We start from the raw sequence: 141,245 nt of genomic DNA on the forward strand, positions 1-141,245 counted from the left end.
GTCCACAATCCTCTCCTTTGTCTTGATCACGTTGAGGGAGAGGTTGTTGTCCTGGCACCACACGGCCAGGTCTTTGACCTCCTCCCTATGGGCTCTCTCGTTGTTGATCAGGCCTACATCACTGTTGTGTCATCGACAAACTTAATGATGGTGTTGGAGTCGTGTCTGGGCGTGCAGTCATGAGGGAACAGGGGGTACAGGAGGGGACTGAGCACGCATCCCTGAGGGGACCCAGTATTGAGGATCAGCATGGCGGATGTGTTGTTACCTATCCTTACCACCTGGGGGCGGCCCGTCAGGAAGTCCAAGATCCAGTTGCAGAGGGAGGTGTTTAGTCCCAGGGTCCTTAGCTTAGTGATGAGCTTTGAGGGCACTATGGTGCTGAACTCTGAACTGTAGTCAATGAATAGCATTCTCACATAGGTGTTCCTTTTGTCCAGGTGGGAAAGGGCAGTGTGGAGTGTAATAGAGATTGCATCATCTGTGGTTCTGTTGGGGCGGTATGCAAATTGGAGTGGGTCTAGGGTTTCTGGGATAATGGTGTTGATGTGAGCCATGACCAGTCTTTCAAAGCATTTCATGGCTACTGACGTGAGTGTTACATGTCGGTAGTCATTTAGGCAGGTTACCTTGGTGTTCTTGGGCACAGACTAGGACAGGGAGAGGTTGAAAATGTCAGTGAAGAAACTTGCATGGGGGAACAGGTGTGCGTGCTCAGCGCCCTCCTGTACTCCCTGTTCACCCATAACAGCATGGCTACACACGTCTCCAACTCAATCAACATTGGTAGGCCTGATTACCAACAGCGATGAGAGCCTACAGGGAGGTGGTGACGGGGCCGTAGTGGAGAGGGTCAAACTCTTCAAGTTCCTCAGTGTGTAACATCACGGGACCTGAAAAGGTCCCTTCACACTGACAGCACCTCTTCAACCTCAGGAGGCTGAAGAAATTTGGCTTGGCCCCTAAGACCCTCCCGTACTTCTACAGATACACCCTCGAGAGCATTCTGTCGGGCTGTATCACCGCATGGTACGGCAACCTCAGGGGTCTCCAGAAGGTGGTGCGGTCAGCCCAACGCATCACCGGGGGCACACTGCCTGCCCTTCAGAACATCTAAAGCACCCGGTGTCACAGGAAGGCCAAAAATATCAAAGACCTCAGCCACCCAAGCCACTGCCTGTTCACCCCGCTAGAAGGTGGAGACAGTACAGGTGCATCAAAGCTGGGACCAAGACTGATAAACAGCTTCCATCTCCAGGCCATCGGACTGTTAAACAATTACCACTAGCCTGGTAATTCAGTACCCTGCTCTGAACCTTAGACTGCTGCCCTATGTACTGTACATAGTAATTTAACGCGGGTCACTTTGTTTACATACTGTATTCTAGTCAAAGCTCATCCTATATAACTACTGCTGTACACACCTTTTCTATTCATATACACCATTAGATATATCTATATACACACACATTTTGGTTTTTGCCCTAACACTACACAGCATATACAAATTATCAAAGCTTGACGATGAGTTGGTCATTTGAATCAGCTGTGTAGTGCTATGGCAAAAAAAACAAAGTGCACCCAGTGGGATCCCGAGGACCGAGTTAGGGAAATCCTAGTCATTACTGTAAGCATGACAAAGCTATGGGGTAAGAGCAGAACCCCTGTCTGTTTCCTGATGTCCATTTAGAGGGGCTTAGCTTTTTAAACACATACATTCCTAACTACAGTGAGTTTGGATGAGAACACAGACAGAGGTGTTTTGAGCAACGTTAAGTTATCACAGTGTAATCCACTCATATTTATCCAGTCATCAAACTCAAGTCTCTCGAGGTGACTGGAAGGTAGACTGTGGTGTAGCAGAAACAAGATATCCTTAAGATGGGTATCCATCTGGGTACCAGTCTGTATATGCCATCATGCCACTCACTGTCAAGCCAAATATGTCTTGCTTGACAATGAGCAAGAGTTGGCAAGAGCACAAACAGATCTGGCAGCAGGCTACTTTCAAGTCAATCGTGAATGGAAAAAATGATTTCAGGTGTACACCGGACTGATGTCTTGCCAGTTGCCTTACTGGGTACCTCATTAGTGACCTCTAAACTAGAGGGCGTTATTTGGAATGTGGCTCTAACCTAGAGAGAATAAAGAGAGATGGAAAGAAATACAGCTACCAAATAGAGCTAGCATAGACAAGACAGAAACAAACAACTGACACACAGACCTTAGGAGGTGGAAAGAGAAATTGACAAGATACATTTAGATCAACCTTTTTAATCTATCTTCTTCAACAGCGACACAAAGCATCAACAGCGATACATTCACATAAAAGTGTCACATACAGGGGAAAGAATCCAGTGTGTTCTGCTGGACTCCTTGGACTTGTCCCACCACCCAGAGATCCCACAGATAACTCAGCTAGGGGTGTGTTCAGAAGGCTAGTGAATGGTACTGTAACAGCCCATACGTGTTCTAGAACACACGCCAGGCTTCTAGAATCTAGAGAAGACATGGTTGTTGCTAGTGGCTACATGCATCATGTCGGTAGTGACAGAAAGCAAGTGTAGCTAACTACGTATATCAAGTTAAAATCACTCCACAATGTATTAACCTGTCATTTCTATCAGATCCAATGGCTGTTAACTTATTTAGTTGTGTGTTAAAAACAAATAGGTGTTTTGAGAGATTTTTTAGACCACAACAAAACCAATAACAACTCACATTCACCTTAGTACCATGCAGTAAGGCTGTAATAAACCTCAGCTCTGAAAGAAGGTCGGAGCGGATTTGGAATGGAGGAAGGTTTCGTTAACCAAACACAGTGTACAAAACATTAAGAACCCTTCCTAATATTTAGTTGCACTCCCCTTTGACCTCAGAACAGCCGCACTTCATTGGGGCAGGTGCTTCCCACAGTTGTGTCAAGTTGGCTGGATGTCCTTTGGGTGGTGGACCATTCTTGATATACACGGAAAAACTGTTGAGTGTGAAATACCCAGCAGTGTTGCAGTTCTTGACACAAACCGGTGAGTTTGGCACCTATTACCATACCCTGTTCAAAGGCACTTAAATATGTTATCTTGCCCATTCACCCTCTGAATGGCACACATGTTTACATTTGAGTCATTTAGCAGATGCTTTTATCCAGAGCGACATGTAGTGGTGAGTGCGTACATTTTCATATTTCGTTTGTACTGGTCCCACGTGGGAATCGAACCCACAAACCTGGCGTTGCAAGTGCCATGCTCTACCAGAAATCCTTCTTCAACCTGTCTGCTCCCCTTCATCTACGCTGATTGAAGTGGATATAACAAGAGACATCAATAATGGATCATAGCTTTCACCTGTAGTCACCTGGTCAGTCTGTCATGGAAAGAGTTCTTCATGTTTTGTATACAAGCGCACACACTTCCTCAAAGCACAACAATGAGGGTGGCAGTACCAAGATTACATTTAAGATGCTATAAATTCATTTGATATACAATCTTTTAAGTGAATATTGTTTCAAACCAGGGCAGTTTATTGATGCAACTGAAAATCTAGAAAACTAAGGCACAATCACTAACGTGCACGAAAAATCTATCCCCCCAAAAATGTAATATATTAAATCTAGGAAAAACTAAAAAAGTCCAAAAAAGCAGACTAAAACCTGCACAATTTAAATAGTGTATCTAAAAATAAAATAAAAAACTACCTCACTCGTGTTTAGCACTTGTGTAAATTCAAGAGCACAGAGGGTGCCATTTTTAAAAAGGTTTGAGTGTAAAGAAAGAGAGAAATGAATAGGGAAAGAACAGAAAGAGGGGACGAGGGAGGGGAAGGTTTGGATCCCAGTGGATCACCATACAAGGAGAGGAAACACGCTCAGGTTAGGTTGAGTCATACACAGGCACAGGCTAATATTGAGAAAACATAACGACCAGACATCATCCTACACATGCAGTAAGTACTCATCCGTGTACAGTTTTGTACAAACCGACATGCTCCCTCAAATGTACACCCACTGCTTATAAAAACCAATATGAACACACACACTAAAACATTCAACAGTCTATAAATAAGACTATTCAAATGAAAATTCAAGTTTTCACAACAGGCAATGGACCATGGCCTAAAATAGCTTATAAAAATAAAATAAAAAAACAAGGCACCATTTCTCATTTGAACCACAACAAGGAAATCTGAACCAGTAGATTTGTAAAGAACAGTACTGTAGTAGGTGCATAGAAACCAATGAGCCTCTGTATAACTCAATGAAAGGTCTTGTCTTAAACGTCAGCAGGGGACAGTTGTCCCTCTTCAGGTGTTTCAGTACACAAGAGATGAAACAGGTTTTATTCAGGTCAGTACATCAGGGCAGGAGGTGGGGGTCAGTACACAGCAGGTCCAGTGAAATTAACTCCTCCTCTGACGGTCTTCCAGTGGATCTGTACAAACACTCTGACAAGGCATCAACAAATACACTCAACCATATGTGGAACTTGTGAACCCACACAGGAGAGAGAGAGGTGGATTGCCACGGGGGACGCCCTACTCTCCCAAGGAGGACCAGACGATTAAGTCAGTCATATGTGGAACTAGTTAATGTCATCTCCACATGAAACGTCCTTTCTAAAGACAACATTATGCAACTACAGACTTTGTATAATCTATCAAGATCACATAGTGGTTTACATTACGACTACACAAACCTTGTGATAATTGTGAAATACGTGCTGAACGTAAACTGTGTGATGATGCAGCTGTTATTTGTGTGACCGGTGCAGATATTAGGTTCTAAGGGGCTAAACGCTTCACCTGTTGGGGGTTAATCAGGGTCCTCCTGCCCCCCCTCCCTCTGGCCGGGATCTCTCTGGGGGCGGGGCATAGCAGCAGTACCCAGGAGCCCCCTCCTCACAATGTACGGACAGCCTAGACCACTGGGAATGTCAGCAAAACCTGGAGAAGATGGGAGAAGGAGCAATGTGAACATTTAGTACTGTTTATATTATGCTAGTGGGAGGTGGTATGTTTACTAGGGGTGCTAGGAGGAAGACATACAGAACCAGTCAAAAGTTAACACCTACTCAATCAAAGGTTTTTCTTTATTTTTACTATTTTCTACATTGTAGAATAATAGTGAAGACATCTAAACAATTAAATAACACAAATGGAATCATGTAGTAACCAAAAATGGGAGATTTGAGATTCTTCAAACTAGCCATCCTTTGCCTTGATGACAGCTTTGCACACCCTTTGCATTCTCTCAACCAGCTTCATGAGGTAGTCACCTGGAATGCATTTCAATTAGACATAGTTTGATACCATCCCACAGGTTAAGCTCATATCTGTTGTCTGTTTCGGTGTCTCTAAGGTCTGATGGAGAGTTGGTTTGGTTAGAGTGGTTGATGATTTGACAGGCTGAAAATATAAACACAGATCTTTTGATAACCCACAGTGGTAAAGAATGGTGAGCTGATTTTAATAGTATATAGGCTTCCCCTCTGGCCAATAGTAACAACCCCCTTCGCTGTGATATTCAAATACACAGCATTAACAAAACAGCACCCGTGTCCCCTCTCCTCACCTTTCATGACCACCTCAGGCAGGCCGTAGGGTTCGTATTCCGTATCATCGTACGCTGCAGACATCTGAGTCCGGTTACGACGGATCCGCTCCGCAAGACGGGCTGGGTCGGCAGGGATCGGGAAGGACCCAGAAAACAACAGCCTGTCCCCCTCGGCCTCAGACATCTGGACTGGTGACACAGGGGGTGATTCTGTGGGTTCTTCATCATTCTCCTCCTCTTCCTCCTTCTCCGTCTGTGTGTATACGTGGTGTGTTTCTGGTAGGGCGCCTGTTTCTCTTCCCTCTGTCTGAGAGCTGGTACTACTCACCTCTACAGAGCTCAATCTCTCTTGACCTGTCCATCCTGCTGGTATGACCTTTGAACTCAGAACCTTGGTCTCCACCATCGTTCTCTCAGTTCGCCACTCTGATGTAGTGGTGACTTTTCTACGGACCGAGGAGTGACTTTTATTCTCAACACCAGTGGAGATTGGTACCTCTTGATGGTGACTGGAATGGTTGATTTCAGAGGACTGTGCTTCAGTGGATTGAGCCTCAGCGAGAGATAGAGTGGGGAACTCTTTGTTATCTAGTTCTATAACGTCTAGATTGTGCCTTGAGACTATTTCTTTGGCCTGGGTCTCATCTGTTGCTCTGGGAGTGTTAGGATTGGTCTTGTTTTCTGAATCATCTTGGTTAGTGTGCTCTGTTGCCTTGGTCTGGAGCTCTGAGATTTGGTAAACATCTTTGGTGATGTCTGCTTCTTCACCATCTTCCCCATGTTCATTGGTCTGTTTTTCCATCTCTTGGGGATGTGTAGATTTGTTCTTTCTGGATGGGTTTTGGAGACTCTTTGCTTCAGGAGAATTGCAGTGATGCAGTCTAGACCAATAAAAAAAGATCAATCAAATGTAAATTAAAACTTTGAAATCGCCATAGACAGAACATGAAAACTGCTCATCACAGAAACTGTTACAACCAATTCATAATAACAAAAACCGGTCACTGCAATTGTCAATCAAGAATTTGTGCGTAGCCCCTGTGTGTTACCTTGAGGCCAGGGTCCTCCCATACAGTCTACTGGAGGTACAGGAGAGAAGCAGCTCATCCTCTCTGATCACCATCACACTGCTGCGTTGGCCAGGGCTGAGGGTAGCAGTGTTGTGGCCAGGGCTGAGGGTAGCAGTGTTGTGGCCAGGGCTGAGGGTAGCAGTGTTGTGGCCAGGGCTGAGGGTAGCAGTGTTGTGGCCAGGGCTGAGGGTAGCAGTGTTGTGGCCAGGGCTGAGGGTAGCAGTGTTGTGACCAGGGCTGAGGGTAGCAGTGTTGTGGCCATGGCTGAGGGTAGCAGTGTTGTGGCCAGGGCTGAGGGTAGCAGTGTTGTGGCCAGGGCTGAGGGTAGCAGTGTTGTGGCCAGGGCTGAGGGTAGCAGTGTTGTGGCCAGGGCTGAGGGTAGCAGTGTTGTGGCCAGGGCTGAGGGTAGCAGTGTTGTGGCCAGGGCTGAGGGTAGCAGTGTTGTGGCCAGGGCTGAGGGTAGCAGTGTTGTGGCCAGGGCTGAGGGTAGCAGTGTTGTGGCCAGGGCTGAGGGTAGCAGAGGTGAGGTCCTCTGGGTCTAGACAGAGGGGCTGGGCCGTCAGCCTCCATACTGTCAGCTCCTCAGCCTGCCTCTGGTTCTCCTCAGAGAGAGACTGCAGTTCAGCCTGCAGCATCACCACCTGGACAGGAGGAGAGAGAGAATAACATTCAGGAGATGTTCAAAATAATAAAATACAGATTTATTTAAAATAGCTGGCTTGTATATAGCATTCTGTAGTAGTAGCATTCTGTTGTGCTTAAGCTATGGGGGGAAATTATTCAAGTATTTACGGTAACTTACATTGATAACTATGTTCACAGTAAGAGTTAGAGTACAGAAACCTACCTGCTTCTCTAGGCAGGTGATCTGGAGTGGAGCCAGTGGAGTAGTGTCTAGTAGAGTCTCATCCCCTGCCTCCATCTCCTTCACTCCTTCAGACTCTACTGCCCCTCTCCCCTCATCCCCTGCCTCCATCTCCTTCACTCCTTCAGACTCTACTGCCCCTCTCCCCTCATCCCCTGCCTCCATCTCATTCACTCCTTCAGACTCTACTGCCCCTCTCCCCTCATCTCCTGCCTCCATCTCCTTCACTCCTTCAGACTCTACTGCCCCTCTCCCCTCATCCCCTGCCTCCATCTCCTTCACTCCTTCAGACTCTACTGCCCCTCTCCCCTCATCTCCTGCCTCCATCTCCTTCACTCCTTCAGACTCTACTGCCCCTCTCCCCTCATCCCCTGCCTCCATCTCCTTCACTCCTTCAGACTCTACTGCCCCTCTCCCCTCATCTCCTGCCTCCATCTCCTTCACTCCTTCAGACTCTACTGCCCCTCTCCCCTCATCCCCTGCCTCCATCTTCCTCCCTCCGTCCAACTCTACTTCCCCTCTCCCCTCATCCCCAGCTTCCGTCTCCCTCCCTCCGTCCAACTCTACTCCCCCTCTCCCCATCTCCTTCACTCTTTCAGACTCTACTCCCCCTCTCTCCTCGTCTACAGGTTTCCCTCCATGCAGTGTGGCCTCACGTCCCGAGGTGATAATGTCACTGATTTGCTTTAGCTCTCCAGAGGTGGAATTAACTTCCTGTCCTCCTCTCTGCTTCTTTCTTTTCCTTCTCTTTGCTCTTCTTTCAGCCGGTTCTTCACAAGTCGCTGGTAGTGTTGTGTTACCGACAGAACTAGTTTCTTGGTCTGTGTTTGCCACATCTGGAAGTGTCAGTTTCAGCAGTTCGTTCTTCTGTTTTAGAGACTGCAGCTCTACAGCCAAACTCTCTCCTCCGCTATCTTGTCTCTCCTGTCCCCTGGTGTCTTCTGGTCTGTTGATAGGTCCAGAAGCTTTCTCCAGCTCTGCAGTAAGACATGTGTTCTCAGTCCTGGTTAGACTCGGGTCTCTCTGGGATAGCTGTAACTCCTTCGTTGAATGTTGTTCTTCACTACGGATGTGTTTCATCTCAGAACTCTCAGACGGTTCCATCTGCCCTTTGGAACATACTACAGTTAAACTGTCAGATTTGAATTTCTCTTTGTTTCTCGTCTCTTCACTCCTGCCTGGCTGGGCAGAAGTAGAATCCACCATCTTCTCTGTATTATGTTCAGCAGGATGGCCGCCCAGAGTGGTACTGCTATCTGTTACATCATGCCATTCAGTGACACAGTTTTTCTGTGGAGTGGTCAGCTGACCTCCCTCATCACAAAGTGTAGAGGAAGCCTGGGTAGTGTTCAGTGGGTTGATTGTTATGTCTGTAGTCTCTTCTATCCCGGAGGCAGACTCATTCTGAGTGCTATGTGTGATCTGATGTATATCTGTGTAATGGTCAGCCTGCTGACAGGTTATAGTTACCCTAGTGCTCTTTATCTCCTCCTCCTGTCTCTCTTCCTCTCGTCTCTCTCTATCTTTCTCCATCCCCTGTCTGAGCGTGGCCAGTTCATCTCTGCAGCGCTGCAGTTCCTTTCCCTGCCTGAGAAGGCCGCCCTCCTTCTCCTGCAGCTCTGCCAACAGGTCCTGGATGTGTCTGCTCTGGTGGTCGAAGGCCAGGGTCAGCTGCTGGGTCTGCCTGGTCACCTGGCTCTGTAAAGCCTCCAGCTTTGCCTGAGAGTGTATGGCTCGCCCAGCCTCCCTGGCACTCTCCCCCCGCAGACGCTCCACCTCTTGGGCTAGCTCTGAGGCAGAGAAGCCTGCACTCTGGAGTGCCAGTGGGGTTTTCTCCATGTCCGAGGGAGATACACCTCTCAGAGTGTCTTTATTGGTCTCTCCCTGGTCTGAGGAAGATATCCCTTTCTCAGCTTCCACAGTGGTTTCACCCAGCTCAGAGGCAGACATACCCCTCTGAGCCTCCACAATGGCCTCTCCCTCACCAATAGGTCTGGAGAGTTCTGGTGCTTTGTTCAGAGTTCCTTCTTCCCGGATCAGATCAGCTGTTGTTGCCTGCGGGACAACAGTGGTGGACTCACACAGGAGATGGTGCTGGTCTGGAGATGGTAGTAGCTTGTTGGAGTTAGAGGGGATGTCACGGTGCATGGTGAGATATGTCAGAGGGGTGTTTTTATCTACCATGTTCTTCCTTTCAAGACCTCCACGGTTCTTCAGCTCCTCCAACTCTGCCTGGAGCTCTTCCAGCTTCACAGTAAGTTCAATCGTTCCTTCAATCCCTTTGTTTTTCAATTTCTTCCTCTCCTCCTCCTTTTCCCTTTCTCTCTCCTCCTGTTCTATCAAGAGCTCAGTCTTCAACTCAGCCAGCTGCTTCTTTAGCTGGAGATTCAGCAGCATGCTTTCAGACTCCCGGTCGTCTCTCTCCCTCCCTTTCCTTTCCTCCACTCTCTCTCTGTCCTCTGCATCTGTCCTGACCTGTATCTCAAGTACAGCCAGTGCCTCCTTCAGCCTCCCCATCTCTGCCCTCTCCTCCTCCTCCTCTGTCTCTCTGGAGGTCTTGGTTTGGGAGGCGTGTTTGCGGCTGAGCTGCTTGAGCCTGGTCCTGGCCTCGGCCTCCGCTCTGCGCTGGGTCTCCAGATCCTCCAGTCTCCTTTGTAACTCATCCTTAACGTCCTGCAGCTCTGAACGCAGCTCTCTGTTCTCCCTCTGTAGGTCTCCCTCAGCCCTGGTGGTCTGGGCTCGGGCTTTGGAGTGGCTGGACAGGGTCTCGCTCTCGTAGTCTGTGTCGGAGCCAGCAGAGCTGGTGAGGTGGGGACTTTGGTCTGTTGGAGAAAGAGAGCTCGGTGTGTCGAGTGTGTTTTTGTCCTTGGTAGATGCTTCCTTTCCAGGGATGCAGCCATCTACTACGGACTCTGCCTCGTCTTTTCTCTCATTCTCACGTTTCCTCTCCTCCCCCCTCCCTCCTGCCCTCTGTCGTTTTTCAGAGTCTATGGATGCAAACGCAGTGATGTGTTCTGAGTCAATGCCCTCTCCAGGTTCTCTCTCTGTGGGGTACTTTGCTCTCCGTTCCTCATTCCCTCTCTCCTCTCCCTCCCTCGCTCGCTCCTCTTTGGCAGGTCTGTTGGTCTGAGCCGAGGGTGTGTGTGGGGCGTGGCGGCCATGTCGTGGTGGTGAGACTGGGGAAAAGCTCTGTCCAGCAGGGCTAAACGGAACTGGAGTCATTGGAGCAACAGAGGGCTGGACTGTCTTCTGGTCTGGAAAGGGGAATAGGGAAAGAAATAAGGGAGAAAAATATAAACTAAATGACTTATTATCATTCAAACTGGCATGTTAATTCAGCAAAATGTTACCAGAGAGACAAAAATTTGGATAATCAACCAAATATCATGAGTCAGGGTGTAATACCGCTGAAGGTCAGCAGGTGGCAGCAGTAACAAACGGCTAGCTTGTACAGCTCAAAGGAAGTTAGTGAGGGGAAAAAAGTATTTTGAAAGTCATGAACAGGGTGAACAGTCTGGAGTAGGATTTCACTCTTTTGTTAACTCAAACACGTCCAGTTCAAATTTCTTAACCTTAAGACAACAGCATTGTCTAGCGTCTCTTTTCATAAAGGGTAAACACCCCATTATCAACAACAGCCCTCTCTCCTCCTCCCACCCTCTTCACCTTCTAGTTCTTTGACACGTCGGAGGGCCTCAGCCAGATCCTCAGTCAGATTCTTCACCTCCTCCTCCAGTCCCCTCTCTCTCCTCCTGTTCTGCTCCAGAGTAACATTCAACCCCTCCCTCTCAAGCACCGTCTCCTATCGGAGAGCAACACATTCACATGCATACAGTCAATAACTATGTAATAACTATGCAATATCAACAAATAAACAACTTCTAATAACCAACATATTCTTTCTGTAACATAACCCAATTCTATAGCAATAACATATTGACTTAAACAGATAGTGCTAAATGATTCAGTTACTTCATAACGCGGCCACTGCTTAGTTCATGCATAATAGATTGACATGTCTAGACTAAGGACACAAGAGTCTGTTCATAATTTTGTGTGTGTATACCGTTAGTTTGGTTTGTGTTTGGGCCTCTTTCTTCTGGCTCTCCTTCAGTTCCGCCTCAGTCCATTTGACTTTCTCTTTCAGAATGTCTACATCCCTCTCCAACGCCTGCTTCTGAAGGGTCACCTGGGAGAGACATGAGGGACAGGAATATTACTCCATCATGGAGGAAGGAAGTACTTAGGAAAAGGTGGGGACTGGGGAGGGCTATGAGAAGGTCACATAAAAAGGTAGTAGAAATAGGAACTCTTGAGGAAAGGGCAGGAGGCCAGCTGAGAGGAAACAATGGAAGGACGGGTTGGAGAGGAGCTGGGAAAAGAGGGTCGCGTGGTGGTGTCCGCCTAAACGACGGGTCGCGTGGTGGTGTCCGCCTAAACGACGGGTCGCGTGGTGGTGTCCGCCTAAACGACGGGTCGCGTGGTGGTGTCCGCCTAAACGACGGGTCGCGTGGTGGTGTCCGCCTAAACGACGGGTCGCGTGGTGGTGTCCGCCTAAACGACGGGTCGCGTGGTGGTGTCCGCCTAAACGACGGGTCGCGTTGTATCGGTCTAAAGGACGGGTCGCGTTGTATCGGTCTAAAGGACGGGTCGCGTTGTATCGGTCTAAAGGACGGGTCGCGTTGTATCGGTCTAAAGGACGGGTCGCGTTGTATCGGTCTAAAGGACGGGTCGCGTTGTATCGGTCTAAAGGACGGGTCGCGTTGTATCGGTCTAAAGGACGGGTCGCGTTGTATCGGTCTAAAGGACGGGTCGCGTTGTATCGGTCTAAAGGACGGGTCGCGTTGTATCGGTCTAAAGGACGGGTCGCGTTGTATCGGTCTAAAGGACGGGTCGCGTTGTATCGGTCTAAAGGACGGGTCGCGTTGTATCGGTCTAAAGGACGGGTCGCGTTGTATCGGTCTAAAGGACGGGTCGCGTTGTATCGGTCTAAAGGACGGGTCGCGTTGTATCGGTCTAAAGGACGGGTCGCGTTGTATCGGTCTAAAGGACGGGTCGCGTTGTATCGGTCTAAAGGACGGGTCGCGTTGTATCGGTCTAAAGGACGGGTCGCGTTGTATCGGTCTAAAGGTCGGGTCGCGTTGTATCGGTCTAAAGGACGGGTCGCGTTGTATCGGTCTAAAGGACGGGTCGCGTTGTATCGGTCTAAAGGACGGGTCGCGTTGTATCGGTCTAAAGGACGGGTCGCGTTGTATCGGTCTAAAGGACGGGTCGCGTTGTATCGGTCTAGAGGACGGGTCGCGTTGTATCGGTCTAAAGGACGGGTCGCGTTGTATCGGTCTAAAGGACGGGTCGCGTTGTATCGGTCTAAAGGACGGGTCGCGTTGTATCGGTCTAAAGGACGGGTCGCGTTGTGTCGGTCTAAAGGACGGGTCGCGTTGTATCGGTCTAAAGGACGGGTCGCGTTGTGTCGGTCTAAAGGACGGGTCGCGTTGTGTCGGTCTAAAGGACGGGTCGCGTTGTGTCGGTCTAAAGGACGGGTCGCGTTGTATCGGTCTAAAGGACGGGTCGCGTTGTATCGGTCTAAAGGACGGGTCGCGTTGTATCGGTCTAAAGGACGGGTCGCGTTGTATCGGTCTAAAGGACGGGTCGCGTTGTATCGGTCTAAAGGACGGGTCGCGTTGTATCGGTCTAAAGGACGGGTCGCGTTGTATCGGTCTAAAGGACGGGTCGCGTTGTATCGGTCTAAAGGACGGGTCGCGTTGTATCGGTCTAAAGGACGGGTCGCGTTGTATCGGTCTAAAGGACGGGTCGCGTTGTATCGGTCTAAAGGACGGGTCGCGTTGTATCGGTCTAAAGGACGGGTCGCGTTGTATCGGTCTAAAGGACGGGTCGCGTTGTATCGGTCTAAAGGACGGGTCGCGTTGTATCGGTCTAAAGGACGGGTCGCGTTGTATCGGTCTAAAGGACGGGTCGCGTTGTATCGGTCTAAAGGACGGGTCGCGTTGTATCGGTCTAAAGGACGGGTCGCGTTGTACCGGTCTAAAGGACGGGTCGCGTTGTACCGGTCTAAAGGACGGGTCGCGTTGTATCGGTCTAAAGGACGGGTCGCGTTGTATCGGTCTAAAGGACGGGTCGCGTTGTATCGGTCTAAAGGACGGGTCGCGTTGTATCGGTCTAAAGGACGGGTCGCGCTGTATCGGTCTAAAGGACGGGTCGCGCTGTATCGGTCTAAAGGACGGGTCGCGCTGTATCGGTCTAAAGGACGGGTCGCGTTGTATCGGTCTAAAGGACGGGTCGCGTTGTATCGGTCTAAAGGACGGGTCGCGTTGTATCGGTCTAAAGGACGGGTCGCGTTGTATCGGTCTAAAGGACGGGTCGCGTTGTATCGGTCTAAAGGACGGGTCGCGTTGTATCGGTCTAAAGGACGGGTCGCGTTGTATCGGTCTAAAGGACGGGTCGCGTTGTATCGGTCTAAAGGACGGGTCGCGTTGTATCGGTCTAAAGGACGGGTCGCGTTGTATCGGTCTAAAGGACGGGTCGCGTTGTATCGGTCTAAAGGACGGGTCGCACAAAGTGCAGTAAGCTACACACCAGGCAGAGAGATGGGGAAACTATCAAATCCATCAGATACATAGCAAACTACATGTAAACATGATCACATGTTTCTTGCTTACATGATGTAACACTCAAAACATTGGATACACTTCCATGCCATGGATAAAAACAACTAATGAATACCCCTACAAATTGATCAACCAATTTGAGGTTCATCAATTTCTGCAATGTCTTTGTTGTTGTTGTGGAATTCACTGGTCTGGAATACACATGCTTATATTCCCCATGCTCAGACAAAGCCCTACAACCATTGGTCCGTTTAACTCGCATAATCACTTTAAAAGCAACACGTGAGCAGATTAAAAAGCTTATCACTAATTCAATATTATGTCAATCTGATTTGAGGCAGCTAGCTAAACCATATGAACTGTAGCTCTATTGTGTTCAGTGTGGATTGGAGAGTGAGGAAGAGAATGGTTGTGTCCCCAAATGGCAGCCTATTCCCCATCTATGTGCCCTGGTTAAAAGAAGTGCACTATTAAGAGGAATAGGGTGCCATTTGGGACGTAACCAATGAATGCCGTATCAGATTGAACTAGATTAGATATATTACTGCGGTCAGGCCTGCCTACTAGACTGTGGTGACCGACAGAAGGAACTGAAAGTGATTTATTATTCATCATTCATGAACTAGAGCTTGAAAAGCTAAACATGTGTAGAGGTGGGGATGGGAAATATTAAGTAGCACCTGTGAGCCTGAAATAACCAGCATCTCTTTTACTGTAAAGTGCCACCATTTTGAAATGCACACCAATAACATCACACCATTCATGCACCTCCACATGCTCTTCCAGCCTCTAGAGGAAGTATCCCTCATGCCTCCACCCACTCCCACCAACCCTCCTTGGATGAGAATGATGACTACGTCAAGGCGAGTTATGTTTCCCAGAAGACAACAGCACATCAAGTCAAAGGTTCTGAACAGTCAGTCAGTCACACCAGTATTACCTTCCCCGCTCAACACTCCACTGGGACAAACCAAGAGGGGAGGAAAATACAGAGAGAGAGAGAGACAGAGAGAGAAGAGAGACAGAGAGAGAGAGACAGAGAGAAGAGAGGAAGCAAAAAAGAAAACAAGCAAGGTCAAGAAAGAAAAGAGAAACATTAGTTCATTGACCTTGAGAGCAGCGCATAGCTGAACTCCATTGTGAGAGAGAGAAAGAGAGAGAGAGCGAGAACAAGAGGCAAGAAAGTAGACATTTTGAAACCCAGAGATATGGAAAAAAGTGAAGTAAAGAAAGTGTGTCTCTACCTTCTCAGACTGGGCCTGTAGTGTGTTGTGTAGTGTTCTGGCCTGCTGGACCTCCTGGTTCAGTTTGTTAACATCCAGCTGGTGCTGTTTCTCCACAGACTGACACTCTTTCTGCAGCTCCAACAAGTCCTGCAATACACCCAACATCATGGGCATCATCAGTAGAGTAGACAGGATACCGAACTCGGTCCCAAATGGCACACTATTCTCTACTATGTAGTGCACTACCCTATGGGCTCGGGTCAAAAGTAGTGCACTACATAGAGAATAGAGAGCCATTTGGGACACATACCTGGATACTACTTTAATAACCGGATGCTTTGACACTTTGAACTCACAATACACCACGAAATAGACACTAGACTTTTTTCCACATCACCTTCCACACCGTCACACCTGGGTGTGTAGCTGCAGGGGCGTATGAGACCCTCAGACGCACACACAGCCTCTCTCCCCTCTCCTCACCCTCTGGTGTTGCTTGTCCAGGTCTCTGGTGCGTTGCTGGTGCTGCAGGCGGCTGCTCTCAGTGTTCTGTCTCTGACACTTCAGTTCCTCCTGCAGCTGCTTTCCACGCTGCTCCAACGACTGGGCCTGGAGAGGAGACACAGTATAACAATGTGACAGGTATGACTGTGTCCCCACTCTTAAGTGCAGTCTGTGTTTGGCAGTCACTCACGTCTTTGTGTTTCATACAGTGTTAGTGTGTGTGCATCCGTACCCGATCGCTCTCCTGTGAGATGCGCGTGTGAGCGAGGCTCAGTTCATCCTTAGCCCTCTGTAGACTTTGTTCTCTGGTGGTCAGGTCTTTCCTGGCGTTGGCTAGAGCATCCTGGGTTTGTCTGAACCGCTCACACTCAGCCTTCAGCTCCCCTTGTAGGCCACGCATTCGCCCCTGCAGCTCTGCTACACACCCCGACACTGGGAGAGGTGGAGTGAGAGAGTGTTCCCCGTTTGCTTTGGCATTTAGGCAATGTGACTGTGCCTTTCTTACACATTTCATGTCAACAAAGGGTTGTGAATTAATATAAGTTGAGAGGGTGTTCGGGATTCAGTCAATACGTAGTGTTTTGCTGTAACATGTTTAGAATGTAAACAGGGAAGTGACTGATTTATCAGATAGCTGTCAGATTGATTGTCAGAACGATTAACACACGGATTAACACTGTAGCTGTGGCGACTATTGAATAGTGTGAAAGTAGGACAATCCATCCAGAATGACTCATGGGAGTCAGTCAACTGTCAAGGCACTATCAGCTGTTTCCCCAATGCCCTTTACTCTAGTTTTGAGTTCCACAATTTCAACAGATTCTAAGTCATGTGAAATCCATTTTGAGCTCATTTCAAAGTACATTTGAGCAGTCTTGTCTCCTCTGTTGAGGAACGCAGTGTCTGTACTGAAAGGCTAGTAATTCAATGTGTCTGGAGCCATACAGGATGACACAAAGCCCATTACTGCAGCCAGCGTCTACCGACCAGCAGGGAAGACAATGGGGAGGGGGGGGGGGGGATTCAGGCTGAACGCACTCCCTGATGTCTCTGATTACACACTGTCTGACTCACACCTAAAGTAAACATTGCCTCTCTCTCTGCCCCTCCTGCTGTCAAAGGAAGCTAGCAGTTTTTACTGATTTAATTTTAACTGCATCCTTCCTGCTCCAACCAGCACTCGAAAAAACAAATACACAATCCATATATTATTGGCCGACTAATGGAAAACAAAAACAGCCCATATATTATTGGCCGACTAATGGAAAACAAAAACAGCCCATATATTATTGGCCGACTAATGGAAAACAAAAACAGCCCATATATTACTGGCCGACTAATGGAAAACAAAAACAGCCCATATATTACTGGCCGACTAATGGAAAACAAAAACAGCCCATATATTACTGGCCGACTAATGGAAAACAAAAACAGCCCATATATTACTGGCCGACTAATGGAAAACAAAAACAGCCCATATATTATTGGCCGACTAATGGAAAACAAAAACAGCCCATATATTATTGGCCGACTAATGGAAAACAAAAACAGCCCATATATTATTGGCCGACTAATGGAAAACAAAAACAGCCCATATATTACTGGCCGACTAATGGAAAACAAAAACAGCCCATATATTATTGGCCGACTAATGGAAAACAAAAACAGCCCATATATTATTGCCCTACTAATGGAAACAAAAACAGCCCATATATTACTGGCCGACTAATGGAAAACAAAAACAGCCCATATATTATTGCCCTACTAATGGAAACAAATACAACCCATATATTATTGCCCTACTAATGGAAACAAATACAACCCATATATTATTGGCCGTCTAATGGAAAACAAATTCAACCCATGTACAGTTGAAGTCGGAAATTTACATACACATAGGTTGGAGTCATTAAAACTAGTTTTTCAACCACACCACAAATTTCTTCTTAACAAACTATAGTTTAGTTTTCTAACAATTGTTTACAGACAGATTTCACTTATAATTCAATGCATCACAATTCCAGTGGATCAGAAGTTTACATACACTAAGTTGACTGTGCCTTTAAACAGCTTGGAGAATTCCAGAAAATGATGTCATGGCTTTAGAAGCTTCTGATAGGCTAATTGACATAATTTGAGTCAATTGGAGGTGTATCTGTGGATGTATTTCAAGGCGTACCTTCAAACTCAGTGCCTCTTTGCTTGACATCTTGGGAAAATCAAAAGAAATCAGCCAAGACCTCAAAAAAATTGGAGACCTCCACAAGCCTGCAGATACTACGATCAACGGTACAAACAATAGAGCGCAAGTATAAACACCATGGGACCACGCAGACGTCATACCACTCAGGAAGGAGACACGTTCTGTCTCCTAGAGATTAACGTACTTTGGTGCGAAAAGTGCAACAGCAAAGGACCTTGTGAAGATGCTGGAGGAAACAGGTATCTATATCCACAGTAGAACAAGTCCTATATGGACATAACCTGAAAGGTCACTCAGCAAGGAAGAAGCCACTGCTCCAAAACCGCCATAAAAAAGCTAGACTACGGTTTGCAACTGCAAGATCGTACTTTTTGGAGAAATATCCTCTGGTCTGATGAAACAAAAATAGAACTGTATGGCCATAATGACCATTGTTATGTTTGGAGGAAAAAGGGGGACGCTTGCAAGCCGAAGAACACCATCCCAACCCGAGAAGCACAGGGGTGGCAGCATCATGTTGTGGGGGTGCTTTGCTGCAGGAGGGACTGGTGCACTTCACAAAATAGATGGCTCAATGAGGATGCAAAAGTATGTGGATTGATTGAAGCAACATCTCAAGAAATCAGTCAGGAAGTTAAAGCTTGGTCGCAAATGGGTCTTCCAAATGGACAATGACCCCAAGCATACTTCCAAAGTTGTGGCAAGATGGCTTAAGGACAACAAAGTCAAGGTATTGGAGTGGCCATCACAAAGCCCTGACCTCAATCCAATAGAAAATGTGTTAGCAGAACTGAAAAAGCGTGTGCGAGCAAGGAGGCCTACAAACCTGACTCAGTTACACCAGCTTTGTCAGGAGGAATGGGCCAAAATTCACCCAACTTATTGTGGGAAGCTTGTGGAAGGCTACCCGAAACGTTTGACCCAAGTTAAACAATTTAAAGGCAATGCTACCAAATACTAATTGAGTGTATGTAAACTTCTGACCTACTGGGAATGTGATTAAAGTAATAAAATCTGAAATAAATCATTCTCTCTACTATTATTCTGACATTTCACATTCTTAAAATCAAGTGGTGATCCTAACTGACCTAAGACAGGGAATTTTTACTAGGATTAAATGGCAGGAATTGTGAAAAACTGAGTTTAAATGTATTTGGCTAAGGTGTATGTAAACTTCTGACTTCAACTGTATTATTGGCCTACTACTGGAAAACAAATCCTCTGATTCTTGGAAATACTAGAGATGAGACCAGACACATCAGAATTGATCAAATATGGTCTCTAGTACTGAGCAATAAGTCCTTTTTGAATTCGGTACCGTTTCGGTTGAGTTTTGTATATATATACACACACTACCGTTCAAAAGTTTGGGGTCACTTAGAAATGCACTTGTTGTAAATTACTATTGTATCTGGAAACGTTAGATTTTTTTATGGAATGTCTACATAGGTGTACAGAGGCCCATTATCAGCAACCATCACTCCTGTGTTCCAATGGAACTAATCCAAGTTTATCATAGTTAAATAGTACCCGCAAAACACCAGTCTCAACGTACGCTGGCCTTCTAGGCAGAGTGCCTCTGTCCAGTGTCTGTTCTTTTGCCCATCTTAATCTTTTATTTGTATTGGCCAGTCTGAGATATGCCTAGAAGGCCAGTATCCCGGAGTCGCCTCTTCACTGTTGACGTTGAGATGTGTTTTGCGGGTACTATTTAATGAAGCTGCCAGTTGAGGACTTGTGAGGAGTCTGTCTAGTTTGAGAAACAATCTAATGTACTTGTCCTCTTGCTCAGTTGTGCACCGGGGCCTCCCTCTCCTCTTTCTATTCTGGTTAGAGACAGTCTGTGCTGTTCTGTGAAGGGAATAGTACACAGCGTTGTACGAGATCTTCAGTTTCTTGGCAATTTCTCACATGGAATTGTCTTCATTTGGTCAGAACAAGAATAGACTGACGAGTTTCAGAAGACAATTCTTGTTTCTGGCAATTTTGAGCCTGTAATCGAACCCACAAATGCTGATAATCAACGTGTCTAAAGACCAGTTTTATTGATTCTTTAATAAGAACAACAGTTTTCAGCTGTGCTAACATAATTGCAAAAGGGTTTTCGATGATCAATTAGCCTTTTAAAATGATAAACTTGGATTAGCTAGCACAACGTGCCATTGGAACACAGGACTGATGGTTGCTGATAATGGGCCTCTGTACGCCTATGTCGTTTCCAGCTACAATAGTCATTTACAACATTAACAATGTCAACACTGATGTTATTTTAAATGGACAATTTGTTTTCTTTTCTTTCAAAAACAAGGGCATTTCTAAGTGACCCCAAACTTTTGAACGGTTATGCATATATATATATTTTTTTATCACCATTTCAGAAGTTCTTCAAGGTAAATAAGGCATACTTTTATGACTGCTGAATAACAACTAGCAATCACTTAGATCATGTATTTTCAGCTAGATACCTCAAAGAAACTGCTATACCTGTCGATCACACATTTTTCCATCTCTTCTCGCAGCAGCTGTAAACGAAATACAGACCGGACAATTTGGCGCGACATGGATTAGGGTCATTGTAGTTAATTACCACGTTTCCTGCACTAAACTATGTAAAACAGTGGTATTTTAACTTTTTCAGCATGGACACCATTTTTTCCCAAGAATTTCTTCTGACCCCACCACACCCTAAATCTAACGGCAACATTAAAATCTGAATTTGGATTTTTACATCAACAAATAAACTTAAATCTATTTCATTTTTATCTCATCAAAATGAAGAGAAACCAATAAATATATTTACACAATAAAACTGCATCTTTAGCCTTCTCAAAAACATGTGCATATTGTCCCATACAATAATCTGTACTCTTACATTTTCTTCCCCCATTATTATTATTATTATTGTAGAGTTTGACGACTCCACGGATGTAGAATAATGGCCTCGCTACTACAGTGCACTCGGAAAGTACTCAGACCCCTTGACTTTTTCCACATTTTGTTACGTTACAGCCTTACTCTAAAATGGATTAAATAAAACATTTCCTCAATCGACACACAATACCCCATAATGACAAAGTACAAAGAGGTTTTTAGATTTTCTTTCAAATTAAAAAACAGAAATACCTTATTTACATAAGTACTCAAACCATTTGCTATAATACTAGAAATTGAGCTCTGGTGCATCCTGTTTCCATTGATCATCCTTGAGATGGTTCTACAACTTGATTGGAGTCCACCTGCGGTAAATTCAATTGATTGGACATGATTTGGAAAAGAACACACCTGTCTACATAAGGCCCCACAGAGCTGACTATAAGGCCCCTATATAAGGCCCCACTGACACACAGCCAGGGCAATGCAGGAAGGAGTGGCTTTGGGACAAGTCTCTGAATGTCCTTGAGTGGCCCAGCCAGAGCCCGGACTTGAACCAGATCAAACATCTCTGGAGAAACCTGAAAAAAGCTGTGCAGCGACACTCCCCATCCAACCTGAGAGCTTGAGAGGATCTGCAGAGAAGAATGTGAGTAATTCCCCAAACACCCAAGAAGTCTCAAGGCTTTAATTGCTACCAAAGTTGCTTCAACAAAGTACTGAGTAAAGGGTCTGAATACTTGCTTTGTCATTATGGGGTATTGTGTGTAGATTGATGAGGAAAAAATACAATTAAATACATTTTAGAATAAGGCTGTAATGTAACAGAACGTTGAAAAAGTCAAGTGATTTGAATACTTTCCGAATGCACTTTAAGTCGTACATTTTGGACTTGATCTTATTTATTTCTAGAGAAACTGCACATTGAGCTAACAGAAAAAAACTAATGAAATGGAATTCAAATAATTGAACCCACATCGGTCATTTAGTTACATAAAAAAAACTAAGTTATCAAAATGTTAGTGAATCGCTCAGCACTACTGGCCTATGATCAGCCTGTACTGTTGTGACACTATGATAAACCAAGGTGTTTGGAGTGGAGTTCGACATCAGAGCACATCAATTATCTGTCAACAAGTGATAACACAGAGTGGTGTGGTGACAAAGTGACACATACTGTCTGTCTCTCTCCTGAAGTCCTCCACCATCCCACAATCCCCAGCTTCCTGGCCTCGTCTGACATCGCTGGAGGAGGGGAGAGGAGGAGCGGGTCGTCCCCTGGTGGAAGGCTTTGGGTCTTCTCGTTCCCATGGAAACACAGCTGAGGGAGTGGAGGAGTCTGATTGGTGTGACAGGCGCCGGTGGGGCGTGCCCTTGGCTTGTTGTTGTGGGAACATGGGCGTGGGTGAGAATCCAGGTTCAGAGAATTTGAGCTGTTGCTGAAAGTGGAAGGGAAAAAAAATAGGGAGGGATGAAAACAAGTGCAGCTAGAGCACTGGGTTATAGCACATATGGCAGGATGACATAGAATACAGCATGTACATAAATGGCTGAGAAGGCCTCAGTTTTAGGTATTGAACTCACTCTGACGTGTGGTGCTTTATTGTCCCCCTCGCCTCTGTGTCCCTGCCTTTCCTCCTGTCTCCCACCTACAGGGATACAACACCCATAGTTCAGTTACTCAGCCACACTCAGACTCAGCTAAGAAAGAGCTCTCCTGTCTTCCATAGCCTGAGACCAGGACCAAAGGGAGAGAAGACTAGGAGTGCCATGGGAGAAAATAGAAGGAAGATACCAAAAGAGAGCGGGAGGACATCAAGGGAGTGAGTAGAGTGCTGTACCATTGTGGTCCCATGGTGATGTCATACTCCAGCATGGGGTGGAAAACAACATGGAATCTCCAGAGCTGTTAGTGTTCTGTAACTTCTCTAGCTCTGCCTCCAACCTGCGAGGGAGAGAGAACATGGGAAACAAAGGACAGAAATATGTTTTAAAGACAACCTTTGAACTGCACACACACCCTCCTTCTGTGCATAAAAATAATAAACATGTATGCCACTCAGCAGTTCTTAATCTCAAACATTCCAAGACATGTTCCACTTTCCTACACACATTAACTCAACACACACACACACACGTAGCTGCTGCTACTAACCTTTTGACCTCCTTTTCGAGGGTGTGTGTGAGGGTTCGTGCTGAGCCCAGCTGTCCCTCCAGTGAACACACCTGTGCCTGTTTCACTTGGAGATCCTGAGAGAGACGCTCCCGCGCACACGCACCTGCCTGCACCTCCTCACGAGCCCCCTGTAACTCCCTCTGTACACACTGCAGCTCCCCGCGCACCTCCTCATACTGGAGGAGAGAGAAGGGCAGACAGAGGATAGATAACTCAATAATACCAGGAAATAACCATTTAAAGAAAACCAGGAAAAACTCTATTTACTTCCTGACATACAAGTAGTACACAGACACTAGTCTGTGTGCCAGTCTGTTTCTACTTTCACCATCTTGGCATGACAACAACATAGCAATTGGATAAAAGCAACAACAGACTGGTGTTTAGGCTACTAACGACAAACATGACTAAAGCAAAAGGGTTTTCACAGCATAAGGAAAGAATGAGAGGAGAAGCATGTTAAATTAGTATTAAAGCAGCAGAGCAAAGTGCTGCATTGCTATAGTTCTTCTTACAGCTCAATTGCTTTATCTATCTCTACTGTAATCATAACCTAACTCAGGTGACAACTTTCTCTGCCTAACTTTGACATGTTCGTACAGTACCTTGACAGTCTGTTTGTTGAGGGAGGTCTGTGTGCTGTCCAGCTGCAGCTGTTTCTGCTGTCTCTCTCTGTTCAGCCTCTCTTGCTGGACCTGCAGCTCCTTGACCTTCTGCAGGGCCCGGCCAGACAGGCCCACCGTCCAGTCCTCCTCTGCCCAGCTCATCTCCTCCCGATCAGGGTAGATGTCTCAGACACCAGAGTTGGTACACTGGAGAACCAGTCTAGTAAGACCAATACGCCCCAGGAAGTTAAGGCTGGAATAGAAACACAGTGACTTCAATAAAGTAGAAGAACAATAAGAAGTAGATAGAGAAGAAAAAACAAATAAGAATAAAAAGAAAGTGTGTGTAGGTGTGTCTGTCTGAACAAGCTTCAATCTATCATGGAGCTTGCCTTAGTTTGAACCGTGTAACCAAGGCTAGATCTCCTTTTTACAGTAGCGCTGTGGGGACTGGGGAGTGTGACTCAGTGTTTTCCTAGGAGACAGAACTTGCCAGTTTCCACCAGTGCAGACCGCCTCCTTCAGGGATAGGCCACTTTTCAGGAAGGATGATTGAAATGCATCTTATTTGAATGTTTAGTCTTATATTTGTTTGTCTAAACAACACATTTCCTGTAACACTGTGCGCATGTTTTCACTTTTGCAATAGCCTACGGGTTTGCCAGCTCCTCTGGTTTATAGCCATGACAATAACACAAACACAGAGGCAATGAGATACACAGAGACGGTTTGAGCCGAGGAATGAAGAAAATCCTGATTGAAGATCATGATCTAACCAAACCCTTCATGGCTCAATCAGGTCCATCCCAATGCATCCTATTCCCCATGTAGTGCAATACTTCTGACCAGGGTGCCCAGAACTACTAGACTATATAGAGAATAGGATGCCATTTTGGACACAGAGAGCGAGAGGAGGCAGGTCCTTGAAGAGAATTTCCTGGTTGTCATTGCTCAATGTTATGTCATTGTTTACGTACCGTTTCTGTCTGTAAAGAACGAGTCAATGAAACGCCAAATAAATAAAAGGACGCTGGTTTGAACTGAACTGACAGCAGGTCAGACATTGTTTATTTAACTAGGCAAGTCAGTTAAGAACAAATTCGTATTTAAAATGACGGTAGAATCCTACACAATGACGACATGACAGTCACCTGCACTGACAGTGATAGCGCTGAGAATGGCAATGTATGGCTGGCACTGCAATACTATTGTTTCAGTCTCTCTATCTAGTGTGACAACAATCACATTGTGGTTAGAACGTAAAGTTGGCCTGGTCGCATGCTGCTTTTAAACCGTACCACATGCTAGGTAGAGGCCATAGTGCAATTCACAGCTCAACGTTCTGAAAATCTTAATAGTATTTAACTACAGCTAATCATAGCAGCAGAGTTGCTGAAACTAAAAGAACCATGATGTGGCCATTCATAGGAAGTACTGTTTAACAATAAATAATTATGTGCTTAGGAGACAGCTGTGGCAACGTTGTTCAAACCAGCAAGACCGACAAAATATTTAGAATCGGTCTCTTGCCAGGATTGTCACTCGTCTTCAACAACTTGGATGAAATCAGGAAAGTGGAGGAAGACAATATTGTTGTCTGTTTGATTCACTGAAAGAACACACCATGCAACACGCAATGGCATTGTTTTGAATATTCAAATAAGCTAGCTAGTTGTGAATCAACTTGTCTTTACTGTAGCTAGAAATGTAATCACAGCAGAGTGGAGTAAAGACTGCTGCTAGCCAGTATTGACAATTCTACACATGCATTATTATGCAAGCAATGTAACTAACTAGTTGAATTAGCCAAACCAGACTAGCCGTTAGCCAGCTAGCTCGCTATGATGACTTACCATTTATGTCGCAATCCTGTTTATATTGATGTGAAATCCAAATGCTCCAACGCGACAACTTCGATTTGTTCCTTCACATGTGGTGGAAGTTACAAGTTTAATGTAAATATTTCAGCAGCCGCGTGTCTAATGATGATTTCAAAATGTGTTAGCATTTCATTTCAACAACGGCATGCTAAAACCCGCGAGTCTCGTGCCGCCTGACGAACCAACAAAAAAACGATTTGTCGTGAGAGGGAGGGGTTCGGTGAGGTATGGCCAGAAGTGAGGGGTCGGTGAGGTATTGCCAGAAGAGAGGGGGTCGGTGGAGTATGGCCAGAGGAGAGGGGGTCGGTGAGGTAAGGTCAGAAGAGAAGGGGTCGGTGAGGTATGTCCAGAAGAGAGGGGTTCGGTGAGGTATGGCCAGAAGTGAGGGGTCGGTGAGGTATTGCCAGAAGAGAGGGGGTCGGTGGAGTATGGCCAGAAGAGAGGGGGTCGGTGAGGTATGGCCAGATGAGAGGGGTCGGTGAGGTATGGTCAGAAGAGAGGGGGTCGGTGAGGTATGGCCAGATGAGAGGGGTCGGTGAGGTATGGTCAGAAGAGAGGGGGTCGGTGAGGTATGGCCAGAAGAGAGGGGGTTGGTGAGGTATGGCCAGAAGAGAGGGGGTCGGTGAGGTATGGCCAGAAGAGAGGGGGTCGGTGAGGTATGGTCAGAAGAGAGGGGGTTGGTGAGGTATGGCCAGAAGAGAGGGGTCGGTGAGGTATGGCCAGAAGAGAGGGGGTTGGTGAGGTATGGCCAGAAGAGAGGGGGTTGGTGAGGTATGGCCAGAAGAGAGGGGTTGGTGAGGTATGGCCAGAAGAGAGGGGGGACATAGGAAGACCTCTGATGACACCTAGCGATGAAAGACGATTCTCTATGATTAAACTATTTTTTAAATGTATTTATTTAACCTTTACTTAACTAGGCTAGTCAGTTAAGAACAAATTATTATTTACAATGACGGGCTACCAAAAGGAAAAAGGCCTCCTGCTGGGACGGGGTTTAAAAATTAAAAATATAGGACAAAACATGCATCAGGACAAGAGAGACACCACAACACTACATAAAGTGAGACCTAAGACAACGTAGCATGGCAACAACACAGCATGGTATCAACCCAACATGGTAGCAGAACAAAACATGGTACAAACATTATTGGGCACAGACAACAGCACAAAGGCAAGGTAGAGACAACAATTCAATTCAAAGGGCTTTATTGGCATGGGAAACACATGTTTACATTGCCAAAGCAAGTGAAATAGATAATAAACAAAGGTGAAATAATCAGAAATGAACATTACTCTCACAAAACTTTCAAAGAAATAGGAACATTTCAAATGTCAAATTACGGCTATGTACAGTGTTGTAATGATATGCAAAGAGTTAAGTACAAAACTGAAAATAAATTAACATAAATATGGGTTGTATTTACAATGCTGTTTATTCTTCACTGGTTGCCCTTTGCAACAGGTCACAAATTGTGCTGCTGTGATGGCACACTGGTATTTCACCCAATAGAAATTTGATTTGTTTTCAAATTCTTTGTGGGTCTGTGTAATCTGAGGGAAATAAGTTTCTCTAATATGGTATTACATTTGTCTTCTTTTGAGAGCCAGTTCTGCCTACGGCAGCCTCTCTCAATAGCAAGGCTATGCTCACTGAGTCTGTACATTTTTATTTTTTTATTTTACCTTTATTTAGCTAGGCAAGTCAGTTAAGAACAAATTCTTATTTTCAATGACGGCCTAGGAACAGTTAGTCAGAGCTTTCCTTAATTTTGGGTCAGTCACAGTGGTCAGGTATTCTGCCACTGTGTACTCTTTGTTTTGGGCCAAATAGCATTCCAGTTTGCTCTGTTGGTTAATTTTTTCCAATGTGTCAAGTAATTATATTTTTGTTTTCTCATGATTTGGTTGGGTCTTTTTGTGTTGCTGTCCTGGAGCTCTCTGGGGCCTTGTGTTTGTGAACAGAGCCCCAGGACCAGCTGGCTTAGGGGACTCTTCTGTAGGTTAATCTCTCTGTAGGTGATGGCTTTGTTGTTGAAGGTTTGGGAATCGATTCCTTTTAGGTGGTTGTAGAATTAAAAAAAATCTGGAAGCTTCGCACAAAGTAGCCATAACTGTCAGTAAGAGTGTCCATGATTGAGTCTTTGAACGAAGAGATGGAGATAAAACTGTTCAGTTTGAGTTTTTTTTTGCAACTCGTTCCATTCGCTAGCTGCAGCGAACTGAAAAGAGGAGCGACCCAGGGATGTGTGTGCTTTGGGGACCTTTAACAGAATGTGACTGGCAGAACGGATGTTGCGTGTGAAGTATTAGGGCTGCAGTAGGTATCTAAGAGAGAAAGATTTTCAAAAGGGGGTCTTTAGCTTTTGTTTAGCCTGAGACAAGTTATTCCATTATCAATCATTGCAGAAATTACAATCATTTAAAAAAATAGGAATAATTTTTTTTCTCTGGATACAAACTTTGTCCATGTTATGTCCATATTATCACATTAGGCCAACTGACTAGTTTGTGAAACAGATACAAATTGATAAATTGCCGACATTGCCAACTTCAAGGACAACCCATTGTTTTTTACATTGTATATGAAAACACAAGCATCTGAAAGATGATTATAATGCCCCGGAGTATTATGTTATAACGCTTATGTTCAGATTACATAACATGTGTGTCATCCATTATAAGCCATCTGAGTGACTACCCCCATCCACCCATCCATCCAACTGTCTCTCTCATTAGTAGGCTACAGCAATCTCACCCACCAGCTGTCTCTTTCTCTCTCCCTCTTTTTCTCTCCTCTCTACAAATTTCTCTCGCTCTCTTTTTTACTCTTTTTTTTCTCTCTCTCTCTTGCTCTCTTTCTCTCTCTTTCTGTCTATATGGGGTAGCCTGAAGACGTGGTTACTCCTCTAACCCCGCTGGGTTTCCACTTCACTCAGCATTGAGGCGGCTTTACCTCATGTATAGACCTAATCTCAGATTACGCTCAAATCCAGACGACGATACCTGGAACAGCGTCGGCGTTATTAGTATGAGTTATTAGGACGATGATTATGATCTAAATATAGTTGTTGATGTTACTATTTATGTCACTAATGAGACAGTTGTCTTATACAGTGCATTCTGGAAGTGTTCAGATCCCTTCCCTTTTTCAACATTTTGTTAAGATACAGCTTTATTCTAAATGTTTACATTTTTTTCTCCCTCAACAATCTACACACAAATACTCCATAATGTCTGTAGAGCTCCAAGACCAGGATGGTGTCGAGGCACAGATCTAAACATTTCTGTAGCAGTGAAGGTCCCCAGGAACACAGTGGCCTCCCATCATTGATAAATGGAAGAAGTTTGGAACCACCAAGACTCTTCCTAGAGCTAGCCACCCTGCCAAACTGAGCAGTCTGGGGAGAAGGACCTTGGTCAGGGAGGTGACCAAGAACCCGATAGTCACTCTGACAGAGTTCTAGAGTTCCTCTGTGGAGATGGGAGTAACTTCAAGAAGGACAATCATCTCTGTAGCACTCTACCAATCAGGCCTTTATGGTAGAGTGGCCAGACGGAAGCCACTCCTCAGTAAAAGGCCCATGACAGTTCTCTTAGAGTTTGCCAAAAGGCCCCTACAGGACTCTCAGACCATGAGGAACAAGATAATCTGGTCTGATGAAAACAAGATTGAACTCTTTGGTCTGAATGCCAAGCATCACGTCTGGAGGAAACCTTGCACCATCCCTACTGTGAAACATGGTGGTGGCAGCATCATGCTGTAGGATGTTTTTCAGCAGCAGGGACTGGGAGACTAGTCAGGATCGAGGGAAAGATGAACGGAGCAAAGTACAGAGAGATCCCTGATGAAAACCTGCTCCAGAGTGCTCAGGACCTCAGACTGGGGCAAAGGGTCACCTTCCAAAAGGACAATGACCATAAGCACACAGCCAAGACAATGCAGGAGTGGCTTCGGGACAAGTCTCTGAATGTCCTTGAGTGGCCCAGCCAGAGGCCAGACTTGAACCTGATAGAAGATCTCTGGAGAGACCTGAAAATAGCTGTGCAGCAATGCTCCCCATCCAACCTGACAGAGCTTAAGAGGATCTGCAGAGAAGAATGGGAGAATCTCCTCAAATACAGGTGCCAAGCTTGTAGCGTCATACCCAAGAAGACTTGAGGCTGTAATCGCCAAAGGTACTTCAAAAAAGCATTGAGTAAAGGGTCTGAATACCGTTTCATCACATTGGCAGAGGGTGCACCCCCCCTATCTACATCGACGGGACCGCAGTGAAGAAAGTGGAAAGCTTCAAGTTCCATGACGTACACATCACTGACAAACTGAATTGGACCACCCACACAGACAGTGTGGTGAAAAGGTGCAACAGAACCTCAGGAGGCTAAAGAAATTTGGCCTGTCACCTAAAACCCTCACAAGTGTTTACAGAAGCACAATTGAAGCATTCTGTCGGGCTGTATCACTGCCTGGTATGGCAACTGCACCGCCCACAACCGCAAGATTCTCCAGAGGATGGTGCGGTCTGCTCAACGCATTACCTGGGGCAAACTACCCGTCCTCCAGGACACCTACAGCACCCGATGTCACAGGGAGGCCAAAAAGATAATCAAGGACATCAACCACCCGAGCCACTGTCTGTTCACCCCGCTATCATTCAGAAGGTGAGGTCAGTACAGGTGCATCAAAGCTGAGAACAAGAGACTGAAAAACAGCTTCTATCTCAAGGCCATCAGACTGCTACACAGCCATCACTAGCACATTAGAGGCTGTATATGTATATACTGTTTTCTATACTATTCTACGGTATTTCACTCACTTAATGTTTACATATCTTGCATTACTCATCTCATATGTATATACTGTATTCTATACTATTCTACTGTATCTTAGTCCGTTCCACTCTGACCTCGCTCGTCCATATGTATATAGTCTTAATTCATTCCAACCTAGATTTATGTGTATTGGGTATATGTTGTGTAATTTGTTAGATATAAATTGTAAGATATTACTGCACTGTCGGAGCTATAAGCACAAGCATTTCGCTACACCCGCAATAACATCTGCTAAGCATGTGTATGTGACCAATAAAAATGTATTTGGATTTGTCTGAATACTGTCCGAATGCACTGTATGTGCCTTGGTCTTCCAGGAAGAGCAGAAATGCCTTGCCAATGTCACACTCAGCCTAATATAAGTCTAGAGGTTCTATACAAATCTATCTGAAGTTTACAATTTCAACTTCATCAAATGCAAGTATCATTGACAAAACCAACACCATTCCTTTACCAACCAGCATCCAAGCAGAGCCATTATTCTAGCCCATTATCTGAGCAAAAACATTCTGGAGTGCTGTCTAAATGCCACAGATCAGTGATGAAACGGTAGGCCTATGTCCTCCTTCCATGAAAATGCTCATTGTCATCACTGAGGATATTGTTCATATTTTACTGTATATTTTAGGTCCAGCGTCTGTTTTGATTCACAGATGACAGATGCTTACTGAACAAAACTGCTGGTACCCCCTGCTGCTACGCTGCTCTAGTTGGCTGACTGGATATGTACAGGCTGACACATCTAGCAACACCTCCAGGTGTGCTTATGAGGTTAGTCCGGTAAAAGACCTGTCAATCACTCTGTATATTAATACAGGATTACATTCATTGTCAATCACGAAGGAACACATACCTATCTGCCACGGACCTTCGAGGTAGCAAGGTGGTCAGTTAGTGGTGTGTAGGAGTGAAAGTCAACATTTTCTTTTTAACCGTTTATATTTTGCAGCTGCACACCAAAGACAACAGAAAGAAAAAAAAAGGAACTGTGAAATGAAGGCATTGTCTGCATCTTGATAAGATAACCAACAAGGAGACTACTCAATAATTGACTTTTGTAAAAGGTAAGCTATCAAGCTTTTGTTTGACTACAGGTAAATTAACTTTTACATTGTCGTGAAAAAGGCAGGTCGCCTAAAGCAGAAAGCGATTCAGTGAATCTAATTACCTGTATTTACAGTTCTATCAATCAAGTAACATCCCCAGGCGTGTTTATCTACCTAATGAAGCAATTATTTGATTAAGATTTTAAAACAAAGTTGAACAATTAAGATACATTACACAACATTTACTTTAAGTGTGTTTAAATTAATAGCATGAGTTTGCAGCATGAAAACAGTTTCAATAACTTGTATTGGTCCCATCCCCATGGCTGATTCCTCTCTCAATAATTGCCCATCTGGAATAAATCAAGTTGATTCAATTCTGTCCCTCCCTAGATGTTCCCCTGGTCAGCAGTGTTTTCTCTGGAGCCGAAAGTGCCTGGACAGCGTACGGCAGAAGAACTAGTCACCAACACTCTGATGCTGGAGCTGGGTGCCATGGTGAAGCGCACCGAACGTATCCGCCTGGAAAGGGTGACAAAAGAGGGCCGGCGCCGGCGCAGTTCTTCCTCCGCTGACTACAGCTGGCTGGCCACTGCCCCCACCCACCAACCCTATGAGCTGACCCCCCGAGACCTGATAGAGCTGCAGGACCTGTGTGCCAGGGTGCCACCGTCTCAGTGTGGCCCTGTCATTGTTAGGTGGGATTTTGTACCTTATCCGTGTCAGAGGTGTATGTACACAACACATATCCTGAATGTCTCAGGTAGATCATGGAAATGGATTCATGATCATTCTCAACAGGTTCTGATGTCTCCAAAGTGAACTTGGTGCCACCTTTTATCCCTTTGTCAGTATCACACAAACTCATTTTGACCTTTGCCCTCTACCCCAGGTTCAGGAATCTGGTGACGGAGATTGAGCCGGAGGTTCACGAGGTGGCTCGTCTGTTCCGCACGGTTCTACGTGACTGTGTGGAGGGAGAAGAGGAGAACGAGGAGATGAGGATGAGGTCAGCCGGCTGGGACAAACAACGCAGCAAGAGCCTCTCCTTTGTAACCTTCCGCTCCAAGTTCCGCCCCGCTCCCTTCAGGGGTGGGGGCCTGGGCGGGTCACGTGGCAACCTGCAGGAGGAGTCGAGCTGGTACGAGGAAGACGAGGTGGAGCAGCAGGAGGGAGCAGCAAACGTGGCGAGAGCGGCCAGGAAGGGGAGGAGCATGAGCATGCCTGATATCACCCCCATCGAACAGAGTGCACATGGCTGAGGGAGGGATGGAGAAAGAGAATAGGAGATGAGAGATTGATAGGGGAGAAGGTCAAGATGAGATGCAACATGAGGACAGCTCACACCTCAGCAGATTTCCACTGACTGTTTAGACATAATGCAGTTACATATGCGTAGAATTGCAAGCTTAGCCAGCAGATATACAATACTATTTCGTTTTTTTATTGTGAATTACATTTTCCCAATGCGTTAACACTTGAAATGCATGTAAAATGAACTAGAAAATACAGGTCTTATTTTCCAACAGATCCTTGATAATAAATTTGTTTGTGTGGATTATTGTGGGGCCATTACTACTGCATAGCTTAGTTCCAGTCCTTTGGTTGGCATGGTTACTCTATAACAATTCATTAAATCAATATTCTATAATCCTCTTACTCAGTAAAGAATTACAGTCCTTTGCACAACTTCCCCATTGTTCTTTTTTAATATGCACTTCTATCCAATACATTAGCACTATTTTCACTTTACACACTGTAGAAGTCAAGGCATTTGGCAAAAAAAAGAGGGAAGAAATAGGAGTGTTTTCTTATTAAAAAAGTTCTGGTCGGTCATTAAATAATAGCCTGTACATAAACATCTGTCCTCAGTGAGAGGAGATGAAGAGGACAGTCCCCAATAAAGCAGTGAGGTCCAAACGGACAAGTTGCAGGGAAGTTTGGTTGAGAAAGACTTCACTAGGGTACTTTCAGCTCTACATAACCCTGTCATAACCAATGACATACAACCTGTTAATTAGGGTCCCAAATAGCAACCCATTTTTAGCAACCCATGTACTACTTTTGTCCAGGGCCCTTGGGCTCTGTTTAAAGTAGTGCACTATATAGGAAATAGAGTGCCATTTGGGATGCAAACCATTGGCAACAGTATTCAGACTGACCCCAGCTGACTTGCTGGCAGGTAAACCAGGCAATCTAAACTGTTAGATCTGCAATAACAGTATTAAGTAACCTGTTACAAACTGTTCGGGTCTGACTCGTCACATTGTGTTTATGACTGGGGCTATGAAGGGAATGTCCTCTTCAGTTTAAACCACCTTTAATCCTGTACTGTCATAAAACAGTTTAGACCACAGGTGTCTTGTCACATTTCTTTGAAACTGAAAGTACCCTTTTGGCAAATAAGAAACAAAAGAAAAAGAAAGTAAAACAACAATAGTTTCCAATCATGTGTGGCGTGAAGGATACTGAGGGAGAATTGTTCAAGTCTCTCTTTAATAAAACTAGAATAATGAGGAACAAAAATCAAAAGAAATGATTACAATTCAAGAAAACTCCAGTCTGTTGTGTTGGCCCTCATGTCAGAGAGAAAGTTGATGACACCCCGTCTTACAACCAATCAACAATAAGCTACATGAGGGGTAAAAGAAAATCTACCAAGAAACAAAAGTAGGTTTGCAGAATCAAACCATTAAATAAGTCATTTTTGATTAAATGTTTAAGATGAATTATTCTCTAAAGTAACAAAGAACAGAATGACAAGTATTCTGTTTATACTATACAAAGCGTGTTCCGATAGCATATCCTTTTCATTAGGGGTATTTCATCAATGTCTGTAGGAACAGAATAGATCTGCTAGGGTGACTCCAGAAACGCTCTCCAAGGCTTTAGGCAGCAGAATACTATCATTTCTTGGGCTGCTGGACCTCAAGTCCCAGACCGTTCAATAACACTCCACCTGTCCCATTGTCCTGTTGCTGTGGCAACCCCTCGTCTCAGCCCAACATTTCCCATTGTCTTATGTCAGATAGCATGACTCAGTCTGAACTATTGGTCAAGCGACTTGCGTTTCATAGGAGTGACGCAACCTGTCAAAAGACAATGAACTTTTCCATCTCCCTCTTCTTCAACCTCCACTTCTTTATCTATCATTTCTCCCTGCTCAGGCGAGGAAGACCACAAAGACGATGAAGAACACGATGAGGACGAGGAAGATCTTGACCATGAGCCAGCGGTTGGAGGACACAGACTGGAAGTACTTGAGGATCTCCGTGTGAGCCATGTCCACGTTGAGCTGAGTGTCCTCCACGTTAGCATCAATCCTACATGGGAGAGGAAACACACATAGGGCTTGTGACACACACCGGGCGGTGCTCGAGCATCTCAATTTCTCCCCTCCTCCTCCCCTCTACACCGCATCTCTTTCTCCCTCAACTCCTCTTTCCCTCACCCACCTTGTTTCCCTGCTTCCCCATCATACTGCTCTCCTCCCCCTCCCTCACCTCTGTACTGTCTCCTCCTGCTCCTTCACCATGTGAGCCAGCTGCTGAAAGATAGAGCCCAGCTCTACGATGGTGCTCTCAATGTTCTGCATGGTGTCTGCACGGCTCTGGATGTATGAGTCCTGCACCACAGAGAAACAGCATTATAGTAACACTGACAGACACAATACAGGTGATAATAAAGTGTTTGTACCTGCTCATCAATGAGCTGGAGCTGTAGAGGGTTAGACTGGTTGTCCATGTTGATGGCGACCTCAGCCCCCATACTCCTTGACTCATCCTGCATCAACACTGAACTCTCTGGCAGAGGAGAGAGAAACGATAGTCAGTTAGAAGGAAGAGAAAATAAAGTTCTGTGATTGGAATTCACAGAGACATTTGTAAAGTGATCTGGTGTCGGAATTAGAGGCTGAAGGTGAAGTAAACGTGGTGTGTTTTCTTACTGAAGTTGTTGGCGTGGAGAGGAGAAGAGACGTGGCGCTGAGAGAACTGTTCTCTCCTGTTCTTCTGCTGCTTCAGGTTCTAGAGAAAGAGAAAATGAGAACGATATAGGCAACCTACAATTATGAGGATTTTATGAGGTTTAATGACAGAAAGTTCCAGAGTGACAGAACATTCCAGTGAATCTTACCTCCGTTCTTACTTCTAGAACCGACTTGAAGTCATTGGACATAGACGCCAGTTTGGACTGCAACAAAACAAGGAGTTGTTGATTTTATAAAGCCTCAGGTTTCATATGGCTACATCCTTTTACTCATCCACATCAGTTACATCATGCAGTAGAGAGGCACTGGCAGTCAGACCTGCAGGGAGATGACGATGGTGTTGGAATGGGTCTGGATGTGTCTGCCGCTGGGTGCTCCACGTGAACCAATCAGATCCTGCAGCTGGGCTATCTGCTTGTTCAGGCTGTTAATGTCCTGCGAGGGGAATAGTGGGAGACAGGCGGAGGGAGTCAAACAGGGCACAGCAGTGTAACACAGACTTCGTCCACTAAAACAGCTAGGTCTGTCACTTGCATAGAGATTCCACCTGACTGACTGGTCATCGTGTTTGCGATTTATAGTTCATAACGAGAAAAAGCCGACTGCTTTTCCTGTATCGGTGTCAATTAAAAAAATTATAATAATCTCACCTGCTTGATGATGTAGGTTAACTCTTCAATCTCCACTGCCTTGTCATCAAATAGAGATCTTCTTTTAGCCACTGAAAAGGTCAAAACAGACATATCCAGAACTATAGAAAAACGCAGAGTTTTTCCAAATAGCGATTTGACTCATAAATATTGAAACATAAATATTGACATATACTTACATATAGTGAGTTTCTCTAGTTTAGCAAATGTATTACTCAAGTCCTTCCCTATTCTCCTGAAGAGATTCAAAACAACACAAGATTGGTATCACAGTGATAGGCCTAAACATGAACACGGTGAAAAGAAACTGCTAGTGCATGTACATACGTGGAATGTAAAGTATGTCCTTCAGTAAAATGATAAGACAACAGAAAAGAACAGCCTACATTCCAAAGAGATCATGCAGAGCTACAATGTGATTAAAACACCATAGAGAAACTAACGGCAACAACTGGCTATTTACTAAACTTCAAATCAGACACAGGTGCCAACTACACCCCTGAGTGGATTAACTGTGTAATGTGAGCAAGTTGGCTGGCAGTGGGACTCACTTGGCCATGAGGGTGAAGTCACTGCGTTGCTTGAGAGCACTGAGGGCTGGCTTGGTGTGCTGAACACCATTCTGTAGACAGAGAGAATGAGAAAGAGGGATTAAAAGAGACATCATCTGTGGCAGATTACAAGAGGGGGAATGAATAGGTTCCTCTATCTCCCATAGGTTATGTTTAGTATCCCCCAGCTTTGATCAGATGGCTATTTCAACATCACTGCCCTTGCCTCTCCCCAGTGGCGACCCATCATTTAGTGCAGAGCCCCACCTGTTTTCAGCCCTGCATTTTTAGGTTAAAAAAAAGTGTGTCACTCATGGAACAGTACGTCATCGCCAATTCTAAGATTAGAGTTATATTAGAAGTGCCCATCCGGCCTCCCCAGTGGCGCAGTGGTCTAAGGCTGTGCCACTAGAAATCCTGGTTCGAGTCCAGTCTCTGTCTCAGCCAGCCATGACCGGGAGACCCATGGGGGGCGCACAATTGTCCCAGCATCGTCCGGGTTATGGGGAGTGTTTGGCCGGCAGGGATGTTCTTGTCCCATCACGCTCTAGCAACTCGTGGAGGGCCGGGCGCAATGCATGCTCACATGGTCGCCAGGAATACTGTGTTTCCTCCGACACATTGGTGTGGCTGGCTTCCGGGCTAAGCAGGCATTGTGTCAAGAAGCAGTGCGGCTTGACTGGGTTTATGATGTATGGCTCTCGACCTTCGCCTGTCTCAAGTCCGTACGGGAGATGCAGCGATGAGACCAGACTAACTACCAATTGGATACCATGAAATTGGTGAGAAAAAGGGGTAAAAGTAACAAATAGAAAAAAGAAGTGCCCATCCATGAAGGCTCAAGGTCATTTGCCACAGATAGAATGACATCGTTAAATCTACAGTAGCTTTGCTTGGACTGTCAACATCATACTTTCAAAATCTTAGCTAGCAGTCATCACCATCAATCAAGCCGACAATCAAATCCTTTTCCATCCTTGTCATATGAAAAGAAATGACAGATAAAACGGTCTCGGTGCTCATCGGCCATTGAACATAAACATTACACAAACAGACAACAAGTTGGAAGTCGCTAATTCAACAATGAGTGGTTTGGGAAGGAATCAGTGGCTAACTGAGTTCAAGACAACTGGGAACTCAGGGAAAAACACGTTTTGAACGGTAATTCAACTTGGAAGTGTAAATAGAGATGGGCTATGAACAGGTGCAGTGATCTGTGAGCTGCTTTGACAGCTGGTTCTTAAAGCTAGTGAGGGAGATGGGAATCTCCAGCTTCAGTGATTTTTGCAGTTCGTTCCAGTCAGTGGCAGCAGAGAACTGGAAGGAAAGGCGACCAAAGGAGGAATTGGCTTTGGGGGTGACCAGTGAGATATACCTGCTGGAGCGTGTGCTGCTATGGTGACCAGCGAGCTGAGATAAGGCAGGGCTTTACCCAGGGCGGGGCTTTACCTAGCAGAGACTTGTAGATAACCTGTAGCCAGTGGGTTTGGCGACGAGTATGAAGCGAGGGCCAGCCAACGAGAGCAGTGGTGGTAGACTACATCCAGTTTGCTGAGTAGAGTGTTGGAGGCTATTTTATAGATGACATCGCCGAAGTCAAGGATCGGTAGGATAGTCTGTTTTACAAGGGTATGTTTGGCAGCATGAGTGAAGGAAGCTTTGTTGCGAAATAGGAAGCCGATTCTAGATTTAATTTTTGATTGGAGATGCTTAATGTGAGTCTGGAAGGAGAGTTCACAGTCTAGCCAGACACCTAGGTATTTGTAGTTATCCACGTATTCTAAGTCTGAGCCGTCCAGAGTAGTGATGCTGGATGGGCGGGCAGGTGCGGGCAATGATCGGTTGAATAGCATGCATTTAGTTTTATTTGCGTTTAAGAGCAGTTGGAGGCCACAGAAGGAGAGTTGTATGGTATGTTGTGTAGTAAGCTGTTATTACCCCATGTGCCTCACCCTAATAATTTGGTCTATTTTCACCAACGCGGTATTGTAAACACATCGTTCGCAGCAGGTGTGTGCCTGTTTGCTAAAAACCTATTTAAGAGAAATGTAATCATTGAATATTGTAAGAACTTTCATTGTCTGTTTATATTCCACGTTCTGAATTCTGTCACTGTACATTTCAAAAGTGCTGAACAAAGAGTTATATTGACTACGTCTGTCGTCTCTCGCTCATTAATGTCTTAATCGAAATGATGGATAGCCTCTTATCCTCTTGTCGTCCCCTATTGCCATAGTTTGCACATCTCAATTGTCATTAGAAACCGCATTTGTTTAAGCAAGTCAGAAATATCAGCTATGTTTTTTTTAAAGGCAGTAAATGAGGCTGAATGAACTGTAGCAGTGGTAAGGTGTTGGGACTGCTGTTGGGGCAGCTTTATGTCCCAATATTAGAACAAGGAACAGATATAGCCCTTGGCTCTCTTCAGACCTGACTGGCCTTGACCAGCACAAAAACATATTGTGGCGTACTGCTTTAGCATCGAATATCTCCCGCAATATGCAACTTTTCAGGGAAGTTAGGAACCAACATACACAGGCAGTTAGGAAAGCAAAGGCTAGCTTTTTAAAACAGAAATGTGCATCCTGTAGCACAAACTCCCAAAAGTTCTGGGACACTAAAGTCCATGGAGAATAAGAGCACCTCCTCCCAGCTGCTCACTGCACTGAGGCTAGGAAACACTGTCACTACCGATAAATCCACAATAATTGAGAATTTCAATAAGCATTTTTCTACGGCTGGCAATGCTTTCCACCTGGGTATCCCTACCCCAGTCAACAGCCCTGCACCCCCCACAGCAACTTGCCCAAGCCTCCCCATTTCTCCTTCACCCAAATCCAGATAGCTGATGTTCTGAAAGAGCTGCAAAATCTGGACCAGTACAATCATCTGGGGAAGACAATCTGGACCAGTACAATCATCTGGGGAAGACAATCTGGACCAGTACAATCATCTGGGGAAGACAATCTGGACCAGTACAATCATCTGGGGAAGACAATCTGGACCAGTACAATCATCTGGGGAAGACAATCTGGACCAGTACAATCATCTGGGGAAGACAATCTGGACCAGTACAATCATCTGGGGAAGACAATCCGGACCCTCTCGCTCTAAAATGATCCGCTGCAATTGTTGCAACCCCTATTACTAGTCTGTTCAACCTCTCTTTCGTATCATCTGATATCCCCAAAGATTGGAAAGCTGCTGCGGTCATCCCCCACTTCAAAGGGGGAGACACTCTAGACCCAAAATGTTACAGACCTATATCTATCCTACCCTGCCCTTCTAAGGTCTTCGAAAGCCAAGTTAACAAACAGATCACCGACCATTTCGAATCCCACGATACCTTCTCCGCTATGCAATCTGGTTTCCGAGCTGGTCATGGGTGCACCTCAGCCACGCTCAAGGTCCTAAATGATATCATAACCGCAATCGATAAAAGACAATACTGTGCAGCCATATTCATTGACCTGGCCAAGGTTCTCGACTCTGTCCATCACCGCATTCTTATCGGCAGACTCAACAGCCTTGGTTTCTCAAATGACTGCCTCACCTGGTTCACCAACTACTTCTCAGACAGAGTTCAATGTGTCAAATCAGAGGGCCTGTTGTCTGGACCTCTGGTAGTCTATGAGGGTGCCACAGGGTGCAATTCTCGGGCCAACTCTTTTCTCTGAATACATCAATGATGTCGCTCTTGCTGCTGGTGATTCTCTGATCCACTTCTACGCAGACGACACCATTCTGTATACTTCTGGCCCTTCTTTGGACACCATGTTAACTAATCTCCAGACAAGCTTCAATGCCATACAACACTCCTTCCGTGGCCTCCAACTGCTCTTAAATGCAAGTAAAACTAAATGCATGCTCTTCAAACGATCACTGCCCGCACCTGCCCGCCCGTCCAGCATCACTACTCTGGACGGTTCTGACTACTAGAATATGTAGACAACTACAAATACCTAGGTGTCTGGTTACACTAAACTTTCCTTCCAGACTCACTTTAAGCATCTCCAATCCAAAATTAAATCTAGAATCGGCTTCCTATTTCGCAATAAAGCCTCCTTCCCTCATGCTGCCTAACATACCCTTGTAAAACTACCCTTGTATTCTATCGATTCTATCGATCCTTGACTTCAGCGATGTCATTTACAAAATAGCCTCCAACACTCCACTCAGAAAATTGGATGCAGTCTATCACAGTGCCATCTGTTTTGTCACCAAAGCCCCATATACTACCCACCACTGTGACCTGTATTCTCTCGTTTCCTGGCCCTCACTACATATTCGTTGCCAAACCCACTGGCTCCGGGTTATCTATAAGTCTTTGCTAGGTAAAGCCCTGCCTTAGCTCACTGGTCACCATAGCAGCACCCACCTGGAGCACGCGCTCCAGCAGGTATATTTCACTGGTCACCCCCAAAGCCAATTCCTCATTTGGCCGCCTTTCCTTCCAGTTCTCTGCTGCCAATGACTGGAACGAATTGCAACAACAACAAAAAATCACTTAAGCTGGAGACTCATATCTCCCTCACTAACTTTAAGCATCAGCTGTTAGAGCAGCTTACAGATCATTGCACCTGTACATAGCCCATCTGTAAATAGCCCATCCAACTACCTCATTGTTTTTGGTTTTTTTCTTTGCACCCCAGTATCTCTACTTGCACATTCATCTTCTGCACATCTATCACTCCAGTATTGAATTGATATATTGTAATTATTTCGCCACTATGGCCTATTTATTGCCTTACCTCCCTAATCGTACCTCATTTGCGCACACTGTATATAGACTTTTCTATTGTGTTATTGACTGTACGTTTGTTTATTCCATGTGTAACTCTGTTGTTATTTGTGTCACACTGCTTTGCTTTTTCTTGGCCAGGTCGCAGTTGTAAATGAGAACTTGTTCTCAACTGGTCTACCTGGGTAAATAAAGGTGAAGAAAAAAACAATAATAATAATAATGATGATGTAGGCCCTAACAGTTTGTGGGCACCGTTTGTCACCGTTATAGTGCAGTTAATGTATTGTTTAGTGTTGTGGCTTTGCTGGCATGCACCCCCCCCCCCAAAAAAAAAATTCTTGCCCCACCAAGATTTACATGCTAAAATCGCCACTGCCTCTCCCATACCTACATACCTGTCTGCTCTGTAGGGATTTGCAGGCCGACTGGAACTCGTTGGTTCGATCCCTGCACGTCATCCTGCTGCCTGTATATCACCAGCCTGCACTGGGCACGCCAAGGAGGAAGGGTCTGACGTCTGAAAGATATCGGTAGTGTACTATAGACCGGTCCGTGCTCCTTGGAAACAGTCACTACACCTCCTGATGTCAACTCCTAACTGCGAGGCGTCAATCCGTGTCCAATGATGCACACGGGCATTCTCAATGTATCTGTAATATGATAGGAGTAACATAACCAAAAAATTTCAAGTGACAGTTTGCTAGGTTGTCGGGCCCCGGGCTACCCATCTAGCTACCAATACGTTGTCTCAGTTTCCCCCAACAAATCGGAGCTTGGCCAATTTCTTTAGCAATCAAGTCTCCCCACCGCCATTTATGTGCCTAGCTAGTAATAAGTAAGCTAATGTTAGCAAATCCATCATTACCACGGCAACACAAACGAAATGCTAACATACAGCTTATCTGACAGTGATGAAATATAAAATTATAGCTAGCTAGATATCTGTTGTCATTTAAATGTTCTTAGGTACTGAGCTATTTAGTTATGCCAAGCTACCGTTGACTAACTAACGTTAGCTAGTTTTAAAGAGCCGACTCCATCACAGCTGATTTTTAGTTTACCCTAGAGATGTGGCTTGAATGTTTTGTTTGAATAAAGAAAACTCTCTCATCACAACATCAATCAAATGTGTATATATATAGGTTCCCTCGATAAACGTGATCAGTTTCAACTTACTATTAGCAAAAATCCACAAGAATTCACAGATCGTTCTATGTTTTTACCAAGCCGGGAATGAAAGTTTGAATCCGGGTCATTTCCGGATACTGACGTCATCGCCACGTCCACCACTGCTTAAATTAGATATATTCGGAAAAGGAGTCACCACATACCACCAGATGTCGCCATATCTTATGTTTTTTTTTTAACATATATGTCAACTTGTGCAGCATTCAAATCAACTGGACTCTATTCAATTATGCGTGGATAGTGAAGCGCATACAGAGTAGAAGGTTGATGTTTATTGTCACGAGTCGTGTCCTGGAGGCAGAAAGAAGCGATTTCCCATTACATAGGTCAGCTGCAAAGTCAAAATTGGTTATATTGTAAAAATTCCTGAAAACAAAAATGTTGTTTAGGCATTAGGATTAGCAGCGTGGTTAGATTTTGTGGCTGTGCCAGCAACTGACAACTCTGCAGAGCTGCCTCCAGAACAAGATTCATAACCAAAAACGCTAACCTGCTTTAGAGTATAGTGGAGATAACTGTGATTACCAAACTCTAGACTGTGAGAGGGAAAGGGAGGTAGAGAGACAGAGCGAAGGTAAGCTACACAAATGAATACAGGTAGAGAGATAACATCCAGGACTTGCTCAGATCTCATTCTATACCTACTGGCTCCCACATCCTTACCCCAACAAGAGCTGGCATGTTCAGACCACAACTATGCCCTCACCTATCTTCAATTCTCACCTTTCTATTTCCACCTGAATACCACTTCTGTGAAAAAACAACATATGTTCTCTGATAATGCATAAATTAACAATATCTGCGCATTTGAGGGCATTCGCATTTTACAATTTGTCTCAAATTGATGCCATTGCCATAAATCTTTCAATGGCTTCTATGTTGTCTGAAATGATAGAGAATTATCAAAGCACCACAGAGATGCATGTTTCCGTAACAGATAACAGCTTGTTTTTTCATGCGTCACAGGGGACTTTAAACAACATTAATTTTCCTGTCAGAGAGAGACATGGCTGGCCATAGTCAACACACGCACATTTCTCTCTCTCTCTCTCTCTCGCTCTCAATTCAATTGTTCAATTCAAGGGCTTTATTGGCATGGGAAACATATGTTAACATTGCCAAAGCAAGTCAAGTAGGTAATAAACAAAAGTGAAGAACAAAAAAAAATGAGCAGTAAACATTCCACCCACAGAAGTTCCAAAAGAATAAAGACATTTCAAATGTCATATTATGTATATATACAGTGTAGAAACAATGTGCAAATAGTTCAAGTACAAAAGGGAAAATAAATAAACATAAATATGGGTTGTATTTACAATGGTGTTTGTTATTCACTCGTTGCCCTTTTCTTGTGTCAACAGGTCACACATCTTGCTGCTGTGATGGCACACTGTGGTATTTCACCCAGTAGATATGGGAGTTCATCAAAAATGTGGGGGGTTTTTCAAATTTTTTGTGGATCTGTGTAATCTGAGGGAAATGTGTGTCTTTAATATGGTCATACATTTGGCAGGAGGTTTGGGAGTGCAGCTTAAGTCAAACCTTTCCTTAAGTTTGGGTCAGTCACAGTGGTCAGGTATTCTGCCACTGTGTATTCTCTGTTTAGGGCCAAAAAGCATTCTAGTTTGCTCTATTTTTTGTTAATTATTTCCGATGTGTCAAGTAAATATCTTTTTGTTTTCTCATGATTTGGTTGGGTCTAATTGTGTTGCTGTCCTGGGGCTCTGTGGGGTCTGTTTGTGTTTGTGAACAGAGCCCCAGGACCAGGTTGCTTAGGGGACTCTTCTCCAGGTTCATCTCTCTGTAGGTGATGGCTTTGTTATGGAAGGGTTGGGAATCGCTTCCTTTTAGGTTGTTGTAGAATTTAACAGCTCTTTTCTGGATTTTGATAATTAGCGGGTATCGGCCTAATTCTGCTCTGCGTGCATGATTTGGTGTTTTACGTTGTACACAGAGGATATTTTTGCAGAATTCTGTATGCAGTCTCAATTTGGTGTTTGTCCCATTTTGTGAATTCTTGGTTGGTGAGTGGACCCCGACCTCACAACCATAAAGGACAATGGGTTCAATAACTGATTCAAGTATTTTTTCCAGATCCTAATTGGTATGTTGAATTTTATGTTCCTTTTAATGGCATAGAAGGCCCTTCTTGCCTAGTCTCTCAGCTCGTTCACAGCTTTGTTGAAGTTACCTGTGGCGCTGATGTTTAGCCTGAAGTATGTCTAGTTTTTTGTGTGCTCTAGGGCAACGGTTTCTAGATGGAATTTGAATTTGTGGTCCTGGCGACTGGACCTTTTTTGGAACACCATTATGTTTGTCTTATTGAGATTTACTGTCAGGACCCAGGTCTGGCTGAATCTGTGCAGAATATCTAGATGCTACTGTAGGCCCTCCTTGGTTGGTGACAGACGCACCAGATCATCAGCAAACAGTAGACATTTGACTTCAGAATCTAGTCGGGTGCTGCGGACAGTTCTAGTGCCCTCATCAATTTGTTTATACAGTATATGTATATATATATTGAAGAGGTTGGGGCTTAAGCTGCATCCCTGTCTCACCCCACGGCCCTGTGGAAAGAAATGTGTGTTTTTGGCAATTTTAACCATACACTTGTTTTTGTACATGGATTTTATAATGTTGTATGTTTTTCCCCCAACCTCACTTTCCATCAATTTGTACAGCAGACCCTCATGCCAAATTGAGTCAAAGGATTGTTTTTAAATCAACAAAGCATGAGAAGACTTTGCCTTTGTTTTGGTTTATTTGTCAATTAGGGTGTGCAGGGTGAATACGTGGTCTGTGGTATGGTAATTTGGTAAAAAGCCAATTTTACGTTTGCTCAGAACATTGTTTTCACTGAGGAAATGTACGAGTCTGCAGTTTCTCTCTCTCTCTCTCTCTCTCTCACAAACAGCTGCTGCTACAAAAGCAGAGGAAAACATGTCTCTAGGGTTATAGCACTAATACATACAGAGAACGGTGGAAAAATACAGGAAATCACTTCCACAGATAGGGAGTGAAGGATAAAGAGAGAGGGTGAGAGATGAGGAGTTTCAGGGACACACAACGAGTCACTGGTTCTCAGGGGCACCACCATCGAATCAGAGACAGTTAGACAGTTCCAATATTATTCTGCACTAACATGACAAGGTTCTGGGACTTTTTCAGAGAGTAGAAAACCTTTTTACAAAAAGGGGAATAGGATTAAAGGTTGAAAATACATCCATGTCTTCTGATGGATGAGTCACTGTCTCTCCCTCCCTCCCTCTGTCTCCCTAATCTTGTGCAGGCTTCTATATTTAGTCACTGGCAGGATGCCCTCCATGACAGGTAGGCCAGGCAGCATCAGCCTTGAGCTCACTCTCACTGGAGCTGACTGGCTCTCTCTCAGGGTGGGGAGGAAGACAAACTGCATCACTGAAAGAGCTAGAAGGGGAGGAAGAGAGAGAGAGAGAGAGAGAGAGAGAGAGAGGGAGAGAGATGTCTATCTCAGGGTGGGGAGGGCCCCAAAAGATGAACTGCATCACTGAGAGAGATATAGAGACTGGATGAGAAAGAATTACTCCTCTCAGAAGCCAGTTTCAAGATATAATCTGCTATCGGAAATTGCACTGTCACTGCCTCTCACAGCCTCTGACATGTGAAGTCAATATGAGGACGATTGAGTGTATTCCCATAAAATCATACTATCATCACTTGTTTGAAGATTAAAATAATTGCCACTCAGCAACACACACACACACACACACACACACACACACACACACACACACACACACACACGGCTGACTCAGCACAGTTCAGGAGGAGAGTCAATATTATTTCTCATATCATCACGTCACTCACACGCTCTCTATCCCTCCATCCCTCACTCCCAGGGTGTCACTATCCCTCCATCCCTCACTCCCAGGTTGTCACTTCAATCATCAGCCTGTTTATCTTTCATTACTGCTGAGAGGGATGAAAAAGAAGAGAGGGAGGAGGGATGGTGGTAAAAGAGGGATGACATCAAAGAGATTACAGGAAGGGCAGTGGAAGCATTGGAGAGACTACCAATAACAAAACATTTTACGAAAAATAAGACATTTCCTTTAATAATATCTGGAACATTGTATCGTGGTTGTTTTGTTTTGAACATTTCCTAGTAGTATTAACATCCTCAGCAGTACAGTATGCTTCTTTGTTTACATAGACATTGAACTGATTAATCGTCATAATATACTGTGACACAAAACGGCATGGTACAGCGGCACACACACATCAAATAGGGCATAAATGGTGTAGCAGCAATATCAGTGTTATACACATTACAACGCATTTGTAATTGTAGATTCTGTAACATGGGAGTATAGCTGGAATGAATTACAAGACATTCTAAAGTATGCTCTAGGTCATACGCATGATGGTGGTTGGATATAAGACATTATATAGTGTTATTATTATGATCTACATTTAGTCAGGGTCTGCCTGCTATAGCGGAGTATAAGACAGTTAGGCCTTGATTAGGTCTACCTAGACAGTAGATAGGGTATGTTCTAGACTCGCTTTGCCAAACTCATGGGTCTACAACACAGTGGCTGAGGGAAGACTAGGTGCGTGCAGAACAGAGGAGCAACCAGCACATTCATGTCGGATATGTAATGGACATTTGTAGTATATTACTGTACGAATGGAGAATATAGTCCCTTCTCCAAGTCTTTCTGTAACTGGCAAGTTTCCTAATGATAATGTGGGGGGGTTATATCTGTCCTGTTTCACACATACACAAGCGTGTATTATATGCATGTGTAAATTGTAAATGTGTCTTTTGCATATCCCAACTCTCACTGAGACACCCTCAGAGAGTGGGCTCACGGACAGTTTCCTGTGGACCCTCACAAAGTTTGACAATGACGCTTTGCAAACTGCACAGCAGGGGGGTTGTTTTGGCATTCACAGGCCACCATTAAGAGGAGAGGAGCTCACAGATGCTTCAATGTATAGAGAGGGGAGGGGAGACATACTCAGTAGAGCTGCATAGTGTCTGGTCTGACTGCCATCACAGGACCAATCTCAGAGCCTGAATTCAAACACACTTTTCACATACAGCTCACAAATCCCTCAGCTATATCTGTTAACAGGCAGACTTCAGGAGAATCATTGATATGTTGTCAGAGTTTTATCTCATTATTTTTGGAGAGGAATCTGCTACTTCAGCTAAAATACTTGTATGCTCATCCCAGTCTCTGAATCAGAGGCCATACTTATTGCTTAGTGAAAATAAACATTTCAGACCGAGTTCAAAATAAAAGGAATGTCAGTGGAATAACACTTGGAATGTGACACTCAGGTTCTGGAATTGCAATATGTTTTACATTAGGAGGGTTCTAGAACTGCTAACAGGTATGGAAACTTGATGAGAAAGAAGAGAGATCATTTGTTTGTTTGTTGAAGGAGATTCTTTCTAACCAATATTATATTGAAGCTGTATCCTTACCCACACAGCTCTAAGCATCCCTCACAGACAGAAAGCCTGCCCCCCTGATTCAGATTGATGGCTACCCAAAGTAAATAGACTGCATCTGTAGCTTGCTTACCATGCTAATGGCCAAGTTGTTCAAACACTGATCAATTCTGACACGGCCATGGACCCTAGTTATGGACCAAATCCTGTTTCACCAGTGACATGCTATATGGGGGTAGGAGAGACTCTATCAGTAAATAAATCTGTTATGTTCCAGACACCCATCCCATCTCAGTTCCACAAAACAATACAAACACCAGATAATACATGTTTTCTTTTTACGAGACAACATATTTTTGTTGCACATTATAATGTATATTGTGTCTGATTTTTTGACCATTGAGAATTATCTCCCTGTTTAAATGCTACACAGTTGTCCATATGTTTAGACGCCTCATGTCTACATAGTGGTATTAGTCGGCCAGCCAGAGGAACTCTTTATGTACACGGATTAAGAACAAACAAAAACAAATAAACATTTCACAATATAGATCATCTTTTAAGTCAACAGGACAAAATTATGCCAAAATATAACAACTTATACAAATACAATAAAATGAAGTATAAAAAACATTTAGATTTAAAAATGTTATACTTATTTCCACTCTTTATATTGCATGTAAAATAAAAGCTTATAAGATACCTGCATTCATTTCTATTTAGAAGTGTGTGTGTGTGTGTGTGTGTGTGTGTGTGTGTGTGTGTGTGAACCCCTGGACCATAGCCAGGCTTCATCATTGTCATTCCCCTCACTGCCCTGTCAGCGTGAACAGCCCTTTCACTCTGGAGCAGAAAGATGGAGACAAAAACCAAATCAAACAAATGACAGAAAACCCTTCAGTGATTCAGCCTGTGACCATACACTGTGAATGAGAGACAGCAGGGTAACCCATCTGTGCCAATCAGTGTGTAGACCACACAAATACAGTCTATGCAGCTATTCAACTCACTTAGCTATAGGTCTATGGGGGTGCAGCCTGACGGCTTTATACACATAGCTGGTGTGTGTGTGTGCATGTGTTTGTCCATGTGTGTGTGTGTCCATTCACTATTCTATATCTTTACTGCACTTTAATGACTTGACCCTGGAATCATTCTCCTATCGGAGTCTCCCTGTAGAAAATATAACACGTGTTTCAAGACCAGGATCATCATCACTGTTGCCATTGTCTTTCTGCAAAAAAAGTCCAACTGCAGTTCATGGGCAACACTGACCCACCGTGTCTATGAAGACAACAACAAAACTCAACATGAACATGTGTGTTATATCTAATCTGTGATCAGTCTCTAAATCCTCTTCATGTCCCAATGTCTCATACAGAAGCGAAGGTGTGAGTTGAATTGTGTCCAGTCCACAACTGACGTCCTGGCCACCCACTGCCTCACATTGTCATCATGATACCGGACATCACCCACTGCCTCACATTGCCATCATGATACCGGACATCACCCACTGCCTCACATTGCCATCATGATACCGGACATCACCCACTGCCTCACATTGCCATCATGATACCGGACATCACCCACTGCCTCACATTGCCATCATGATACCGGACATCAATACTGTGCTTTACATTTGGTCCCATCATTGTCCCTTGTGCAGGAGACGGCGTTTCTAAACATGCTGACTAAGTGCCTGAAGAAGCTGTGTGATGATGAGACTGACTGACTGCACATATACAGATCTAGACACAGTTGGTGCACATGTGTATATACAGTGGTTTCAGAAAGTATTCAGACCCTTTGACTTTTCCCACATTTTGTTAAGTTACAGCCTTATTCTAGAATTGATTAAAAAAAAATAATCCTCAGCAATGTACACACAATACCCCATGACAAAGCAAGAACAGGTTTTTAGAATGTATTAAAAATAAAAAAAAATAGAAATACCTTGTTTACATAAGAATTCAGACCCTTTGCTATGGGACTCAAAATTCAGCTCAAGTGTATCTTGTTTCCATTGATCATCCTTGAGATGTTTCTACAACTTGATTGAGTCCACCTGTGCTAAATTAAATTGATTGGACAGCTGTCTGTATAAGGTCCCACAGTTGACAATGCATGTCAGAGCAAAAACAAAGCTATGAGGTCAAAGGAATTGTCAGTAGAGCTACAAGACAGGATTGTGTCGAGGCACAGATCTGGGGAAGGGTACAAAAAACATTTCTGAAGCATTAAAGGTCTCCAAGAACACAGTGGCCTGCATCATTCTTACATGGAAGAAGTTTGGAACCACCAAGACTCTTCCTAGAGCTGGCCTCCCAGCCAAACTGAGCAGTCGGGGGAGAAGGGGCTTGGTCAGGGAGGTGACCAAGAACCCGATGGTCACTCTGACAGAGCTCCAGAGTTCCTCTGTGGAGATGGGAGAACCTTCCAGAAGGACAACTATCTCTGCAGCACCACCAATCAGGCCTTTATGGTAGAGTGGCCAGACGGAAGCCACTCCTCAGTAAAAGGCACATGACATTCCCCTTGGAGTTTGCCAAAAGGCACCTAAAGACTCTCAGACCATGAGAAACAAGATTCTCTGGTCTGATGAAACCGAGATTGAACTCTTTGGCATGAATGCCAAGCGTCACGTCTGGAGGAAACCTTGCACCATCCCTACAGTGAAGCATGGTGGTGGCAGCATCATGCTTTGGGGATGTTTTTCAGCAGCAGGGACTGGGAGACGAGTCAGGATCGAGGCAAAGATGAACGGAGCAAAGTACAGAACGATCCGCGATGAAAACCTGCTCCAGAGTGCTCAGGACCTCAGACTGGGGCAAAAGTGTACCTTCCAACAGGACAACAACCCTAAGCACACAGCCAAGACAACATAGGAATAGCTTGAACCCGATCGAACATCTCTGAAGATAACTTAAAACAGCTGTGCAGCAATGCTCCTCATCCAACCTGACAGAGCTTGAGAGAATCTGCAGAGAAGAATGGGAGAAATTCCCCAAATACAGGTGTGCCTAGCTTGTAGCGTCATACCCAAGAAGACTCGAGGCTGTTATCGCTGCCAAAGGTGCTTCAACAAAATACTGAGTAAAAGGTCTGAATACTTATGTAAATGTGATATTTCAGTTTTACATTTGTAATAAATTAGCAAAATATTCTACAAACCTGTTTTTGCTTTGGGGTATTGTGCATAGATTGATGATGAAGAATTTTTTTTTTTTTAATCAATTTGAGAGTAAGGCAAAATGTGGAAAAAGTCAAGGGGTCTGAAAACGTCCTGAAGGTGTTTCTGGAGGACAAGGATGGACACAGAAGGGAGTACTTAGGAATATGCTTTCCCACCCCACCCCTGACAGAGGGGTACCCAGGATGCATGGCTGAGAGTGACATTGGACCCAGTGGAGAGACAGAGAGGGGGGAGAGAGAGAGAGAGAGAGGGGGGAGAGAGATCATCACCGCCTCATGGCCTCACATCTAAAACAAAAAGAAATAAGAGAGAGTTCAGATCAGATTGATCAAATGCCTAATGTTTGGTTGTGGTTCAGCCATGTTGAATGTGGTTGTGATGCATGGTCACGGTTGGTACTGTGTATGTGGTAGTGGTCAGACCTCTCCTATGGCTCTGGTTCTGACGGCGGTTTGCTGTCACTGGACACTGACCTGCAGAGGTGCTGGTTGAGTCTCCTCCCTTTCTGACTGCAGCTCTCTGTGGTCACGTTGCAGCGACACAGACAAGACTGTAAATCCAGCGTCCACTTCCTCCCAGGACAGGGGGTACATCGAGAGCCTGGCAAGGAAGACAGGGTGGTAGGGAGAGGAAATGGGGTAGTGGGGGGATTGGGGGGTCTGGGGTGGTAAAGAGAATAGTCTATTTATGAATAGAATAAATACAGAACCTTTAAACAGACACCGTTGGCTTTCTGATCTGAGTGATGGATGAGCCTGAGAGAGAGACACTGAGTGAACTGACCCCTATAACAGCAAATAACTGACAACAGCATGATGAGTGGAGAATTGATGAAAAGGGATGAAAAAGGAGAAGGACTGAATTCTCTCTTTCTGCTCTCTGGGTAGAGTGATTTTCTAGGAATTATGTTTGTGGGCAGAAACACACATACCCGCAGAGAAACAGACACTTGCTTAGACTTGTGATAAAGCTTTTAAATGATAGTGTTATAAATGGAGAAAGAAGCTACAACTTAGTGGTTATTATTTTGAGGCACCTGTATGTGTTGCATGTTTAGTTGAACTTACGTGGTTTTGATAGTTCCAATTTTCTTTCTTTTGGATTTTCCTCTGTCCCTTTCCCTGCCTTTCCTCAGAGGCTTTGCAGGTCTGTTACTCAAAGACATAAATCAGTGTCAAACAACAATTTATCACCATAGCAGATCAAAATCTAAATAGATATGGTATAGATTGTTTGAGTTATTGCCTCAAATTACATTTTTGGGGGATTCCCTTAGAGTCCAACAGCCTTATTAGAAAAGAAAATGTCTGCCTCCGTCTCTGTTTCTAGCTTTCACTCTTTCCCTCTGTCCCTCTGTCCCCACCATTTCCCTAACTTCCCTCTCTGTGGGCGTTGACCTCTGTCCCTCTGTCCCCACCATTTCCCTAACTTCCCTCTCTGTGGGCGTTGACCTCTGTCCCCCTGTTCCCACCCCATCCCTAACTTTCCTCTCTGTGAGCGTTGACCTCTGTCCCCCTGTTCCCACCATTTCCCTAACTTTTCTCTCTGTGGGCGTTGACCTCTGTCCCTCTGTTCTCACCCCATCCCTAACTTTCCTCTCTGTGAGCGTTGACCTCTGTCCCCCTGTTCCCACCATTTCCCTAACTTTCCTCTCTGTGAGCGTTGACCTCTGTCCCCCTGTTCTCACCCTTTCCCTAACTTTCCTCTCTGTGAGCGTTGACCTCTATCCCCCTGTTCCCACCATTTCCCTAACTTTCCTCTCTGTGAGCGTTGACCTCTATCCCCCTGTTCTCACCCTTTCCCTAACTTTCCTCTCTGTGGGTGTTGACCTCTGTCCCCCTGTTCTCACCCTTTCCCTAACTTTCCTCTCTGTGGGCGTTGACCTCTGTCCAGCTCTGTTGGTCTAAGGCCAGCTAGTCAGTCTGCCACTGGGTCAGGGGTGGGCTGTGACAGAGCAAAAGTAGCTCTCCCTCTGTATGGTCAAAAGCCTTGCCTTAGACTCACTTTAGTTTTGCACAAATCATAACTTTCTACAGCTCAGCACCCTTCAAAAACGGTATTTTGTATTTTTTACTTTAGTTAATTTAGTAAATATTTTCTTCACTCTATTTTCTTAAAACTGCCTTGTTGGTTAAGAACTTTTAAGTAAGCATTTCACGGTAAGGTGAAAAACCTGTTGTATTCGGCGCATACAATTTGATGTGATAAACAATTTAGGACACATAAAATTAACATTTACACGAGTATCTATAAATGTACACTGCCGTTCAAAAGTTTGGGGTCACTTAGAAATATCCTTGTTTTTGAAAGAAAAGCACATTTTTTGTCCATTAAAATAACATCAAATTGATCAGAAATACAGTGTAGACATTGTTAATGTTGTAAATGAATACTGTAGATGGAAACGGCAGATTTTTTATGGGAACATCTATATAGGCGTACAGAGAACCAATATCAGCAACCATCACTCCTGTGTTCCAACGGCACGTTGTGTTAGTTAATCCAAGTTTATAATTTTAAAAGGCTAATTGATCATTAGAAAACCGTTTTCAATTATGTTAGCGCAGCTGAAAACTGTTGTTCTGATTAAAGAAGCAATAAAACTCTCTGTCGCAGCTGGCCGCGACCGGGGGGTCCATGGGGCGACGCACAATTGGCCTAGCGTCGTCCGGGTTAGGTAGGGTTTGGCCGGTAGGGATATCCTTGTCTCATCGCGCACTAGCGACTCCTGTGGCGGGACATGCGCAGTGCACGCTAACCAGGTCGCTGGGTGCACGGTGTTTCTTCCAACACATTAATGTGGCTGGCTTCCAGGTTGGATGCACGCTGTGTTAAGAAGCAGTGCGACTTGGTTGGGTTGTGTTTCGGAGGACGCATGTCTTTCGACCTTCGTCTCTCCCGAGCCCATACGGGAGATGTAGCGATGAGACAAGATAGTAACTACTAACAATTGGATCCCACGAAATTGGGGAGAAAAAGGGGGTAAAATAAAATCAAATAAAAAAGAAGCAATAAAACTGGCAGCTTCATTAAATAGTACCAGCAAAACACCAGTCCCAATGTCAACAGTGAAGAGGCGACTCTGGGATGCTGGCCTTCTAGGCAGAGTTGCAAAGATAAAGCCATATCTCAGACTGGCCAATAAAAATAAAAGATTTAGATGGGCAAAAGAACACAAACACTGGACAGAGGAACTCTGCCTAGAAGGCCACCATCCCGGAGTCGCCTCTTCACTGTTGACGTTGGGACTGGTGTTTTGCTGGTACTATTTAATGAAGCTGCCAGTTGAGGACTTGTGAGACGTCTGTTTCTCAAACTAGACACTCTAATGTATTTGTCCTCTTGCTCAGTTGTGCACCGGGGCCTCTCACTCCTCTTTCTATTCTGGTTAGAGCCAGTTTTAGCTGTTCTGTGAAGGGAATAGTACACAGCGTTGCACGAGATCTTCAGTTTATTGGCAATTTCTCACAATGAATAGCCTTCATTTCTCAGAACAAGAATAGACTGACGAGTTTCAGAAGAAGGTTCTTTATTTCTGGCCATTTTGAGCCTCTAATCGAACCCACAAATGCTGATGCTCCAGATACTCAACTAGCCTAAAGAAGGCCAGTTGTATTGCTTCTTTAAAATCAGCACAACAGTTTTCAGCTGTGCTAACATAATTGCAAAAGGGTTTTCTAATGATCAATTAGCCTTTTAAAATGATAAACTTGGATTAGCTAACACAACGTGCCATTGGAACACAGGAGTGATGGTTACTGATAATGGGCCTCTGTACGCCTATGTAGATATTCCATAAAACAATCTGCCGTTTCCAGTTACAATAGTCATTTACAACATTAACAATGTCTACACTGTATTTCTCATCAATGTGATGTTCTTTTAATGGACAAAAAATGTGCTTTTATTTAAAAAACAAGGACATTTCTAGGTTATCCCAAAATTTTGAATGGTAGTGTATACAGATAGCCACATATATACAGTACTGTACCTGGTTGGGGCTGACTGAAGATCCTGTTTTAGTCTAAAGGGAGAGAGGTTATGTGAGGACACACTGAGAATACATTTATGCATATACCGTGTGTGTGGTTTGTGTGTGTGTGTGGTGTGTGTGTGGTGTGTGTGTGTGTGCTCACCTGCACTCACACTGGCTGTGCTCAACAAAGTCCAGCTCAATGAGCTCATGCTTCATAAAGGAGGTCTTCATTAGCTGCAGAGTACAAAGACACAAACTATAGCTACAAATAATTATGTGTGTGTGTGTGTGTGTGTGTGTGTGTGTGTATGTGTGTGTGTGTGTGTGTGTGTGTGTGTGTGTGTGTGTGTGTGTGTGTGTGTGTGTGTGTGTATGTGTGTGTGTGTGTGTGTGTGTGTGTGTGTGTGTGTGTGTGTGTGTGTGTGTGTGTGTGTACCTCCATGGTGATAGTTTGTGTGAGTGAGGGCACACACTCCAGTGCCTCGTCAGAGCAGCACCCGCCACAGCGGCGGACAGACACACAGGAGGGCACGAAGAGGTGATGCGTCTCCCCTGGCAACTCCTGCCACACCTCCACCAGTGTATCCCTGGGCTCACAAACACTACGAGAGTACACCTCCAACCACCGACGCACTGGATGGATGGATGGATGGAGAGAGAGAGAGAGAGAGAGAGAGAGAGAGAGAGATTTACATTTCAGATGCATAAGTTTTACAAGGTCACTCACTACACATCACAAATATAGTATTAATTCTCACATCTGTTATTTATACACACATAGTTACTCATCATCAGCCTGTTCACATATGCTGGTATTATCACATTGGGGAAGAGGAAGTACCTTCTCTGGATTTGGGGGTGGTGTCTGCAGGTCTCCAGTGGGCTAGCTGGAAGAGGAGAGTGGCAGAAGAAGAGGCGTGTCAGGCAGTGGTGTTGTGCAACTTTTTTAGGTGAGGGAGCGCACATCTTTTTTTAAATGATGTTATAATTTCCCAATCAAAGTTTGCACCGTTGGAGGCAGCCTATTGAATATCATTATATAATTATATACATAAAATGCATCCTCCAATTGCTACGTCTGCCTAGGCCCACACATATTGTCTCAGTAAACTTCCGATTTTGAATACCCTCAAACACCAAGTTAGGCATACTTAGTTTCAAAATAGGCCATCATCACTGTTAATAGTAAATGATAATTCTTCACGTTTTACCGGTGAAATGTCCAAACTGCATCTCCATGCCAATCATTTGATCTCAATCAGTTTCATGGGAATATGCATTTAGATCTTCTTTAATTCCTGTCTCGTGACAGAACTTGAGCAGATGGTGTGAACAAACAATTTGCTGTTCTTGTATTTTGTTTCAATCAAAGCAAACAGTTGAAGTCGGAAGTTTACATACAATTAATTAGGTTGGAGTCATTAAAACTCGTTTTTCAACCACTCAAAAATTTCTTGTTAACTAACTATAGTTTTGGCAAGTCGGTTAGGACATCTACTTCGTGCATGACACAAGTCATTTTTCCAACAATTGTTTACAGACAGATTATTTCACTTATAATTCACTGTATCACAATTCCAGTGGGTCAGAAGTTTACACTAAGTTGACAGCTTGATAAAATCCAGAAAATTATGTCATGGCTTTAGAAGCTTCTGATAGGCTAATTTACATCTTTTGAGTCAATTGGAGGTGTATCTGTGGATGTATTTGAAGGCCTACCTTCAAACTCAGTGCCTCTTTGCTTGACATCATGGGAGAATCAAAAGAAATCAGCCAAGACCTCAGAAAAAAAATGTAGACCTCCACAAGTCTGGTTCATCCTTGGGAGCAATTTACAAATGCCTGAATGTACCATGTTCATCTGTACAAACAATAGTACGCAAGTATAAACACCATGGGACCATGTAGCTGTCATACCGCTCAGGAAGGAGACTCGTTCTGTCTCCTAGAAATTAACGTACCTTGATAGGAAAAGTGCAAATCAATCCCAGAACAACAGCAAAGGACCTTGTGAAGATGCTGGAGGAAACAGGTACAAAAGTATTTATATCCACAGTAAAACAAGTCACATACCAACATAACCTGAAAGGTCACTCAGCAAGGAAGAAGCCACTGCTCCAAAACCGCCATAAAAAAGGCAGACTACGGTTTGCAACTGCACATGGGGACAAAGATCGTACTTTTTGGAGAAATGTCCTCTGGTCTGATGAAACAAATATAGAACTGTTTGGCCATAGTGACCATTGTTATGTTTGGAGGAAAAAGGGGGACGCTTGCAAGCCGAAGAACACCATCCCAACCGTGAAGCACGGGGGTGGCAGCATCATGTTGTGGGGGTGCTTTGCTGCAGAAGGGACTGGTGCACTTCACAAAATAGATGGCATCATGAGGATGGAAATTACGTGGATATATTGAAGCAACATCTCAAGACATCAGTCAGGAAGTTAAAACTTGGTCGCAAATAGGTCTTCCAAATGGACAATGACCCCAAGCATACTTCCAAAGTTGTGGCAAAATGGCTTAAGGACAACAAAGTCAAGGTATTGGAGTGGCCATCACAAAGCCCTGACCTCAATCCTATATAACATTTGGGGGCAGAACTGAAAAAGTGTGTGTGAGCAGGGTGGCCTACAAACCTGACTCAGTTACACCAGCTCTGTCAGGAGGAATGGGACAAAATTCACCCAACTTACTGTGGGAAGCTTGTGGAAGGCTACCCGAAATGTTTGACCCAAGTTAAACAATTTAAAGGCAATGCTACCAAATACTAATTGAGTGTATGTAAACTTCTGACCCACTGGGAATGTGATGAAAGAAATAAAAGCTGAAATAAATAATTCTCTCAACTATTATTCTGACATTTCACATTCTTAAAATTAAAGTGGTGATCCTAACTGACCTAAAAGAGGCCATTTTAACTAGGATTAAATGTCAGGAATTGAATTTAAATGTATTTGGCTAAGGTGTATGTAAACTTCCGACTTCACCTGTATATCCTGCTTAATGGTGCTCTGTTGAGTTTTGAACGCCTTCGGATAAGAAATGACTGAAGAGGTGTTTTTGGTGTAACTGTGATACAGTATATGCGATGATATTTGGTTCTGTTACGTAAAATACTAATGAATCATTGTGATCTTGCGAGACATTGATTCAGCTTTGATCTAGCTTTACTAAACAAGCACCATTGTGAGAAGTGATCCTCTAATAGTAAGTGATGAGTTGGACTATTAGGTGTCGGCAACAGCTCTTGGTTATGAGGGTTATTTTAAGTGGTTTGAGCACCCTTCGAATAGTAGTGCTGAAAGGACAGCATCCTAAACAAGTGGTCACATGTCGTTCTGGGTTCCACTGCACAAGATGGGCTCTGTGGAGTTTTATGAACATCAAGGCAGACACACAGTGAATTTGGATCCTAGATCTCATTGGTGTGATGAGAAGGTTCACGTGGGGATTCAGTTTGTCTGCATACGCAATAGAGGTGGTACGTTTCTGTAAGCTAGGCATCTGGACAGTAAGGCATAACAAACTGTTTTGACGACAGTCGTTTTAGCAATCCCTGAAGTTTTCTGTCTGTGGCAGTTCTTGTTACATCGGATTTGGCTTTATTCCACTCAAAGTGGTCCAGCTTCCAACCAAAGGCCCGCCACCCTCTGCACATGCTACAGTTATTCATCATTTGCACCACAGCTAAGACTGGAAAGAACATTTTCCTACCTATAGGCTGCTATAGCCTATATACAGTATTTATATAGTTTGTCTTTCTATTGTTTTCATGGAACTTCAGTGGTAATTTAATATAATTTATCCAAATTAATTTTCCAGAAATATTTCTACCAGCTCTGTGTATTTTCAAATTGAAAAACATGAGGGAACACCACTGAACCGCGCTACGACAGCACTACATCCCTGGTGTCAATGTGTTTATAACCCTATATACAGTGAGGACCCCTAGTACCTCACAGCCCCTACTACACTGTCACGCTCTACACTGACATCAAATACCTTAGCCAGGTGAATAACACACAAAAAAACATACTATGTAGTTTACACACACACTCTCACAAGCATGGAAGAACGCACACACACAATGTCGTTATTAGGTCTGAGTAGACCAAGGCCACTGCTGAGGGAATGTAGACTTTGCCCAATTGCCCCCATTTCAATCGCCACACCCCCATACCCCACCACCCACGTGCTTTCTCCACAGTTTCTGGTTTGGCACAGTTTGATTCTGAGTTTACCGATGTGTGTGGCCATTTTACTGTCGTAAGTGTCTGAGCAACAAGAAACATGTCAGATCACACTGGTGTTTCATTCATATCACAAATCAATCAGTACACAACATCTCCAGGAGTAGGGCAGGCTATAGCTCCACAGACTGGCCCCTAGAATGAGTAGGGTGGTCTATAGCTCCATAGACTGGCCCCTAGAATGAGTAGGGTGGGTTATAGCTCCACAGACTGGCCCCTAGAAGGAGTAGAATGGGCTAAAACTTCACAGACTGACCCCTAGAATGAGTAGGGTGGGCTATAGCTCCACAGACTAGCCCCTGGAAGGAGTAGGGTGGGCTATAGCTCCACAGACTGGCCCCTAGAAGGAGTAGTGTGGGTTATAGCTCCACAGACTGGCCCCTAGAATGAGTAGGGTTGGCTATAGCTCCACAGACTAGCCCCTAGAAGGGGTAGGGTGGGCTATAGCTCCACAGACTGGCCCCTAGAAGGAGTAGGGTGGGCTATAGCTCCACAGACTGGCCCCTAGAATGAGTAGGGTGGGCTATAGCTTCACAGACTGGCCCCTAGAAGGAGTAGGGTGGGCTATAACTCCACAGACTGGCCCCTAGAAGGAGTAGGGTGGGTTATAGCTCCACAGACTGGCCCCTAGAAGGAGTAGAATGGGCTAAAACTTCACAGACTGACCCCTAGAATGAGTAGGGTGGGCTATAGCTCCACAGACTAGCCCCTAGAAGGAGTAGAATGGGCTATAGCTCCACAGACTGGCCCCTAGAAGGAGTAGGGTGGGTTATAGCTCCACAGACTGGCCCCTAGAATGAGTAGGGTTGGCTATAGCTCCACAGACTAGCCCATAGAAGGGGTAGGGTGGGCTATAGCTCCACAGACTGGCCCCTAGAAGGAGTAGGGTGGGCTATAGCTCCACAGACTGGCCCCTAGAATGAGTAGGGTGGGCTATAGCTTCACAGACTGGCCCCTAGAAGGAGTAGGGTAGGCTATAACTCCACAGACTGGCCCCTAGAAGGAGTAGGGTGGGCTATAACTCCACAGACTGGCCCCTAGAAGGAGTAGGGTGGGCTATAGCTCCACAGACTGGCCCCTAGAAGGAGTAGAACGGGCTTTAACTCCACGGACTAGCCCCTAGAAGGAGTAGAACGGGCTATAACTCCACAGACTAGCCCCTAGAAGGAGTAGAATGGGCTATAACTCCACATACTGGCCCCTAGAAGGAGTAGAACGGGCTATAACTCCACAGACTGGCTCCTAGAAGGAGTAGAACGGGCTACAACTCCACATACTGGCCCCTAGAAGGAGTAGAATGGGCTATAACTGCACAGACTGGCCCCTAGAAGAAATTGATACTGTCACCCTAAGTGTGTGTTCCTTGTAATTGTTCCTTGTAATTCCCCTCCCAGTCTGGTTATATCTGATCCTGTCCGACACAGGCATTGGCACACTCTCACTCTGTCTCCCTCTCTGACACACACACTTGCGCTTTCTCAAAACACACACAAGTAATCTAAACAGTGCCAGCCAAGCTCTTGCAAAAGACCACACAATGCTAGCTGCAGCATCAGAGGCTTCTACCCTCTAACTGCCACCATTAACCCAGCCTTTCCCAGGGGGACGAGTAGAAAAAGCCATTGTGACCACTAACACTGTGTGTGTGTGTGTGTGTGTGTGTGTGTGTGTGTGTGTGTGTGTGTGTGTGTGTGTGTGTGTGTGTGTGTGTGTGTGTGTGAGTGATATGGGGGCCCCAGTGCAACATGGTTTCCAGGATGATTCCCAGGACCTCCAACCTGATATATCCCACGTCCACACAGCTCAATCAGTGCGGGCAGCTTTAGGGCACTACATGTTCTTGATATGAAGACTCCAGACATAAATAAAACCAATCTGCCATGTGAAGAATTGTGTGTCTGAAAGTTTATGGAGACTACTGTGTTGGCAAATTATTATCTGTCCCCATATGTAACTCATGTACAGTAGCCTACATCTGCCTTGTGTTACAAAGTACAGCCCGTCAGTATGGTAGAGTTGAGCGAGTGGTGCTACACACAATTCTATCAACCTTTGTAAACTCACACAGTCAATGACCATGGGGGTAATCTCCATACAAGACCATCAATGACCATGGGGGTAATCTCCATACAAGACCATCAATGACCATGGGGGTAATCTCCATACAAGACCATCAATGACCATGGGGGTAATCTCCATACAAGACCATCAATGACCATGGGGGTAATCTCCATACAAGACCATCAATGACCATGGGGGTAATCTCCATACAAGACCATCAATGACCATGGGGGTAATCTCCATACAAGACCATCAATGACCATGGGGGTAATCTCCATACAAGACCATCAATGACCATGGGGGTAATCTCCATACAAGACCATCAATGACCATGGGGGTAATCTCCATACAAGACCATCAATGACCATGGGGGTAATCTCCATACAAGACCATCAATGACCATGGGGGTAATCTCCATACAAGACCATCAATGACCATGGGGGTAATCGCCATACAAGACCATCAATGACCATGGGGGTAATCTCCATACAAGACCATCAATGACCATGGGGGTAATCTCCATACAAGACCATCAATGACCATGGGGGTAATCTCCATACAAGACCATCAATGACCATGGGGGTAATCTCCATACAAGACCATCAATGACCATGGGGGTAATCTCCATACAAGACCATCAATGACCATGGGGGTAATCTCCATACAAGACCATCAATGACCATGGGGGTAATCTCCATACAAGACCATCAATGACCATGGGGGTAATCTCCATACAAGACCATCAATGACCATGGGGGTAATCTCCATACAAGACCATCAATGACCATGGGGGTAATCTCCATACAAGACCATCAATGACCATGGGGGTAATCTCCAAAAGTGGGAAATGTATACACAAGAATCAGTTCAAAATAGACTTTTATTAGATTTTTTTTTTGCTGCTACTAAATTCATTGTATTCCCATCTCTACTTTCCCTTCAACTAAACCAAATGCTTTGTAGCATAACACAGTGCAGAGGAATACAACAATCTAAATTCTGTAGATTCCCATGCAGACAATAGTCTACCAGCGTGTAGTTAGTTATTTGACATACCTTGGCATGGGACGTGCGTATTCTTGAGAGCAAGAGGAACATTCCTAGAATAACTTGAAGCAAAACCCCCATTGTGCAGTACACCAAAAGTCACGCCAAATGTTGGTCAATTAATTGGTGTTTTGCTTTTCTCTCCACTCAATCAATATTCCATCTGTTGTCCTTAGGTTCCATCCTATAAAATGACAGCGCTGGTGGCATTCCCATACCGTTACGCATGAACGTGAAAAATCATGAGCAAATGAGTAGGCAAACACTCCAATGATTGACTTGAAACTGCAACTTGATTAATTAATGAACAATTACACAATGTAATTAGCTACAATGTAACAACGTATAATCTATTGCCATCGATAATCATTCTTGGCAATCAAGCGCACAGATAAAATGCCTCTTACAAATAGCCTAATTTGATAAATCTCAGTCGATCACTTTCAATGCAATACAATTTGGTTGCCTCTATTTTACTAAGAGTTGTGTGAACTTTGAATGATGTCCCCCAATATTCTAAAGCCGGAGGTCTGGGCATGTAAGCCGGTTAGGTTCGCCCATTGTTGGTCGGGAACCCATGAAACGGTCTGTGGGTGAGCGTCAGGGGTGGCGTGACTGCAGGTCCATTTATAGTCTTGAGTAGAAAATGTTCAATATTGTATCCTTGTCTTAAGGAACGTTAAAATAGGACAAATATCCCTTATTTAAGTTCCAACACGACTGTCTTGAATCACATAAGGTACGGTGCCACAAGCACATTTCATGACACTGCGTAGCCTATACAGAGCGGTGTCTCTGAGAAAGAGCCTATAGATGACGTTTCGCTTAAGCAATATGTCCTCTTTTGAGAATAAGATATTGAAGTTCGTCGTGCCAAAGCAGTCCATAAAGAGAAAATGTCCTTGACAGCGTTTCTTGGTTTGTCATGATCGGCTCCTCATATCCTTTGCCCTTCAGATCACAATTAGAAGGCGCACTCCACTCGACGCACTCCGAATTCCGCGTAACCGTTGCACTGCCAACTTTTTCAAAATGACACTGACGCACCCGCGCAATGGATACAGATGAACGTCGCCCTTCAATTAATCATTCAGCCGGTCAATCATTTACCACTTCACTTTCTCAGCCACACGATACATTTTTTTCTAAGAACACAATTAAAGGGGTATTGTATTGCATTAAAATCCCTTTATCATTCATTCAAATCCTCCTCCAAGATCTCTCTGACTGACAGGACACACAAAACACCCCAAGCATTAACTGATCACCCCCAGTGAATTTATTTGAAAAGAATAACACATTTGCCCCAACTACTTTAAGTCCCAGTTACAAAACCTCTGTCAGCAGCACAGACTACAGTGAACCCTGTCTTCCATCAGTTTGTCTTTACATTGAAAGAAGAGTCTGTCAGTGTGGTGTGTTTGGGTTATGAGGGGGCACTCATACACCAGATGGGGGATGTGGGTATGCCAGGACCTGTTATCTCCTCTGTGGTTTCAGCTAAGGGCTTGCGAAACAACATGAGGCCAGAGAGTCATTAACACACTCTGCACCCCATGTTTTTCAGCACCCCTCACTCACTCTCAAACTTGACAAGACACGCAATAGTGGAATCAGTGAAAAACAAACTCAAAAATAAACATTGGATGATTTGGGTTGAGACCAGAGGAACAGTGTTTATTTATCATTGAATGAATCTATAATGACACTGGGAAGAGTTAAATGCGGTCATAAAAAAAATCACCCTGAAACACAATCTGTGACTAATAAGACACTGAAACAAGGCATTATGGTAAGTGTCAGTTGGCAGTCAACATAACAATAAATTAAATACAATATCCTCATCTCAGAGATTGAGGTTGCCCACACGGCAATAAATCAAATATTTCCCTTTTATAATTAACATTCCTAAAATTAATTTGTCAACATCAGACAAGGGTACAATTAAATACATTTTTAGAAAGTCATAATATGACTTCATTTTCAAGTTTTTCTTGATTCCATGTCCTTTCAATAAAAAAAAATACACATTATTCAGTGCATTCAGAAAGTATTCAGACCCCTTCCCTTTTCAACATTTTGTTGCGTTACAGCCTTAATCTAAAATGTATTAAATAAATAAAAAATTCAATCTACAAATAACATGCCATAATGACAAAGTGAAAACAGGTGTTTTGAAATGTTTGCAAATGTATACATTTAAAAAAGAAAGACCTTATTTACACAAGTATTCAGACCCTTTGCTATGAGACTCGAAATTGAACTCAGATGCATCCTGTTTCCATTGATCATCCTTGAGATGTTTTGACATGGATTCCACCTGTGGTAAATTCAATTGATTATATATGATTTGGAAAGGCACACACACCTGCCTAAATAAGGTCCCACAGTTGACAGTGCATGTCAGACAAAAACAAAGCCATGAGGTCGAAAGAATTGTCCATAGAGCTCAGAGACAGAATTATGTCGAGGCACAGATCATGTTGAAGGGTACCAAAACATTTCTGCAGCATTGAAGGTCCCAGAGAAGACTGCATCATTCTAAATTGGAAGAAGTTTGGGACCACCAGGACGGTTCCTAGACCTGGCCACCCGGCCAAACCGAGCAATCGGTGGAGAAGAGACTTGGTCAGGGAGGTGACCAACAACACGATGGTCAATCTGACAGAGCTCCAGAGTTCCTCTGTAGAGATGGGAGAAACTTCCAGAATGACAACTATCTCTGCAGCACTCCACCATTCAGGCCTTTATGGTAGAGTGACCAAAAGGTACTTAAAGGACTCTCAGACCATGAGAAACAAGATTCTCTGGTCTGATGAAACCAAGACTGAACTCTTTGGCCTGAATGCTAAGTGTCACGTCTGGAGAAATCCTGGCACCATCCCTACGGTGAAGCACGGTGGTGGCAGTATCATGCTGTGGGATGTTTTAAAGCGGCAGGGACTGGGAGACTGGTCGGGATTGAGGGAAAGATGAACAGAGCAAAGTACAGAGAGATCCTTGATGAAAACCTGCTCCAGAGAACTCAGGACCTCAGACTGGGGTGAAGGTTCACCTTCCAACAGGACAACGACCCCAAGCAAACAGCCAAGACAACGCAGGAGTGGCTTCGGGACAAGTCTCTGAATGTCCTAGTGTGGCCCATACTTATATGTAAATGTGATATTTCAGTTTTTTTTTTTTATATAAATTTGCAAACATTTCTAAAAACCTCTTTATACTTTGTCATTATGGGGTATTGTGTGTAGATTGATGAGGGGGAAAAAATATTTAATCAATTTTAGAATAAGGCTGTAATGTAACAAAATGTGGAAAAAGTCAAGGGGTCTGAATACTTTCCGAATGCATTGTATCTGGGAACAGTTTTCCCTCATCATATGACCAGGAAATGCTCTAGGCCTGAAATATTGCCTATAGGTATCATTGTCAGGAAAAACTCTTTATGACTGTATTTGGGTCCAACATGGGCCCAGTAGCGATGTCAAGAGTTCCATGATATCATTGACTCACAGAGAGGCACAATGACTGAATCCCATTGGTTCAAGGGAAGCTGTACACAGCACCCCCTATCCATCATGAAGGGATTTTTACCTTTGATTTGTCTTCAGTACGCAACACTGTACTGGATCTCCAGTGTGCAAATTCCCACTGTCATATGAACCCCAATCAGACTTCCTCTGAACGGGCATGGGGGAAAACGGCATGTCACTGTGAACCAATTAGCAACTGGCTAACAGGAGTCTTGGTTCCATCCAACAGAGGAAGAGATGTGTTGCTAACGACCAGGTCCTACTGCTGTTAGTCTTCTGATTACGGACCAAACCTCCACAAACATTCTCCTTCTGAAGAAACCTAGAACATCTGGGGTCGACTTTCTACTGTGACAAAGACATGTACCCCATTTGCTGTTCCAGTTCCAGTTTCAACCAGGCATTACATACTGTTGTTAATACACATTTTTTTCTTTTACTCCTCAGCTTAGTATCCGAGGTCCAAGCAAACATCAGCTGTGCACATCATCAACGTTTGCCCCAATGTTATTTTCTTTGAAAGCTAACTACTCCTAACACACTCAACCGTTCACTCCCCTTCCTGACTGAATCCATTCCTCTTCATTGGCCTTCCGCCAACTCAATCCACCTTGTTTTAAGGTGTACTCTTATTCTATGAAACTCCTACTTGTCCTCTCCACTGTTGCGAGTGATTTTGTATTTCTCCAGGAAGTCTGCATGTTTCTGTCTGAGAATCTCTGTCTGCTTCTTAAACCCGTTCACTCTGCAAATCAAAATGAAGAAATCAGGTCCAGTCTCAGATATATCCTACAAACAAATCATATTAATACATACTCGATGCAAGGTTGATAATTACCACTACCGTAACTAGAACAGTGTAGTAACACATGCAATAAAGACTTATAACACGTTTGAATTCTCACACACCTTGCCCTTTCTTTGGACTCGTTGTAGATCTGTGTGATGACCCTGTCCTTTTCGTCCATGAAGTTGTTATGGACTGACTCCAACTTTCTGTGTGACCGGAAGACAGAGAGACCTGTCAGACAACAGACTTGCACACAGTGGAATATCGTTGTCAGTTCAATTGGTATTTTGATTATTATTCATGTTTTATTATTCCGTACTAGTACAAATAGTCATACCAGGAAAAGTTGAATCTCTACAAACAATAAAAGTGCTTTCAAGTCATCGTGCCAAAACACAGATTACTAGATATATGACAGCACAACCTGGGTCTGAGCCAGGGGCACCTGTGCCTACAAAACAGACAGTTATCAGAGTCTACAGACCATTTAGTCTAGACTATGAATGAGTAAAAACATAGTAATAGCAGTAATAGTCAAATGACACATTTTGGCACATTACTCAGAAATGCATTTGAGTGACAGAAGTGTGATTCCTTTCCTTTAACATGACAGAAGTCCTGCATTTCGTATTTAATTATGTGCTGAGTGTACATACATACATACAGTTTTAATGTCCAAGTATCAGTTTCACTCTAGTCTTTTCCCATTTTACCTAAAGAGAACGTGAGCGCTGATGCTCAGTCCCATGAAGTTACCTAAAGAAGAGAACGTGAGCGCTGATGCTCAGTCCCATGATGTTACCTAAAGAAGAGAACGTGAGCGCTGATGCCCAGGCCCATGATGTTACCTAAAGTAGAGAACGTGAGCGCTGATGCTCAGTCCCATGATGTTACCTAAAGAGAACGTGAGCGCTGATGCTCAGGCCCATGATGTTACCTAAAGAAGAGAACGTGAGCGCTGATGCTCAGTCCCATGATGTTACCTAAAGAAGAGAACGTGAGCGCTGATGCCCAGGCCCATGATGTTACCTAAAGAAGAGAACGTGAGCGCTGATGCTCAGTCCCATGATGTTACCTAAAGAAGAGAACGTGAGCGCTGATGCTCAGTCCCATGATGTTACCTAAAGAGAACGTGAGCGCTGATGCTCAGTCCCATGATGTTACCTAAAGAAGAGAACGTGAGCGCTGATGCTCAGGCCCATGATGTTACCTAAAGAAGAGAACGTGAGCGCTGATGCTCAGTCCCATGATGTTACCTAAAGTAGAGAACGTGAGCGCTGATGCTCAGTCCCATGATGTTACCTAAAGAGAACGTGAGCGCTGATGCTCAGGCCCATGATGTTACCTAAAGAAGAGAACGTGAGCGCTGATGCTCAGTCCCATGATGTTACCTAAAGAAGAGAACGTGAGCGCTGATGCTCAGTCCCATGATGTTACCTAAAGAAGAGAACGTGAGCGCTGATGCTCAGGCCCATGATGTTACCTAAAGTAGAGAACGTGAGCGCTGATGCTCAGTCCCATGATGTTACCTAAAGAAGAGAACGTGAGCGCTGATGCTCAGGCCCATGATGTTACCTAAAGAAGAGAACGTGAGCGCTGATGCTCAGTCCCATGATGTTACCTAAAGAAGAGAACGTGAGCGCTGATGCTCAGTCCCATGAAGTTACCTAAAGAAGAGAACGTGAGCGCTGATGCTCAGTCCCATGAAGTTACCTAAAGAAGAGAACGTGAGCGCTGATGCTCAGTCCCATGAAGTTACCTAAAGAAGAGAACGTGAGCGCTGATGCTCAGTCCCATGATGTTACCTAAAGAAGAGAACGTGAGCGCTGATGCTCAGGCCCATGATGTTACCTAAAGTAGAGAACGTGAGCGCTGATGCTCAGTCCCATGAAGTTACCTAAAGAAGAGAACGTGAGCGCTGATGCTCTGGCCCATGATGTTACCTAAAGAAGAGAACGTGAGCGCTCATGCCCAGGCCCATGATGTTACCTAAAGTAGAGAACGTGAGCGCTGATGCTCAGTCCCATGATGTTACCTAAAGAGAACGTGAGCGCTGATGCTCAGGCCCATGATGTTACCTAAAGAAGAGAACGTGAGCGCTGATGCTCAGTCCCATGATGTTACCTAAAGAAGAGAACGTGAGCGCTGATGCCCAGGCCCATGATGTTACCTAAAGAAGAGAACGTGAGCGCTGATGCTCAGTCCCATGATGTTACCTAAAGAAGAGAACGTGAGCGCTGATGCTCAGGCCCATGATGTTACCTAAAGAAGAGAACGTGAGCGCTGATGCTCAGGCCCATGATGTTACCTAAAGAAGAGAACGTGAGCGCTGATGCTCAGGCCCATGATGTTACCTAAAGAGAACGTGAGCGCTGATGCTCAGGCCCATGATGTTACCTAAAGAAGAGAACGTGAGCGCTGATGCTCAGTCCCATGATGTTACCTAAAGAGAACGTGAGCGCTGATGCTCAGTCCCATGATGTTACCTAAAGAAGAGAACGTGAGCGCTGATGCTCAGTCCCATGATGTTACCTAAAGAAGAGAACGTGAGCGCTGATGCTCAGTCCCATGATGTTACCTAAAGAAGAGAACGTGAGCGCTGATGCTCAGGCCCATGATGTTACCTAAAGAAGAGAACGTGAGCGCTGATGCTCAGTCCCATGATGTTACCTAAAGTAGAGAACGTGAGCGCTGATGCTCAGTCCCATGATGTTACCTAAAGAGAACGTGAGCGCTGATGCTCAGGCCCATGATGTTACCTAAAGAAGAGAACGTGAGCGCTGATGCTCAGTCCCATGATGTTACCTAAAGAAGAGAACGTGAGCGCTGATGCCCAGGCCCATGATGTTACCTAAAGAAGAGAACGTGAGCGCTGATGCTCAGTCCCATGATGTTACCTAAAGAAGAGAACGTGAGCGCTGATGCTCAGTCCCATGATGTTACCTAAAGAGAACGTGAGCGCTGATGCTCAGTCCCATGATGTTACCTAAAGAAGAGAACGTGAGCGCTGATGCTCAGGCCCATGATGTTACCTAAAGAAGAGAACGTGAGCGCTGATGCTCAGTCCCATGATGTTACCTAAAGTAGAGAACGTGAGCGCTGATGCTCAGTCCCATGATGTTACCTAAAGAGAACGTGAGCGCTGATGCTCAGGCCCATGATGTTACCTAAAGAAGAGAACGTGAGCGCTGATGCTCAGTCCCATGATGTTACCTAAAGAAGAGAACGTGAGCGCTGATGCTCAGTCCCATGATGTTACCTAAAGAAGAGAACGTGAGCGCTGATGCTCAGGCCCATGATGTTACCTAAAGTAGAGAACGTGAGCGCTGATGCTCAGTCCCATGATGTTACCTAAAGAAGAGAACGTGAGCGCTGATGCTCAGGCCCATGATGTTACCTAAAGAAGAGAACGTGAGCGCTGATGCTCAGTCCCATGATGTTACCTAAAGAAGAGAACGTGAGCGCTGATGCTCAGTCCCATGAAGTTACCTAAAGAAGAGAACGTGAGCGCTGATGCTCAGTCCCATGAAGTTACCTAAAGAAGAGAACGTGAGCGCTGATGCTCAGTCCCATGAAGTTACCTAAAGAAGAGAACGTGAGCGCTGATGCTCAGTCCCATGATGTTACCTAAAGAAGAGAACGTGAGCGCTGATGCTCAGGCCCATGATGTTACCTAAAGTAGAGAACGTGAGCGCTGATGCTCAGTCCCATGAAGTTACCTAAAGAAGAGAACGTGAGCGCTGATGCTCTGGCCCATGATGTTACCTAAAGAAGAGAACGTGAGCGCTCATGCCCAGGCCCATGATGTTACCTAAAGTAGAGAACGTGAGCGCTGATGCTCAGTCCCATGATGTTACCTAAAGAGAACGTGAGCGCTGATGCTCAGGCCCATGATGTTACCTAAAGAAGAGAACGTGAGCGCTGATGCTCAGTCCCATGATGTTACCTAAAGAAGAGAACGTGAGCGCTGATGCCCAGGCCCATGATGTTACCTAAAGAAGAGAACGTGAGCGCTGATGCTCAGTCCCATGATGTTACCTAAAGAAGAGAACGTGAGCGCTGATGCTCAGGCCCATGATGTTACCTAAAGAAGAGAACGTGAGCGCTGATGCTCAGGCCCATGATGTTACCTAAAGAAGAGAACGTGAGCGCTGATGCTCAGGCCCATGATGTTACCTAAAGAGAACGTGAGCGCTGATGCTCAGGCCCATGATGTTACCTAAAGAAGAGAACGTGAGCGCTGATGCTCAGTCCCATGATGTTACCTAAAGAGAACGTGAGCGCTGATGCTCAGTCCCATGATGTTACCTAAAGAAGAGAACGTGAGCGCTGATGCTCAGTCCCATGATGTTACCTAAAGAAGAGAACGTGAGCGCTGATGCTCAGTCCCATGATGTTACCTAAAGAAGAGAACGTGAGCGCTGATGCTCAGGCCCATGATGTTACCTAAAGAAGAGAACGTGAGCGCTGATGCTCAGTCCCATGATGTTACCTAAAGAAGAGAACGTGAGCGCTGATGCTCAGTCCCATGAAGTTACCTAAAGAAGAGAACGTGAGCGCTGATGCTCAGTCCCATGAAGTTACCTAAAGAAGAGAACGTGAGCGCTGATGCTCAGTCCCATGAAGTTACCTAAAGAAGAGAACGTGAGCGCTGATGCTCAGTCCCATGAAGTTACCTAAAGAAGAGAACGTGAGCGCTGATGCTCAGTCCCATGATGTTACCTAAAGAAGAGAACGTGAGCGCTGATGCTCAGTCCCATGATGTTACCTAAAGAAGAGAACGTGAGCGCTGATGCTCAGGCCCATGATGTTACCTAAAGTAGAGAACGTGAGCGCTGATGCTCAGTCCCATGATGTTACCTAAAGTAGAGAACGTGAGCGCTGATGCTCTGGCCCATGATGTTACCTAAAGAAGAGAACGTGAGCGCTGATGCTCAGTCCCATGATGTTACTTAAAGTAGAGAACGTGAGCGCTGATGCTCTGGCCCATGATGTTACCTAAAGTAGAGAACGTGAGCGCTGATGCTCAGTCCCATGATGTTACCTAAAGAGAACGTGAGCGCTGATGCCCAGGCCCATGATGTTACCTAAAGAAGAGAACGTGAGCGCTGATGCTCAGGCCCATGAAGTTACCTAAAGAAGAGAACGTGAGCGCTGATGCTCAGGCCCATGATGTTACCTAAAGAAGAGAACGTGAGCGCTGATGCTCAGTCCCATGATGTTACCTAAAGAAGAGAACGTGAGCGCTGATGCTCAGGCCCATGATGTTACCTAAAGTAGAGAACGTGAGCGCTGATGCTCAGTCCCATGATGTTACCTAAAGAAGAGAACGTGAGCGCTGATGCTCAGGCCCATGATGTTACCTAAAGAAGAGAACGTGAGCGCTGATGCTCAGTCCCATGATGTTACCTAAAGAAGAGAACGTGAGCGCTGATGCTCAGGCCCATGATGAGCATACAGTAGCTAACTATTCTAAAGTTCCTCTTCCTCTTCCTCTCCCACGCCTCAGCTGTGGTCTCCTGAGGCTGAGAGTGTTTGAACTGATCCCAGTAGCGCATACTCTCCTGAGCTTCCGCCCTGAGAGAGGTAGACAGAGAGAGAGAAAAGGGGAAAAACTCTTGAGATTTGTGTATGAACTCACACAGGGCTGTTTGTGCATGTGCTATTGGTCAATTACATATATTTAGCAGATGTTATTGTGGGTGTAGAGAAATGCATGTGTTCCTAGCTCCAACACTGCAGTAATATCTAACAATACACACAAATCTAAAAAGTAAAAGAATGGAACTAAGAAATATTAGGTTGAGCAATTTCACAGTCCAGAGTATATATATACAGTAAATCAAATCAAGTCAAAAGTTTGGACACACAATCTCATTCAACGTTTTTTCATTGTTTGTACTATTTTCTACATTGTAGAATAATAGTGAAGATGTAAAAACTATGAAATAACACATATGGAATCCTGTAGTAAGCAGAAAAGTGTTAAACAAATCAAAATATATTTTATATTTGAAATTCTTCAAAGTAGCCACCCTTTGCCTTGATGACAGCTTTGCACACTCTTGGCATTCTCTCAACCAGCTTCATGAGGTAGTCATCTGAAATGCATTTCAATTAATAGGTGTGCCTTGTTAAAAGTTAATTTGTGGAATTTCTTTCCTTCTTAATGCATTTGAGCCAATCAGTTGTGCTGTGACAAGGTAAGGGTGGTATACAGAAGATAGCATCTGTGAATGTATTGTAATGTTTTTAAAATGGTATAAACTGCCTTAATTTTGCTGGACCTCAGGAAGAGTAGCTGCTGCCTTGGCAGGACCGAATGGGGATCCATAATAAATACAAATACAGTATATACAGCGCCGTGAAAAGGTATTTGCACCCTTTCTAATTTTCTCTACTTTTGCATATTTTTGATACTGAATGTTATCAGATTTTCAACCAAAACCTAATTTAGATAAAGGGAACCTGAGTTAACAAATAAACAAAAGTGATACTTGTTTTATTTATTTACTTAACAAAGTTGTGCAACACCTGATTCCCCTGTGTGAAAAAGTAATTTCCCCCCCACCTTCAGCTGCAATGACTCCAACCAAATACTTCCCATAGTTGTTGATCAGTCTCTCACATCGCTGTGGAGGAATATTAGCCCACTCTTGCATGCAGAACTGTTTTAACTCAATGACATATGTGGGTTTTCAAGCATGAACTGCTCGTTTCAAGTCCTGCCACAAATTCTCAATTGGGATTAGGTCTGGACTTTGAATAGGCAATTCCAAAACTTCAAATGTGTTTATTTTTAGCCATTTCTATGTAGAATCATTGTCTTGCTGCATGACCCAGCTATCCTTCAGCTTCAGCTCACAGACAGATGGCCTGACATTCTCCTGTAGAATTCTGATACAGAGCAGAATGTATGGTTCCTTCTATTAAGGCAAGTCGTCCAGGTCCTGAGGCAGGAAAGCATCTCCAAACCATCACACTACCACCAACACCATGCTTGACCATTTGTATGAGCTTCTTACTGTGGAATGCCGTGTTTGGTTTTCACCAGCCATAATGGGACACGTGTGTGTGTGTGTGTGTGTGTGTGTGTGTGTGTATGCATGGGTTAGTTCCTGCTTGCTTGAGTGTGTGCACATTTGTTTACGTACCTGGGGTTGTATGTGGAGGTGGGTCTAAAGGCCTGTCCCCCGGTGTAAGGGTGCCGTTGCCGCAGGTCGTACTCTCTCCTGGACACCTCCTTACTCAGCACCCTGTAGGCCTCGTTCAGCTCCACAAACTGGCCATGCAGCCCCGGGTTAGACGGGTCACTGTCTGGGTGCATCTGGTAGAGAGACAGGGGGCAGTGAGGATTAGTGATGAAAAAGCAGTAGATACCATCACACTGTTGAATGGTCGCGCTGTTTCAATCGGTGCTAAATGGATTCTTGTACACTACATTTGAGCAGTCAGGATGAGGATTTGGACAAACCAGGGTTACTACTGTACATGCATACATACAGATAGATACAGTGCCTTGCGAAAGTATTCGGCCCCCTTGAACTTTGCGACCTTTTGCCACATTTCAGGCTTCAAACATAAAGATATAAAACTGTATTTTTTTGTGAAGAATCAACAACAAGTGGGACACAATCATGAAGTGGAACGACATTTATTGGATATTTTCAAACTTTTTTAACAAATCAAAAACGGAAAAATTGGGCGTGCAAAATTATTCAGCCCCCTTAAGTTAAGTTAAGTTAAGTTATACCGTTAAAAAAGTTTGAAATATCCAATAAATGTCGTTCCACTTCATGATTGTGTCCCACTTGTTGTTGATTCTTCACAAAAAAATACAGTTTTATATCTTTATGTTTGAAGCCTGAAATGTGGCAAAAGGTCGCAAAGTTCAAGGGGCCGAATACTTTCGCAAGGCACTGTATAAACTTACTGTGTAGCTACAAACTGCAGAAAACTCATGTACTGACATAATACAACACACACACACAATACAAATATGTACTGGTAAATATACTGTACATCCTTGTTAACATAGAGATCCTCACAACACCAAAACAAACAGTACAACAGCGAGCTCCAAAAGTATTGGGACAGTGACACATCTGTTGTTTTGGCTCTGTACTCCAGCACTTTGGATTATAAATGATACGTGAGTATGAGACCGTCAGCTTTAATTTGAGGGTATTTTCATCCATATCGGGTGAACCGTTTAGAAATTACAGCACTTTTTATACATAGTCCCCCCCATATTAGGGGGCCAAAAATATTGGGACAAATTCACTTATATGTTTATTAAAGTAATCAAAAGTTTAGTATTTGGTCCCATATTCCTAGCGCGCAATGATTACATCTCGCTTGTGACTATCATTTTGTAAGAACAGAATGTCTCTTCTACATTAATGTGGATGTTACCATGATTACAGGCAGTCTTGAATGAATCGTGAATAATGATTAGTGAGAAAGTTAGACGCACAAATATCATAACACCCCCAAAAAATGCTAACATCCCCTGTTATTGTAATGGTGAGAGGTTAGCATGTCTTGGGGGTATGATATTTGTGTGTCTAACTTTCTCACTCATCATTACTCATGATTCATTCAGGATAATCCATAATCATGGTAGCAGCCACATTAATATAGTGTTTAGAAACATATTATATTCCTATTTACATAAAAGTGACTCCAAAATGACAATACATTATTTACCATTAATTTCGATTGGGCACAAAATGATCTGAAACACAACCAAAACAAACAGCAATAGCATCCAACAAGTTTGTAGAGTCACAAACTTGATGTAATCATGTGCTTGGAATATGGGACCAAATACTAAATTTGACAACTTTAAAAGACATAAGTGAATTTGTCCCAATATTTTTGGGCCCCTAAAATGGGGTTACTATGTACAATACATGCTGTAATTTCTAAAAGGTTCAACCAATATGGATGTAAATGCACATTAACCTCATAGTCACAATTCAAAGTGTTGGAGTACAGTGCCAAAACAAAACGTGTCCCTGTCCCAATACTTTTGGAGCTCACTGTATATTTATTCATGAACACAGTGGGAATGTGATGTTGGAAGATAGAAAAATACTGTGGAAGAGTGCACTCGTGTGGTCGGAGAGAGAAGCTGCAATTCCTTTTAAACCATAATTGCATGCAACAATAAACCCTAAATATGTGCTGCTTAAACCATGTGCCTTTTATGAATTTATTAAGTATTTAAAGCTTTTAGTTGATAGGTTAGGAGATTGTCGTACCTTTTTTGATTTATCGAAAAATGCATTCTTGATTTGCTCCAGTGTGGCATCAGGTTTTACACCAAGAAGGTCGTAGTGGTTAAATGCCGCTCTGCAATGAGACACAATGAATGCTAATTATACAGGATAACAACACACAGTACTGGGACCACATACAGTACAGTATTGGGACCTTGGACTCAACAATGCCTAACAGACCACAATCATCAGCATACTAGTGTAAGTACAGTGTAACTAGACAAGTGTCAAATGCACACAAACACACTACCATGCACATTGTATAGCTGTGCACAAAGGTAAATACTGTAGAGGGAGAGAGCATACCTGTGCACAGAGCTCTGAAAGAGCAGGCGCAGTCCGCTCTTGCAGCACCATAGACAGCTCTGACAAAGACGCAGCTGGGCCTCCAACTGCATGGTGGGAAGTATTGTTGCCTATAGAGTTTACAAAAACAAATTACCTACGGAGGAGAAAAGACATAGGACAATATCAGTAGTGGCAAGTATAAAAACTATATCTAGGGATGAGTTATCAATCACATGCCTATTACATCAAAGACAGTTACAAATACTTTCCCCATATAATGTGATAATAGGGTGCCGTTGTCACATATACCGTTCAGTCAGTAGGGTGTCATTGAAAAGATAGTGGTCAGCAACAGGACAAAGAGGAGAGTCCACTCAGTCACTGCAACAAAACAAGAGCAAAGAGGGCGTCATATATTTTGCAGGCTTTGAGCATAGTCAACATAGCTAGTTTTTTTTTTACTTGATAAATATAGTCAACAACTTGATAAATATAGTCAACAGAGCTAGTCTTTTTTTTACTTGATAAATATAGTCAACATAGCTAGTCTTTTTTTTACTTGATAAATATAGTCAACATAGCTAGTCCCTTGAATCTTTCCACTGAGATTGACGCTGGCCAATTTAAAATTAGAAGAGTTTGAAGACACTGTAGTCACAGCATGAATACAACAACAGTTCAGTCATTATCTACAGTAATTCACAGCAAGTTACACGTTGTCCTGTCCCTTGCAAATCAACTAACTAGTTATTCAATTGATTATGTTTTGAACATTTGTTAGCTGTCCTGGCTAGTTAACGTTAGCTAGTGTGGAGAAGCATTAAACAAACGTGATAGTATCTGTAGTTATACACTTGTGGACATAACTGGCTACCCAGTTAACTTACTTTATGCATATATATTTAGTTATTATCGGTCGAAATTGTACAGTCAACACACAGTGTACTCTAGTTAGCATGGCTAGCTAGCTAACTAGGTAGAATTTAGCCAGTAGTAGCTAACGTTAGCTAGCTAAATCAACTAAAGAGACTGTTGACCTATGATTTCATGTGGCAAAAACACACTAGTATTTTAACAAAAGACAGAATCAAGGGTAAAGAAGCACAGACGTACCAAAAAACGGCATTTTCTTCGTTTCATAACAAAAAAAATAATGGGAACGGGTTGTTACATAAGTGTCTTTTACAGAGTGCAGTGCTGCTGTCTGCAACATTGTTGTCTGGGTAGGGTAGTTTTCAATAAGGGACGCTGTAGCAAAAACGGAAAACACATGTGTTCCTATTTGACAAATTCAGGACGATAGTACCCAGTTTCATTCCCTTTCTAAACGTTTTTTCCATACTGAGCACGACCATACGCCACTAAACGTTTTTTATTTTGAAGGTTAACCCTTTCATGCCTTTCCATTCTCTACAAGAGATGCATCAAGTGGATTGTTTTTCTTGCTAACAGCAATTATCTACATTAAATCAAAAGTCTTTTCAATAAGGTATTGGGGAAACGTGTTGTTCAGTACAAACTGTTCAAGCGAACTGAACACAACTCTGCTGTGAGAGTGGGCGAGGCTGACCTGATTGTTATGACCCTCTATCCCCAAAACCACTTCCTGGACTTATTTTTGTTTAAACTTGAGACCACACACTTGTGTCTCTCACCGACTGTTTTTGAACATGTTTATGACTTTACCAAACGCTCAAGGCTTTAGTTCAGTCAGCGCCGACTCCAGAAATTGTAACGAAACATGTTCGTTATTCAGGCTTGACTTTACTTGTTTATGCTAGAGCGGTGGAGGGAACCGTATGTGGTAAGCATCTTTATAACTAGATCTATTTTTGTGTACGTTACCTTGTCAGGACAAGGTGTTGTTTATTTCAAACAGTTACACGAATATTGGCGAGAAACTGATTTAACATCTCCATAGAGGAACTCTGGAGCTCTGTCAGAGTGACCATCGGGTTCTTGGTCACTTCCCTGAACAAGACCCTTCTCCCCCGATCGATCAGTTTGGCTGAGAGGCCAGCTCTAGGAAGAGTCTTGGTGTTTCCAAAATTCTTACATTTAAGAATGATCGAGGCCACTTTGTTCTTCGGGACCTTCAAAGCTGCAGTTGTTTTTTTGGTACCCTTCCCCAGATCTTTGCCTCACACAATCCTGTCCCAGAGCTCCACGGACAATTCCTTCGACCTCATGGCTTGGTTTTTGATCTGACATGCACTGTCAACTGTGGGACCTTATATAGACAGGTGTGTGCCTTTCCAAATGTCATGTCCAAGCAATTTAATTTACCACAGGTGGACTCCAATCAAGTTGTAGAAACATCTCAAGGATGATCAATGGAAACAGGATGTACCTGAGCTCAATTTCAAGTCTCATGGCAAAGGGTCTGAATACTCACATTGTAGATTGATGAAGAACATTTTTAATGTAATCCATTTTAGAATGAGCCTGTAACTTATCAACATGTGGAAAAAGTCAAGGGGTCTGAATACTTTCTGAATGCACTGTATGTGAAATCTAATGGAACTGAGAGTCATGACTGCCTGTGAAGGGCTACTACCAAGCCAGTTTACTAGCTATTCAGTTTAAAGCAGCTCCTTAGCCACAGTTTTCTCCCAATATTGGACTCTTGTAATTTCGGGAACATTTTATAAACCGATTCAGCCCGAAAATTAATTAAAATAATTTTCCTGCATGGGACACACTGTTTCCACAACACTTTGAAAAGTGATTTTTGTAGCAGGTTGGGAGAGCATTTTCGCAAACCATTTTCCTAACATTAGCCTCCTAACCTGCTATGAAAAAGTCACTTCGGAATCGGAGTGCCATGAAAAGCATCACATTTCAGTCAGTCAACTTCGGTACTCCCGCAACTTTGGTTGAAGGATCTACAATCATGCCTGACGAGCCCGATGAAATCAGTGCCTCGCTGGAAGAACCAAACTCTCCCAGTCCAGAAGATGTCGTCCCACCCCTTCAGATGGTACTTCACCGGAATCCCGCTGTTTGCTACAACCAATAGTGTGCATGCGCAGTATCACCCTGGATCATGCAAACAGTAATGTCAGGGTACAGGCTACAATTTGTTGTGAGTCCCCCACACTTTTGCGGCTTCATCACATCTACAGTTCCCGAGGCCTCAGTGCTCGTTTTGAGGGAGGAAATATCCTCCTGTTTCCAGAAGCAAGCAGTCCGAGTGGTTGCTATGTCAAAGATCCAGGACTGCTGGTACAGCTGATATTCCTGGTTACGAAAAGGGACGGGACTTTGCGTCCCATTCTAGGCCTACAAGCACCTCGGAGTCTACAAATTCAGAATGCTATTACAGCGATTGGCTGGTGGCGGGGGAGTCGAGGGGAAAGCAGTGTTGCACACAACCATGCTACTGTCCCGTATTTAGTCTCTAGGCTTCATAAGAAACCAGAAAAAAAGCTGTCTGACTCCATCTCAGCACATTCCGTTTCTGAGTATTTAGCTAGACTCACTCGCTTATCACACTTTTCTATCCCCACGGAGGGTGGGGTTTGCTGTACAATGGTAACTCGATTCAGGGGGTAGGGACACTGATGTCAATTACCCCGAGTATCTGGCACTCAGGCACTTCCCCCTGTTTTTGTCAGGCTGGCTTGTGCTGGTCAGAACCGAAAATATGTCAGTGGTGGCGTGCATCAACCTCCTTTTTTTGTACAATTTTATTTGAGTTTTCTTAAAAAACATACTTAAACAAAGACAATAGACAACTTAACATTTACGTAAATTAATTTCTACAAACATTGATGACATCACACTTGCTCAGATCAAATCAAATCAAATGTTGTGCTGAATACAACAGGTGTAGTAGACCTTACAGTGAAATGTTACTTATGAGCCCCTAACCAAATGTGCAGTTTATTTAAAAAAATACGGATAAGAATAAGAGATAAAAGTAACAAGTAATCAAAGAGCAGCAGTAAAAAATAACAATATATACAGGGGGTTGCCGGTACAGAGTCAATGTTACTGTTGTTTTATTTCTTTACTTAATAACACACACACCTTTTTTTCCACACCATTGGTTAGAGCCTGTAAGTAAGCATTTCACTGTAAGGTCTACCTACACCTGTTGTATTAGGTGCACATGACAAATTAACTTTGATTGGATTTGATTTGATTTGTTTAGAAGCCTCTTGGATCTAGACTTGGCGCTCCGGTACCGCTTGCCGTGCGGTAGCAGAGAGAACAGTCTATGACTAGGGTGGCTGGAGTCTTTGACAATTTTTAGGGCCTTCCTCTGACACAGCCTGGTATAGAGGTCCTGGATGGCAGGAAGCTTGGCCCCAGTCATGTACTGGACCGTTCGCACTACCCTCTGTAGTGCCTTGCTGTCGGAGGCCGAGCAGTTGCCATAACAGGCAGTGATGCAACCAGTCAGGATGCTCTCCATGGTGCAGCTGTAGAACCTTTTGAGGATCTGAAGACCCAAATCTTTTCAATCTCCTGAGGGAGAATAGGTTTTGTTGTGCCCACTTCACAACTGTCTTGGTGTGCTTGAACCATGTTAGTTTGTTGGTGATGTGGACACCAAGGAACTAGAAGCTCTCAACCTGCTCCACTGCAGCCCTGTCGATGAGAATGGGGACGCACTCGGTCCTCTTTTTCCTGTAGTTCACAATCATCTCCTTTGTCTTGATCACGTTGAGGGAGAGGTTGTTGTCTTGGCACCACACGGCCAGGTCTCTGACCTCCTCCCTATAGGCCGTCTCGTTGTTGTCGGTGATCAGGCTTACTGCTGTTCTATCATCGGCAAACTTAATGATGGTGTTGGAGTCGTGCCTGGCCGTGCAGTCATGAGTGAACAGGGAGTACAGGAGAGGGCTGAGCACGCACCACTGAAGGGCCCCTGTGTTGAGGATCAGTGTGGCGGATGTGTTGTTACCTACCCTCACCACCTGGGTCCAGGATCCAGTTGTAGATGGAGGTGTTTAGTCCCAGGGTCCTTAGCTTACCGATGAGCTTTAAGGGCACTATGGTGTTGAACGCTGAGCTGTAGTCAACGAATAGCAGTCTCACATAGGTGTTCCTTTTCTCCAGGTGGGAAACGGCAGTGTGGAGTGCAATAGAGATTGCATCATCTGTGGATCTGTTGGGGCGGTATGCAAATTGGAGTAGGTCTAGGGTTTCTGAGATGATGGTGTTGATGTGAGCCATGACCAACCTTTCAAAGCACTTCATGGCTACAGTCATGAGTGCTACGGGTCGGTTGTCATTTAGGCAGGTTACCTTAGGGTTCTTGGGCACAGGTACTATGGTGGTCTGCTTAAAACATGTTGGTAGTACAGACTCGGACAGGGAGATGTTGAAAATGTCAGTGAAGACACTTGCTAGTTTGCCTGTTTGATGGTTTGTCGGAGGGCATATCGGGATTTCTCATAAGCTTCCTTGAAAGCAGCAGCCCTAGCATTTAGCTCAGTGCGGATTCTGCCTGTAATCCATGGCTTCTGGTTAGGGTATGCACGGTCACTGTGAGGACGACGTCATCAATGAACTTATTGATGAAGCCAATGATAGATGTGGTGTACTCCTCAATGCCATTGGAGGAATCCCGGAACATATTCCAGGCTGTGCTAGCAAAACAATCCTGTAGCTTAGCATCTGCTTTATCTGACCATTTTTCTATTGATCTAGTCACTGGTGCTTCCTGCTTTAATTTTTGCTTGTAAGCAGGAATGGTCAGATTTGCCAAATGGAGTGCGAGGGAGAGCTTTGTATGCGTCTCTGTGTGTGGAGTTCTTTTCCCTCTGGTTGCACATTTAACATGCTGATAGAAATTTGGTAAAACTGATTTAAGTTTCCCTGCGCCGCCTCTGGATGAGCATTTTCTTGTTTGCTTATGGCGGAATACAGCTCTTTCAGTGCTATCTTAGTGCCAACCTCTGACTGAGGTGGTATGTAAACAGCTACGAAGAATACAGATGAGAACTCTCTCGGTAGGTAGTGTGGTCTACAGCTTATCATGATATACTTAACCTCAGGCGAGCAATAGCTCGATACTTCCTTAGATATAGTGCACCTGCTGCTATTTACAAAAATACATAGTCCGCCAACCCTTGTCTTACCAGACGCCACTGTTCTGTCCTGCCGGTACATCGTATAACCAGCCACCTCTATGATGATATTTTCGAACCTTCAGCCACGACCCTGTGAAGCATAAGATGTTACAGTTTTTAATGTCCCGTTGGTAGTTTAATCTTCCCCGTAACTCGTCGATTTTATTGTCCAAAGACTGCATGTTTGCAAGCAGAATTGAGGGTAGTGGGGGTTTATTCGATCGCCTCCGACTTCTCAGAAGGCAGCCTGCTCTCCGGGCATCTCTTTCTCCGCCTCCTCTTCACGCAGATCACGGGGGTCGGGGCCTGTTCCCGAGGGAGCCATATATCCTCTGCCTAGGGCTCGTCAGAGTCGTAAAAAATTTTTGATTCCGCTAGTCCGTGGTGAGTAAGAGACGGTAGCAGCAACATTATGTACAAAATTAGTAAAACATTTGTTACAAACAGCGCAGATAACCAAACAAAAAAACACAATCGGTTGTGGGCACATAAAACGTCTGACTTCTGCTCCGCCACCATCCACATATTCCCACTGTATCCACAACCATCCTGCCCGTCTCAAAATAAATAAAAAATTATCCTTCCTCATCCTTTGAATATCTCCAGTGCTTGTAATATTTTATGCCATATGGCTTCAAATTGTACTATTTTGTTTCTCTCTGTAGCCCAATAATGCATTTGAGTCATCCACTGTCTTAAATGAAAGAGGGTCATTTGATTTCCAGTTTTTACAATTTTTTTCAAAATAATGGACAAGGAAAGTACGGTCCAGCGACCCCATTGGGTATCTCACAGCACCCTCATATTCCATGTCTGAAATATGCAGGTATATGGATTAAAAGTACATTTATATTGTAACATTTCTGACAGACAACTTTCTAACTCTACCCATACCTTTTGGACTTTATAGCACTCCCAGAAGGCATGAATCATTACACTTAAGACATGACTCTGCCGCTATGCAGTAGAATTTGTGAATTTTGTCTCTTGTATAATACATTCTGTACATTACTTCATACTGGATTAAGAGTACATTTTTGTCAACTATAATTTTGTCAGTTATGTTCCAACACTCCCTCCATCTTGTGCCAATATCACTTATTTTTAGATCTTGGATCCAATCGTTTTTTCGAAGACATTGTCCGTATTTGAGTCAGCTTTCTGCAAGGTTATAAATATCTTACCTATCATATGAGTATCCTTTTCTGACTCAAATATAATTCTCAACTTTGTTCTGATGTACAAAAGATTTCAGAGAAAAAAAAGTCATGATATAAAACTTTTAAGTTGCTTGTATTTGAAAATGTTTACATCGGTCAGTCCAAAATGGCTTTTTATTTCAGTCATGGAATCATTTTATTTCCTATTAGCAAGTCATTTACGGTTTCTATTCCTTTAGTTTTCCATGTGGGACAATTTATCTGTGAATTCTGGAAAGCTATCCAAGGATTGTTCCATAGGGGAGTGTTTTTTGGGAGTGATATTGGTTCTTGTAGAATCTGTTTCACGTTTTTCCATATTGTTATAGTGTTCTTAACTATGAAATTGCTAATGTTCTCAGCTTTATCCTTTGAAAACAGACACATGAAAAGATTATGGGGATGAGAATGCACATCTTCACCCATTGTTCCTCTCTGGTGAATTTAACAATATTTCAAAAATAAAAGCCCTGAGTGGCGAGTTGATACAATTACAAGTCTGGAAGGTTAAAACCAACCTAAGACTTAGGGATATGTAGAGGTTTATTCTACCTGTAAGATTTATGGATAGATTGTCCCATTTAATTAGATCTGCTCTTATGTTGAGTAATGGGATGATGTTATCTTTATATATTTGTTGTTCGTTGTCAGTTGTTAAGCATCCTAAGTATTTCATATTTTTTGTGGTCCACTTAAAGGATTGCTGTAGATCATGAGTTATTATTTTTCCTATTACCAAATGCCATTATTTCATTTTTTTCCATGTTAATTTTATATCCTGAGATTTTAGAGTATTCCAACAATATTTTTGAACGAGGGGGTCATTGAGTTTAATATTAGTAGGGTTTAATATCAGATATAATAATAATAATATCAGTCTGCAAATAAATGTTGTTTATATTCTTGTTTACCAATACTAATTTCCTCAACTTTGTTGACCTGTTATGTTTGGGTCCTGTTCATTCTTTCTGCAAGTGGTTCAATTGCCAGTGCAAACAGAATGGGGGAGAGAGGACATCCCTGTCTTGTGCCTCCTTTCTAAAGCAATTTCATCAGATAATGTATAATTAGTGTATATTTTTGTTTTAAGATATTTATATAAAATATTTCAGATGGAAAGTTGATTGCTTCCAAATTTTGAATAGAAAAGGCCATTCAAGAGGTTCAAAAGCCCTTTTGGCATCAACAGCCATTATTGATAAATCTACATCTTGTTTTTTAGCATATTGTATTATACTTTTCTCATATTTGTTTGTGTGTCACGTTCGTTGAATGGAGGAGACCAAGGCGCAGCGTGATGTGAATACATTCTTATATTTATTAACGAAGAAACACTAAACATACTGTACAAAACGAACGTGACGCTATATATAAACAATTGCAGACACAGGCAACCAGTGGCGTGCCATTGGCCAACGCAGTATAACCAGGCGTTGCGTCGCACCCAAAGCAGTTTTACCGTGATGATAAGGACATAACTATTCACTGAAAATAAAAGAAAGAAAACAAATAATTTGCAACATAGGCTATATGCCATTTTATTTTGTTAATATATAGGCTATTTAATATTAATGAAATAAAATGCGAAACATACAAACACATTTAATAAAAAATTAAATGCATTGTATGCCTACTCACCAAAGACTGATTATTTGAACACAAAATCCATCCTCCTTTCTTTCCTCAAGAAGACTTCAATGACTCTGTTGTACAGTCTATCTGTGCGTTTTAGTTCCACCAATAAGTCCTTTTCTATCGACATGGAGGCTAATGCTGAAAGCCAAGTCTGTCCAGTAGCATTTCTGGAATATGTTTTGATCCGCTTTAAGGCCGAGAATGACCGCTCGACAGAAGCCGTGGACACAGGGATAGTCACTGTCACACATGCCAATGTGTAAAGTTGCCCCATGTCCTCATTCAGATTTTTCTGCTTAAGGAAATCAAGGAGATCAGAGGGACTTTTCCCTTCAAAATCAGTCATAGCATACATTACAGTCAGTTCTGTTTTTAGCTTGGATAGGTTGAACAGTGTTCCGTGACTCTCTGTTAAACTGGAGAAGGCTGTTTGTGGGAATTTTTTCCGGTAGGTCTGAAAGTGCTGGGGGTCCAGGAGGGAGAGAAACATTCATTTTTCGTGGTCTTGAAACCTGTTTCGTATCTGGCAAAGAATGTTGTCCAGAATATTGCTGTGGAGTTGTTGGTAGTATGTGCGAGGGTCTCCTTGTGCTGGGCCTCTGCGTGTGCTGGGTGAATTTGAGATGCGCGCTGTGTCATCGTAGATTTGACTGAACCTGCGCCTCTCTCGCTCAGTTGTAATAATAAGCATTCCCAGCAGTACAGTTTGCAGTGCTTCTCGGAGCCTGTGAGCCATTGATAGCGCTCGTAGTTGGAACTTTGAAAGTGGCGAACGAACCCCTTTCCCGCCTGTGACAGGCTTTGTAGCGTCGGCGTCGGGCGACCTCTCCTTACAATGTCTAACTTTTCTAGAAAGGTTTGTCTTGAGAATGGCGTTATAATTATATCCTCGACCAAATCGATATCTTCTCCTCCTTCTGCCATTGTGGGTTGAAAAAACAGCTTAGTAGTACGCGAATTAATTAATTTATCAAATTCAGTTTCGTAGTTCTGAGGTTCTGCATAGACCTGCCTCTCAATATTGGTAATCCAATTTAAAAGACGTGCCCGCACTACGCCTGCTAGCTGGCTCCTGTGTAACACTGGAGCCAGCCAGCAGGCGTACAATAGCCAACTCTAAAGCTGATTGGTTGACACTAAATTTTCATTTCCATTCACTTTAAGCTACAAGCGCCCGCACTGTTGATTCTGAAGGCCTGAGGGCAGATTTTAGACCCCTGGCAACACATGATGGCTGAATATGATTGGATAAAAGATCTAACATAAAGACCAGCCCTCCAAATCTCAACCTGGGGCTGGAAGCAGTGCAACCAAGAGGAACGCTATGAAAAGAGTATAACTCTTACTCTGGGGAATAATTTAATACATATTTGTGGGAAAATATATTTTAAAAATATATATATTCTGATGATGTTGAGGCCAGCAGAGAAGGCCTTGCTGGCCCTGACGGCCCACCACTGCAGGCAACTAACCATAGACAATAACCCACGAAATACCCAAGGAATATGGCTGCCTAAATATGGTTCCCAATCAGAGACAACGATAAACAGCTGCCTCTAATTGAGAACCAATCTAGGCAACCATAGACATACATAACACCTAGACTAGTAAACACCCATAGACATACAAAACCCCTAGATAGGAACAAAAACACATACATCACCCATGTCACACCCTGACCTAACCAAAATAATAAAGAAAACAAAGAATACTAAGGTCAGGGCGTGACATTGTGTCTATTTTTAATAAACCCTGTTTGATTAATATAGATCAAGTCTGGTACGACTTTTACCACTCTGTTGCTTATGAGTTTTGTTATAATTTTGTTGCAATTCATTAAATGCATGGGTCTGTAATCTGCAAGGAATTCTCCAGATTTTCCTGGTCTTAATATAACTGAAATAACTGTTTGATACATGGAACTCAGAAGCACTGATTTGAGTGATGTCATTTGAGTAAATAGGGGCACTACTTTGTCCCAGAATGTCAAATAAAATGATATGGAAAGCCGTCCATACCTGGTGCTTTTCTTCTTGCAAATGTTTTAACAGTATTTCATTTTGGGTGATTTATATTTTTATTGATTCATTTTTTTGTCTGCTGATATTTGCTTCAGGGTTATTGAGTCTACGAAGGCTGTAGGATCAGTCCAACTGTTGTAAAATTATGATTTCTATAGATTTTCATAGAAGCTTTAAAAATGGTTATTAATAGCGTTGTTGTTTATAATTAAAGCATTTTAAAATGATAACTGTTTTGGCGTGTATTCGTTTTGTGAGGGCTGCGAGGCGTTTCCAAGGTTTATTTGCCATGAAATAGTATGCTTTATTTGAGTTTATCCTGTCGTTGTTGGCTCTCTTCAAAAGTAAAATATCATGTTCCTGCTTAAGTTGAGACATTGTATTTTCATCTTTACCTTTTAAATACTTTTATGGCCTTTTTCTAAGATGGTGATTTATCTTTCTTTAATTTCAATTTCTAACTCAGATTTGACTTTTGCCTGAGTATGAGATATTCATTTTCTGAATGTACGCCTACATTTTGTCGGGGGTCATTTTTCTCCGTCCTCTATGTCAACATTTGTAATGGTAAAGGTCTTACATTTTTTCATTCATGTAATACATTTTGGGTCTGAAAATGCACTTTGTTCATTCTCCATATTATGTCTTAAAATGTATTTTCAGTTGGTGTTATTCAGCATGATACAGGAGAATGATCCGATATCACTATGTGATGGATTTTTTTAACCCAGTATATTGTTGAGTGTTTTTGGGGAAATTCAAATTCAGGCCTAGTCAATTCTTGAATAACTTTTCTTACATTGAGAAAAAAAGGAGTAGTCTTTTGTAGTTGGGAATAGTAATCTCCAGATGTCCTGCAAATTATTTTTTAGAGATTACATTGTTCAGCCTCTTTGGAGGTTCCTTAAATTAGCCTTTTTTATTGCTATGTCTGTCCAACTTGCCGAATGTGTGATTTAGGTAGCCTGCTAAAATAATAGTTCCTGTCTGGGTTTTATCTAATTAGGCTTTTATTCTATCTAAAAAACACTGGATTTGCCCCTGGGGGATATACAATTAAATCATTGTGTATTTTTTACCATGTAAAGTACAATTCAAAATTGACAGAACCTATTCGTGGGCTGATCCCCTGGTGGTGTGGTTCCTGAATGGTGTACATCGTCTCAGACCGGTCTCTAAACCCATTGCGCCCACATGGGATTTGGCGCTGGTTTTGGAGGCACTGTGTGCGGCACCCTTTGAGCCTCTGGAGTCGGGGGTCAGAAGATCCTCTCCTACAAAACCTCCCTGCTCATAGCTTTGGCCTTAGCTAAATGTGTTGGGGACCTCCCAGGCGTTATCCGTACACCCTTCCTGTACTCAGTTCGGTGACTCTAAGATGATGTTGCATTCAAATACGGCCTTCGCCACAAAAGCCATGGCTATGTCCTACTGGTCCTTAGCTTTTGAGCTATTTCCCTTTTCACCTCCTCCTTTTGCTTCTGAAGAGCAAGAGGGTACGTGCCCTGTGTCGGCTGCGAGGTTTACGCACTTACATTGAACGGACCCGGGATATCCGGTTATGTGACCAACTTTTTGCCTGTTTTGCTAATCGAGCTCGCGGCAGGGCGCTCTCTAAGCAGCGTCTCTTCCACTGTATTGTGGAGGATATCTCCCTGGCATATAGCAGCAAGGGGCAATGGTTACCTAGTGGTGTATGTGCCCACTCTACCAGGGATCTGGCAGCGTCTTGGGCATTGCTTAATGGCTTGACTATAAGAGACATTTGTGTTGTGGCGAGTTTGAGCATCAACACACACTTGTGAGGTTTTATATCTTGGATGTCACTGCTCCCAGTATAACACACAGTGTGCTTACAGCTGGGATGGGGTTAGTCACTAGGCAGCGCGGCGTGTGTCTGGGCGTGTGTCTGGGTGGTCTGCAATGGATCGTTTCATTTAGTATCCATTGGGATCGGTTTGGGCCGTGATTATACACTGAACAAAAATATAAATGCAACAATTTCAAAGACTTTACTGAGTTAGAGTTCATAAGGAAATCAGTCAATTGAAATCAATTCATTAGGACCTGATCTATGGATTTTAAATGACTGGGAATACAGATATGCATCTGTTGGTCACAGATACAGTACCTAAAAATAAAGGTCGGGGCGTGGATCAGAAAACCAGTCATTATCTGGTGTGACCTCATGCAGTGCGACACATTTTTGTGCATATGGAACATTTCTGGGATCTTTTTTTCTGCTCATGAAACATGGGACCAACGCTTTACATGTTGTGTTTATATTTTTTTGTTTTGTAAATTTCCCCATAGTATGTTGTACCGAAGTTGACTGACTGAAAAGGAACATAAAGTTATGACTATGACTAAAGTAAATGTAATTGATAAAATATACTTAAGTATCAAAAGTAAAAGTATAAATCATTTCAAATTCCTTATATTAAGCAAACCAGACTGCACAAAAAAAGGGGGGGATTGGGTAGCCAGGGGCACGCTCCAACACAGACATAATTTTAAAACAAAGCATGTGTTTAGTGAGTCCGCCAGATCAGAGGCAGTAGGGATGACCAGGAATGTTCTCTTGATAAGTGTGTGAATTAGAACATTTTCCTCTCATGCTAGTACTTTTGGGTGTCAGGGAAAATGTATGGAGTGAAACATAATTTTCTTTAGGAATGTGGTGAAGTAAAAATATAAATAGGAAAGTAAAGTACAGATACTGCAAAAAAAATGTAATTAGTACAGTACTTTCAAGTATTTGTACTTAAGAACTTTACGCCACTACAAAAGTAAGTTGACAACCCTTCAAACTAGGATATTCTGATATTTCAGCCACACCCATTGCTGACAGGTGTATAAAATCGAGCAAACAGCCATGCAATCTCCATAGACAAACACTGGCAGTAGAACTGCCTTACCGAAGAGCTCAATGGCTTTCAACGTGGCACCGTCATAGGATGCCACCTTTCCAACAAATCATATCGTCAAATTTCTGCCCTGCTAGAGCTACCCCGGTCAACTGTAAGTGCTGTTATTGTGAAGTGGAAATGTCTAGGAGCAACAAAGGCTCAGCTGTGAAGTGGTAGGCCACACAAGCTCACAGAATGAGACTGCCGAGTGCTGAAGCGTGTAGTGTGTAAAAATAGTCTGTCCCCGGTTGCAACACTCACTACTGAGTTCTAATCAGCCTCTGGAAGCAACATCAGCCCAATAACTGTTCGTCGGGAGCTTCATGAAATGGATTTCCATGGCCGAGCAACCGCACACAAGTCTAAGATCACCATGCGCAATGCCAAGCGTCCTCTGGTGCAGTGGAAACGCGTTCTCTGGAGTCATTAATCACACTTCACCATATGGCAGTCTGACGGACACATCTGGGTTTGGTGGATGCCAGGAGAACGTTACCTGCCCCAATGCAAAGTCCCAACTGTAAAGTTTGGTAGAGGAGGAATAATGGTCTGTGGCTGTTTTTCATTGTTCGGGCTAGGCCCTTTAGTTCCAGTGACGGGAAATCTTAATGCTACAGCATACAATAACATTCTAGATCATATACCACTGCAGAATGGTTTCCAATCGGCCCACTGCTATCAGCAAGTGTCTACACTATCATTCCAGTCTATTTCTGTCCTATCCAATAAACAGATCATTTAAACCAACAAAAAAATCACAAATGTATGAATGAATCAGGAGGAATAGAAGGAAAATATGTAAAGGTGAAATATATTTATCAGAGGTTGACTGGATAGACGATGACTCACATATCTGGGCTGCTGTCATCTATCAGAGGTTGACTGGATAGACGATGACTCACATATCTGGGCTGCTGTCATCTATCAGAGGTTGACTGGATAGACGATGACCCACATATCTGGGCTGCTGTCATCTATCAGAGGTTGACTGGATAGACGATGACTCACATATCTGGGCTGCTGTCGTCTATCAGAGGTTGACTGGATAGACGATGACTCACATATCTGGGCTGCTGTCATCTATCAGAGGTTGACTGGATAGACGATGACCCACATATCTGGGCTGCTGTCGTCTATCAGAGGTTGACTGGATAGACGATGACTCACATATCTGGGCTGCTGTCATCTATCAGAGGTTGACTGGATAGACGATGACTCACATCTGGGCTGCTGTCATCTATCAGAGGTTGACTGGATAGACAATGACTCACATATCTGGGCTACAGTGGTCCCCAGTACTGCTGATGACCATATGGTATGGCTGCTCTTGCTTGAACCAGGTGCAGTCCCAACCTACAGACAAACAAACCAAAATCAGTAACGCTATTGCTGTAACCATAGGAACCCCAAGGCCTGACATATTACCAGACCAAACATACTAAGGAATAATTACACAGTCATAGCGGCACTCAAGTCCCCCCCCCCCCAATATATATATATATATATATATATATATATATATATATATATGCATATTTTTCACCAATTAGAGTGCAGCTCACTGGAGAGGAAAGGAGAGGAGAGGACATCAACACAGCATCAAAAACAACCATACCATCAGTTAGGTTCTCCTTTCAATGTATAGGTGTGAACAGAATGTTACAGAATGTTACAGAATATGTGTGCAAATTATGCAACTCAGAACAACTCAAAGATTAATATGCTGCTACTCTATAGATATTTTTGAATTGTGTGAATGCTCACAAAATTATCCTATAAAAGGTAATTGCTTATTGGTTATCTTCTGTATTGCATTTCTCTGACCTTTGACCTTGTGGAAATATGTTTCAGGGATCTCATCCCCCTCCTCCTCCTGTTGCTCCTGCAGACACCTCTTCCACTCCTCTGTGGAGTGGAACACCACTACCGCCCTGCGCCTGAAACCACGAAGCACAGCAGCCTCTGGCACTGAGCTGAGGGGTTGGACGTTGGGCTGGAGAACAAGAAGAAAGATACTTTACAGAGATCTCAAATTCATACTCTTTGCTTGAGGGGGGTAGGCAGGAGGATGAGAGGTGGAGAGGCAGAGAAAGGTTGTCTAAACTATTTTTTATTTTATATGGTCACTGAGACAGATCCCAGACTGAGGCTGGGTTCAGTGCTGCTCTCTCTCTGGTTCACCATGGAGAGACTGTCCTCCACAGCTGATCCTGCATGGTCTTTAGAGTGTCCAACAACCAAAGTACTTGTGTCTTGATACGAGATGTCCATCGGTGATATACACTACCTTTCAAAGGTGTGGGGTCACTTAGAAATGTCCTTGTTTTTGAAAGAAAAGCTAATTTTTTGTCCATTAGAATAACATCAAATTCATCAGAAGTACAGTGTCAACATTGTTAATGTTGTAAATGACTATTGTAGCTGGAAACGGCTGATTTTTATGGAATATCTACATAGGCGTACAGAGGCCCATTATCAGCCACTCCTGTGTTCCAACGGCACGTTGTGTTAGCTAATCTAAGTTTATCATTTTAAAAGGCTAATTGATCATTAGAAAACCCTTTTTAAATTATGCTAGCACAGCTGAAACAACTGTTGTGCTGATTAAAAAAGCTATAAAACTGGCCTTCTTTAGTTGAGTATCTGGAGCATTGTAACAAGTGCGCTGAGAGCTGGGAAGCAAGTTCAGGGACTGAGTATTTTAATAAATAAACACAACTAAATACAAAACCATAAACACAAACAACGCACAGACATGACACTGGAACAGAAACAATAACACCTGGGGAAGGAACCAAAGGGAGTGACATATATAGGGAAGGTAATCAGGGAGGTGATGGAGTCCAGGTGAGTCTGATGTGCATAACGATGGTGACAGGTGTGCACCATAAAGAGTACCCTGGTGACCTAGAGGCCGGAGAGGGAGAACACGTGACAAGCATCAGCATTTGTGGATTCGATTACAGGCTCAAAATGGCCAGAAACAAAGAACTTTCTTCTAAAACTATTCTTGTTCTGAGAAATGAAGGCGAGAAATTTCCAAGAAACTGAAAATCTCGTACAACGCTATGTACTATTCCCTTCACAGAACAGCACAAACTGTCTCTAACCAGAATAGAAAGAGGAGTGGGAGGCCCCGGTGCACAACTGAGCAATAAGACAAGTACATTAAAGTGTCTAATTTGAAAAACAGATGTCTCACAAGTCCTCAACTGACAGCTTCATTAAATAGTACCCGCAAAACACAGTGGTGAGTTCCTCTGTCCAGTGTCTGTGTTATTTTGCCCATCTTAATCTTTTCTTTTTATTGGCCAGTCTGAGATATGGCTTTTTCTTTGCAACTCTGCCAAGAAGGCCAGCATCCCGGAGTCGCGCCTCTTCACTGTTGACGTTGAGACTGGTGTTTTGCGGGTATTATTTAATGAAGCTGCTAGTTGAGGACTTGTGAGGCATCTGTTTCTCAAATATTTGAAATCAGCACCACAGAGAAAACAGTAGTTCTATACCCAAAGAGATGTCAACTACTTATAAACATTCAGAAACTACTCAATACCCAAAATGATAAGCTATTTTTCCACCCAAAAAATTACTAAGAATCATTTTTATAGGGAGATGTTTATTAATTTTCACAATGAGGATGATAAATAAAAATATGAATATAAATAACCAGTATAAAACAAAAACAAATCAATATTGACAGTAATACTACAAAATGCAATAGATTATAGACATCCTTTCTCTCTCCGCATTCTTTGCAATCACCACAACTACTAAGGTCAGGGTACAGAGTTTGAAGGTCAAGACTTGTTTTTCCAACAAGTATTGGGCATTCCTCTATTCTCTTTATTTCTGCAAACCTTCTTGGCTCAGCCCAGTTCACACTAAAGACTACACTTGATGACACTATCATCAAAATTCTATATTTCTGAGAAATCTGGATGCTTCAAATGCCTTGAAAGCAGCTGCGTCTACACATATAGCATCATACAACAACCTTCACTTGAGGAAGAGAGTCATTCTGTGACACAATAGAACATTCATGTGTCTTGCTCACATAGTGAGCCTGTCTGAATATAGTGGCTCTCTTTCACAAATACCACATGCTTCTTGCCTCTCAATGAAAGCGGCTCAGTACAAATGTGCATTAACACACTCAAAACAATTAATTACTTTTTCCTTGAGCACTAACATACAAATGGTACATTTGCAAATTTTGGAACTGTTGGATATAACAGACATACAGTACCAGTACAAAGTTTGGGCCCACCTACTCATTCAAGGGTTTTCTTAATTTTACATTTTTTTCTACATTGTAGAATAATAGTGAAGACATCAAAACTATGAACTAACACTTATGGAATCATGTATTAACCAAAAAAGTGTTAAACAAATCAAACAGCTCAAATAAGCAAAGAGAAACGACAGTCCATCATTACTTTAAGATATGAAGGTCAGTCAATCCAGAAAATTGCAGCCCAAATAAATGCTTCACAGAGTTTAAGTAACAGACACATCTCAACATCAACTGTTGAGAGTAGACTGCGTGAATCAGGCCTTCGTGGTCGAATTGCTGCAAAGAGACCACGAATAAAGGACACCAATAAGAACATGAGATGCCAAGAGTGTGCAAAGCTGCCATGAAGGCTAAGGGTGGCTACTTTGAAGAATCTCAAATATAAAATATATTTGTTTAACACTTTTTTGGTTGCTACATGATTCCTTATGTGTTACTTCATAGTTTTGATGTCTCCACTATTATTATATCATGTAGAAAATAGTAAAAAATAAAGAAAAATCCTGGAATGAGTAGGTGTGTCCAAACTTTTGACTGGTACTGTACATATTGAACAAACACTTTTAGGTCGTGTTTTGTTGAAACAGACAACACTGTAAAATAATAACTTAATATTTATCTGTAACTAATTTGGCATGGTCCAGTCATTCAGTAAGCTACCTTGTTATGAAATGAGTTATCACATGAAACCATATATACAACTCTAGGATGAGATGGTAGTTGGTACTAGTTAAACATTTGATTTAAAAAATGCCATAACACTGCTTAATTTATTCTTCCTTGTTTGGTTACAGTCAGTTAATCCCTTTTGATTGAAAAAACAATTTACCAAGTAGCATAATGTGAGGTTGGAGGTTGAACCTTGTTAAATAAGAGACAAATGTGTTACATATGTGGTGAATGGTGGTGGTGATTAAATCAAATCAAATTTATTTATATAGCCCTTCGTACATCAGCTGTGCTGTACAGAAAGTGCTGTACAGAAACCCAGCCTAAAACCCCAAACAGCAAGCAAGGTCTTGAAGCACGTTGGCTAGGAAAAACTCCCTAGAAAGGCCAAAACCTAGGAAGGAACCTAGAGAGGAACCAGGCTATGAGGGGTGGCCAGTCCTCTTCTGGCTGTGCCGGGTGGAGATTATAACAGAACATGGTCAAGATGTTAAAATGTTCATAAATGACCAGCATGGTCAAATAACAGGTCTGGGACAGGTAGCACGTCCGGTGAACAGGTCAGGATTCCATAGCCGCAGGCAGAACAGTTGAAACTGGAGCAGCAGCAAGGCCAGGTGGACTGGGGACAGCAAGGAGTCATCATGCCAGGTAGTCCTGAGGCATGGTCCTGGGGCTCAGGTCCTCAGAGAGATGGAAAGAAAGAGAGAAAGAGAGAATTAGAGAGAGCATACTTAAATTCACACAGGACACCGGATAAGACAGGAGAAGTACTCCAGATATAACACTCCTGGGCCAGACTACACTCAATCATATGACCCACTGAAGAGATGAGTCTTCAGTAAAGACTTAAAGGTTGAGACCGAGTTTGCGTCTCTCACATGGGTAGGCAGACCGTTCCATAAAAATTGAGCTCTATAGGAGAAAGCCCTGCCTCCAGCTGTTTGCTTAGAAATTCTAGGGACAATAATGAGGCCTGCGTCTTGTGACCATAGCGTACGTGTAGGTATGTACGGCAGGACCAAATCAGAGAGATAGGTAGGAGCAAGCCCATGTAATGCTTTGTAGGTTAGCAGTAAGACCTTGAAATCAGCCCTTGCCTTGACAGGAAGCCAGTGTAGGGAGGCTAGCACTGGAATAATATGATAACATTTTTGGGTTCTAGTCAGGATTCTAGCAGCTGTATTTAGCACTAACTGAAGTTTATTTAGTGCTTCATCCAGGTAGCCGGAAAGTAGAGCATTCCAGTAGACTAACCTAGAAGTAACAAAAGCATTGATTAATTTTTCTGCATCATTTTTGGACAGAAAGTTTCTGATTTTTGCAATGTTACGTAGATGGAAAAAAGCTGTCCTTGAAACAGTCTTCATATGTTCGTCAAAAGAGAGATCAGGGTCCAGAGTAACGCCGAGGTCCTTCACAGTTTTATTTGAGACGACTGTACAACCATTAAGATTACTTGTCAGATTCGACAGAAGATCTCTTTGTTTCTTGGGATGTAGAACAAGCATCTCTGTCTTGTCCGGGTTTAAAAGTAGAACGTTTGCAGCCATCCACTTCCTTATGTCTGAAACACAGGCTTCTAGCGAGGGCAATTTTGGGGCTTCACCATGTTTCATTGAAATGTACAGTTGTGTGTCATCCGCATAGCAGTGAAAGTTTACAAATCACATCCCCAAGAGGTAAAACGGCACCTTGAGGAACACCGACATTTACAGTTGATTTGTCAGAGGACAAACCATTCACAGAGACAAACTGATATCTTTCCGACATATAAGATCTAAACCAGGCCAGAACTTGTCCGTGTAGACCAATTTGGGTTTCCAATCTCTCCAAAAGAATGTGGTAATCGATGGTATCAAAAGCAGCACTAAACTTGATGAGGTTTAGCAGAAGAAAGGTGATTAGGGTTAGGGTAAAATAAAACCACTGGGTGTTGGTGGGATAGCTGCATGGGGTTTCATTGGGGTTAAGGCCAGCGTTAGATAAAGATGCTAATAGCTCTGGTTGATGGTGGGTGTGGGGGTTAGGGGCTCCTTCTCCCTGGGGAGGCAGGGCCCATTGATGTGGTGGCTGTGGGAGTGGTAGAGATGTATGAAGAACAGGATGGAGTGAGTCAACCACAGTTCTGTCACATTCCACAGAGCGACCTGGAGAGAAAGATAAACATTATTATAACTATATATGATTAGTATTATTAGAGAGAGAGAGAGAGAGAGAGAGAGAGAGAGAGAGAGAGAGAGAGAGAGAGAGAGAGAGAGGAAGGGGTAGGGGGAAATAGAGAGAGGAGAGAGAGTACAGAGGGAGAGAGAGAATACTTGACATTGAGGAAATTTAAACAACTTCTGTCAACGTGTACAGGTCTGGGACAGTAATGGTGCAGGGCATCCTCATGCAGTTCCAGCAGGACTTTTATGGGATCAAAGAGAGAGCAGAGCAGGAAAATCTGTCTCTCTATGTGACGACTCCCCCATTCTGAGTGAGTCTGATCACACATCTCCAAATTGTCCTGCAGACGAGGATAGTCCCCATCCCCCCCAGCACTGAATACACCCAGGTCCCACAACTGCACTGCTCCTCCATCATTGAGAGGGATAAATTCACAGAGCTGGAGAGAGACATGGTGGAGCTCAGAGAGCTAGTCCACACAGTCCAGACAGAACCGACCCACAAAACAGACCAGCACAACAACACCCCCCCAACGACAAGACCAGGAGGGCTGAAGGTGGAGACATGGCACAGCTAACAGCACTGAAAGAGGAGGTGAGAAAGCTGAAGTGTGACAGAGAGCAGGACACTCCCCCAGAGAAGCCAGCAGAACAGCCAACCTCAGACCCGGACCACAACCTCAACACTAAACAGGGACAGACAACACAGGACGCACCAACCCAACAGACCCCACCCCCTCCTAACAGCCCCCCTGTCAGCTCCCCTGATAGCTCTCCTGACAAACCCCACACGTCCACTGAGGACAAACAAAAGACAGAAATTAGTGCTCCTCATTGACTCAAAAGGCAAACATATTCAAGAGAATAAACTTTTTCCCAAATTCAAAGTGGCTAAACTCATGTGCCCAAACACTAGGCACGCCCTGGAGCTGTTGTCAGAGGACAGACTAGAGTCCCCCAGCCACATTATAATTCACACGGGCACAAACAACCTGAGGGCCCAGCAGGACAGTGTGAAAAAAAAGTATTCTACATTCCCCAACACACAAGTCGTTTTCTCCACCCTGCTACCACCCCCAGGTGGTAAGGGTAGGCAACAAATCGTCTGTCACACCTGATCCTCAACACTGGGGCCCCTCAGGGGTGTGTACTTAGTCCCCTCCTGTACTCCCTGTTCATCCACGACTGCGTAGTCAAACGTCACTCCAACAACATCACTAAGTTTGCTGACAACACAACAGTGGTAGGCCTGATCACCGACAACGATGAGACAGCCTATAGGGAGGAGGTCAGAGAACTGGCAGTGTGGTGCCAGGACAACAACCTCTCCCTCTATGTGAGCAAGACAAAGGAGCTGATCGTGGACTATAGGAAAAGGTGGGACGAACATTAAGATCAACGGGGCTGTAGTGAAGCGGGTCGAGAGTTTCAAGTTCCTTGGTGTCCAAATCACCAACGATCTATCATGGTCCAAACACACCAAGACAGTCGTGAAGAAGGCACTACAAAACCTTTTCCCCCTCAGGAGACTGAACAGATTTGGCATGGGTCCCCAGATCCTCAAAAGGTTATACAGATGCACCATCGGGAGCATCCTGACTGGTTGCATCACCGCCTGGTATGACAACTGCTCGGCATCTGACGTAAGGCGCTACAGAGGGTAGTGCGTACGGCCCAGTACATCACTGGGGCCAGGCTTCCTGCCATCCAGGACCTATATAATAGGCGTGTCAGAGGAAAGCCCATAAAATTGTCAGAGACTCCAGTCCCCCAAGTCATAGACTGTTTTCTCTGCTACCGCAGCTCCAGGTCTATAACCAAAAGGCTCCTTAACAGTTTCTACCCCCCCAAGCCATAAGACTGCTGAACAATTAATCAAATGGCCACCGGACTATTACATTGACCCCCTCTATTTGTTTTGTACACTGCTGCTACTCGCTGTTTATTATCTATGCATGGTCACTTCACCTACATGTACAAACTACCTCTAACCTGTACCCCTGCACACTGACTCAGTATCGGTACCCCCTGTATATAGCCTCGTTATTGTCATGTTATTAGGTTACTTTTTATTATTTTTTACTTTAGTTTATTTGGCAAATATTTTCTTAACTCTTCTTGAACTGCACTGTTGGTTAAGGGCTTGTAAGTAAGCATTTCACGGTAAGGTCTACACTTGTTGCGCAGGTGACAAATAAAGTTTGATTTGATTTGAAAATACATTCACCTTGCCACTATACAGCGGGTGAGTGCAAGCATTTCCTGGGACTGTGCCTCAAAACCTAATGTCTACCTGGCCCACCACTCCACCCTGGACTTGAACAGCCTCCCAACTTTTGTCAGGACCCTAAAGGACGTCACCCTCAACCACAGCCCCAGCACCTCACACAGGAGCAACAGACACCCCGTCCAGACCAGCGAGACACCCTCCCAGACCTGCAAGACCCCCTCCCGAAGGACCTACACCGAGAGACCCCTCACCAAGAAGACCTGCACCCAGACCATAGCTTCACCAACCACACCCCGACCAGCTGAGACCAACCCAAACAAACCCCGGTCACACCCTATATAGGCCCTCCCAGATCAGACCCATGCCCCTTCTGCCCCCCATGTCCCTCGTCCCTGCAGCAAGGACCTCAGCATGACAGCTACACATATGCCCAGGCTGTGAGCATAGCAACAGGCCCAATCCCCACTAATGCACCCCCCCAAGCTCCATCCTGTGACCTAAGAGTTATGTATCAGATGCTCAACATGCTCTGCTCACACCTACTATGATGGTCCCGGCCTAAACCACACAAAAAAACACTAGACACTATGGAACACAAAGCTCTTACCATCTCATCCTGGAATATACAAGGTCTTAGGTCATCTGCCTTTGGCCTAAAGAGCAGGAACACAGACTTCATCAAAGAAATTGGAAATACAGATATTGTCATCCTACAAGAAACATGGTATAGAGGAGAAAGACCCACTGGTTGCCCTCTACAGAGAGCTAGTAGTCCCATCCACCAAACTACCAGGTGTGAAACGGTGAAGAGACTCAGGGGGTATGCTAATTTGGTATAGAGCAGACCTAGCCCACTCTATTAAATTTGTCAAAACAGGAACATTTTACATCTGGCTAGAAATTAATAAGGAAATGATCTCAACAGAGAAAAAGTTCCTCATGCGTGCTACTTACAGTATATCCCCTCAATAGAATCCCCATACTTTAACAATGACAGCTTCTCCATCCTAGAGGGAGAGATCAACAATTTCCAGGCCCAGGGACATGTATTAGTCTGTGGCGATCTAAATGTCAGAACTGGACAAGAACCTGACACCCTCAGCACACAGGGGAACAAACACCTACCTGGAGGTGACAACATTCCCTCCCCCATATGCCCCCCTAGACACAACTATGACAAAACAACCAACAAAAATGGGTTACAACTCCTGCCGCTCTGTCACACGCTGGGTCTGTACATAGTCAATGGCTTCAAGTTGACTGCTATGGTAGGTACACCTATAGTTCATCCATTGACAGTAGTACTGTAGATTACATTATCACCTCAACCCAGAGTCTCTCAGAGCGTTCACAGTCAGCCCACTAACACCCCTATCAGATCACAGCAAAATCACAGTCTTCCTGAACAGAGCAATACTCAATCATGAGACATCAATGCTAAAGGAACTACATAATATTAAGAAATGCTATAGATGCAAGGAAAGTAGTGTAGAAATCACCCGAAAAAGAATTAGGCAACAACAAATTCATCCTTTTTAGACAACTTTTTATTTTTATTTTTATTTTTAAGGCCTGAGGCCTTTTGAGTTTTGGTAGGCCGTCATTGTAAATAAGAATTTGTTCTTAACGGACTTTCCCAGTTAAATTAAGGTTAAATAAATACTTTGTTTATCCATTTCACTTGCTTTGGCAATGTAAACATGTGTTTCCCATGCCAATAAAGCCCCTTGAATTGAATTGAATTGAGAGAGGGAGGGAGGGGGGTAGAGAGAAATAGAGAGAGAGGAGAGAGAGCACCGAGTGGGAGAGAGAGAGTGAAACTGAATCACAAGAACACTCTGACTCACTCATGTTTAGCAGTGGTGTAAAGTATTTCAGTAAAAATGCTTTAAAGTACTATTTAAGTAGTTTTTTGGGGGTATCTGTACTTAACTATTTATATTTTTGACAACTTTTATTTTTACTTCACTACATTCATAAAGAAAACAATGTACTTTTTACTCCATACATTTTCCCTGACAGCAAAAGTACTCGTTACATTTTCAATGATTAGCAGGACAGGAAAATGGTCTAATTCACACATTTATCAAGAGAACATCCCTGATCCTCCCTACTGCCTCTGATCTAGTGGACTCACTAAACACAAATGCTTTGTTTGTAAATGAGTGTGCCCCTGGCTATCAGTCAATTAAAAATACAAGAAAATGGTGATGTCTGGATTGCTTAATAAAGGAATTACTTTTACTTTCAATTACATTTACTTTTGATACTTTAGTATATTTAAAACCGAATAGTTTTAGACTTTTACTGACTTTCACATTCACTTTTACTTGAGTCATTTTCTATTAAGGTATCTTTACTTTTACTCAAATATGACAATTGGATAGTTTTTCCACCGCTGATGTCAAGGCAATGCAGAAGATGTATATTTTGAGTGGGGAAAGTCCACTGGCATGAGATGGGCCAGCTATGGCAGACTACATACCTCTGCCAGGGGGAGCTCAGTGTAAAAGGACGACGTCTCTACATCCAGGTACATGGGGACGGACTGGGATTCTGCACAGCTGCACAAAAACAGAGAGACAGGAAACTGTCAATACTAAACAACGCTACAGCCACACCCCTGCAGCTTGACTCTCACACTCACTACAATGTATGCAACACACCGGTCAATACACAGTACTAGGGCCCAGAGTTTTCCCTGGTGGTCCATTCATGCTACTAGGGCCCAGAGTTTTCCCTTGATGGTCCATGCACAGTACTAGGGCCCAGAGTTTTTCATTGATGGTCCTTGCACAGTAGTAGGGCCAGAGTTTTTCCTGATGACCGATGCACAGTACTTGGGACCAGAGTTTTTCCTGATGGTCCATGCACAGTACTAGGGCCCAGAGTTTTTCTTGATGGTCGATGCACAGTACTAGGGACCAGAGTTTTTCCTGACCAAATGACATGACAATACCCTAAAGTATTTCCTGTTGATATGTAGGCCTCAGTGTATAAACATGACCTGTAGGTTCTAGTGTTGTCATCAGTGACAGTGTTGCACCAGGAGGCCAGCCTAAGGGAGAGGGTGACAATGACCCCTCCAGATACAGGCTCAGGGTCAGGAAGGCAGAGAACAAGGTGCTGGAAAAGGAATACAATAATAGCATAGGTGACAGTGAACAAGTGGAAACATTGTCATTTGACATAAACTGTTATAACTATGTAATAGTAGTTAGCCCATAACACATAGAATGCATTGCACCATTCTATATTTCATAATGGTCATGATTATTATTATCTGGTTGTTTATGTAATTTATGTTTGATTTGTATAATTGCTTTTTGAAATAATAATAAATATAATACGCCTACTTTATGTGCTATTGATGAACTATTTCAAAGCCCATGTAAAGTGCATTCACTTGTCATGCCGTCCCTGGAGATAGATGATGCTTCGCCAGCCCTGAACTGCGCCGTACATCACCGTGAAAACCCGACAAAAGTAGCGAACTGGCTAGCAGCCGGTGGGCCCCATTGTTGTACCACCAAGTGTGAAATCTCACCCGGTTCCCAAGTAACTTCGGTTCAATTCTCCGTCCTCCATGAACCCGTGGTGAAATGCGCACAAACTGAGCCGTTGAGCGCAAGCGGGACAACCACCATCAACCCGAACAGGACTGACAGGGTGTGTGGGTTGCGCAGTGAGCCACCAACAGTCCCCGATCAAGTTCCATAGTCCAAAAGATCGATCAGAACTAACTAAATACAGGATCTTCAGGCAGTGCCTACCCGTTTATTCGGTGTTATCTGGAATTATTAAACCACCATCTGTCAAACTTCCAAAATAAATCAGCGGATATTTAAAGCACAGCCTGCATGATGGCTGGCAATCCGTTATACAATTCTCCCCTAACAAATGTGCCAGTGACGCACTAGCAATCAACACATACCGGAGCACTGGCCAACTGGCCTATTTATTGGTGCTTTCGAGACAACTGGGAACTTGAAAAAAACGAGGTCAAATCATCTTCAGGTCGGAAAGTCGGAGCTCTAGAAAGATGCCCGAGTTTCTAACTTGGTATTCCGAGTTGGATGATCGGTCCAAAGGATTGTTTTTTAAGTCGGAGATGCCCGAGTTCCCAATTCACAGTTCCCAGTTGTTTTGAAGGGGGCATAAAATATGCTGTGAAATGCTGTCAAAACTGTCATTGAGTGATACTTTTTATTCAGTCATTATCCAGGTAGCCTTGCTTGCTTGGGGGGCAGGTAACCTAGCGGTTGGGCCAGTCACTTGCTCCATGCATTGACCTTTTGAGAAAAACTTTTTTTGTTTATTATGCAGTATAAGATGCATGGGATAGAATGTAGGGCGGGGTCGACTCCCCTAACAATGGAAAAGGCATTGCAAATTGCAAGAGGCTCATCTGCACTTTTTCCTTGGAACTATTGAAGGCTGTCCTATGAATAAGAAATACTGCAGCCTATGATATCCACAATGTATGAACTATTGCATTTGTTCCAAACACACCTCTACAACCTTCGAACGCTCTTCATCAATTCACCAAAGTGATAAACATAGACAACACTATTTTTTTTTTCAGTATTGATTAATTTTGTTTCATTGATGAATGCGTCACAGAGTTATGTCCATGTTGCTAAGGCATGTAGCGCTAAACTAAAAATAAGTTCCGTTGCAGTGAAATGGGTTGGGTTCCTCTCACCACAGAAGAAGAAAAAGCAGGAAGTGCCTGCCTCTACCAATGCTGTGGTTGTTTGCATGTTCATTATTTACTAGCTACAGTAAGTAGGTGGGCAAGTTCAAGTATTTGTATTTTGTGCAAAGATCAATAGACTGTAAGGTAAGCCGCCATTACACTTTTATTTATAACGGTTAACATATGGCCATGTCAATTGCAGTTACTTTGCATTTTGTTCACGCAAGAGCTAGCACCAGTAAAACCCATTTTCTTGCTTGCACACACATGACCTAGTAGGACACCCAGGTAACAGTTAGTGAATGAGTTGAAATGACTAGCTAGTTCTTCTTTTAAAAGCAATCGTGATTTCGGGTTTAGAGCATCTTCATTTCTTTAATCATATCTAGTTTTGTCTTAACATTTAGTGTTGGTGTGGACCACCCATGTAATAAAATGTGTTCAGTCATCTAATATCATGTCTTCTCATGTACTTATTATCCCATCACTACCGGCCATCAAGTTCCATGGCAAGTCCAGAGACACCAGGAGATGAGTGTAGGGAGCTGAGGTCTGGGGCTGCAGGGGTAAGCTGTTCAGGAACGCCTACCAAGCTTGGCCCCTCAGGTGCCAACGTAGACTCCCAGCTACAAGATGCCGTCCACTTAAAAACAGAGGGGAACAAATTCTACAAAGAGAAACACCTTCGGTCTGCAATTGGACGTTACCACCGTTCGTTGCTCATTCTGCGTAGTTTAGACTCTGATGTCACTGCGGCAGTGAAGGGATTTGGTCCTGAGGCTCCTGTACTCATCGCAGGACAGGAAGAACTACTTAGGAACACACAGATTGACTGCTACAACAATTTAGCAGGTATTACAGGCCTTGACATGTTTCATGCAGTAGATGAGTTGTTTCAAATGATCCACTTAAAGGAGGATAATACGAAGCACAATGCACAATCCGCCTCTTTCTGGACTTACCTTTATCTTCTCTTTTCTGTCACTTGGTCTCCCCCTCTCTCAGCCTGTCTGCTGCAGAGGGAGTGTGTCGACTACACGCGTGTCCAGGAGTACAGCTTGCGGGTGTTGCAGTTGCGGCCAGATGACATCAAGGCCCTGTACAGAGCAGGACTGGCCACTCTGGAGCTGGGAGACGCACAGAGCGCCAAGCAATACCTCACTCAGGCCAGCAAAGGACAACCCAATGGTAGCTCAGCTTTTTGGTTACTATCTTCCTGTTTAGGGGCTGCTGTCCCTACCACAGCCTTTCAGTAAAACAAAACAGATTATTTATGATTTGTGAGGGCGTGTTATAAGCCTAGGCATGCGGTACAATTCCTCAACAGAATGAAGTAGAACACAATATATTGTATTATTGTCTCTATGCTATTCCCATTCCCCTAATGTTGATTGAAATTGAAATCACTGTATTTGTGACTGTCTCTCTTTGACAGACACTAATGTGAGGAGGCACCTGCAGCGAGCAGAGGAGAGGCGGAACACGGAGTACCAGAAGGAGAAGGCTCTGTACCGGGGCATGTTCTCCTCCAGTTAGAGAGCCGGGGAGGGGGCCAGCGGAGGAGTCACCCAGAATTAAGTTCCCATCAGGAGGGATGTTCTGTTGTTCTGACCCTGAGGATTGAGAAGAGAAGAAAAGAGGAACCAAGCCTGGACTGGACACCTGAGAAGAGTTACAGCATGTTTCAGGGAATCGGCCTGAGTAAGGTGCTGCGCAGGTTTGCTAATATGGATCACATAATGACTAGTTATTTATGAGGCAAGATTATTCATTTTTTATAGATCATTGATTCTGTGCAGAGCCTTGATCAGGCTGATCCTATTGAAGATCCTGTTATGCTATAGAGAATATTTGTGCCTGATGACCAACAAGGAGATGGAGCTAAATTGTTGGAGGTTCAGCATAAGGGTTGAAGGTCAAAGCGAGGGTGCTAAAGAGAGACTTTGTGCACTGTTCAAACTCAGTCCTGTTATGACTTCTGAAAGTGGTTGTTTCTGGTCACATAATCAGTAATGTTCCTTTTTGTGTACAAAATGTTTTGATTAAACTTAATAAATATTTTTTTTAATTACAGCCTTTACTACAGCAATATACCAAATATTAGGAACACCTTCCTAATATTGAGTTTTTCCCTCAGAACAGCCTCAATTCATTGCGGCATGGACTCTACAAGGTGTCAAGCATTCCACAGGGGTGCGGGCCCATGTTGACTCCAATGCTTCCCACAGTTGTTAAATTGGCTGGATGTCCTTTGCGTGGTGGACCATTTTTGATAGACACGGGAAACTTGAGCGTGAAAAACCCAGCAGCGTTGCAGCTCTTGACACAAACCGGTGCGCCTGGCACTTACAACCATACCCTGTTCATAGGCACTTGTCTTGCCCATTCACCTTCTGAATGGAACTCAAACAATCCATGTCTCAATTGTCTCAAGGCTTAAAAATCCTTATTTAACATGTCTCCTCCCCTTCATCTACACTGATTTGAAGTGGATTTAACAAGTGACATCCATAAGGGATCATAGCTTTCACCTGGTCAGTCTGTGTCATGGAAATAGCAGCTGTTCATAATGTTTTATACCTCAGTGTAGAAGTGGTGGAGATGGATGTATTCACAGAGTCAAAAGTTTAATTAGAAGTTTCCTTTATTAATAATAATCCAAGATACACACATTTGTTTCAAATAACATTTTATTCTTAGTATTACTTTATTGAGATCCATTTCAAAATCCTGAGCACAATATCAATTTATAGCACAATTTGTTTGTTGATTTTGGTCTTTATGGCCAATATGATTGTACTTCGAAGGCAACATACAGTATATAAGGTTTGATTTGATATACACTCAGAGAGGAGAACAAGCTTACGATAGCCATGATAGCGCACAGAGATAAGTCACAGAGTTGCATGCAGAGGGGACCACTCACAGTCACACACTACTGAGAGTCAAGTTCAACAGATTCATAACATTGGCACCGCCTTATCAACCAAAATACAACCGACTGAAATATTGACTGTAACTTAGTGGTTTGGGGTTTTAGGCTGGGTTTCTGTACAGCACTTTGAGATATCAGCTGATGTAAGAAGGGCTATATAAATACATTTGATTTAGTGGCAAAAACACTTTCATTTATTGTGATCATCTCACTTTCTAGACGTCTTGTGTTTCAAACTCAGAGACCTCACTGAGCTAAACACCCTTCTACTCAGGTCCCTCAGTGAGCGCGAGCGTGTGAGGGTTGCCCGAGAAGGAGGGGGGGATGGCGAGAATGATGGGGAGGAGAGAGGAGGAGAGAGGGAAGGACAGCTTCCCTCCAGACTTTGAGAGCGAGAGAGGTGAAAGAGGCTGGCAGTAGAGGACAGGCGCTTGTCTTCTTCCCCTCTTCTTCCCAACGCCAACGGACGAACCCGCTCCATGCTGAGCTCCAGGGAGGAGGTCCACTGTGCCCCCCTCAGACGCTCCTCTTTCTGGGCTCGAGGCTCCAGCACGTCCCCCTGGGACTCACTGCGGAACAGAGCCCGTCTGGACAGCCTCAGGCTGGAGCTACGCTTGTCCCAGCCACCACCACCCTTCCCTTTGCGTTTTGAGGCACTGCTCTCTTTATCTCGCCTCTCTGCCTTGGCATGCTTCTCCTTTTGGTCATCTTTCTCCTTTCTCCTGATCCCCTCTCTCTTCCACCTCTCCTTGTTCTCCTCTTCTTCAGCCTCTTTCCCCCATGAACGTCCTTCGAAGCCCCTCCAGAGTTTGGCTGCCCCCTTCTTTGGCGTCTGGGCCGTGTCGTGACTGCGTTCCTCTCCCCAGTTGCTGCTGTAGCACCTCTGTTTCCTGTGGAAGCTGCTCACTGTCGATGCCCTCACCAACTCCTTGGACGCATGCTTCCCCTGGTAGAGCCCCTCCCCATCCACCCTCTTCCATCCTTCTCCCTCCCCATCTACCCTCCATCTACCCCCTGCACCCCCTGCACCCTGCCGTAGTGACCCCCCTCTGGGCTGGATGCTGCCCCTTTGTGGTGAGCTGCTGTCCCTGACGCGAGGCAGGGAGCACTGGAATGGGTCATCCCGCCGGAACACAGAGAATGGAGTATTGGCAAGGGGGGAGGGCTGGAGAGGGCGGGGTGGGGAGCGTACCCTGGGGCGGTCACGGGACGAGGGGGAAGAGGCGGGGTCAGATGTGGAAGAGGTTTGTTGGCAGTGGAAGGTGTGTGTGTGGTGGTGGGTGACATGATGATGGGTAGGTGGGTGAGTTGAGGTGGACTGGTAAGGGTGATTGGGGCTACTGGAATGTGGACTGGAGGAGTTGGGAGGTGTGAGGCCGGAGTGGGACTGTGGGGAGTGGGTGACACTGAGGGACAGCTGGATCGGCCTCTGGGGGTCAAGGTCAGTCTTGTTACTGGCGTGGAGGTGATGGACGCTGGAATAATCATGATGATGAGACTGGTGGTCATTCTGGGCTGTCTGGTGGGAGGAAGGGGAGGAGCTTTGGGTTTTAAACTCTGACCCCTGACCTCTTCTCTCGGCGTCGCTCTGGAAGCAGTCGACATCCAGCTCTACGCCCTGCTCCATCAGGCCCACCACCACAGCCCGGGGCAGGCCAGAGAGACGGGAGATCTCCCCCACCATCGCCGAGTCCTCGCTGAGCTTACTAGGGCTGGCGTCCGGGGCATTGACGCTGGGTTGACTCCTTGTCACTATCCCTGGTGAAGAATCCAGTCCACTCCAGTCCAGCGAGCGGGAGAACCCTAGCCCTGATCCAGCCCCTGACCCGGTGACCTCCAGAGAGCTCCGGTGATTGAGGTTGGAGGGACATGTTGAGATGCGTGGCCGAGACCTCAGGGCAGGGGTGGGAGTGGCGGCGGTGGAGATGGAGGTGGAAGGAGAGGGGGAGGCAGTGGGGATAGCATGGTCACTCCTTAATACACCACTAGTGCTAATACCTTCCTTGGAGTTTGAGTCTAAACCCAGGTTTTTGTTCAGATTGGGGCTGAGGTTGAGACTGAGGTTGAGGTGGAGGTTGATTTTGAGGTCCTCTCCTGTCACGGAGGGCAGGTGGCCCAGGTTGATGGAGTTCCTACTGGCCTTCTTACCGATATTGCTGAGGCTGACCCGCGCAGAGTTACCCAGAAAAGACTTGCAGGGTGTCACACTGCCCCCTGTCAGGTTGGAGGGGGTACTGCGGCTCTCGAAGGCCAACAGCGACTGAGTGGAGCCGTGGCCAGGGGTTCTGGGCCCCCTGTGGCAACCTGGCCCAGGGGTGGCAGTAGGGGGGGTGTCAGAGGGGGAAACCCGGCTGCGGTACTGACGAGCCAGCCTGGTGATGTACTGCTCCAGCTGGGTGAAGGTGGAGGGGTGAGGAGGCTGGGGGGGCCGGAAGAGGGGGGTGGACTGAGATTCCTCAGCCTGGGCAGAGGAGTCCGGACTCGGGGAGAGGCGAGAGGAGGGTGAGGGGTCCTGACTGGAGGTGAAGAGGGGGCTCTGGAGGGCCACGGCATGGAGGGGGCTGGGGTAATGGTACACCTCCTTGGTCCTCCGGGACACCAGATCGGAACAGAACCTGGGGTCGAGTTGGGGTCGGGGGTCAGCGAGTGGGAGGAGGGAGCCGGGATGGGGGTCACCCAGGCTGGAGCACAGGTCAGACAGGAAGAAGAGACTGTTCATTTCCAGGTCACCTGGGTTCAAAGGACGAGAGTGAAAGTTTATGAATGTCAGTCAGCTTATAAAGAAGCAAAAGCATTTATCTAGGATCATGGTCCCAGGACTCTCTGGAAAACTACTGGTTAAATACAGATGAACTGTACTGAAGTGTAAGTGTGTTTATGTGAGTGCATTTGAATGTCCATATGCGTGTTATATCTGACCCGTAGATACTGGTCTCCTATCACTGATCTCTGTGTTCTCCTCAATGCGCTGAGTTCTTGGCTGCTGCGCGGCCTCCGGCCACTGTATGTCACTGTGGTCTGCAGAGAGGGGCCGTTGTTCCCACAGCCTGAAGGCTCCCCCTGAGGGTGCTCCTGGTCCGGCCCGGACTTGCCCACCTGGTACTGGACCCCCCTGGGCCAGGACTGCCTCACTGGACACAGAGTAGCAGGAGTCTGATAGGGAGCTGCCACTGACCGAATAAAAGCCTACGAGGGTGGGAGAAATAAAGTGAGGGGAAGAGAGATGGGAGAGAGAAAGATAAATAGAAAGAGTGATTTGCAAGAAAGGAGTGAGTAAGTGGTGTTGAAAAGATAACATGAGAGGGTAAATAAAGGAACAGGGACAGAAAAGTTGAAGGTTAATATTTAATACGGCTTTGCAACACGGTATCTCACAAAGTAAACAAAACTTGAGGTGAGAAGTGTTGTTGGGCAAAGCCAGGGCCAGATTACCGAACGAGCACGCAGGGCCCCCCCAGATAGCCTATTACGAACATGGCGGTCGGGGCCCCCCCAGATAGCATATGAACACGTCACAAGCCATTGTTTATTCGGGTGGGGGGGGCCCTGGAGGTAGGTATCCCAGGGCTCCAGATGTGATAGTCCAGCCCTGGCCAAAGCCGTATGAGTGTCACAGACCACCCCCAAAATACCCCCCATGGTAGGATCACACAGTCCAGTACCTGAGCTGGGCCTGGAGTCATAGTCCACCTGGACTGCACCATCAAGGTCCGGGGGGGAGAGCAGGTCAGACGGGGCATCCCAAGAGAGGGTGGACCAGCGTGAGTCATCCCCACCAACCCCTTCACCTCTGGAATGAACCAGCCCATCTCCACCAGAGTTCCCCACACGGTCCTTGTCCAACGTGCTGGTGTGGCATGGCAACACTGTTTCTGAAGGGGGAGAGGGAACCTGAAAAACAGAACAACGGGTGTTCGAGTCACAACATGTCTTTAAAGAGATGATAATTAGAGAGTGGTGTAGAATGGATCTCTAATGTTCTTATTTACCAAACACTGATGTCATCAGCCTTACTGGAAGTTCTGGAACACTCGTGTTTCAAGACTCAGACACAAAAACAGAATATGACGTATTCTTTCTCCTCAATAGCCAATTCATGACTTTCTTCTTACTTAGATGAACGTGATTACTCATGACCTCTGCGGTGATGCCCTAATATTAGCCTGATTGGGTGATAGGGGTGGGGGGGACAACAGGGGGCTTTGTTCACTGCCAGGCCTGATCAATCCTCCGTTACTACGGAGATAAACAGGAGACAATACAGGTGACTCATACTGCCTAACTGAGAAGGGAAGGTATCCCAAATGGCACCCTATTCCCTATGTAGTGCACTATTTTTGACCAGGACCCACAGGGCGATGGAGGGTGATGGTCAAAAGTAGTGCACTACATAGGGAATAGGGTGCCATTTAGGACGCATCCTCACTCAGAGGGGGACTTAAAGGAAGAATAGGGGAAGACAGATGATGTAACAAAGAGCAGAAGGAGAGAGGGATAAGGGGGGGGGTGACAGGGGGGGTGGGTGCAGGGAAAAAAGTTAGACCTTGATCCTGCTTACCAGCCATGTTTAGTTTTCTCTATCTTTCGCTACTTTTTCCACATTTGATGAAGTTAGAAAAGGTATTTTCTAAGGGGAAGTGAGTGGGTGCTTGAGAGTGGGAGAGCTAATGGTGAGTGAAAAGTGGAGTGAAAGAGCAAGTATATGAAAGAGGTAGTGGGGGAGGGGGTTGCCTGTGAGAGGCAGAGAGTGGCATCTTAACCCCCCCAACCCCCAACCCCACTCCATAATAAGTTAAAGCCACCCCCTCCTCACCATAGCTACAGCTGCTCTCTGGTTCCTGCTCTCTGGTTCCTGCTCACTCCACCCACACAACAGACGTAGCAGAAGTATATCTAACTCATCCAGAGCCTGCCTGCCACACACTAAAACACAAATAGCAAATAATACTAAGACTAACACTAGCTTGCGCAAGCACACAAACACACTGATAACCGTCAGGGCCATGTTCACCCCCCACACTCTTCCATGGACATAATGTGAACCATGTTACCCCAGTGTAATGTTACAGTGAGATGGTTATGATCAAATCAGGAGGAGAGAGAGAGAGAGAGGTGGAGGCCCTCAGCGCTAAGAGCTCTGTAATATGATATCCCTCTATGTGAGACAGAGAGACACAGACATTTACCCTAAAGAAACAATATATCTACACAATGCACAGACAAATCACAGCAAATACTCCAATTAGAATGAAGGACTACATAATATGAATGTACATAACATACTTTTGTGACGTACTTTCATTAGGTATCTACAGTATGTAGGGCTTACGAACACTTTACGAATGCTCTATAAAGCCTTTAAGTTGTTATTTTCAGAATGGGGCGCATCATTGTGATAACGCTAAATACTTTGAGATGTCATGTTGGGAAAGGTAAGCTACATTATCAACAGCACCAGCAGGCAAACATTGGTTATTGATAAACATATGCTTATGCATTGCGCACTATGCATTATTGATTAATTCTGTTTACTTTAACTGAAGAAGCAGAGGAGACGTTTCAATCCAAGATAATGCCCTCTGACGTCATGTTTCTCTGTATGGGCTGGAGGTTGATATAGGGCCAGCAATACATGTCATGGTCCAAATGTACATAGAAGAATGCTGGTGAGGGTGATCACAGTGTGGGCTTTGGCAGCAAATCAAGTGTTGATGGGGTGCAACAGTACTGTACTACTATTACCCCACTGTGATAGTTAAAATAGCCAGAGAGAGAGAGAGACTCACCCTCTCTACCATCTTCCATCTCACCTTTCCCCTCTTCCCTCTCTACCATCTTCCATCTCACCTTTTCCCTCTTCCCTCTCTACCATCTTCCATCTCACCTTTCCCCTCTTCCCTCTCTACCATCTTCCATCTCACATTTTCCCTCTTCCCTCTACCATCTTCCATCTCACATTTTCCCTCTTCCCTCTCTACCATCTTCCATCTCACCTTTTCCCTCTTCCCTCTACCATCTTCCATCTCACCTTTTCCCTCTTCCCTCTACCATCTTCCATCTCACCTTTTCCCTCTTCCCTCTCTACCATCTTCCATCTCACCTTTTCCCTCTTCCCTCTCTACCACCTTCCATATCACTTTTTCCCTCTCCCCTCTCTCCTCTCCCTCTCCCCTCTCTTCTCTCTCCTCTCTCCTCTCTCCTCTCCCCTCTCTCCTCTCCCCTCTCTCCTCTCTCCTCTTCCCAGTGGGCAGAATTGGGTCGGTGATAACGTTGGTCACGTTGGAAACAACAACAGCAGAAGCAACTTGTCTCTCAATCTGTTGTTTAATATGCTAATAGGGTCTGCGTTGGCGGATGGAAGGGCAAGTAGAGCTACTCTCTGGTGTTTGTGATGACTAATACCATTTAACATAGCATAGCTGCTGAACGGCACAGGGAATCTATAGAGAATAAATTGGTGCAGTGTTTCTGAGAAGGAAAAAGCAGTAAGTAGAATGTTGTGCTGGTTCCTTACCTCGGGATCATTTGACCATTCTCTAATTGATTAATAAAAAGGGAATGACTTGAGTTGTCCCTATTACTGGAGCTAAGTGACTGTTCACTGAACACTGTAACAACTAACCAGCATGGTAACCTACCCAACATGAGGACAGTGTTCACAGACTCAGGTTAAGCTTCAGACTTCCAACTCCATTATGAGGCAATGTAGGGCTCTGTGGCCTTCTGAATTCTATTCTTAGTATTGTACCAACTAGGCCTAACAGTTGTCCAAATGGTAACAATGAAAGCTGAAGGCCGCATCCATGGTGAGAGTTAAAATGAATAGGGTCTTTATTCAATAGGTCTACTTCAATGTGTGTACCAAGTTGTCTTACTATGGGACTTTCCCAATCAAATGATCTTATCTCACACAAAAAGATCAATGTATTCACATACTACAGTAGCCTATTTACACAGAAGATTTTTGGCCGATACAGAATATAGAACTCTGTAGGCATCTGTCATCTACAGTATGACCTGACCTAGGTGTATGCTTGTATCTACAGGGTGTGTACCAAGTGTACATTCTTTACACAGATACATTCTATGTCACGTCCTTGGGGAAAACTGGGCTGTGAAAAGATGTGGACGTTGACAATCTCATCATATGAGATCCATACAGGGGACAGAACCATAACACCCTTTGTATTCTACATAACCTTGACTGATACAAAACGGAATAAGAAGCTGTGGAGGCGGATGGATTACTGTCAATTCTATTAGACAGGTCAAACGCCATTGTGTAATCAGTAGCTATAGCTCCGTGCTTATGACTCCATCGCTCAATCAAGGCTATTGAAGCGCAGCAGTCTGTTTGATGCAACGGGATACAAATGCCCTACTGGCAGATCTGAATGCATTCATATTTAATAGCAACCAATCTTGTCAAGAGATCTGGGGCTACGCACTGACCTGTTGCCTGCGGGATGTCGCAGAGCCATCAGAGACTGCGCTCTCGAGGTTTTCCTCCTGTTGATCCGTGATGACAGTCACCGTGGTACCGGTGCTACTGGTGTCTTTGAGGTCCAGCGCCGCATCGATCATGTCCAGATGTTGGCCCCGGAGCAAATCCAGCTCAAGGATTCCAGCCAGGGTCGCTTTCAGCCGCTCGCCAATCCGAACCCGCTCCGTGCCAGACCAGAGCGAATTCACACAACTGCGGCGGCCAGGCATTGTAGAGGCTGAATCCGGGGCGCTTTAGACTAGGAGCTCAGTCTCAATGACAATGGGCTACGGTCCAGCTAAAGTCAGTGCAACATATGTTCTCACGATTGACAATATAGCAACATTGTATCCTCCCGCTCAGTTAAACCAATGATTCGTTGGCAAAATAGCCTAGCCTACTTAATTAAATCTAAGCCATATTACATTGAAGCACGTTGACTAAAGAGTCAAATGTATGACACTAAAGAGATGATCAAACCATATTCCATCTTATTCCTCAATTTTGGTTTCGTATTATGATCACCCAATTGTGTCCGACCATTCAGTACTTCATGCAAATGATGTTCACGATAGACCCGACGTAACAATGCTGTAAATAACGTTACATTGGATCAAGAAAAATGTGTCCAGGGGGAGGAGCCGAGGAGGTAACGTACCAAAGCTTGAACGGGATTGGCCAGGGAAGTTTTCGAATAAACGCCTTGAAAATCCCTTGGCCGCCAAACTATTCCAAAACACACAGGAAAATGTTCAAATACACGATGAGTGATGGGCTATAATAACGGTGATAACGTTCACCACGTGCATACCTTAGTCTATAAAAGCATAATAACACAAAGACGCAAAGACTTTCAAAAAGTGTTACAAAGACGCCTCGAATGAAATATGTAGATTGACAAGTTTACTATTATTGTGAGTCTGTAAACGAAATGTTCAAGTCACAGTTGCATCAATCACCTATTTGGGTTGTATGGGACAAGTTCTGCCCCTTTGGATTCGGACAGGTGCACCTCCCCCATCTCCACCCCCTGCTCTGTTATGTCAACCTTCAACCAGCAGAGAGCAGCCTTGTGACAACACCAGGTTCATGCCAAGAACAGTTTGGGTTTTGGCCTAGAGTAGTTTATTTGATCTCTAGATCTATTCTATAATTCATATTTTCTCACTGTAAAACAAACCTGTATTTCAAAGGGGTATTGAGTATTTGAGTATTTCAAAGGGGATTGTTCAAACTCTAATTATGTAAGTGGGGCAACATTCTCCCACCTAGAGAGCAAGATACACAAATCCGTAAAGCCCCGTTTTTCAAAGTGCATATAATGCAAAAGGAGAGGGATAAAGCATAGCATAAAGATAACTAGAGCCCGCCCGATGCATCGATTGACTGATTACTAGCCTTTCACATAAATATTTGTGTCGGTCTTTATTCCACAGATAAAGCGCCTATATTATATACATATAATAAAGAAATACCTCTGCTCTTTTGCGATAATTTTTTTGACATTTTCAATGGTTGCCTTTGAACATCATTCAGCCCTAGATCACAACGTGATTGGTTTGACAGGTGAGTAACTTGCCGTAGCGAGCGTATTTGAATAAGTAAATAATCAAAAGTCGACTTAACCAAGCAAGCAGCCCTGTCCTCATCACATTCTCACTTAGTTAACGTTAGCTGGCCAGCAAGATAGTTTAGCTATCTAGCCAGGAAGGTAGTTGTTACCTTAGCTCGCTAGCTAGCAGTCTGCGCTAGTTATGTGCGAACACTGCCAAAGTGAACGCTCCTCGATACAAAAGTAACGCTGTTATTGTCTCGGCCTATTATGTTTGCTAGTGGGCTTATTTGTTTAGTTTTCCGAAATATGCAATCGGCAAAAAGCAAGACAAGTGCCAAGCATTTCCCTGCATAAAGTTTTCAGCCATCAGCACATGCCATTTGGAGTTAGTGTATAGCCAATACATTTAGTATTGATGGTTACTGTCAGAAAACATTGTTGTAATGAACAGCTAGCTTATGCCCTTCATAGGTTGCCATTAGTAATGGCATTAAGTGTTTGTTTACATGACCTTTTGTAAACACTAGTAAATCTACTCAAGACAAATGCTGATGAGGGCACCTAGTGGTGACATTACGAACGGCATTTGTGAACTTGTCAACGCTTATTTGTGAATTTGTGAACAGTGCAGTACTTTGAGACTAATTTTATATAATTCAACCAGCTACCCCTTGTGGTTAGCACAAAAACCTTCATTTGCATACTTCTTATCCACTGCCATAGATACGTACAACTTAAAGACGTGTCTATGTATGGCGGCCCAGCGGGGTAAGAATTTGTTCTTAACTGACTTGCCTAGTTAAATAAAGGTACAATAAAAAATAATGGTCAACTAAACAAGTTTTGTATTTACTGTCGTATTTATAGAGGATATATAGTTGCTTTTCGGTGAAAATCCAGTAAACAACATTTTTATTTTATTTTAAATAATGTTCATTTGAATATTTTGATAAGAAATCATCATTAAGAATATTTGTTAATTGTTAATGGGAATATTCTATTCAGGCCTTTGTGCCCTAATGATCACGTGTGTGGTCACCTGAAGCTGGCTATCAGTCCAGCCAAGGGTCAAAGAAGTGTGTGTGTGTGTGTGAAAGAGAGAGAGAGAGAGAGAGAGAGATAAGGTGAAAGAGTGAGATCTAGAAGTTTTCACCACAACCCTTTGTAACAGAACTCTTGCAGACAACCCCTGGGGATTTGACAATATGGTGTAGGTATCCCATTCTCTAACTCTAATTATTCACACACACACACACACACAGACATCCATCATTCCAGATTGAGGCCCCCATATATCTTAGTTTTCAAATGTACAGTGAGTAATACAAACATGAATATATCACATATTGATTGTTTATGAGTAAGTAGATAGTATAACATTTAATTATTCCTTTCAAAACCACAAAATAATCAAATATCAAAACTATTGGCTACAGTTTGAGGTTTACATCCTCTTGAGTTGTTTGTTATTGTTCAACAGTGAGTGTGTGAGCCCTCGTGACACCAACGTCTGAGATATGCTGTAAGTGGTCTGAGATAACCAGTCTGTGTGAAGTGGATCTGAACCAATCATGAGGCCAGGACGAATACACAACATATCATTAGTACTAGGAGTGGGTCCAAGCTTTGTTCATGTAAGCATTCCCATAGCTTAGCCACGTATCGACCCCTCCCAGGGCAGCCCGCCTACCTATAAAAGCCAGCGGTGAACAGTGAAGTGTTGGGGTTTGTGCAAACTTCCACCTGAGGGGACTATTACCGCCAGCCTGGGTCAAGGACCACCGCCGGCACAAGTAGCCAGCAGCCACAGCAAGAAGAAACACCACCCCAAGAAGAAAAATGCCTCCCTTCGAGAAATCTATGGAGCTGATGTCTTTCAAGCAAAGAAAATGCCTTGGTTGGTGCTTCTATTCTAGTCGATTGTTTTATTCTGTAGTCATTCTTTATGATAGCTCCAGTCTTCTTGATCAATTATAATTATGGTGATTAAGAGGATCATAGCCTATCATTGAAGAGTGCATGATACATTTTGGTTGACTCACCTGGTGTTTTAGTTCATTCTACACCCTATATTATAACTTCTGGTGGTCTGTAATAAAGTGGTAATGTTCTTCTGTTATGCTTTTTCTAGCAACAAGAAAAGATGAAGTGTGCAGTATTCGTACCAAATTCCCAAACAAGTTACCCGTGAGTAATTTAGCATTTTGGTAAATGATTGCCTCCAATCAAATGCAAGGAATGCTAACAGTTGTCTATCTGTGTTCTCTAACTGTGAAGGTGATCGTAGAGCGTTACCTCCGTGAGAAAACCCTTCCCCTATTGGACAAGACCAAATTCCTGGTTCCATTCGAGCTGACCTTGGGTCAGTTCCTCTGTCTACTCAGGTGAGCACTGGTTGAGGGTGTGTGAAAAAGGATTTGTATTATGATAAAATCTAAGTAGATTTGCTGACAGTCTGTGTGTGTTTAGTGTGCGTGTGTTTGCATATGGTATTGACCATGTCTTCACGGGACCCATGTGATAACCCCTCTTCCTATCCTCTACCTCTCCTCAGGAGTAAGATTGACCTGGAGTCCACCCAGGCTCTGTACCTGTTGGTGTCAGAAAGAAGCATGTCCTGCATGTCGTCCAGTATGGGAGACGTCTACTCCCAGTACAGCGACCCGGATGGCTTTCTTTACATCACCTATGCCTCACAGGACATGTTCGGAGGGGACATGGACGCTACCCCTCCCTGCTGAGCCCAAACAATGGGCTCCTTCTCAATTTTCTGAAAGATCTGTCTTCTCCTCGCTTTCTCTCTTTCACTGCACTGATCTGGCAGAACTGGCCAAGTGAAAGCCAGTCCAAGTAATGATGAGCTTCCACCATATTGTTTTCACCTGTCAAGTCTTTGACGATGAAGTGACAGTGAACGGGAGGAAACAGCGATTTTCAAGCACTTGAGATTGAGCTATTCTCCCGCCCTTCTACTTCACAAAGGGACTCACAGTACTGCACCTTCGTCCTTCTCTTGGTTCGTTCGTCAGCTCTGCCAGAGCTGGACTGAGATGATTGAATACATTGATTAATGAAAGAGTCCAATGAGATTTAAGAGATAGAAAGAAACCTCTCTAATAACTCTTTAATAATTTAGTAAAATATCTGTAGAGATCATTGTCGTAACACCAGAGAGAAATAGGTTGGCGAAGGAAGCCCTACAATGTGGGTACTCACCCTGACAAGTGAAATTCCCTCCTGTTGGGATATTGTATCACTTCCAGGAACCACCCAGGTCTGTTGGGTGCTCTGGGGTCTCCCCCAAGGGCCTATATCTCCTCTGTTACCCCCTCCACCCCTCAAAATAAATATGTTGAAACGGAGGAAAATAAGGTCAATGGGAAGATCTCAATTGCATACTCCTCACGTTCTCTCTCCTCGTCTCCTTCTCAAAACCTATTGGAGGAGAAGGCCAGAGGGGAGGGACCTCGAGCTTTCAAATCTAATGGGTTTTGAGATGGAGATGAGGAGAGAGAGGACGCGAGGAGTCTGCTGGTCTTACCTCTTAGCACTTTAAGCTCTCCTTTCCCTTTTCCTCATGAAACATAATTTCCACAAAATGTGAATTTGTGACCTTCAGGCACAGTGTTATTAAACACAATGTTACAAGTCAGACAAAGTGTTACGCGTGTTATTTGGACTGTTTACACTCAATGAAGACTTAGATATGTTCATGTTGTATGTCTAACAATGCCGTGCTCTGTAAAATCAAATGTAATCGAAATTCCCAAATAAACTCCCTGTCCTTTTAATGTATAATCTGGTTTGATTTTTGGCTAGTCAAACATTCTTGTACTTTACTATTCCCCATAGCATCATATAATCATCATAACAGCATGTATTTTCTGTTCAAGGACAAAGTCATGAATGCATGACTTCACATGCATCACCTAAGTTCCAGTAACTTCAGAGCGTCATGAGTTATACTAGTCATGCATGATTATTGGAGACAGACCTGTGCCCCATACAGACATACAGGAATGCCATGACACACACACACACACTGTACTTTCACACAAAGCTGCCATGCTACTTCCCACCTCTGTCTTAGATGTGACACCCTTCTACACATAGTTGTGTTACATAACCTCCTGGCTGCATTTAACAGTATGGGTCAGTGTGTCACAGGGGGGGAGTCCGAGTGTAGCGATAGAGGACTCTAGTGCCCCAAACAAATGGATTCAACATAAAAGTCCTGTAACTTTGACATGGAAGACCATATTTATGTGATCTATACCTTGGCTTTTTACCTGTTCAAACTAAAACACACTAGGTGGCAGTGTGCACCCCTTCAGTTTATTTGCCAACTCATGGAAGTAGTAGTTGAAAACTACTTCAAAATGGAGATGGCCTCAATGGCACTGCCCATGCTCTCACAAACACCATAATGGGACAGATACAATGATGTGATGTCTTAGTCTATGGGGCCAAGGTATTTTCAGAGAAGGACAGAATGACAGTGACCCAGAAATGGACTGATGGAGGTAAGAGAGAAAGAGATGGAGACAGCTTCTCAACAGGTTTAGAGACATGAAAACAAAACAGACAAGGGGAGAGAGACAGTGAGAGTATAAGGGTTGAGTTAAGAGGATACGCATACCCACTCACTTCACACCATCGTGGCCATTCTAGCACCCTTTGCACATGTTCTAGAACCGGTACTGCTGTTGAAGAGGGGTGTAAACCGGACAACTGGGTGGGTCTCTCTCGGTGGAGTCAATGTTACGAGTGGCAAGGTGCTCTATTTAATCACGTGAAGAACAGAGATGCTAAGGAAGACTTGTGAAATGGCTCATTAGTGTCATGTCATGCATAATGTGTTGTTGGTTTACCTTAGGGTACTGATAGCATGATGTTTTCCCATCTGCCTTATACTACTACTGATATTATGAAGACGTTGAAGCATGTAAGCAAGATCATTTGAGCTGTAAACAGATTGTACAGTACACCAGAACAGATACTTTCAACACAGACATGGTCATGGCCAAAAGTTGAGAATGACACAAATATTAATTTCCACAAAGTTTGCTGCTACAGTGTCTTTAGATATTTTTGTCAGATGTTACTATGGAATACTGAAGTATAATTACAAGCATTTCATAAGTGTCAAAGGCTTTTATTGACAATTACATGAAGTTGATGCAAAGAGTCAATATTTGCAGTGTTGACCTTTTTCAAGATCCGCCCTGGCATGCTGTCAATTAACTTCTGGGCCACATCCTGACTGATGGCAGCCCATTCTTGCATAATCAATGCTTGGAGTTTGTCAGAATTTGTGGGTTTTTGTTTGTCCTCTTGAGGATTGACCACACGTTCTCAATGGGATTAAGGTCTGGGGAGTTTCCTGGCCATGGACCCAAAATATTGTTGTTGTTTTGTTTTGTAGAATATCAGTCTGTCCCTGATGTTTTTCCTGGAGAGAAGTGGTTTCTTTGCTGCCCTTCTTGACACCAGGCCATCCTCCAAAAGTCTTCGCCTCACTGTGCGTGCAGATGCACTCACACCTGCCTGCTGCCATTTCTGAGCAAGCTCTGTACTGGTGGTGCCCCGATCCCGCAGCTGAATCAAATTTAGGAGACGGTCCTGGTGTTTGCTGGACTTTCTTCGGTGCCCTGAAGCCTTCTTCACAACAATTTAACTGTTCTCCTTGAAGTTCTAGATGATCCGATAAATGGTTGTTTTAGGTGCAATCTTACTGGCAGCAACATCCTTGCATGTGAAGCCCTTTTTGTGCAAAGCAATGACGGCACGTGTTTCCTTGCAGGTAACGATGTTTGTCAGAGGAAGAACAATGATTCCAAGCACTACCCTCCTTTTGAAGCTTCTAGTCTGTTATTCGAACTCAATCAGCATGACAGAGTGATCTCCAGCCTCGTCCTTGTCAACACTCACACCTGTGTTAACGAGAGAATCACTGACATGATGTCAGCTGGTCCTTTTGTGGCAGGGCTGAAATGTAGTGGAAATGTTTTTGGGGGACTCAGTTCATTTGCATGGCAAATAGGGACTTCGCAATTAATTGCAATTCAGCTGATCACTCTTCATAACATTCTGGAGTATATGCCAATTGCCATCATACAAACTGAGGCAGCAGACTTTGTGAAAATGTATATATGTGTCATTCTCAAAACTTTTGGACACGACTGTACAGTACCCTAGCACAAAGATGCCAAACAAGCACTGTATTGATGGAACAGTATCTCATCCATATCCATTACTCACAACAGGAACTATATCATTTCCAGGGCAGTGAATACTCTGTCAGTAGAACAGTAACAGATGTGTCTTTAGTTATTACTATATACAATACAAGAGATGGCTATGGTCCCAATCAAAATGAAAACGGGGTAAACTGGTCTTAAACCTAAACCAGTCACACAATGACATGTTGCGGGGATCATGTGGAACAGGGTCAGAGCATGACAGAGTATGGGGATCATGTGGAACAGGGTCAGAACATGACAGAGTATGGGGATCATGTGGAACAGGGTCAGAGCATGACAGAGTATGGGGATCATGTGGAACAGGGTCAGAACATGACAGAGTATGGGGATCATGTGGAACAGGGTCAGAGCATGACAGAGTATGGGGATCATGTGGAACAGGGTCAGAGCAAGACAGAGTATGGGGATCATGTGGAACAGGGTCAGAGCATGACAGAGTATGGGGATCATGTGGAACAGGGTCAGAGCAAGACAGAGTATGGGGATCATGTGGAACAGGGTCAGAGCATGACAGAGTATGGGGATCATGTGGAACAGGGTCAGAGCATGACAGAGTATGGGGATCATGTGGAACAGGGTCAGAGCATGACAGAGTATCACACAGTCTGAGTTTCATGCTGGGCCCATAGGTGAGCGTTTGACATGAGGCAAAACGTGTGTCTGTGTCACAGGAGGTTGGTTGCACATTAATTGGGGAGGATGGGCCCATGGTAATGGCTGGAATGGTTTCCATGTGTTTGATGCCAATACATTTGCGTAGTTCTAAAGGAGAGAAAGATGCAGAATGTTGTTTTGCTGTCACAGAGACACAAAGGAAACATAAAGAATAAAACAGCTACAGTAGGTATAACCTTCATTGTATGTAGTGGGCATCAAGTTCAAATAGTAAAAGGTGCAACACAAAGCACAAAAACAAGCTTCAAGGTGTGAACAGACAACTGCTTCTACAGATGTAAAACAACCCACATGCTGCATTCAAACAGCAGATGAGCCTGTTATACAGTGAGCATGCCAACACACAGAAGACCAGGGTGCCTCTGCATAACTCACATTCCTGTCCCTGGACCATTCTCTACGAGGTAGATGTCGTTTGAGTGAAAAATATCTATGATTACCATAGAGACAAGGCATTGTGTGCAAAACAACTAGGCAGGGTTGGGTGGGGGGCATGTCATAGTGATGGTATGTGAGTTGTGGAAAAAGTCAACATTGTCAATTGCAATCAATCAAGTAAATCGGTTGAGTGTAAACATATGGTTACTCTTGTACTCTGTTTGAATCAAATATGGAAATAAGAGCATTTGAAATGGTGCAAAACAGGTTGTGGTGAAACCAGTCTAGTTGTTTAAAACTGGTTTTTGAAAGCTTCGATGGTTTCAACTAAAAATGTATGTCTCTGTCCGTTTATGATTTGTGTTAACGTTCTGGAACTTTTTCCAACTGTCCTTCCAGCATTGTAAATGATCTCCACATGTTCACTGTGAAAGTGTTCCAGAATCTCATAATCACTTCCTTCTCTCTCACACTCTGTCAGTATCTTCACTTGATCAATAGGCCGACAGCTGTATCTCTCCACCCTTGTTCAAAACATATTTTACAAGCAGATACATAAGCCGAGTCCTGTCATCATGTGTTTGCTTCCAGCCCAGCAGACTGTGACCAGTTCTCACCTACAGGGGGCACTTACATATTCAATTCAATACAGTTTGACATTTCTAAATAACACAATGACCAAACCGGCTGCACATGTATAACAGTGCGTACGTTGAGTTGGTCTAATCCCCACCAGATGCGACCAGGACACGCCGGTTGAAATATCAAAACTCTGACACAAAATTGTGTGTTCTCAACTCCGACAATTAATCCACAGATAAAAGGGGAAACCTAGTTAGTTTCTAGTAATCTCTCCTCCTTCAGTCTTCTGTGGCAACCAACTTTAAGGTGCATTACTGCAACCAACAGGACTGGAGTGTGGACTTCATCTTTCAATCACCCACGTGGGTATATGCTCCTAAAAACCAATGAGTAGATGGGAGAAGCAGGACTTTCAGTGCGTCAAGTGTCTAACATAGAACCATGCTAAATTTTAGCGCCTGGCTACGCAGATGCTCGCGAGCAGTTTGGATGAAATGATTGAATGTGTAAATTGCAACACGGCCAGTATGTAAAAGTTTTCCAACATAGTAAATACTAGACTACCTTCTTGGGATAAATATTTCCTTTTAATTCATCTGAGAAAATAATAAAATGGAAGCATTTGAATGCATCTCATAGTAAACAGACAGGAAATACAAAAATATAGATAAAATATTCTAATTTAGAATTGTTTTTTCTTCAAAAAGGATGTTAATTATGTCTCTTTGGATCAACATATGGACAGTATATTTTTTGGATCTGATATATTTGCAAAACATTTATTTAGCAAGTTTCCCCATCCCATTCCCTCATGCAGCAATCAACCCATTTCGTTCCGTTAATGTCCATTCATAAGTACCAACTCTCCACCCGCCCAACCATCCCTCAGCTAATCTTCAGAAACATTTTCCCCCACGCCTCAAAACAACCCCTCCTTAACCCAGCCCTCCCCAGTCTGTCCCTGGCTCATTAGATTGTGGTTTTCCCCCTTCCTCCCAGTCCCATATCACTCTCCCATATCAATCTCCTGGTGGCGTTTAGAAGGTGGCACTAGGTGTTCCGGAAGCTTCCCCGGCAGCTCATGCCCCTCCAGCTTCACCTTGATCAGGTGATTGGCCAACGCAAACTCCTCGTCGTCCAGGTAACCATCCTTATCCACGTCGGCCAGCTTCCAGATCTTGCCCAGGACCGTGTTGGGCAGCTTGGACTTCACCATCTCCTTCTTGGCTGCCGCGCCCGACACTTTACCATTGATCGGCGACAGCGTGTAGAAAATCTCATCGTATGAGGGTTTGTCCCTGCCCACCACCCACTCCAGCTCGTCGATGCCTTCCCCGGCTCCCTCTCCGTAGCCGTGGCCGAAGGGGCCGGACATGGTGCCCTCGAAGGCGCCTCCGTGGACAGCCTGGCTGGGCATGGCGGCTTCCTCCTGGCGGACCAGGGTCATGAGGCGGGCGATGTCGTTGGCCAACATGTCCTCCACAGCCTCTAGCAGCTTGGGCTTCATGGTAGAGAACTTAGAGAAGTCGTGGCCAGCCAGGAGCTCCTACAGAGATGAAGGAGAGGGGAGATGTATACTATGTTAAAGGTCTGATGTCATTAATAAAGAATGTGTTCATCATTGGATGGTCTTCATTTCTTTAACAACATAATATGGAGGACAGGATAACACTTCAGTTTGTAGAGTCACATTCATTAACCTCTGGTGTGGATGTGTGTACGGAAACTATACCATCAACTTTTCTCTGAGGAAACAAAGGCTAAACTAGATATGGATTCAGAGGCTCCATCTCACCTGCATCTTCTTGAGTTTAGGGAAGTCTCCAGGGGAGATCTGATGTTCCCTCTCTATCTTCAGGTACGTCTCTCCCAGGTTGGCGATCAGCTCCTTCTTCTTGTTCTCCTTCCCAAACACACTGGGCATCTCCTTCTTCAGAGAGCTGATGATGTAGGCATGGACCTGGACAAGGGTTCAAAGGTCACACAACCTTTAGAAACAAGCTATTGACCAAGACTGATATTCTGCCATAATAAACCTAAAGATGTAGGCATGGACAAGGGTTCAAACATCCTTTAGAAACTACCGGTTGACCCACAACAAAATACTACTAACTTTAACTCTGCTCCTCTCTGCTAAAGTGCCCTCTTGGATATTCCATCACACCTTCCCTACACCCATCTGGGAACCCTCCCCCATCCCGTCTCACCTTAGCCAGCCGTGCCCTCTTGATGAGGTCATTGAGTTTCCGTATCGCTGCGTTCCGGGGAAGCCCCTGGATGTCCTGGAACAAGTCCTGTTCCTCAGCCTCAAACAGCTTCCTGTTGTCAGGGATCAGGAGAGGCTGGGCCCAGAACGACCCGATGTACACCCTCACCACCTGAGGACCACAATACACACACACACTCAGCAAAAAAAGGAAACGGCCTCTCACTGTCAACTGTGTTTATTTTCAGCAAACTTGACATGTGTAAATATTTGTATGAACATAACAAGATTCAACAACAGACAAACTGAACAAGTTCCACAGACATGTGACTAACAGAAATGGAATAATGTGTCCCTGAACAAAGGGGGGGTCAAAATCAAAACGAACAGTCAGTATCTGGTGTGGCCACCAGCTGCATTAAGTACTGCAGTGCATCTCCTCCTCATGGACTGCACCAGATTTGCCAGTTCTTGCTGTGAGATGTTACCCCACTCTTCCACCAAGGCACCTGCAAGTTCCCGGACATTTCTGTGGGGGGAATGGCCCTCACCCGCTGATCCAACAGGTCCCAGACGTGCTCAGTGGGATTGAGATCCGGGCTCTTCACTGGCCATGGCAGAACACTGATATTTCTATCTTGCAGGAAATCATGCACAGAATGAGCAGTATGGCTGGTGGCATTGTCATGCTGGAGGGTCATGTCAGGATTAGCCTGCAGGAAGGGTACCACATGAGGGAGGAGAATGTCTTCCCTGTAACGCACAGTATTGAGATTGCCTGCAATGACAACAAGCTCAGTCTAATGATGCTGTGACACACTGCCCCAGACCATGACGGACCCTCCACCTCCAAATCGATCCCAATCCAGAGTACAGGCCTCGGTGTAACGCTCATTCCTTGGACGATAAACGTGAATCTGACCATCACCCCTGGTGAGACTAAACATCTGACTCATCAGTGAAGAGCACTTTTTGTCAGCCCTGTCTGGTCCAGCGAGGGTGGGTTTGTGCCCATAGGCGACATGGTTGCCGGTGATGTCTGGTGAGGACCTGCCTTACAACAGGCCTACAAGCCCTCAGTCCAGCCTCTCTCAACCTATTGCGGACAGTCAGAGCACTGATGGAGGGATTGTGCATTCCTGGTTCTGGTAGGTGTGATGTTCGGATGTACAGATCCTGTGCAGGTGTCGTTACACGTGGTCTGCCACTGCGAGGACGATCAGCTGTCCGTCCTGTCTCCCTGTAGGGCTGTCTTAGGCGTCTCACAGTACGGACATTGCAATTTATTGCCCTGGCCACATCAGCAGTCCTCATGCCTCCTTGCAGCATGCCTAAGGTACGTTCACACAGATGAGGAGGGACCCTGGGCATCTTTCTTTTTGTGTTTTTCCAGTCAGTAGAAAGGCCTCTTTAGTGTCCTATGTTTTCACAACTGTGACCTTAATTGCCTACCGTCTGTAAGCTGTTAGTGTCTTAACGACCGTTCCACAGGTGCATGTTCATTAATTGTTTATGGTTCATTGAACAAGCATGGGAAACAGTGTTTAAACCCTTAACAATGAAGATCTGTGAAGTTATTTGGATTTTTATGAATTATCTTTGGAAGACAGGGTCCTGAAAAAGAGACGTTTCTTTTTTTGCTGAGTTTATGTATATACACATTATTACACACACACACACACACACACACACACACACACGTTCAAAAGTTGGGGTCACTTAGAAATGTCCTTGTTTTTGAAAGAAAAGCACATTTGTCCAGTAAAATAACATCAAATTGATCAGAAATACAGTGTAGACATTGTTGTAAATGACTATTGTAGCTGGAAATGGCTGATTTTTTATGGAATATCTACATAGGCGTACAGAGACCCATTATCAGCAACCATCACTCCTGTGTTCCAGTGGCACGTTGTGTTAGTTAATCCAAGTTTATCATTTTAAAAACGGCTAATTGATATTTAGAAAACCTTTTTGCAATTATATTAGCACAGCTGAAAACTGTTGTGCTAATTGAAGAAGCAATAAAACTGGCCTTCTTTAGACTAGTTGAGTATCTGGACCATCAGCATTTGTGGGTTCGATTACAGGCTGAAAATGGCCAGAAATAAAGACTTTCTTCTGAAACTCGTCAGTCTATTCTTGTTCTGAGAAATTAAGGCTATTCCATGCAAGAAATTTTGAAGAAACTGAAGAGCTCATACAACGCTGTGTACTAATCCCTTCACAGAACGAACTGGCCCTAACCAGAATAGAAAGAGGAGTGGGAGGCCCCGGTGCACAACTGAGCAAGAGGACAAGTACATTAATGTCTAGTTTAAGAAACAGACGCCTCACAAATCCTCAACTGCCAGCTTCCTTAAATAGTACCCGCAAAACACCAATCTCAACGTCAACAGTGAAGAGGCGACTCCGGGATGCTGGCCTTCTAGGCAGAGTTGCAAAGAAAAAGCCATATCTCAGAATAAAAAGAAAAGATTGTCCATTGTGGCCCCAAACTTTTGAACAGTAGTGTATATGCCATTTAGCACACCTTTGTCCAAAGCGACTTAGAGTAGTGTGGGTGACCCCAGAAAGAACACAATGGAAATAAGTTGTTAGACTTTACTGTTTCTTTTATCCTTAAATGTTGTTTTGTTTTGTTGTCATCCGACAGCTAAGGCAACTCTATATGTATTTAAAAATGTCTGCATCTGATATGGCACCCTACTCCCAATATAGAGTTACTTTTGATTGTGGGAAAGTAGTGTATTATATAGGGAAAGTAGTGTATTATATAGGGAAAGTAGTGTACTATATAAGGAAAGTAGTGTACTATATAAGGAAAGTAGTGTACTATATAAGGAAAGTAGTGAAGTATATAAGGAAAGTAGTGAAGTATATAGGGAATAGGGTGCGATTTCAGGCACATCTTTGTCGAAATAAAACAAATAATAAGTCACCTCGGGGGTGTTGATGATCTTCCCCAACGACCACATGAGGGCACCGTAGACCCTCATCAGCTGCTGCGTGTTGATCTGGTCAGCCTTGTTCAGCACCACGCGCATCTTGTCCTCGTGGTTCTTCAGGGCGCGGATCACCTCAGAGAACTCGTCTGAGATGTCCAGCTTGTGGGCGTCAAACAGGAGGATGATGCGGTCCACACGCTCCGCAAACCACTCCAGTACTGCTGCAAAGTCATAACCTGTAGAGCGGCAAGGCGGGTTACGCTGGATTCACACAGTCTGGACTGTCTATCAGCAAGACTTATGTTGAGGAGGAACCCCAAATGAGATTGTAGGGAGAAAGATGATGACAAAATGAATAGGAAAAGTGGATATTGGGTTTTGATGGTGTGGGTTGTGGTGTATTGTGGCTAACATGACCCTATAATGGACAACACTACTGATGGACATACTGAAAGTATAGAACCTATGCAGCATGTTTCAAAACGTCTCCGATTCTGTCCAAATATTCAAACGTGTTCAGTGCCATCCTCTTTAGCCTATTTAAAAAACAACAGGAAACAGAGGAGTCTGAAAAGCAATAGGAACAGAGAGGCTTTTCCTTTTCTGAACAGAAGCCTGGGGAGTTCTGGCGCAGCGAGCCGAGGCTCTTTAAAAATACAAAGGAAGAGAAATAGAGGGGGGAATTATGGTTTTGATTAGTGCCGTCATCTGATCGGAGAAGAATGCAGGCAGTCAGTCTAAAAAGCTAATCTACGCAGCTGGCCACACAATCAGCACCAGATCTGCTGCACACGCATTCCAGGGGTAGGCTTTGTGCATGTGTGTGTCAGGGGGGTGGGAGGGGCAGTGGAAAGAGTGAGTGGGAGAGAACAAATGCGAGCAAGAGAAAGTGAGTGAAAGAGACAGAATCACAGACAGAGAGGAGAAAGGGAAATCATAACACTAGCATATCAAAACAGGAGAGAGAGAGAGAGATGGGGGAGACGGAGAGAGATGGGGGAATCTGGGAATCTGAAAGTCAGAGGCCTGTGGGATTTAGAGGACATTCTTTCCATCAAATGGAGTTTGAAACAACTGTCTCCACACAATGACTACTGCACCACTCTCTCCAGTCTACCAACAACTGTTGCTTCTAACACGCACAACACCAGCCCCCGGCACTGTCATACCCCCGATGAACAATACAGTCAGCTCTGTGTGTGTGTGTGTGTAATGATAGTGGTCTGAGGTATGTATGTGGTATTGAAGTAAAGAATTTCACCCCCCCAAGGCTAAATAGAGTCATCTTGACACACATAGATGTATGCATTTACACACTTTCCCTCTGCTCCTCCTCTCATTGCTCTTAGCTATGTTTCTCTCATATGTTCCCTCTGCTCCTCCTCTCATTGCTCTTAGCTATGTTTATCTCTCATACGTTCCCTCTGCTCCTCCTCTCATAGCTCTTAGCTATGTTTATCTCTCATACGTTCCCTCTGCTCCTCCTCTCATAGCTCTTAGCTATGTTTATCTCTCATACGTTCCCTCTGCTCCTCCTCTCATAGCTCTGTTTATCTCTCATACTTTCCCCTCATCATCTCATAGCTCGTAGCTATGTTTCTCTCTATCATACTTCTCCATGTTGTCCCTTCTTTCCTTGTCTCTACTCTTTTGGGATCTCTGCCCAGCTCTCTAGCAGTCTTGTTTAGCAGTCTTTTTGCTTGGGGGTAGATTCTGTTCATGTCTGGAACCAACAGAAACATGAACAGCTTCTACACCCAAGCCATAAGACTGCTAAATAGCTAATCGGAGTACCTTTACTTCTTTTTTTTAACCCACACATTCTTATGACACATACACATAACACGGGCACACATGCATACTGACGCCACACAGACACCAAATACACTGACGCCACACACACACCAAATACACTGACGCCACACAGGCACCAAATACACTGACGCCACACAGGCACCAAATACACTGACGCCACACAGGCACCAAATACACTGACGCCACACAGGCACCAAATACACTGACGCCACACAGGCACCAAATACACTGACGCCACACAGGCACCAAATACACTGACGCCACACAGGCACCAAATACACTGACGCCACACAGGCACCAAATACACTGACGCCACACAGGCACCAAATACACTGACGCCACACAGGCACCAAATACACTGACGCCACACAGGCACCAAATACACTGACGCCACACAGGCACCAAATACACTGACGCCACACAGGCACCAAATACACTGACGCCACACAGGCACCAAATACACTGACGCCACACAGGCACCAAATACACTGACGCCACACAGGCACCAAATACACTGACGCCACACAGGCACCAAATACACTGACGCCACACAGGCACCAAATACACTGACGCCACACAGGCACCAAATACACTGACGCCACACAGGCACCAAATACACTGACGCCACACAGGCACCAAATACACTGACGCCACACAGGCACCAAATACACTGACGCCACACAGGCACCAAATACACTGACGCCACACAGACACCAAATACACTGACGCCACACAGGCACCAAATACACTGACGCCACACAGACACCAAATACACTGACGCCACACAGGCACCAAATACACTGACGCCACACAGACACCAAATACACTGACGCCACACAGGCACCAAATACACTGACACCAAATACACTGACGCCACACAGGCACCAAATACACTGACGCCACACAGACACCAAATACACTGACGCCACACAGGCACCAAATACACTGACGCCACACAGACACCAAATACACTGACGCCACACAGGCACCAAATACACTGACGCCACACAGACACCAAATACACTGACGCCACACAGGCACCAAATACACTGCTGCTGTCTATCATCGATCCTGTTGCCTAGTCACTTTAACACTACCCATATGTACATAGCTACCTGGTACTCCTTGTATATAGCCATGTTCTTTTTTACTTGTTATTCACTGTGTATTTACTTCTGGTGTCACTATTTCAACAACAACAAAAAATCATTATATATATATATATATATACACAGTGCCTTGCGAAAGTATTCGGCCCCCTTGAACTTTGCGACCTTTTGCCACATTTCAGGCTTCAAACATAAAGATATAAAACTGTATTTTTTTGTGAAGAATCAACAACAAGTGGGACACAATCATGAAGTGGAACAACATTTATTGGATATTTCAAACTTTTTTAACAAATCAAAAACTGAAATATTGGGCGTGCAAAATTATTCAGCCACTTTACTTTCAGTGCAACAAACTCTCTCCAGAAGTTCAGTGAGGATCTCTGAATGATCCGATGTTGACCTAAATGACTAATGATGATAAATACAATCCACCTGTGTGTAATCAAGTCTCCGTATAAATGCACCTGCACTGTGATAGTCTCAGAGGTCCGTTAAAAGCGCAGAGAGCATCATGAAGAACAAGGAACACACCAGGCAGGTCCGAGATACTGTTGTGAATAAATTTAAAGCTGGATTTGGATACAAAAATATTTCCCAAGCTTTAAACATCCCAAGGAGCACTGTGCAAGCGATAATATTGAAATGGAAGGAGTATCAGACCACTGCAAATCTACCAAGACCTGGCCGTCCCTCTAAACTTTCAGCTCATACAAGGAGAAGACTGATCAGAGATGCAGCCAAGAGGCCCATGATCACTCTGGATGAACTGCAGAGATCTACAGCTGAGGTGGGAGACTCTGTCCATAGGACAACAATCAGTCGTATATTGCACAAATCTGGCCTTTATGGAAGAGTGGCAAGAAGAAAGCCATTTCTTAAAGATATCCATAAAAAGTGTTGTTTAAAGTTTGCCACAAGCCGCCTGGGAGACACACCAAACATGTGGAAGAAGGTGCTCTGGTCAGCTGAAACCAAAATTGAACTTTTTGGCAACAATGCAAAACGTTATGTTTGGTGTAAAAGCAACACAGCTGAACACACCATCCCCACTGTCAAACATGGTGGTGGCAGCATCATGGTTTGGGCCTGCTTTTCTTCAGCAGGGACAGGGAAGATGGTTAAAATTGATGGGAAGATGGATGGACCATTCTGGAAGAAAACCCTCTGCAAAAGACCTGAGACTGGGACGGAGATTTGTCTTCCAACAAGACAATGATCCAAAACATAAAGCAAAATCTACAATGGAATGGTTCAAAAATAAAACATATCCAGGTGTTAGAATGGCCAAGTCAAAGTCCAGACCTGAATCCAATCGAGAATCTGTGGAAAGAACTGAAAACTGCTGTTCACAAATGCTCTCCATCCAACCTCACTGAGTTCCAGCTGTTTTGCAAGGAGGAATGGGAAAAAATGTCAGTCTCTCGATGTGCAAAACTGATAGAGACATACCCCAAGCGACTTACAGCTGTAATCGCAGCAAAAGGTGGCGCTACAAAGTATTAACTTAAGGGGGCTGAATAATTTTGCACGCCCAATTTTTCAGTTTTTGATTTGTTAAAAAAGTTTGAAATATCCAATAAATGTTGTTCCACTTCATGATTGTGTCCCACTTGTTGTTGATTCTTCACAAAAAAATACAGTTTTATATCTTTATGTTTGAAGCCTGAAATGTGGAAAAAGGTCGCAAAGTTCAAGGGGGCCGAATACTTTCGCAAGGCACTGTATATACTAAGCATTCAACTCTGCAACTCACTGTTAGGCTACACTTGTTGCTTATGAAGCATGATGTGACAAATACAATTTGATCTCTCAACCTTTCACTTGAAGTGGGGGGAAAAAAATGACCCAATAAGAAATTATATGACCAAATAGTATTAGCAGAATGAGCCAATAAGATATTGGCTGAACATTATCAGAAAATGTGCAACATAGGGATTGTGGGGAAACTCACAGTCATCTCAGTTCTAGTCAGCTTCCCTTCCTAGGGACCCCAAATGTCATAAGAGTCAGTTGCATTAGTTGTACTTCTCTTAACAGAAAAGAGAAGTCTAGCATACTATTCTCTCATCTTAGGTGAGGTTTAAATTGCCTGTGTTACCTCTGACCCACTTAGTGGTTGACACCTTTATAGAGAACTGTGGAAAAAAACATACAAGCAAGTGTTTTTGCGTGGGTGTGAGGCTGACCTCTGCTTATCCTCTGTTTCTCTCCCGACAGGATTCCAGGGGTATCGATGATACTGATGCTCTCCAGGACCGGGTTGGACATCTGAGCACACGTAAATCTGTAAGGAGATGGAGTGGAGGGTGGAAGTGAAAGAGGTAGAAATAAAGAGAAAGGGATGTTGAAACAAAGACAGGCATTAATCTACGTCTAAACTGCTTACAGTCAACCTGTCACGTCTAGAAATGGGAATTGAATGGTTTGTCTAGAAGTAGAACAAAACAAAATACAAAAACAAGTGAGAGTTAAATGCTGCATCATTTATTAAACCGTCCATAGAATAACTAACTTATGAATAACCTTGACTCACTGGCAAGCCTAAACAATACATCATATTATAGTCATGCATTAGTCAGCCCAAACATAATGTCCCTCAGCCTAAAACTTCAAGTGGGTAAGTGTATAATTGGGAGCAAATCATGACACACACAGAGAAAACAACATGTTTTGTATCTGGAGAGAGAGGGCTAGGTCGTACAAACAGAAGACTGCAGTTTCCTCAAGCAGGAACAATGATTGTTACGTTTAACCACTTATTTTCCTTCTCATCCCAGAACTCCGCTGCCCCACCGCTCCCCCAGATCTCCGCTGCCCCACCGCTCCTCCAGAACTCCGCTGCCCCACCGCTCCCCCAGATCTCCGCTGCCCCACCGCTCCCCCAGAACTCCGCTGCCCCACCGCTCCCCCAGAACTCAGCTGCCCCACCGCTCCCCCAGAACTCCGCTGCCCCACCGCTCCCCCAGAACTCCGCTGCCCCAGAACTCCCCCAGAACTCCGCTGCCCCACCGCTCCCCCAGATCTCCGCTGCCCCACCGCTCCCCCAGAACTCCGCTGCCCCACCGCTCCCCCAGAACTCCGCTGCCCCACCGCTCCCCCAGATCTCCGCTGCCCCAGAACTCCCCCAGATCTCCGCTGCCCCAGAACTCCCCCAGAACTCCGCTGCCCCACCGCTCCCCCAGAACTCCGCTGCCCCACCGCTCCCCCAGAACTCCGCTGCCCCACCGCTCCCCCAGATCTCCGCTGCCCCACCGCTCCCCCAGATCTCCGCTGCCCCACCGCTCCCCCAGAACTTCGCTGCCCCAGAACTCCCCCAGATCTCCGCTGCCCCACCGCTCCCCCAGAACTTCGCTGCCCCAGAACTCCCCCAGAACTCCGCTGCCCGACCGCTCCCCCAGATCTCCGCTCCCCCAGAACTCCGCTGCCCCACCGCTCCCCCAGAACTTATATTCTGGACATTATACTACAGGCATTGTCACAATACTAGTAGAACTAAGCTCTTAGCTTAAATTATCACACAAACACTCATAGGAGAGGAAATTTAAGGCCAAACAAGAAGTAAAATAAATAGGGGTGTGAAAAGTCCTGTGGTAGAGGAGTATCATATCACAAAAGGAATATTACATATCCCAACCAGAAGCTATTGGTTACATGCTACATCTGCACTGAGCTAAAGGCTGGAGCTGCCGCTTTCAAGGTGCGGAACACTAATCCTGACGCTTATAAGAAATCCTGCTACGACCTAAGACGAGGACTCAAACAGGCAAAGCGTCAATACAGGACTAAGATGGAATCCTACTACGTTGGCTCTGACGCTAGTCGGATATGGCAGGGCTTGCAAACTATCACAGATTACAGAGGGAAAACCAGCCGCGGGAGGTCAGTGAACTGGCAGTGTGGTGCCAGGACAACAATCTTTCCCTCAATGTCAGCAAGACAAAGGAGCTGATCGTGGACTACAGGGTCCACATCACTAAGGAATTAACATGGTCCACACACACACCAACACAGTCATTGAGAAGGCACAACACCTCTTCCCCCTCAGGAGCCTGAAAAGATTTGTCATGGGCCCTCAGATCCTCAAAAAGTTCTACATCAAGTCATAGACCAAGTCTGGAACCAACATGACCCTGAACAGCCATAAGATTTCTAAATAGTTAACCAAATAGCCACCCGGACTATCTGCAATACCCCCCCACCCCTAACACACTAAATTGTTTAACTCATCACATACGCTGCTGCTACTGTTTATCTATCCTGTGGCCTAGTCACTTTACCCCCATCTACATGTACATATCGTCACTCACTGTGTATTTATTCCTTGTGTTATTATCTTTCTATTATTTTATATGTTTCTCTCTGCATTGTTGGGAAGGGCCTGCAAGTAAGCATTTCACCGTCAGTCTACACCCGTCAGTCTACACCCGTTGTTGAGTCTACACCCGTTGTTGAGTCTACACCCGTCAGTCTACACCCGTCAGTCTACACCCGTCAGTCTACACCCGTCAGTCTACACCCGTTGTTGAGTCTACACCCGTTGTTGAGTCTACACCCGTTGTTGAGTCTACACCCGTTGTTGAGTCTACACCCGTTGTTGAGTCTACACCCGTTGTTGAGTCTACACCCGTTGTTGAGTCTACACCCGTTGTTGACAAATGGGATTTGAAAGTCCAAGCCTTCCAGTTGATCTAATATTTTTCACACAAAGCTCAGCACAACTGTGCTAACCTCAGAATCTCTCCCGCTCCACCAGACACTACTCAAACAGTAACCCCAATACCTTCTTCCCCCACCCTCTCTGAACCCTTCATCAGGCAGCCCCACAACTCCCCAAAGTGAAGAAATACTATGAGGCTTGAGGACATGGTGGACATTGTGTGCTAGTAGGCCCAAGTACTTAACATTTCCCTTTGAGATGTTACTGGAAGACCCCATGCAGTAATGTGCAGAGTCAGTGTCCTGAAATAACAGGCTGAGTTCAGTAAAACGGAACCCCATCCCGCTGACTCTTACTACAACCATTGTGGACACACACACACACACACACACACACACACAGAGGCCGATGGCTGGTTGTGGTAATTAAAGGCCAACACTCGTTATAGATCTATAATCATCTCACCATCTGTGTCTGTGCTGCTCCCTCGGTTACAATAGTCATCAGTCTTGTTGTGAAACAGCCCTGTCTAATGGGCCTTGTGACGCCTTGTTCATCTCGTCAATTAGCCTCTAAGCGAGGCTAATTATCAATGGACCCTCATTGACTTTCTCTGCTATGAGCCAACAGAAATCTATTGTACAGATGCATCCTGGGCAATGTAGTACCCCTGAACAGGAGTGAGCAGCAGTGTAGTCCAGTATCAGTGGTGACCCATGTGTCTTGAACCAGCATATGGCAGTGTGCGAAGCACCACAGCTAATCTGGGGTTGAGGAAATTACCTATTGCCAGGTTGAGCACATGACTTCCTCTAAAACCTGTCCAGTCAGTCTGTAGCACAGAGAGAGACAAGGCCAGGTTTATCTAACCATCTGTTTAGGTGCTGTGTCTTGTGGTGACAGCCAAGCTCTCACAGAGGAGATATCCATTGGAAAGAAGGACTACTTCAGTAAAGGACACTGCAATAAACCAACCTTGAGGGATTCTGTGTTTAAAGTAGTGATGGGGGAAGAAAATAAAAAGTTACATATCGGGATAATATTTGACAATATTTCATATAGTATTGTTTTTGACAATATAATTTTGGCACTTGTTGGCTGTACTGTACCTCCACCAAAATGCCAGGATTTTTCCTTCATAGTTTGTTCTCCATCTTCTTTTTAAATAGGGAGCCAATTTGTTTTCAGCACTTTTATTTCCATTACTGATCAAAACCAGTTTTCTCATGGCTCTTGTCCCTCTGCAGCAGACGCATGGTGAGCAATACGTTTGGAACATTAAATCTCAATAAAACCACAGCATCGAATCTTAATAATACATGTAGAAAATGGGGAGAATCAGAATAGCCTACACATCCTATTGCACCTCAGTATTGTGATAATTTGGTTTATTTAGAGATTGGATATGATTGGGATCCCCATTAGCCGATGCCTATTGTGAGGACCCTGGCAATTCCCAGCCCTAGTTTGAAGTCTGAAAGAAAACAGAGAGCACACATAAAGCCCCAGGACAGAAACTCCCATTGATTGTTGTCATAATGCCATATAGAACAGACTAGAACAACTGACTGTGGTGTCAGAATGTGCCATAGAGCAGTCTGGACCACTGAATCACTTTGATTTGTCATGGTAATGAGTCATTGAACACACAAGGAGACCAGATGAGTATTGACTAGTCGGCTGCGTTTAGACAGGGAGCCCAATTAAGTGTTAAAATAGCAGAATTAGGCTGCCTGCAACCATTATAGCCTAGATTCTGACTTACTGTGCAGTCACACTACCATAAAGAACATACCAGCACTGCACTTTGACTTCGTCTCATAGCAGGCAGAAGCCACAGTGGGAGTTGGCCAGCTGTTACTACTGATGTGGCAGCTGTAACCTGCCCTGGGATGTCCATTCAACTAAGAGGAAGACATAACTCACTGTGTTGCCTGGCTACTGTAAACACAGTCATTCATATTTTCTTCATTTACCTTACATTGACATGAGCCCAAATCAATTTGCTGCAGTGTAGCCAGACTAGGATGTGACTCATCTAGTTTAGGCTAGGTGCTGTTACACACTGTTCAAATAGCCAAGGGGAAAAGGTTGTCTACTTGGCAAGGTGACTTTTCCAGGTGGGTTAACAAACAGGTGTTTGTAGTGGATGCAACAGAGGCTACAATCTGTTGTGGTGATGAATTGAAGGTATAAACACCTTGGGCTAAATGACTGGAGGAATATGATGCAACAGTAGAGATGTTGTTTCATAGAGTCCCTACATGGAGAGGCTTGTGCCGGAGGTATTATATGGAATGCTGGGAGTGGTGTCACTGTCAATGACATTATGACTGTCACCTGACACTTCATCAGATCAGGTGATCAACAATCAAGTAACAATGTTATGAAATGAGCTGCTGGATATTAGTCCTAGGTACGGGGTATAGCCTTTTTGTATACTGTACTTTACAAAAGGCATACCCTCCCCTACTAGTGCGTGGGAACTTGGAATGAGTATTTACCTGTTGAGGAACGCGTTACCAAATGCGTTGAGTTTGCGGAAGGGTTTTTTGGGGTCGACAACCAAGGCGTTGCCAGGTATCATCCCGTCCTGGTCACCGTGCATCACAGCTATGAAAGAGTCTGTCGTCGGCTCGGGCCCGATCCTCATACCGGGGAAGTCTTGCTCCATCAGGTGCCGAATAAAGGTAGTTTTCCCGGTCGAGTACTGACCGACCAAAAGAACCATGGGTTTGTTGTCGAAGTCCGCATCCTCGAGCGCCGGTGAATGGAAGTCGTGGAATTGGTAGCTGTCCTCCAGGGGAAAGAGTTTAGTCCGGTAAAGTTTCTTCAAACCTTGCGAAACATCCTGGAACGGTTCTGGCGTTTTTTTATCCCTAGTGCGGAACATGGTGGGCTGTTGAGCTGGTTTGACACAGCAGTGTCGCTTTGGATCTGAAAACAGCAGAGAGAGATGGCGATGTGGCTAAGTTGTTAGTGCAACTCTTATCATAGATCACAGTAGTAGAGTAACGTTGGCTAAAGTAGGCGAGTCTTAAAGTGTTGATTGTCCCTCCCTCCCGACTAACCAAACACGCCCCAACTAGTTTGTACTACTAGTCAATCACGCACCAAGCACAATCCCTCTCCAGTAACTTGAGAATGAATGTATCTAGCCAGCTATTGGCAATCTTTCATAGAAGTCGAGAGCGTAATTTCTCTTAAACATTTAATAATAAAACCCACTATCCTTTAAAAGGAGGAAAACATAACTTTTACCTGTCCTTTAGAGTTATGTGACCGCGTTCACCTGCTGGCTGACACTTGTGTGTGTGACACGCAGAAAGCGGAAGTGGAATGTGAACTTCAAAATAAAAGTCCCACCGAATGAATGAAGTACGTAGGCCTATCGTCGCTCAAAATTATGAAAGTGAGGAACGAGGATGAAGAAACCGGCAATTGGCTCATCGTCATCTTACCCAGTCTTATGACAGCTGCAGCACATTGCTAGTTTGGCCTCACTATCCGGCAATTCCTTAAAAGTTGGACTCAGCTCTATAATACCCTGTCTGATAGCCAAATACAAATGTGTGTGTGTGTGTGTGTGTTCATTGCTGGCCCAAATATGTGGTAGGCTGTGGTAAAGACCAGACACACTAAACAAGAGAGACAATTACAGTAAATGCCAGTATCTTTATTGTGAAAAGAAACACTGAAAAGAAACACAATATAAATACATTCGTATTAAAAGGCCTACTCAAGTACAGTACATACAACGTCACATACAGTAGATTTAGGTCTACACAGTGCACCCAGGGTGATGACCAGAGGTGTCTCTCCGCCCATAACAGCAGCTCCACTGGAACCCTGAGCTAATTCCATATGGAGATGCTGTTACAGCCAGCGGACACCAGACACTGGAGTTATAGCGCACTTCATCACACAGCTGTAAAGCCACATGATTCGATGGTAAAACCATTTACGTACTCTTATCACAAGTCTCAAATTGTCTTGTCATATAGCGTGAGATTAGACTGCCCCCTGTTGATCAAAGAGAATTACAACACTGTGCCATAAATCTGAACATGTGATGACACTGCATAAAAAGCATGTGATAATGGAGCTAAGACACCATTAAGAATGACACCTACTTTATTTTATTATTACCTTTGATCTACCTTATTGCTAATTTACAATACAGATTGTGTATCACTCAACTGTAGCAATAAAATCATGGTGATTGTGCCCACCAGCGCAATGTCCTCAAAGGGTTGGTCCCGTTCAGCACATACAGGAGGATGTCTGGTTCTTCTG

General features: G+C 44.3%; 9 protein-coding genes and 1 non-coding gene across 21 annotated transcripts; 3 read left to right on the forward strand and 7 right to left on the reverse strand.

Moving 5' to 3' along the window:
• Window positions 1-2,258: 2,258 nt before the first annotated feature.
• LOC110489075 (uncharacterized) lies at window positions 2,259-25,801 on the reverse strand. Of its 4 annotated transcripts, XM_036943209.2 has the most exons (16): window positions 25,548-25,801; window positions 23,695-23,947; window positions 23,069-23,265; window positions 22,755-22,858; window positions 22,498-22,562; window positions 22,091-22,352; window positions 16,072-16,271; window positions 15,819-15,944; window positions 15,354-15,482; window positions 11,550-11,672; window positions 11,150-11,285; window positions 7,466-10,737; window positions 6,598-7,259; window positions 5,567-6,429; window positions 4,798-4,938; window positions 2,259-4,440 (listed from the first exon to the last, which is right to left on the reverse strand). In XM_036943209.2, the coding sequence occupies exons 2-15, from the start codon at window positions 23,854-23,856 to the stop codon at window positions 4,808-4,810; spliced, it is 6,432 nt and encodes a 2,143-aa protein (XP_036799104.2). In that variant the 5' UTR covers window positions 23,857-23,947; window positions 25,548-25,801; the 3' UTR covers window positions 2,259-4,440; window positions 4,798-4,807. The 4 variants fall into 4 exon arrangements, with proteins under 4 accessions (XP_036799104.2, XP_090054785.1, XP_090054787.1 ...); XM_090198659.1 differs by having other exon boundaries at window positions 2,259-4,938; XM_090198661.1 differs by having other exon boundaries at window positions 2,259-4,938; window positions 15,733-15,944; window positions 25,548-25,776.
• Window positions 25,783-33,008, forward strand: zgc:162144 (RD3 domain-containing protein). Of its 3 annotated transcripts, none has more exons than XM_036943211.2 (5): window positions 25,783-25,885; window positions 31,058-31,175; window positions 31,354-31,468; window positions 31,844-32,148; window positions 32,343-33,008. In XM_036943211.2, exons 4-5 carry the CDS (start codon window positions 31,844-31,846, stop codon window positions 32,710-32,712), a joined length of 675 nt encoding a protein of 224 aa, XP_036799106.1. In that variant the 5' UTR covers window positions 25,783-25,885; window positions 31,058-31,175; window positions 31,354-31,468; the 3' UTR covers window positions 32,713-33,008. The 3 variants fall into 3 exon arrangements, with proteins under 3 accessions (XP_036799106.1, XP_021417310.1, XP_090054792.1); XM_021561635.3 differs by having other exon boundaries at window positions 25,836-26,029; XM_090198666.1 differs by lacking the exon at window positions 25,783-25,885 and adding an exon at window positions 26,152-26,230.
• On the reverse strand, window positions 32,874-42,678 carry stx5a (syntaxin 5A). 4 transcript variants are annotated; one of them, XR_016486356.1, is made up of 11 exons: window positions 42,560-42,663; window positions 41,779-42,033; window positions 36,640-36,710; window positions 36,268-36,323; window positions 36,089-36,159; window positions 35,757-35,873; window positions 35,585-35,641; window positions 35,397-35,475; window positions 35,151-35,253; window positions 34,954-35,075; window positions 32,874-34,773 (listed from the first exon to the last, which is right to left on the reverse strand). XR_016486356.1 is itself a non-coding variant. In XM_021561630.3 (11 exons), exons 2-11 carry the CDS (start codon window positions 41,839-41,841, stop codon window positions 34,614-34,616), a joined length of 903 nt encoding a protein of 300 aa, XP_021417305.2. In that variant the 5' UTR covers window positions 41,842-42,033; window positions 42,560-42,678; the 3' UTR covers window positions 32,874-34,613. The 4 variants fall into 4 exon arrangements, 2 of the variants coding, with proteins under 2 accessions (XP_021417305.2, XP_021417307.2); XR_016486357.1 differs by having other exon boundaries at window positions 41,779-41,900; window positions 42,560-42,656; XM_021561630.3 differs by having other exon boundaries at window positions 35,147-35,253; window positions 42,560-42,678.
• Window positions 42,679-46,637: 3,959 nt separating this feature from the next.
• On the reverse strand, window positions 46,638-63,934 carry vegfba (vascular endothelial growth factor Ba). Its single transcript, XM_021561633.3, has 8 exons — window positions 62,551-63,934; window positions 56,025-56,070; window positions 55,620-55,816; window positions 55,344-55,417; window positions 55,199-55,231; window positions 52,275-52,355; window positions 51,681-51,866; window positions 46,638-51,494 (listed from the first exon to the last, which is right to left on the reverse strand). The coding sequence occupies exons 1-8, from the start codon at window positions 62,620-62,622 to the stop codon at window positions 51,473-51,475; spliced, it is 711 nt and encodes a 236-aa protein (XP_021417308.1). The 5' UTR covers window positions 62,623-63,934; the 3' UTR covers window positions 46,638-51,472.
• A 257-nt stretch (window positions 63,935-64,191) lies between these two features.
• dnajc4 (DnaJ heat shock protein family (Hsp40) member C4) lies at window positions 64,192-77,776 on the reverse strand. 4 transcript variants are annotated; one of them, XM_090198663.1, is made up of 8 exons: window positions 77,547-77,753; window positions 76,743-76,814; window positions 76,452-76,561; window positions 76,128-76,218; window positions 74,016-74,188; window positions 72,271-72,438; window positions 66,981-67,067; window positions 64,192-66,816 (listed from the first exon to the last, which is right to left on the reverse strand). In XM_090198663.1, the coding sequence occupies exons 3-8, from the start codon at window positions 76,541-76,543 to the stop codon at window positions 66,717-66,719; spliced, it is 711 nt and encodes a 236-aa protein (XP_090054789.1). In that variant the 5' UTR covers window positions 76,544-76,561; window positions 76,743-76,814; window positions 77,547-77,753; the 3' UTR covers window positions 64,192-66,716. The 4 variants fall into 4 exon arrangements, with proteins under 4 accessions (XP_090054789.1, XP_090054788.1, XP_090054790.1 ...); XM_090198662.1 differs by having other exon boundaries at window positions 76,452-76,587; XM_090198664.1 differs by lacking the exon at window positions 72,271-72,438 and having other exon boundaries at window positions 76,452-76,587; window positions 77,547-77,776.
• Window positions 77,777-101,185: 23,409 nt separating this feature from the next.
• LOC110489068 (uncharacterized) lies at window positions 101,186-103,591 on the reverse strand. The gene is made up of 3 exons (XR_005035961.2): window positions 102,998-103,591; window positions 102,308-102,767; window positions 101,186-102,205 (listed from the first exon to the last, which is right to left on the reverse strand). It is a non-coding gene; the product is annotated as an uncharacterized LOC110489068 (transcript).
• Window positions 103,592-104,341: 750 nt separating this feature from the next.
• Window positions 104,342-106,413, forward strand: LOC110489067 (tetratricopeptide repeat protein 9C). Its single transcript, XM_021561624.3, has 4 exons — window positions 104,342-104,484; window positions 104,843-105,192; window positions 105,346-105,528; window positions 105,776-106,413. The coding sequence occupies exons 2-4, from the start codon at window positions 104,847-104,849 to the stop codon at window positions 105,874-105,876; spliced, it is 630 nt and encodes a 209-aa protein (XP_021417299.2). The 5' UTR covers window positions 104,342-104,484; window positions 104,843-104,846; the 3' UTR covers window positions 105,877-106,413.
• Window positions 106,414-106,966: 553 nt separating this feature from the next.
• si:ch211-168f7.5 (uncharacterized) lies at window positions 106,967-115,417 on the reverse strand. The gene is made up of 4 exons (XM_021561623.3): window positions 114,728-115,417; window positions 110,938-111,166; window positions 110,195-110,461; window positions 106,967-110,005 (listed from the first exon to the last, which is right to left on the reverse strand). Exons 1-4 carry the CDS (start codon window positions 114,986-114,988, stop codon window positions 107,484-107,486), a joined length of 3,279 nt encoding a protein of 1,092 aa, XP_021417298.2. The 5' UTR covers window positions 114,989-115,417; the 3' UTR covers window positions 106,967-107,483.
• A 686-nt stretch (window positions 115,418-116,103) lies between these two features.
• On the forward strand, window positions 116,104-120,104 carry map1lc3cl (microtubule-associated protein 1 light chain 3 gamma, like). Its single transcript, XM_021561622.3, has 5 exons — window positions 116,104-116,324; window positions 117,794-118,210; window positions 118,445-118,500; window positions 118,591-118,697; window positions 118,868-120,104. The coding sequence occupies exons 2-5, from the start codon at window positions 118,153-118,155 to the stop codon at window positions 119,052-119,054; spliced, it is 408 nt and encodes a 135-aa protein (XP_021417297.2). The 5' UTR covers window positions 116,104-116,324; window positions 117,794-118,152; the 3' UTR covers window positions 119,055-120,104.
• Window positions 120,105-124,779: 4,675 nt separating this feature from the next.
• LOC110489063 (EH domain-containing protein 1) lies at window positions 124,780-140,313 on the reverse strand. The gene is made up of 7 exons (XM_021561617.3): window positions 140,211-140,313; window positions 139,454-139,886; window positions 134,479-134,576; window positions 129,360-129,601; window positions 126,419-126,589; window positions 126,007-126,171; window positions 124,780-125,757 (listed from the first exon to the last, which is right to left on the reverse strand). Exons 2-7 carry the CDS (start codon window positions 139,840-139,842, stop codon window positions 125,218-125,220), a joined length of 1,605 nt encoding a protein of 534 aa, XP_021417292.1. The 5' UTR covers window positions 139,843-139,886; window positions 140,211-140,313; the 3' UTR covers window positions 124,780-125,217.
• Window positions 140,314-141,245: the final 932 nt, after the last annotated feature.

Source organism: Oncorhynchus mykiss, chromosome 14 (genome assembly GCF_057628025.1).
Source record: "Oncorhynchus mykiss isolate SJ-2025 chromosome 14, ASM5762802v1, whole genome shotgun sequence".
NCBI lineage: Eukaryota > Metazoa > Chordata > Actinopteri > Salmoniformes > Salmonidae > Oncorhynchus > Oncorhynchus mykiss.

Excerpts from the sequence above, each read along its gene's own strand:
- LOC110489075 (XM_036943209.2), bottom strand. The coding sequence starts at position 23,856 with ATGAGCTGGGCAGAGGAGGACTGGACGGTGGGCCTGTCTGGCCGGGCC. Across the intron at positions 22,353-22,497 it reads ATAAAGCACCACACGTCAGA|CAACAGCTCAAATTCTCTGA; the intron begins GTGAGTTCAATA and ends TTCCACTTTCAG. Across the intron at positions 15,945-16,071 it reads TCTCACAGGAGAGCGATCGG|GCCCAGTCGTTGGAGCAGCG; the intron begins GTACGGATGCAC and ends TCTCCTCTCCAG.
- zgc:162144 (XM_036943211.2), top strand. The coding sequence starts at position 31,844 with ATGTTCCCCTGGTCAGCAGTGTTTTCTCTGGAGCCGAAAGTGCCTGGA. Across the intron at positions 32,149-32,342 it reads TGTGGCCCTGTCATTGTTAG|GTTCAGGAATCTGGTGACGG; the intron begins GTGGGATTTTGT and ends CCTCTACCCCAG.
- stx5a (XM_021561630.3), bottom strand. The coding sequence starts at position 41,841 with ATGACGTGCAGGGATCGAACCAACGAGTTCCAGTCGGCCTGCAAATCC. Across the intron at positions 36,160-36,267 it reads ACTAGAGAAACTCACTATAT|TGGCTAAAAGAAGATCTCTA; the intron begins GTAAGTATATGT and ends TGACCTTTTCAG. Across the intron at positions 34,774-34,953 it reads CAGGAGGAGACAGTACAGAG|GATTGATGCTAACGTGGAGG; the intron begins GTGAGGGAGGGG and ends TCTCCCATGTAG.
- vegfba (XM_021561633.3), bottom strand. The coding sequence starts at position 62,622 with ATGGGGGTTTTGCTTCAAGTTATTCTAGGAATGTTCCTCTTGCTCTCA. Across the intron at positions 52,356-55,198 it reads CTTCAGTCAGCCCCAACCAG|ACCTGCAAAGCCTCTGAGGA; the intron begins GTACAGTACTGT and ends TTTGAGTAACAG. Across the intron at positions 51,495-51,680 it reads CTCAACCAGCACCTCTGCAG|ATGTGAGGCCATGAGGCGGT; the intron begins GTCAGTGTCCAG and ends TTTTTGTTTTAG.
- dnajc4 (XM_090198663.1), bottom strand. The coding sequence starts at position 76,543 with ATGCAGTTGGAGGCCCAGCTGCGTCTTTGTCAGAGCTGTCTATGGTGC. Across the intron at positions 72,439-74,015 it reads ACCTCCACATACAACCCCAG|GGCGGAAGCTCAGGAGAGTA; the intron begins GTACGTAAACAA and ends TACCTCTCTCAG. Across the intron at positions 66,817-66,980 it reads GAGTCCAAAGAAAGGGCAAG|AGTGAACGGGTTTAAGAAGC; the intron begins GTGTGTGAGAAT and ends TTTGATTTGCAG.
- LOC110489067 (XM_021561624.3), top strand. The coding sequence starts at position 104,847 with ATGGCAAGTCCAGAGACACCAGGAGATGAGTGTAGGGAGCTGAGGTCT. Across the intron at positions 105,193-105,345 it reads CTGCTACAACAATTTAGCAG|CCTGTCTGCTGCAGAGGGAG; the intron begins GTATTACAGGCC and ends CCCCTCTCTCAG. Across the intron at positions 105,529-105,775 it reads CAGCAAAGGACAACCCAATG|ACACTAATGTGAGGAGGCAC; the intron begins GTAGCTCAGCTT and ends TCTCTTTGACAG.
- si:ch211-168f7.5 (XM_021561623.3), bottom strand. The coding sequence starts at position 114,988 with ATGCCTGGCCGCCGCAGTTGTGTGAATTCGCTCTGGTCTGGCACGGAG. Across the intron at positions 111,167-114,727 it reads CGACATCCCGCAGGCAACAG|GTTCCCTCTCCCCCTTCAGA; the intron begins GTCAGTGCGTAG and ends TCTGTTTTTCAG. Across the intron at positions 110,006-110,194 it reads TAGGAGACCAGTATCTACGG|GTGACCTGGAAATGAACAGT; the intron begins GTCAGATATAAC and ends CTTTGAACCCAG.
- map1lc3cl (XM_021561622.3), top strand. The coding sequence starts at position 118,153 with ATGCCTCCCTTCGAGAAATCTATGGAGCTGATGTCTTTCAAGCAAAGA. Across the intron at positions 118,211-118,444 it reads CAAGCAAAGAAAATGCCTTG|CAACAAGAAAAGATGAAGTG; the intron begins GTTGGTGCTTCT and ends TGCTTTTTCTAG. Across the intron at positions 118,501-118,590 it reads AATTCCCAAACAAGTTACCC|GTGATCGTAGAGCGTTACCT; the intron begins GTGAGTAATTTA and ends CTAACTGTGAAG.
- LOC110489063 (XM_021561617.3), bottom strand. The coding sequence starts at position 139,842 with ATGTTCCGCACTAGGGATAAAAAAACGCCAGAACCGTTCCAGGATGTT. Across the intron at positions 134,577-139,453 it reads GGTAACGCGTTCCTCAACAG|ATTTACGTGTGCTCAGATGT; the intron begins GTAAATACTCAT and ends ATCTCCTTACAG. Across the intron at positions 129,602-134,478 it reads GAAACAGAGGATAAGCAGAG|GTTATGACTTTGCAGCAGTA; the intron begins GTCAGCCTCACA and ends GCCGCTCTACAG.